At 34.9% G+C, this 144179-nt stretch overlaps 4 protein-coding genes and 3 pseudogenes across 7 annotated transcripts; all 7 read left to right on the top strand.

Moving 5' to 3' along the window:
• Positions 1-25778: 25778 nt before the first annotated feature.
• Positions 25779-28538, top strand: LOC116137957 (terpene synthase 10-like). The gene is made up of 7 exons (XM_031423651.1): positions 25779-26059; positions 26166-26430; positions 26601-26979; positions 27143-27364; positions 27470-27608; positions 27717-27965; positions 28224-28538. The coding sequence occupies exons 1-7, from the start codon at positions 25823-25825 to the stop codon at positions 28536-28538; spliced, it is 1806 nt and encodes a 601-aa protein (XP_031279511.1). The 5' UTR covers positions 25779-25822.
• Positions 28539-53623: 25085 nt separating this feature from the next.
• Positions 53624-74852, top strand: LOC116137959 (gamma-terpinene synthase, chloroplastic-like). The gene is given in 7 exon segments (XM_031423652.1): positions 53624-53671; positions 72401-72665; positions 72833-73211; positions 73379-73600; positions 73699-73837; positions 73946-74194; positions 74463-74852. Coding segments are annotated over 6 exon segments (1518 nt in total). The 5' UTR covers positions 53624-53671; positions 72401-72451; the 3' UTR covers positions 74778-74852.
• Positions 54317-56141, top strand: LOC116137955 (annotated as a pseudogene).
• On the top strand, positions 65261-84673 carry LOC116137960 (urease accessory protein G). 2 transcript variants are annotated; one of them, XM_031423656.1, is made up of 8 exons: positions 65261-65316; positions 65417-65611; positions 65914-65974; positions 66937-67138; positions 67564-67685; positions 67779-67883; positions 68287-68394; positions 84563-84673. In XM_031423656.1, the coding sequence occupies exons 1-7, from the start codon at positions 65261-65263 to the stop codon at positions 68368-68370; spliced, it is 825 nt and encodes a 274-aa protein (XP_031279516.1). In that variant the 3' UTR covers positions 68371-68394; positions 84563-84673. The 2 variants fall into 2 exon arrangements, with proteins under 2 accessions (XP_031279516.1, XP_031279513.1); XM_031423653.1 differs by lacking the exon at positions 84563-84673 and having other exon boundaries at positions 68287-68563.
• Positions 84674-126968: 42295 nt separating this feature from the next.
• LOC116138051 (urease accessory protein G-like) lies at positions 126969-129841 on the top strand. 3 transcript variants are annotated; one of them, XR_004129257.1, is made up of 5 exons: positions 126969-127108; positions 127151-127345; positions 128624-128825; positions 129251-129372; positions 129466-129841. XR_004129257.1 is itself a non-coding variant. In XM_031423766.1 (4 exons), the coding sequence occupies exons 2-4, from the start codon at positions 127189-127191 to the stop codon at positions 129490-129492; spliced, it is 306 nt and encodes a 101-aa protein (XP_031279626.1). In that variant the 5' UTR covers positions 126969-127108; positions 127151-127188; the 3' UTR covers positions 129493-129783. The 3 variants fall into 3 exon arrangements, 2 of the variants coding, with proteins under 2 accessions (XP_031279626.1, XP_031279627.1); XM_031423766.1 differs by lacking the exon at positions 128624-128825 and having other exon boundaries at positions 129466-129783; XM_031423767.1 differs by lacking the exons at positions 128624-128825; positions 129251-129372; positions 129466-129841 and adding an exon at positions 127588-127630.
• Positions 129842-134604: 4763 nt separating this feature from the next.
• LOC116137954 lies at positions 134605-137577 on the top strand (annotated as a pseudogene).
• Positions 137578-141929: 4352 nt separating this feature from the next.
• Positions 141930-143462, top strand: LOC116137953 (annotated as a pseudogene).
• The last annotated feature ends 717 nt before the right edge of the window (positions 143463-144179 follow it).

The raw sequence follows: 144179 nt of genomic DNA, 5'->3' as shown, positions 1-144179 counted from the left end.
CTCACTACCATTGAAGAATGTTGAGATTTGGATGCTATGGACATTAATGAACTCATTGGCTCTCTCCAAACTTATGAGCTGAATCTGCAACGATGGGAAAAAAAAAAACCAAGCAAAGGTTTGGCTATCAAACACGAGGTTGATTCTGATCCTTTTGATGACTGAGATTTAAATTCATTGAATGATGAAAATTGTGCTTTACTTATAAAGAATTTTTCAAAGTTTTTAAAGAAAAACATGAAAAAACCTCATAATAGTGGTTATGGCCGAAAACTTTTTGTGAAAAAACCTTATGACCATCAAAACCTTGGTACCTTTACAAAGAAATTATCAAAAGATAAAGAAAAGAAAAATAAAGGTATCAAGTGTTTTGAATGTGAGGGTTTTGAGCACATATAATCTGAGTGTGGTAACACACTAAAAAAGAAGAAAGGTAAAGCTATGGCTGCCACTTTAAGTGAGAGTGAGCATGATGAGAGATGAGAATGTTTTAGCCTTCACTGTGAATCAAGAAGATGGTAAGAGTGAAGTTTCGAACAACATTGAAGATATCTATGCTGAGCAACAAGAAGCATATGATAAGATGTATTGCCAATGGCTAAAGGCTGTGAAAAAGTTGCAATCTCGTGGTATTGAGAATGCTTCCTTGTTGAAACCAAAAAAAGCCTTATCCAAAAAGATTGTTGTCCTTACTACTGAACTAACTGAGACTAAAGCCATCATTGATAAGTTGAATGTAGGTTCTCTTAAGCTTGATGAAGTGCTTGGTCAAGGAAAATCTTTTGGAGATCGGTATAGTTTAGGATTTAATCTTGGTGCTAGCACATCAAAAGCTGGTGCTAACATGTTTGTGAAAGCCATTGGAACTCTTGTTGAAGGAACTACTATGAGAAAGGCTTCAAAAGTATCAAAATTCATTCCTATTTGTATTTTTGTAATAGGGAAGGTCACATTAGACCCAAATGCTTCAGGTTCATTACTTATTTGAAGAAAGTTTTTGTAAACCATAGTTTTGTTGCTAATGTAAATCATAATGTGAACAATGGTTTTTCTTCAAAAAAAGGTTTGGAAACCAAAAGCTGATGTGAACTGTTTTATGTCTCATACTTCTTTGCTTGCATTTCAAAATGATCTTTGGTATCTAGACAATGGTTTTTCAAGGCATATGATAGGTAATAAATCTCTCTTGATTAAACTTGTATCGGTTGATAGTGGACATGTCACTTATGGAGATGGAAAGAAAGATAAAATTCTTAGCAAATGATCAATTGTGCTTCCTGATTTTCTTGTTTTGAAAGATGTCTTACTTGTTGATGTTTGAAATCTAATTTTATTAGCATTATTCAAATTTGTGACAATGATTTTGTAGTTCAATTCTCAAAAGACAAATGTGAAAATTTGAATGGTAAAGGTGTTTCTCTACTTGAGGGAAAAAGGTCAAATGACAATCGTTACTTGCTTTCTAACCATGTGTCCTGTTTCAGTTCTGAAACAGATTCCACAAACTTATGGCATGAGAAACTTGGTCATATGAACTTCAAGGACTTAGTAAGACTCTCAAAGAAGGAAGTAGTTAAAGGACTACCAAAACTTGAACTTCCAGAAGGTAAGGTGTGTGGTCCATGTCAACATGGTAAGCAAACCAGGATATCTCATAAAACTTTGTCTAATCTCAATACATCATGTGTTTTGGAATTGCTCTATATGGACCTACTGGGTCATATGCAAACTGAGAGTTTGGGAGGTAAGAGGCATGTGTTTGTTTGTGTTGATGATTTTTCAAGGTATGCTTGGTTGATTTTTTGCGTCAGAAATCTGATTCGTTGAATGCTTTTCAAAAATTGGCTAAAAGGTTACTTGTTGAAAAGAGTTCAAAGGCTACAAAGATTGTGAGAATTAGGAGTAATCATGGAAAGGAATTTGAGAATGCTGATTTTGCTAACTTTTGTGAATTGCAAGTAGGGGTGTAAACAAGCCGAGCCGAGTCGAGCTTTTGGCTTATCGAGCTCGGCTTGTTTACAACAGTGTCAAGCTCGAGTTTGAGCTCGAGCCTAACGAGCCTCAAAATTGAGACTTGAGCTCGAGCTCGGTCGAGCTCGAGCCGGCTCGATAGCAAGCTCGAGCCGGCTCGATAGCAAGCTCGCGAGCCTTATCAAGCTCGAGCTCAATAAGGCTCGATCAAACCACCATTTATCCGGGTTTGATATAGCCAAGTTCCCTTTTTTTACAGCAATATGCCTACGTACAACATTTCATATTTACATCCAATGTTGAATTAATTATGACAGTTTCGAACATTACAAAATGTCTATTACCTTACAAAATCAAAAAACAGTTCTGAATATATACAAATAACATTCTTAGGAGTACATATACAATCCACCAATCAAAATCACTATCCACCAGTAGTCTGCAGTAGGCCTATCTTCGATGAAAACTACAATTTCCCCCTGCCTCTAGAAAATGTTCAATTTAATAAGTATTTTTTAAGGTAACTATGACAAGAAAAAAATATGTATAATCATGAAACAAAAGCAAAAGGAATAAAAGTTTTACCTATGCATGCCTCCTACCACAGCCAAACCATACACTGAATCCCAGGAACTTACGGGATAAGAAGGTTGATATCCAACGGTTGCTGCTCTTCCTGAAAATGACAAAGGAGGAGTAATTGAAGTTTAGTTAGTATAAATATAAAGTAATAACTAAATTTAATAAAAACAATATTCAATATAAGTATGTAACCTACTTTACATCCTTTCTTCACCCCATTCAATGTCCTGCTCCAATCACATCCACGTAAAAGCATATCCACCGTGTTGGGAGCCAACGACAACCGATATATGTCAATAACCCTAATGCCGGCACTGAAAGCAGACTCAGAAGCAACCGTAGTAATAGGAATGGCTAATATGTCACGAGCCATGGCAAACAAGATAGGGAACTTTGTTGAATTAGCCTTCCACCAGGTCAAAGCATCAAATGTCGTAGCGTCCCCAACACATTTATGGCATCCCTCTCCCAGGTAATAGTCTAACTCTGATTTCGTTGGCTCACCCATCTCAACCCCATCCAGATACTCACTAAAATCATCCCAATCATCCACCATCTCTGCCGCTGCCACTGACCCCTCACCAACCTCCCGAACTGCACCCCCTGTAGATGCAGAAGCGCGGGCAGCTGTCGATGCTTTACTAACATCAACATACTCCCTATATACCTCATACAAGGCATCTCGAACAACATCCATATTTGCCCGCGATTCAGCCTGAGGATACATCTTAGGGAATGCCCATTCAATTACCCTCATCTTCAGTCTGAGGTCCAAAATATCAGCCACACCCATCAATAGATTACATCATCCCTAATATTTGTCAAACTTTTCTTTCATTTTCCAAATCATGGTCTATATAAACTGATCTCCTTCCCGACTCTTACTATCCAACATAATTTTTATTGTACAAACTTGTTTTAGAAACAAGTTTGATGTCAGATAATCACTCCCCGATATCAGATTCGACCCAGCACTAAACACCTTCAAAATAGGACAAATTTTCTCAACTTTGTCCCAATCCTCCTCCTTGGGACAACAATGATAACTCAAATCCCTCTCCTTCAAACAAGGGACAACACGCCTAAATTGCATTGCCGTTGCCAACATATCATATGTTGAATTCCATCGCGTTTTGTAATCAAGAATGAGCTTGCGAAATGGCAATCGGCGCTGTTGAACAATCTCTGCAAACACCTTTAGTCTACTCTCCGATGAATTGATATACGACACGGTATCACGGATGTCCTCAATAATATGTCTAATATGATAAAGACCATCTTGAACAACCAGGTTCAAGATATGTGCACAACACCTCACATGAAACATCTTGCCCCCACATATGAGCTTTCCCATAGCTTGGAAATTATCTTTCAACACTTTTACTGCAACATCATTGCTTGAAGCATTATCCACCGATATCATGTGGACCTTAGCTTCAATTCCCCAATCCATCAAACACTTGAAAATTGCATCAGCAATGGCAACACCAGAACAGGGAGGAGGGAAATGAATAAAGTTCAACACCCGTCTATTAAACTTCCAATGATCATCAATCCAATGCCCAGTCAAAACCATGTATTCCATCCTCTGGTTGCCTGAATGCCATAGATCTGTGGTCAGACTTATCTTCCTAACACCCTTCAATAGGGTCAGCAACTTTTGTCTCTCACTTTCAAACACTTTCATACAATCATTCTTACAAGTATTACGGGATATCGGAGTCCATTCAGGAATCCCGTACTTCGTCATGTTGTTCAACCCCTCTTCCTCCATAATAGAAAATGGATGCTCATGCATCAACACCCAATGTGCAATAAACTCCCTCATCTTTAGCATACTGAATTGGCCTCATAGAGCAGGCAGGACATTAAAGCCACCCTGAGAATTGGAAGGGGGGAAATTTATTTGTTGTTGCCTCAAGTGAGCTGTTCTCTTCGCACACCTTTTCAAATGTCTGTTGAATTGTGTTGTGCTTCCACTGGTAGTGATTTTCAACTTTGTTTTACAATGAATGCACTCTCCATTCCTTATACCACCAGGGAGAACCACCTTCGTAAATTTTGACCACACAGCTGATGTCTTCGCTCTCTTCTTCCTCTCTAGTTGATTGTCATTCTCAACATTTTCGGGGCTACTCACACTTTGCTCGGTACCACCTGTGCTTCCATAAATGTTATGCTGATCGACTGCTCTTACCATAACACAATCGTTGACGTCATCCAATGTAGGGGTGCTTGAGGTACTGTCTCCTGATGCCATACCTACAATTGAAAAATGAATTAACCACTATCGTTAGACAATATCATGAAGCAACCCAGTGAAGACTAAAATTGATCTAGTAAGGTTCAAACACACTGATCAACTTCCAGAGAGATTTTTCTTCAATTCCCCCGGCCTCAATAGCTAAGTACATTTATCCAAATTGGCTAACATCACATAGATATATAAATCCCTATTTTTACAAGAGATGCTGACAAAATTACTTAAAACTTGAAAGGATAGGTACTTTAAAATTCTTCAATAATTAACAATTAAGGGAAACAGCATGAAATAAATAATCAAGACTCAAACCACTAGAAACAATTGCAAAAAGCAAACTAAAATGGCTCAAAATTTAGGACAAGTGCAATTGTCCACTACTAGCAATGCAAAATATCTTGCATCAACATTGTCCTTCTAAAACTAGTTGTTCTGGCTCCTAAGTAATATCATGAACAACAAACCGCCTGCAATCAAATCAGTCAATAAACAAGACTCTGAAGGTTGCCATACAGAAACTGAACAAGAGTCAATTTAGTCAGGATTTATTACCTGTATCAAGATTGTAATTTCTGAGGCTTTTGACGACCAAAAAGAAAAAGAGAACCCAAGGCCATTTTGACTTCTAAGCAAATAGATAAGAATCAATCTGCTGGATTTTTGGAAAAATTTATTTCAGAGCATCAGAATAATTTGAAGATTTTGCCAGCAATGAAAGAAAAACAAAAAAAGAGGTGATGAAAGGGCAATTGTTATAGTATACTAAAATAATTAATGCATTCATCAAATGACCAAAAGTATATGGACGAATAAAAGGCAATTTTATTAAATCAATTAGATTACCATGGCCCATTATCGTGTATTAATCAAATAAATACATAGAAGAGATTTTACAATCACCTCAAACACATAACTACATTTTACAATCATGTGCAATACATTCAGACAAGTCAAGAAAAGAAAATCATGTTGCATAATTCTTTTCCCTTCCATTGACATTAACATACAGTATCAGTTTTAATGTAAATAACAGAAGAGAATAATTTCCTCTCAGCTGGCCTTTATGCATGCCATAAAAATGATTATTAAGAAATCAAATAACATTGCTAGAAGATTTAAACTCATTTGAGTATCTCCAAATTTATCTTGGTATATATAATTCAGAATAAAATGCAACTATAAGAATCGTATGAAAAGAAAACAGTTACAAACATACAGCGTCCACAGAGATGTTCACACCCATGAAACATAAAACTTTGTGGAGGAAACAAAATGTATTTATTAAAAATAGGTTTTGTCAGTAACTTCTTTCACAATACTAACCTAAAGGTAACATCAATCAGTGATGACTTACGCCTCTAATTCAAATCCCATTAGCAAAGTAGACCAAGAAACTCAAGAGTCAAAAAAGTGAATTTCAAAGATGGAAAACACATAATTTGCGGTACATCATTTTCACTTCTCTAAAGCATAAAACAAACAAACCTGGAAGTTTCAAAATGTTGGGCCTCCTTTTCCGGTTGCCGAGATTGGAGATGGCGACGGAGATTACTGATTTCAGAGTGTCTGGTTCGCGATTTGGGATTTGGGGGTCTTTGATTGCGATTTGGGATTTAGGGCAAGAACTGAAATTGATGCTCTATTTTGCAATATCATGTTATTTCAAATTTGCACTTTGGGGGGGAAACTATCATTTTTTAAACTTTTTCACTATCAAATATCAGTTTAATACCTAATAGTTTAAAAAATCACCAAAACACCCTATGAAGTGTATAGTGCTTAATCGAGCTGGACCAGGCTCGCGAGCCCACGAGCCAAGCTTTACTGTGTAAGAACTCGACTCGGTTAACAAACCGAGTTCGAGTCGAGTCGAACCGAGCCTTATCGAGCCGAGCTCTAAACGAGCTTTTATCAAGCTGAGCCAAGCCGGCTCGGCTCATTTACAGTCCTAATTGCAAGGCATATTTCATGAATTTTTAGCACCAAAAACACCTCAACAAAATGGTGTTGTGGAAAGAAAAAAGAAAGTGCTTCAAGAGATGGCTAAGGTAATGCTTAATGTCAAAAATCTTCCTACAAGACTTTGGGCAGAAGCCATTAACATAGCATGTCATATTTCCAATAGAGTTTACCTTAGAAAAAGTATTGTTCAAACTCCCTATGAGCTGTGGAAAGTAAGAAACCTGATCTCTCTTACATTCATATGTTTGGATGCAAATGTTACATCTTGAATGATAGAGAGAATCTAGATAAGTTTGAATATAGGAGTGATGAAGGAATTTTTATTAGATATTCTTCCAATAGCCGTGCATTTAGGATCTATAACATGCATTCTGAAAAAGTCTTAGAATCCATTAATGTTTTGTTTCGTGATACAGAAGATTTTTCAGAGAATTCTCAAGAATGTGAAATTCAAGACATATCTATTCCTCATGTGCCCACACAAGATGGTGTGAACACTGCTAAATCTCCTGAACCTAAACCTTTGGCAAATGTGCTATCACCTTACTAGTGCTACATTAATGAGATCTGCTCCATGTAAAGAATCATCTACTGATTCATCATTGCAAAATGAGGGGATAGAGCTGGTTGTTGATCTTTCTAATGAAAACCTTCAAAGGAGAAATCAAAGAAGAAAAGATCCACCAACATGGGTTCAAAAGCTCATCCACCTTTAACCATGATTGGAGATCCAAATGAGGTAATGGTTACAAGAAGGAGAAGAAAAAATGAAATTAACCATTTTTGTTATGTGTCTCTTGTAGAGTTAAAAATGTCAAACAAGCTTTGGAAGATGAAAATTGGATTGAAGCAATGCAAGAAGAACTAGAACAATTTGAAAGGAATGATATGTGGATGCTTGTATCAAGACTAGATGGAATCAATATAGTAGGTACCAAATGAGTTTTCAAAAATAAAACTGATGAGTTTGGTAATGTTGTTAAGAACAAAGCTAGAGTTGTAGCTCAAGGATGTACTCAAGTTGAGGGAATCAAACTTTGATGAAACCTTTGCCCCTGTTGCTCGACTTGAATCAATTTGCTTGCTTTTTTCTGTTACCTGCTGCCTTAAGATCAAATTGTTCCAAATGGATGTCAAAAGCTCATTCTTGAATGGAATGTTCACTGAAGAAGTGTATGTTAAACAATCGATTAGCTTTCAAGACAATTATGTATTCAAATTGAAGAAAGCTCTCTATGGTTTAAAATAAGCCCCATGAGCCTGGTATGAGAGGTTGACAACTTTCCTTCTTGAGCATAACTGTGAATGAGGTAATGCTGACAAAACCCTCTTTATCAAGCATGGTAACAATGAAATCAGATGTGCACAGATTTATGTTGATGATATTGCGTTTGGTTCTACATCTCATTCACATGCACTAGAATTCATTAACTTGATGAAAAATGAGTTTGAGATGAGTATGGTAGGGGAATTGAATATGTTTCTTGGTCTTCAAATTAAATAAATGAACAATGACATGTTTGTTTCCCAATCAAAGTATACCAGAAACATGTTGAAAAGATTTTGTCTTGAGAATGCAAAGCATGCTAGAACTCCTATGAATGCTACCCTTAAATTGTCCAAAGATGAACATGGTAAAAAGATAGACAATAAGATGTACCGAAGCATGAAGGAAAGTATTCTTCACTTAATTGTGAGCCGACCTGATATTTGCTTTAGTGTTGGTGTTTGTGTTAGGTTTCAAACTAATCCATCTGAATTTCACTTGAATGCAATGAAAAAAATCATGAAACATGTTCTAGATACGTGTGATTTTGGCCTTCGGTACTCAATTGATTCTAAAAATTGTTTGGTTGGATATAGTGATGCGGATTGGGCATGAAGTTTGGATGATATGAAGAGTACTTTGAGTGGATGTTTCTATCTTAGAAACAATCTTGTCACATGGTACAGCAAGAAGCAAAATGCAATCTCCTTGTCCACTGCCAAGGTTGAGTACATTGCCACAAGAAGTTGTTGCACTCAAATTTATGGTTAAAGCAAATGTTACGAGTGCCATGTAACGCCCACATGGAGGTACGTAATTTAATTTATGCTCTTACACCTTTAGTTGATTTTTTTGCTAAAGTTATTTTTGAGAAAATGTGAAGAAAATGCCTTAAACTTACATTAAGGGTAAAATGGTCTTTTACTCAAAATTAGTTGAAAAAGTAGGAAGTGAAAAGAGATAGAATTTCATGGAGAATGCAATAAAAATGAGGGCATTATGGTAATTGAATAAGGGACATAGATGGAATTTTAAAGAAAGTGCAAGAGCAAAATGGGAAAGTATGCATATTAATATGAGATATTAAGAGTTCAAGCAAAAAGACCCTATCATTCTCTACTCCCTCTCACGCCACTTCACTCTCAATTTCTCTCATCTCTTCATCAAATTTCCAAGGGATTTTAGAGGGCTTTTGGTTAGATATTGGTAGAGATTTGATCCTCAGCACCCAAAGGTAAGAATTCTTGCAATAGATGTTAGATTAATTTTTAAAGTGTTGAATTCTTATAGTGTTTATGCTTAGGGTTTTAGAGAAAGAACAAGTCTACCAAAGAAAGAGAGATTCTAGTGGAATTACTCAAGCACAAGGTAAGTAAATCCCACCCAAGTTATGATTTGAGAAATCAAGTGTGTAGAGATTTTACATATATGTATATGTTTATGATTTTGTAGAATTGTTGATGGATTTGGTGTTGAATAATGATTAGAATTTATCCATGAGAAGTTGTGTTGGTGTAGTTGTTATTTGATGAATGTTTGGATGAGATTTGGAAGAATTGAAGTGAGAATTTTGAAGTGTGTATTTTGGGCAGATTTGGTGTTAATTATGGAGGAGTTTATTCCAAATTTTTGGTGGCCTAAAATAAAGATAGAAGTGTACCCAAATTAGTGTTGATTTGTGCACATGAATTGTTTGATAAAATGCCAAAGAGAAGTGCATGTGTGAATATGATTATGTGTACTTTGAGATGAGTTTGTAGATGGTAGAGAATGGCATGTTTGTGTTCCATGATGCATAATTGCATTTAAACATGTGAATTTAGAAAGAATTATAAGCATGAAACCATCTACATGCATATACATTCATAAGAGCATGAAAAGGCCCTAAAATATGTTAAAGAGAAAAAAGAAATAAATGAGAATATTAAAGATATTGAAATTTGAACTTTTACCTAAAGAAGTGTAAAATGATAAAAAGAAGAGAAGGTTGTTGCGATAGGGAGCCCGTGAGTGACATAGTCCCACATGCACGCCGCCTTTAGTGAGAGGTCTCAGAATTCAGAAAGAAGAATTGTATAGTCCGTTAGAAGTGCGTGTGGATGATGACTGTACCCAGAATTAGAGAATTCACTCACATGGCCAAGGCTCCAAATCCATGCCTCAACTGAGTCCGATCGGCAAGAATAGAAAAGAAAAGAAAGAATAGAAAAGAAAGAAAGAATAGAAAGAACGAAAGAAAAAATAGAATAGAAAGAAAGACTAGAAAAGAAAGAAAGAAAGAAAGAAAGAACGAAAGAAAGAATAGAATAGAAATAAAGACTAGAAAATAAAGAAAGAAACAAAAAACAGAAAAAGAAAAAAATAGAAAAGAAAATGCGTACTTTATGCATTTGTGCATTTGCATCATGAATATGCATAATATCATGCTCATTATCTTAAGTAGTAAAAAAATTAGAAAAAAAAGGGAAAAACATAGAGCAAAACAGAGAAAGAATGAGAAAGAATAGAGAAAGGACATAGAGAAGAACAGAGAAAGAATGGAGAATAATCGGGAAATGAGATGTAAGGAAAGAAAATTCAGAATTTAAGCAACGGAGAGAGAAGGGTAGCATAGCGGGTTTACTTACTGAGCAATTAGTGCTCACTCCATTGTTTCTAATGATTTTGCAAGTAATAGGTGAGTTGCGGTCACACGGAACGTCGCCCAGTGGATGGGTTAGGCTACACTGTCGCGTTGCCATTTTGAGTAATTTGAGTATATTTGTATATAGAGAAAAATTAAATATGGGCCCATACTTTATTACTTGTTCATATGTGCATTTTTATATATATATTTTTAATGATTTTTAATGATTATTTTATGAGTATACTAGCTAGAAAGAAAATATTACATTTTTGGTATCAGAGCAAAGGTTTTGGGATTTGACAGTGTGCCCCTCCTACCATGTTGATGTTCCATAGTTGACTACTATAAGTTATTTCTTTCCTTACTTGTAGTAGATGAGTTAATTGAGTTGACTAAAAGTGTTGGTTTATGTAGATGAGATGTAGAATGTAATGCCCCACTTGACGTATGTAGTTAAATTATTGTTGCATTGCTTGAATGTTTATTGATTTGTTCTCAATTGAGCTTGCATGTTGTTATTTTTGGTTGGTTGGCCTTTAGTTGAATTTTGTTAAAGTTATTTTGAGAAAAATGTGAAGAAAATCCCTTAAACTTTCATTAAGGGTAAAATGGTCTTTTCACTCAAAATTAGTTGAAAAAGTGGGGAGTGAAAAGAGATAGAATTTCATGGAGAATGCAATAAAAATTAGGGCATTATTGTAATGACTAATGGATATAGATGAAATTTCCAAAAAAAGAGCAAGGGCAAAATGGGAATGATTGTATGTAAGTTGAGCTAAAAAGGGTTTAAGTGTTGAAAGCCCTTCATTCTTCACCATCTCCACCGCCATTCTCATTCCCTAATTTCTCTCAATCCTCCACTCAATCTTCCAAGAATTTCTAAGGATTTTTGGGGTAGTTTTTAGTAGAGATTTAATCTAAAGCATCCTAAGGTAAGGATTCTTGCTTTAGATGAGAATTTTCTTATGATTTGTTAAAGTCTTATGTTGTTATTGTTTGTTTAAAGTTGTAGATAGAAGACAAGATACAAAAGGGAAGAAGAAGTGCTAGAGAAGCCAATTACCCATAAGGTAAGTAAATCCAACCCAAGTTGAGATTTGAGAAATCCTTTGAGTAGAGATTTATGTATGTATAAGTATGTTATGTTATTGAGAATTGAGTTGAGATGAATATTTGCTTGTGGTTGTTGAATACACTTTAATTATGAGAAGTGTTTGATGTGTGAAGAGAGATTGAAATTGGGTTGAAGTTGGAGGAGTTTGCATGAATATTTTTGGGAGTGTTTTCCTTGGCAGGAATTATGAATATATGAGGGAGTTTTCCTCCCATTTTGGATAGTTAAGAAGGGAAGAAAAGTTATAGTAAAGTAGAGTTCTTGTATGCACATTAGTTGCTTGATGAAATGCCTAAGTGAAAACATGTTACCAAACTGCCCTATCACAGCCGTGACCTTCTGAGTGATTTTTGGGCATCTTACTTAGACCAAAACATAAAAGTTATAGCCTGTCTCTAAGCTTTAAAACTAGACAAAAATCGTAGCAATCCGATGTGTATAACTCAAGTTATGCTTTCTTGAGTGTGACCTCCGCAGAATGACTGTCTTTGATGCAACATTGCATTTGTGCTTTTCATGAGTGCATTAATGAGCATGAATCATCCATATGCATTAATCATGCATTAGAGAAAGAGTATAAAAAGAGTAGAGAACTTTGAGTGTGAGCTTTATTAAGAGAAAAGAGAGAAAAAGTGAATAGCGTAGGTTATGTGATGGGGAACCCGTGAATAATGGGTAGAGTATTTCCGCATGTACGCCGCATTGAGAGAGCGGCATGAGTATAAGAGAGGGAAGTGGTGTAGCCCGTGAGAGTGCATGCGGATGAGGGTTATACTCGAGAGTACCCGAGAGAGAGATTATATACTCACATGGCCAAGGGTTCTGAATCTATGCATAACCGAGTCTGATCGGCTAAGAACGAGTAGAAGTCACGGAGAGTGGGAGCGAGTCTCGGCCGTGCCCCCGGTAAGATGGGGCTGTAACTTACTAAAGAGAGTTAGTAGAAAAGAGTTCTAAGAAAGAGAAACAGAGAGAGAGAAACAGAAAGAGAAAACAGAGAGAAGTATAAAAGAGATAGTAAATGAGAATTGTAAGGAAAGACTTAGAGAGAGAGAGTTACGGGGATAGATGACTAGAGGGTTTACTTACTGAGCATTATTTGTGCTCACCCCATTTTCTTTCTATGTTTTTGCAGGATTTAGGTGAGGACATAGTCGGATGGACGTCGGCACGCGAGGAGGAATGGCTACCTATCTACATAGTTTTTGATAGTTTTTGTTTATGATACTAATTTTGTATAAAGAATGTATATGTTTAATAAAAGAAAATTTTGGGCCCAACTATTTATGTTATTATACATGTATTTTATTATGTATATTTTTATGAGTATTTGAGTAGGAAATAGTTATTACATAGAACCCGAAGAAGCAGTAAGAAGGAAAGGAGCACGGGTGAACTTTCTAACCCTCCAGAATCTACTCCCCCTGTCCTCGATGAAGCGAGGATTCGTAATATTATACAGAAAGTCTTAGCAAAAAATCGGGGAGGCTCCGTATCGGAGAGAGTTGAGACCCCGGTTATTGTATCGACCCCTAGAGAAGAGAGAGAGAGGCCAGTACCCCTAGTAGTGCAAAATCGTATTGAGCCGATTTATGGGTTGCCTAGTCAACACTAGCCATCAGAATTTAGGGGTATTGTGGACCCAATAGCGGTACATGAGTGGTTTAGATCAGTGGAGCATACGACAACACTTTTCCTTATGACAAACCAGGAGAAGATTCAGTATGCCAGTTTCTTATTTAGGGGTGATGCCTGTATATGGTGGGAATTGATGGAGGATACTCATGATACAGCTTTGATTACTTGGGGAGATTTCAGAAGATTGTTTGAGGCAGAATACAGAACAGTTGATCGAGCCCATGAAAAGATTCAGGAGTTTATTAGTTTGCAACAGGAGGCTAATTTAATGAAAGAATTTTCAGTGAAATTCAATTCCCTGGCAAGGTTTGCGCCGGGTGTAGTAAGTACACTAGAATTGAGAAGAGATAAGTTTGTGCATGGGTTGAAACCAAAAATAGCCCGAGACGTGATGGTCGGTGCCCAGTCCCCTCAGGCATACAGTGAAGCTTTGGAATGAGCTTTACAGGCAGAAATATTTGTGAATAAGCTAACCTTGGCAACTCCATCATCAGTAGCCCCCAGTGCTCCACCTCCTGCTCCACAGAGAGATAGAGTTGATGCCCCCACTAATAGAAAGGTGAGAAATAAGAAAATGTTTCAACCCAAGAAGAATAGGAGGGATTGGCAGAATAAAAGGCCGAGAACTAGCGAAGTTCCCCGGTGCCAGAAGTGTGGAAGAAATCATTATGGGGAGTGTCTTAGAGATTTGGGCCAAAATATATGCTATAAATGCCGGCAGCCAGGGCATATGATGAAAGATTGTAAAGTCCCTCCTGCACCCATAGAGCAGACACCAAGAGGTACCAATGCTCGAGTGTTTATAGTAGCCCAGAATGAAGCTGAAGCTAGCCCATCTACAGTTACTGGTCAGTTATTATTTCATTTAGTTCCCCTTTATGCATTAATTGATTCTGGAGCCACACATTCATTTATTACGCATGAGATTTTAGAGAGATTAGGTATAAAAACTATTATAGTGGATTGTCCCATTAAGATAGAGTTACCAAATGGTGTTAATGTAGTAACTCAAGAGATGCTTCTAGGGGAGTCCGTAGTGATCCATGGAAGGGAGTTGCCAATGGATTTGATAGTGTTTGATATGCCTGATTTTGATATTATTTTAGGCATGGATTTCCTGGGGAGATTTGGAGTAGAAATTGATTGTCGGAGAAAGAAAGCGAGATTTAATTTTGATGACGGAGATAAGTTTAATTTTAGCGAGGGTCACCAGCTTATATGTTAATCAGTAGTGTAAAGGCTAAAAAGATGTTAAGGAAAGGGTTCTTGAGGTATATTGCTCATGTAGTGCACAGTAGTGATGTCCCACAACTAGAGATTCAAAATGTGCCAGTAGTTCGAGAGTTCTTAGATGTATTTTCGGAAGATTTGCTGGGTTTACCTCTAGAAAGAGAAGTAGAATTCAGTATTGAACTAGCACTAGGGACTACACCAATTTCTAAAGCCCCTTACCGGATGGCCCAAGCCGAGCTTCAAGAATTGAAAAAACAGCTTCAGGAACTCTTAGACAAGGGTTTTATTTGACCTAGCCATTCTCCCTAGGGTGCTCCAATTTTGTTTATGAAAAAGAAAGATGGATCTCTACGAATGTGTATAGATTACAGAGAGTTAAATAAAGTGACAGTGAAGAATAAATACCCGTTACCTCGCATAGATGATTTGTTTGATCAGCTAAAAAGAGCAGCAGTGTTTTCAAAGATTGATTTGAGGTCGGGTTATCACCAAGTAAGGGTTGCAGAGTAGGATATTGCCAAGACTGCTTTTTGGACCAGATATGGGCATTATGAGTTTGTGGTAATGCCTTTTAGGTTAACCAATGCCCCAGCAGTCTTTATAGATTTAATGAACTGGGTGTTTCAGGATTGTCTTGATCAATTTATAGTGGTGTTTATTGATGATATCCTAGTGTATTCTAAGATAGAAAAGGAACATGGAGAACACCTAAGTTTGTGCTACAACGATTGCAAGATAAAAAGTTGTTCGCCAAATTTTCTAAGTGTGAGTTTTGGCTAGATCAAGTTATCTTTGTGGGCCATACCGTCTCAAAAGAGGGTGTATCAGTGGATCCAAGTAAGATAAAAGCAATTTTGGAATGGCAACAACCGAAGACAGTAAAGGAAGTTAGAAGTTTCTTGGGGCTAGCAGGCTATTATAGGCAGTTTGTAGCAGAATTTGCTTAGTTGGCTAAACCGCTTACAACTCTCACCAAACAGAGAACTCCTTTCATTTGGTCGAACGCTTGTGAAGAAAGTTTTCAAAAGTAAAAAAGAAATTTGACCACAGCTCATATTCTTGTGTTACCCCAAGAGGGTGTAGATTATGACAATTATACAGATGCCTCATTTCAGGGACTTGGTGCAGTATTGATGCAGTTGGGTAGAGTAATAGCCTATGCTTCTCGTCAATTAAAAAAATATGAGACGAGATACCCTACACGTGATCTAGAGTTGGCTGCTGTAGTTTTTGCACTGAAAATAGGAGGCATTATTTGTATGAAGCAAAGAGTAACATTTATATAGATCATAAAATCTTGAAGTATTTCTTCACCCAAAGAGAGCTGAATATGAGACAGAGGAGATGATTAGAGCTGGTTAAAGATTATGTCTGTGAACTTAAGTTTCACCCGGGGAAAGCCAATATAGTAGCCAATGCCTTGAGTAGAAAAACTTACTTGTCCTAACTCATAAGGCAGAAAGAATTAATAGAAGAATTGTGCAAAGAACAGATTGAGGTCATACCAGGAAGGATTGTAATGTTAGAGGTTCAGTCTACTTTACTGGAAGAAATCAGAGAAAAGCAAGTTGCCGATGAGTGGTGTCAGAAAATAAGTCAACAAGTGCTCGAGGGTAGGATACCAGAGTTCCATCTATTAGATGGTGTCCTCCGTTTCAGGAATCGTTTGTGCATTCCTCAAGATGATGAGTTAAAGAAGAGAATTCTTACGAAGGCTCATGACACACCATACACTGCTCATCCTAGAGCAACCAAGATGTATCAAGACTTAAAGAAGGAATATTGGTGGCCAGGTATGAAGAAAGATATTACAGATTTTGTAGCTAAGTGCCTGGTTTGTCAACAAGTGAAAGCAAAACACCGAAGGCCATCAAGGTTGCTTCAGCCACTCAATATTCCTGAATGAAAATGGGAGAGTATTTCGATGGATTTTATTATAGGTCTCCCTAGAGTGCAGAAAGGATTTAATGCTATATAGGTGATAGTAGACAGATTAACCAAGTCAGCACATTTTCTTCCAATAAAGGAAAGCGCCATTTCGGATCAATTGGCCCAGATTTACATTAAAGAGATAGTGGAACTGCATGGTGTACCCAAGACAATAGTATCAGATAGAGATTCTAGATTTGTCTCAGCTTTTTGGACTAGTTTGTAGAGGAACATGGGTACCATATTGGCTTTTAGTACTGCTTACCATCCCCAAACAGATGGCCAGACAAAGAGAACAAATCAGATACTTGAGGATATGTTGAGGACTTGTTGCATGGATTACAGAATGTCCTGGCATGAGATGTTACCCTTGATGGAGTTTGCTTGTAATAATAGCTATCAGTCTAAAATTAAGATGGCTCCTTACGAGGCTTTGTATGGTAGACGTTATAGATCTCCACTACATTGGGATGAGATAGGCGAGAAAGATGAGTTGAATATAACTCTTGGGCCAGAACTAGCTCAGAAAATGATAGAAAATATCAAGTTAATCAGAATTAGAATGAAACAAGCCCAACACAGGCAGAAAAGCTATGCAGACTTAAAGAGGAAAGATGTTGAATTCAAAATGGGTGATAAAGTGTTTCTAAGAGTGGCCCCCTACAAACGGGCGATGCGTTTCGATAGCAAGGGAAAGTTAGCACCGAGATACATTGGTCCATTTGAAGTATTATAGCGAGTGGGAAAGGTAGCCTATAGGTTGGCTCTACCACCCAGCATGGATAGAGTACACAATGTATTTCATGTCTCGATGCTTCGAAAATATGTAAGTGATCCCTCCCATATATTAAGTGTAGAGGATGTGGACTTAGAAGAAAATCTTGTGTATGAGGAGCGTCCAGTTCAGATATTGGCCAGAAGGATTAAAGAGCTCCGGAACAAGAGTATCCTTTTAGTGAAAGTCCTCTGGAGAAATCATAAAGTTGAAGAAGCTACGTGGGAGGTGGAGTAAGACATTCAGAACCATTACTCGGAGTTGTTTATTTGAATTCGGGGACAAAATTCTTATAAGAGGGGGAGAATTGTAATGCCCACATGGAGGTACGTAATTTAATTTATGTTCTTACACCTTTAGTTGATTTTTTTGCTAAAATTATTTTTGAGAAAATGTGAAGAAAATGTCTTAAAACATGCATTAAGGGTAAAATGGTCTTTTCAATCAAAATTAGTTGAAAAAGTAGGGAGTGAAAAGAGATAGAATTTCATGGAGAATGCAATAAAAATGAGGGCATTATGGTAATTGACTAAGGGACATAGATGGAATTTTAAAGAAAGTGCAAGGGCAAAATGGGAAAGTATGCATATTAATATGAGATATTAAGCGTTCAAGCAAAAAGACCCTATCATTCTCTACTCCCTCTCACGCCACTTCACTTTCAATTTCTCTCATCTTTTCATCGAATTTCCAAGGGATTTTAGAGGGCTTTTATTTGGATTTTTGTAGATATTTGATCCTAAGCACCCAAAGGTAAGAATTCTTACAATAGATGTTAGATTAATTTTTAAAGTGTTGAATTCTTATAGTGTTTATGCTAAGGGTTTTAGAGAAAGAACAAGTCTACCAAAGAAAGAGAGATTCTAGTGGAATTACTCAAGCACAAGGTAAGTAAATCCCACCCAAGTTATGATTTGAGAAATCAAGTGTGTAGAGATTTTACATATATGTATATGTTTATGATTTTGTAGAATTGTTGATGGATTTGGTGTTGAATAATGATTAGAATTTATCCATGAGAAGTTGTGTTGGTGTAGTTGTTATTTGATGAATGTTTGGATGAGATTTGGAAGAATTGAAGTGAGAATTTTGAAGTGTGTATTTTGGGCAGATTTGGTGTTAATTATGGAGGAGTTTATTCCAAATTTTTGGTGGCCTAAAATAGAGATAGAAGTGTAGCCAAATTAGTGTTGATTTGCGCACATGAATTGTTTGATGAAACGCCAAAGAGAAGTGCATGTATGAGCATGATTATGTGTACTTTGGGATGAGTTTGTAGATGGTAAAGAATGGCATGTTTGCATTCCATAATGCATAATTGCATTTAAACATGTGAATTTAGAAAGAATTATAAGCATGAAACCATCTACATGCATATATATTCATAAGAGCATGAAAAGGCCCTAAAATATGTTAAAGAGAAAATAGAAATAAATGAGAATATTAAAGATATTCAAATCTGAAATTTTACCTAAAGAAGTGTAAAATGATAAAAAGAAGAGAAGGTTGTTGCGATGGGGAGCCCGTGAGTGACATAGTCCTACATGCACGCCGCCTTTAGTGAGCGGCCTCAGAATTCAGAAAGAGGAATTGTACAGTCCGTTAGAAGTGCGTGTGGATGAGGACTGTACCTAGAATTAGAGAATTCACTCACATGGCCAAGGCTCCAAATCCATGCCTCAACCAAGTCCGATCGACAAGAATAGAAAAGAAAAGAAAGAATAGAAAAGAAAGAAAGAATAGAAAGAAAGAAAGAAAGAAAGAAAGAAAGAAAAAATAGAAAAGAAAAAATAGAAAGAAAGACTAGAAAAGAAAGAAATAAAGAAAACAGAAACAGAAAAAGAAACAGAAAAAGAAACAGAAAAAGAAAAAGAAAAAAATAGAAAAGAAAATGAATACTTTATGCATTCATGCGTTTGCATTATGAATATGCATAGTACCATGCTCATTATCTTGAGTAGTAAAAAAATAAAAAATAAAAAAAGAGCAAAACAGAGAGCAAAACAGAGAAAGAATAGAGAAAGAACAGAGAGAAGAACAGAGAGAAAAATAGAGAAGGAATGGAGAATAATCAGGAAATGAGATGTAAGGAAAGAAAATTTGGAATTTAAGCAACGGAGAGAGAAGGATAGCATAGCAGGTTTACTTACTGAGCAATTAGTGTTCACTCTGTTGTTTTTAATGTTTTTGCAAGTAATAGGTGAGTTGCGGTCACACGGAACATTGCACAGTGGACGGGTTGGGCTACACTGTCACGTTGCCATTTTGAGTATATTTGTATATAAAGAAAAGTTAAATATGGGCCCATACTTTATTATTCATTTATAAGTGTGTGTCTATATATATATATTTTCAATGAGTTTTAATGATTATTTTATGAGTATACTAGTTAGAAAGAAAGTATTACACGCCATTAACATCTCTAAGAATCCAGTCCAGCGTTCTAGGACTAAACACATTGACATTAGACATCATTTCATTAGAGAGTTAGTTGAGGAGAACATCATTGCACTTGCTCATGTGAACACAAAATCTCAATTGGCTGATTTATTTATAAAAGCACTTGACTATGATACTTTTATTTTCTTGAGAAAGTCCATTGGACTACTTCAACTTGAATAGTTTTTCATTTTAGTTGATGAATAAAGCATGAACATGCTACTTTTATTTTTGTTTGTCAAGGCTCCTTGATCTGTGCTAGCATTCTAATTGTCATTTATTTTCTCTTATCTATGTGCTAACTCTGGTATGTTGTGTCCACTGAGACTCTCTCTATAACATGAACTTATGGCACCATGAGTTGATTGTCCATTCTTGTCACCATTATGAAAGAGCTACCTTGCATGAAGTATGAAAGTTGTTTTGAGTAATTTTCTGATTTGTAGAAACCCTTATATTTTGGAAAATCTACCATTAAGAGGACTACCTTTTTGCAAGTGTGAAAGCTACATTTTGGTTATGTTTATGAGAGTTATTTGCCCTTTAATAAAAAAATGAACAGAAAAATCTTTATTTTTTGCTGAAAAAAAAATGCAAAATATTGTTGGGCATGAGGAAAGGGGGAGCTTCTCTTGCAAAATTTAAAATTGACCAATGTGTCATTTTGCCCCCTTGAGGACACTACCACACACTAAGACAAGCTTTTGGAAATTTATCTCACTTGTGGATGATTAAGGAAGTGTTATTTTGATTGCATAATGTTGACAACTTCCTTATAAGTTTTCGTGCCTCTTTAAGATTGAAAATTTTGATTTATTAGGATAAATTGCATAGATTGATTGTCTTGATTCTAAAAAATTTATGTGAAGCATTTCATCATTTAGATTTTGTGTTTTTAAAATTTGTTCCAATAAAATCTAGTCTTTTGAAAATTTCTAATGTTCTTTTGGGATGTTGTGTGCTCACATGATTACATATGAACATTCATTTAGAATATAATTCTATTTTTGGTATAACTTATTTTATGCGATTCAGAATCACCGCCTACCATAAATGTGTTGTCCTAATTTTTTTTGTTTTTGCATCAGTCTTCATTTTCTAAAACCCTATTGCATCACTTGTGTTCTTAGTTGTTCACTATTTTCTTTTTCTTTCAAAAATCTCACTGATTTTTTCTTTTTTTCACATGGAATCAAGAAATAAAGCTTTGGAGGATCCAAAAAGAAGAGAAGAATCTTTGGGAAATGTATTATTAACAATGAAGAAGGCAAGATTGCACAGTCAAATGCCACTGAAAAACCCTACTCCTCCAGCAAATGATTCAGATTCTAAAGAGGGAAGTCAAGAGAATGAATCAAATCACTCAACCTCTTGTTGTTCTTCCCCTGTTTCCAGTGATCACCAAAGCTCAAAATGCTCATAGAAGAAGTCTGCATCTGCCTTACCTGAGAAGATTCCTGAAAAATCCTCTTCGAAGTTAGACAATGCCTTAGAGAACACACCGATAGCCACTCTGAAATTGCACAAAGAAGGTTCTTCAAAAGGCATGCCTTCAAAGTCTCTGACTCTAGCAGAATTGGTAAAAAAGAAAGGAAAAGCTGTTATGGAGGAGCCTTCGTCTAATAAAATCTTTTTTTTTACCTATTGTTGAGAATAGATTTAGGAGCCATATTGTCAAGAAAACAACTATGAGTAAAGCAAATGTTAGACTAGAAAACTTTGGTGAATTCCATGCTTTGATGAAAGAAAGGAATTGGTTTGGGACTGTTAGTGGTTTGACTGCCCTTGTCCAAACTCTTATCCAAGCGTTTCATGCCAATTTTGGCCTTGACAATGCTGATCCAAATTCGAACAAGCATAATGATAGAGTTTATTTTAGAGGACGTTGGGTTATGTTTACGAAGAATGTTATTAGGGATGCTCTTGATTTGAAGAAAAGCAAAAAGAATTTTGATTTGAAATTTAGACTTAGAACAAAATTGTCAAAGTCATCACTAGTGGTTCAGTTGCTATTTGGCTGAAAACTGGTGTTCTTCAGCCTGGTATGCTCATACTGTTTTATAGACTGTTGTTTAAAATCTCTTTGACAAATTGATCTCCTTCCATGCACAATTCCACTGGTAGACTAGAATGAGAACGACTTCTTTATGGAATTGCTTAAAGGAAAAACATTGACCTGGTTAAGTTGATTTTCACTAGTATAAGAGTAGTAGCACAATCAACTCACTCTTTGCAGATTTTTTGTTTTCCTTCCTTAATCTACAAGATCATTTCCACTTACAAGCCAAAATCCTATGAAGTGGAACCTGTTTTGAAGATAAAGACTATTACCAAGAAGTCTTTTAGACAGCCTATAAGGAACTTGCCCCCATCTTCCTCAATCAATCAAACTAGGACTAACACTTGGCAATCCAAGCTTTTTGTTGCCATGTAGGACTTGGAAACTTCAATGGAGTCTATCCTTCAATATGTGAAGGGAATTCACATTTCTCTTTGGTCATAGATGGACAAATTAAAGGATAATCTGGAGGAAAAGCAAAAGAAGAAAAAGAAGACTGTTTTGACAAAACCAATTGATCAAGATGTGGTGCCTCATGTTCCTCCAGTTGCTTCTACTATCACCCTTGCTTCTGCCATGCCTACTAAAGATACCGCTCTTGAGATTCATGTTGAAGAAGAACAGACAGCTGATGAAGATGAGGAAGACATTGTTGATAAGGAAGAAGAAAACCTCGAGATGAAGATGCAGCTGCTCAAACAGATTCCCATGTACGCACTAATGATGTCCCTCTAATTCAAGATGAAGTTATTGATAACTCCTTTGCTGCAATTCCAAAAGTTCAAGTAGAAGACTCTCATGTCACTATCACTGCCCCTTCAACACGTAGAATGAAAAGGAAAGCTAGTCACTCTTCTTTACCCTCTCAAAAGTCTTTTATGAACAAAGAGGGAGAGTAAGAAGCATGGAGGAGAGTTTATCTCAAGTTTTATAATCTTTTTTTTGCCAATTTTTTGTTATCTCTCCATGGGGAGTTTGTTACTTTGCTTCCTACTATTTTTAGTTTTTGTTCTCTCTTAACTCCTTAGTTATCTTACCTTGTTGTTTTATTTGTTTTATCTTCTAACTATGTGTTTACATTTGTGTTGTTTTGATTATTCTATTTGTGTGTTTGTGTTTGTGCAAATCTGAAGGTCATAATTGGTTGATTGAAATAGGTTTGCACCTGATCTCCTTTGTTATGTTCTTTATTCATAAGTTTGACAAAAGGGGAGAATGTGGATTGTTCATACTTGTCAAACTTATGAGTTGTGTGTCTGCACATCAATTCTACGTGCACACAGGTTGCCAGACTTATGTCTTGGCTTGGTTCGTTTCAAATGTGTGTGCACAACAGTTTATGCTTACACTCTTGCTTCAGATATTTGTGACCCAGCACAAGTTTCATGTCTGATAAAGGGAAAATGATATTGGTTATCTTTGTCTCTTGCTTTTTAGGACCTTTTTACATATATCACAATATGCTTAGACAGTCATAGGGAATAAAGTTATCTTTCCCAATTATTTTGTGGTCCAAACAAAAAGAAGGAATATTTTCCTTATTTGGACAAACATGGGTCAGCCCCTTATTGGCTGACGTGGCACCATATTGTTGACAAGAAACATTTCACTATATAATACTCTTTCTTGCATGAATGAATCTAACCTTTTGATCTTTTATTTCATTCTTACCTTGAATTTCTTAGAGTATTAATTCTTTCTCTTAATTAAGGTTCAAGGTTCAGTTTCCATTTTGTGCCTAAACCTCACCATATAAAACATAGACTTGATGGCTCTTGGAACATGGTTCCTTTGATGATGCTGGTGCATGGCATCATTGCTTGAAGCTTGGTGTTTCACAAGTTGTTCTCGGGTGTGCTCCCAGTGTGAAGAAGATCCAAAGAAGTTGCTACACGTTAAGGATTCAGAGTGTGGTGCTAAGTGTAAAGTTGAACAGAGAGTTCTTTTTACTATAACTTCGATCAACTTTAAACATTATCTTGTGATGTGATTTTAACTTAATGGATTGCTTTGATCTAGACAAGGTCCCATAGATGTAGGTTAAAAGCGGATTTAGCTTAACCATGTATATGGTTGTATTCTTTACTTTTAACACTCGTGTTTGATGGGGTAAAAACAGGAAATGTCTTAATCTACTTGGTAAATATTCTGCTACGCTTTAAAATGGGTAATAAAAAACCAAAGTGGTTTAACCAATCCCCAACAATATGTCCTGTCATATTAAGATTAATCAGATTCACAAACTTTTTTTTTTGTTTTATTATCGTACTACACATATGTCCAAATACAATTTCAATATAATAATAATTCAATTGAATTATTGGGCGGCAACCTGTTACATGAATTTTTTAAGTCTTACCTCTAACAATATTTTTGTTGCTATAGTTTGCATCACAAGGGATGTAAATTTTCAAACTCAGGTTCATAGATGATTGATTTAAAATGCATAAATGATTTTATGAGTCTTATTTTATTTTGCTCATGTGTCTTGAATGCCAGTAAATATGATACAGTTGGGGCTATATCCTAGATGATTGACTTAAAATGCATAAATGATTTGCTTTTTTTCTAGAATACACAGATTTCCACATTCCTTGATTAATTTGGTTCATTTAAAGAAAGTAAGCCTAAAGCATCATACTTATAATTTCAGTGTGCATATATAATTCTTTTAACCGTTAAGAACTCTTTTTGATTGCCAGTTCATGGTACTTCCACTGTTCATTAATTTACTAAAGAAATGATATTTAGATTAATAAAAAAAAACATCGTTTCAATTGATTATATGGAATAATATTGAATACTTTGATTATAATTAGTTTAGAAGGTTTAATAGTTTTCCTCAGTTTCCACTGTTAGACCTTCTTAACTCATCTGAATCTGAAATCCTAACAGATTTCCTTCAAACTGTTTAAATCTTCATTTCTTAAGAATCATTTCTTCATTGTAAACTTGGATACTTCTCATTCATTCAATTTAAAATGCATAAATGATTTGCTGATTTCTCGAACACACTGATTTCCACATTCCTTGATTAATTTGATGTTTTGGTCCTTTAATTTGACGTTTGGTGAGGGGGGCCTTCCTTGGTTTGAATGTGCATGGTACTCCCAATCTTCATTTCAATGTGCATATATAATTCATTTAGCTGTTAAGAACTCTTTTTTATTACCAGTCCATGGTACTTCCAATCTTCATTAATTTACTAAAGAAATGATATTTAGATTAATAAAAAAGATCGTTTCAGTTGGTTATATAGAATAATAATGAATACTTTGATTATAAGTAGTTTTGAAGGTTTAATAGTTTTTACCTTATTAATTTACATGAAACCGTTTGTTAGAGAACTTAACACTATTACTTGTGTTAAGATTTTACCCACGTTAAAAGGATTCAAATTGATGAATGTGTTACAGCTGAAAAGTCAACAAAAACAAAGCATGCATGATAAATACGTAAATGAATTATTATTAAGAATATCTGGGAAACAACTATTTTAAGCTGCCATTTATTAAACGTGAACTTTGATACTTCTCACCAATTCAAAATTTTTCTAAGCTTTGGGGAAGTTTGTTTAATATTGTGATAAGTATAATTACAAGTTCATATTTTAAAGACAAACATATTACTTCACGATGCAGGTTAGAGAGATGTTTAGGATTTAGTTACTACGCAGGTATAGGTGGCTTATCATAGGATAGTAAAATCAATGACTTCTTAAGTCCTAGATTTGGCAAGATAGATGAGGTGGGGACGAGGATTTAATATGTCACATCGTTTCGTTGGGAGGTGTTAGTTAGGTTTCATTAAAGTCATATTCTTTTGTTATTCGTTATTAATGATTACCTAGTACTTGACATTGACAGTAACACACCGTGTGTATAAATAGAGGCATTGGGAGTGCAAATACAACCTCGTACAAGTCATTCCATCCAACACTTGACCTGAATAACCTTCCTAAATCAAAATGGCTCTTTATTGTCAGGTTACTTCACCGCCTTCATTAACTTTTAAAAGATTGCCGCCTTTAAACAGCTCCTTAGTTGGATCATCCAGCAACATCGTTGGTCGAGCTGGTAGATCAGTACTCAAATGTATAGCTGCAACCAAAACGTCCGATGAAACCATTGTTAGACGATCAGCCAATTACCCACCTTCCATTTGGTCCCATGATTATGTTCAATCACTCACCAGTAACTATGTGGTATTTTTTTGTTGTCAATTAACTTTTATTGCTTATACTTATAGAAGCATATGGTTCGCATCTGTATTTATAAGTTATTAAAATTAATTAGTTCTGAAATATGCAGGGAGAACCGTTTACCAAACGGGTTGAAAAGCTTAAGGAAGAAGTTAGGCTGATGCTTAATTCGGTGGATCCTTTAAATCAACTAGAGCTGATCGATGACTTGGAAAGACTTGGAGTATCTTATCACTTTCAGGATGAAATAAAGAGAATCCTAAATAAGATACACAACAATAATTCCAGCAATTATAAGCAAAGAAAAGAAAGTTTACATGCAGTAACTCTTGAATTCAGACTTTTAAGAAAACATGGCTATGATATACCCACAGGTATATAATATATGTCTATAACATACGCAAAAGTTTGCGATTTATATTCATTTATACAAAAATTTTCTACCAAATTACATAAAATTTATTGGATACATGAGATTCTTTTACAGTGCAACATGATGGAAAAAGTAATTCATTTCACTTTCATTCTTTCATCCTTTTTCCAGAAATTTTCGACAATTTCAGGGATGAGAAAGGAAACTTCAGGCCATGCCTCAAAGATGATTGCAAAGGAATTTTATCTATGTATGAAGCTGCATTTCTTTTGAAAGAAGGAGAGAATGCCATCTTTGATGATGTTAGAAATTTCACAACTTCCTACCTCAAGGAATATGTGAAAGAAAACAAAGATCAATATCTTTCCACTCTAGTGAGCCATGAATTGGAGCTTCCACGGTATTGGAGGATGATAAGATTGGAGGCAAGGTGGTTCATAGATGTATATGAGACAAGACCCGACATGAACAGTATCGTGCTTGAGCTTGCTAAACTCGATTTTAACATGGTGCAAGCAACGCACCAAGAGGATGTGAAGTCTGCATCAAGGTAAGAGGCTATCTATACCTAATTAAAAGTGGATATAGTTGCTGATTTTATACCTAAACATAAAACTAGAACATAAATATATACAAAAGCAATTAATAAACTAAAAATCATTGGAACTTCTTATATATCTTGTACACATGATGATGTTCTGTTTTATATAAAGGAAGTGGAAGAAGATGGGTCTTGCTGATCAATTTAGTAGTTTTGCACGGGATAGCTGGATGGTGAGTCTCTTTTGGGCTTTGGGGATGCTTTTCGAACCTCAGTATGGATATTGTAGGAGTATGTCTGGAGTGGTCATTTCTTTGGTTACGATTATGGATGATATATATGATGTTTATGGCACTGTGGATGAACTTGAACTCTTAACCGATGCTGTTGACAGGTTGGTGCCAGGCCACGCGAGTTTCAATCTATACACATTTATTTAATTCTGCAATTAGCTATTCCCAACATGAAATTTATATATATAATTTGCGTTGTTATTTAGATGGAATGTCGATAGAATTGACCAACTTCCACACTATATGAAGATATTTTTTCTTGCTCTCTACAATTTCGTAAACGAAATGGGTTTTGATGCTGTCAAAGAACACGCAGTTGACATTATTCCTTATCTAAAGAAAGCGGTAATTAATTCTATCTATTTATATAGAATATATTATAAACATAATTTTTTAATGTTATAGATTTATATGTGATTCATTATTGATTGATATCACTATAAATTATTTCAGTGGGCAGATTTATGCAAAGCCTATTTAGTGGAGGCAAAGTGGTATAAGAATGGTTACACCCCAACCCTCGAAGAATACATGGACAATGCATGGATTTCTGTAGCAGGACCTGTGGTACTAATTAATGCCTATTTTTCAAGTACAAATCCATTACCAAAGGAGCCCATGAAATACTTGGAAGAATGTAGCGATATAATTCGTTGGTCAGGAATCATTTTACGACTTGCAGACGACATGGGGACGTCATCGGTAAGCTTTATATGTATACTTTTCCTTTTTAAAATATGATCCTTTTTTGACATGAGCTCACATATTAATCTATTTATTATTAAGATATATTTGTTTATTATATATCTTTTTTTGTAACTGTCAATCATAAATCTTGTCCCTCTAGGTAAAAGCTTATATTCTAAGAGGTGTTCATAAATTCTAATTGATTATAAAATATTTTTACTGCTTCTTGATTATTTGGTAAAATATTTACTTCTATGTATTTTTCAAATGTAGCACGAGATAGCAAGAGGGGATGTTCCTAAATCTATCAACTGTTACATGCATGAAACTGGAGCATCTGAAGAAGAGGCTCGTGAACACGTACAAAAAATGATTGTTGCAACATGGATGAAGATGAATAAAGACCGGCTTGGAAACCCTCATTTTCCAGAAACTTTTATTACAACTGCGATGAACCTAGACAGGGTGGCTCAGTGTGTGTACCAATATGGAGATGGACATGCTATTCAAGAGTCGAGTAAAGATCGCATAATGTCATTATTTGTTGATCCCATTCCATTAATTAATGGAGATGGTTACAAGAAATGATGAAAGTTGAGATAACTTTCTTCATCTTTTATTTTTAATGTAAGAGAATAAAAATGTATTGCTTCCCATTTTTCACATTCGAAAGTGGTTGTGGCGCAACTCTAGAGTTGCAAAACGATGCGAGAGGCCTGGCGTCATAATAATTCTATCCAGAAAATAACTGTTACAATGTTGTTACGTCCTAAAAGCTAAAATATATGTTTTGAAGTTGTGGGGCATCAAAAAATGGCTCTTATTTCGATGGTAGAACCGGGATAGGGATAGCTTGCCTCACATTTGTTATAAATTCTTGAGCAATACAATAAAATGTTAGACACAATAAAATTGAATCATTTTGTTATTTTTTTTTTTTTTTTTTTATCTTTTACTTCTCATCTAATTAAGCAATGAAATGGAATTGATATATTGTACGTAGATAGATTATAATTAGACTTTTGTGTAAATTCCACATAGAAAAGATAATTATGGATCATAATTTTTGTAATTTAATTCGACAGAACATAATAAAAGTTTTTTCTTTTTTGACCTGTGTGACCACAAAAATTCTTCTTATATCTGAAGTTGCATGTTAAGAAATGCATTGCTTCAATAACAAAGTTGAATTCTCATGACAATCAAACCCATTATTTCTAAGTGTGAATTTCACAGCTGTCTTCACTTTATATTAAGGCCAAAATGCCCATGAGAAATGAAGCAGAAGAATAACGTTTTTTTTTTTTGGGGGGGGGGGGGGGGGGGGGGGGGGGGGGGGGGGGGGGGGGGGGGGGGGGGGGGGGGGGGGGGGATCAAATGGGCTCTGGTTTGTGCCCGTTTCTAGCTTGACTGATGCCATGATAAATTTGTCTCCTGTTTCATAGCAATTCCCTTTTTTTTTTTTTTTTTAAAATTTTATGGGACGAGATAATTCAGACCATAGGACCTGTTTGTTACACTTTTTGAAAATGTTACTATGAAAAAGTGTTTTAAGTTGAGTTGATGTGAATCAAATCGAAATGGATTTTAATCTTAAAATGTGTTTGGTAAATATCTAAAAATTATATCAAAGTTGGATAAAATACTAAATAGTTGTTTGGTACTTTTTTTTAAAAGGTTTTTAAGATAGAATAGTTGTTTGGTACATTTTCTGAAAATATTTAGATTATTTTTTAACTCCTTACATTTGTTAATTTAGCTAAACACTCACAATAAAAATTTAAAAATTAACTAATACACCCCAGCCACTTAAGAGGACAGTCGGCCGCCATAGCTAGACAACAGCCAACAGTCGCCAAAACGGCACACGACCGACTGGATCTGACTAGTCATGCGCTGATATGGTCATTTTTGGCTAGATCCATCGTGGATTCAATTAGAAACGGCCAGATCTACAGCTAAAATCTAGCCATTGACAACTAGATTTTGGCCGTTGTTAACAACCAGATATCTAGCCGTCATTCACGGCCATATCTATCTGTCCATAGTTAATGGCTTGATAGATCTAGTCATTAACAACCAGATCTCGGCCAAATCTTTGGGTTAGATCTAGTCATTTTCATAGTTGATCTAGCAGGAAATGACTAGATCAGCGTACGACCAGCTAGATCCAATTGGTCACTTATCGTTCCGACCACGTTGGTCAACGGTGGCCATTGGCAATGGTTGCTGGAAAGCTTGGGTGGATTAATTTTCATATTGGAAGGAGTGAAAGAAAACTGTTTTTAATTGAATAGAGTTGGATAACCTGAAAAACAAGTCTCACCCTCTTTTCATTTTTAGACAAAAAATCTTATTTGAGTTGGATTAATTTTCATATTGGAATTGCCTAATAAGTAAACAAACACATATCCTATTTTTTAATTGAAGTAAGATGACAGAATAATGGTCTAGAATAGTTTAACAAACAGGGGCATAGGTTCTCACTTTTTGCTTGTGTAGATTAAAGGTACTACCGGTAAATATAATTGTTAAATGAATTGGTAATTAATTTAAAAGTTAATGGCTCATATTTTTGTAAATTGAGTCGGAACAATTGAAATATATGTTCAACAATATTTTACAACATATCTTTATTGAGATTTAATTAAAATATAAGTTTATTTATTGTTGAAAAAAAATAAGAGACACCATCATGGAGATAGTCCTATGACCTGGCACCTATGACGTGTCATATTACTTGTCCATATAATACAACCTGAGTCCTATGACTTGACACCTATAACTCAACACCTACAACTCATAGAAAAGGACAATTTTTTTTTTGGTAACGGGGTGTCTGAGCCAGCTTGTATGCATTTCTACTAATCTTTAGGATTCATTAACACTCTACAAACCCAAAATACCAGAAAGTCACAATTTTATTATGGTAGGACAAATTTTGTTATCACGTATCTTGGTTGCTACAAATTTAGCTTGATCCTCAAGGAATGTCCTTGTGCTTATCACCCATTAGATTGTGTCCTGAGATTCTAGCCATTGCATCATGTCTTAGGTTTGTATATATTTGTCACAACTTAATGGAAATATTAGTGTTTATTTTGCTCTCAATCTCTTTGTTGTTCTTCAGTTTTTCAGCCTTTTTATATGGTAATCTATCGCTTTTGAAACTTGAACTAGGAGATCAAATTCTCACATGGTATCAAAGTAAGATTAAATTTGAAATGGATTTTTTAAATTCTTCCAACTCTACTTTGAACACAGTAGAGACCTCTTTCTCACCTTCAACGTTCAGCTTTACTATACCCACAAAGTTTTAAATACATAATTTTAAAATGAGTAATGCAATACCTACAACCTCTTTTCACAAACTTTCTCTCACAAACTCGACGTGGCAACTCGTAATTGGTCAGTCATAATTTATCAGGTGGGACCCAGGTGGGATACATTACGAGTTAACCAATTGTGACCTATTTACACTAGGGTTGTGAAAGGAAGTTTGTGAGAGAATGTTATAGGTGTAACATTTTCCTTTTAAAATATGGAAAAAAAAAAAAAAAAAAACAAATCATTTCTCTGTATAAAGCTAATGATCTAGAAGGATTGATAAATGGATCTAGCCCATCGCCTAGTCTCTTTGTTACCGTAAGCCTAGAATCAGGAAATGAAACAGTTTCCCCAAACCCAAAATACCAAGTATGGAAAATACAAGATCAGACTCTTTTAGGTTGATTATTGACTTCTATGTCAAAAGTAGTACTAAGGAAAATTCCTAACACCAACGCATCATATGATGTATGATCTGCATTAGAAGAGTTTTATGCCTCACAATCAAAGTCGAGAGTCTTGCATCTCAAAATGCAACTCCAAAACACAAGAAAAGGTAAAATGAGTGTTATAAAGTATTTTAGTAAGATGAGAACTTACACTGATGAGCTAAGTTTGGCAAGTTATCCTTTCTCAAATGAAGATCTAGTGTTACAAATTTTTGAAGGCCTGGGCATAGAGTATGAGTCAATTGTTACCCTAGCCACAATAGTACCTGACACTGTTCCCCTACAATAAGCATATATCATGCTTCTTAACCATGAAGTCAAACTACTACAAATGCATGCAAATGCCACATTTGAAATCCAACAATTACAACACATAATTAAGTATGTTAAGCAACATGCATGCTAGTGATCACCATCATCACCGTTTTGGCCTCAAATGTAGAAGATATCCTCATTCTCAACACTGAGGATTCCCAAAGATTTCAAGACAATTCTTGTCATTGGTCTAACCAAAAAACCCAACAAGTAAAGGAATTAAAAAAAGTTGGTGGCTTATATTATTGAACGAATGGTTATAAAAGGTATAATTAAATTCTCAAATAATAGGGCTAGCACTGATTTGAATCAATTATTTATTGTAAAAAAATAAAAATAAAAATTTCTCTTCTTTTTCTGTTCTTTTTAATGTAAGAGACAATAAAATTGTATCGCTTTCTTATTAATTTTATCTATCACTTCCCATCTAAGCAGTGAACTTTAACAGAAAATAAAACTAAATGAATTGCTTTCTTATTATTTTCATCTATTGCTTCTTGTCGATATAAAATTCGCACCAATCTTAGAGAACTGATTGATCTTGGTGGAATCGTAATAGATTTGTGCATGATTTAAGTTAAATCAGCAATTGAAAGTAAAAATGCATAATAATGTAAAGAACATAAAGGATTTTTAAAGTAGTTTGGCAAGTTAGAACTTGAGCCTAGGTCTACTATTATTTTATTGCTTTTTGTGGCTTACAATGAAATATCAATCTACCTAGAATAATTTTCTAACACCTCTCTTGTCGTTTTGGGGGGTTTATATACAAGTTTGTAATTCATGGGGACAGATAAGTTTGGGATTGCAATCAGAGTTGGTTTGCAATCTCGTGATCTTTGGAACATGCCCTGAGATTGCGTTGCCAGTGTTGTTAATCTTATCCCTTCTAAAATATCCAAGATTCGAGTTTATCTTTGATTTCGTTGAACAGTTGTTTGGATTGATCACTATGACAAGCTTCTCATAGGTCGAGCTTACTCTGAATCGAACTGATTCTAGGTCGAGCTTGCTCTTAGGTTGAGCTTATTCTAGTTTGAACTATCTCTCTGCAAGCTTTCGAGATTTGTGAGCTATTATGGCAAAATGATACAAACATCTGCCCTCTAGTGTTCGGAGGTTGTTTTGAACTTCGAAGACTAAAGTGCTTCATTTGCCACTTATATCGAACTCCTTCATTCTGGTGTGACTCGCTCATAGGTCATTAAGATAATCTGAGCTTCAACACTTGCCCTTAACTTCACCTGATGTACCTGAGACTTGGACACTTGTTGCAATGCCATTGAATTTGAAATTTGAAATGAGGGGCAAAAAGGTAACTTCGAAGCTGACGTGTTGCATTAAATGCGATTGACTTCTGGCAGTTACTTTTTGCCGCACATGGACTATTACAGTTGGTGATGCATGGAAGTGAAAAGACGTGCGTTACTATTCGTAGAAGCGAAGCAACTTATGCCGACGGTTATCATTTTGCTCGATTCCATGGTTGATCGCCCTTCCTAGATCATTGCCACTTGCACTCATTGAAGAGTGAATGGAAGGTTGAGATTCATCATAAATCAATGGCCTAGATTGAATCTTGTTGTTTAAGTTCCCTGCTCGGCACTATAAAAAGGGATTGTTTGCCCTTAATCTACCATTCTTGCAATCTTGACTACTTTCTTGCTTGCTATTCTTCTTCTCTGTGAGCATCACTTCCTTCATTCATGACAACATTCCAGCGAAACATTCCAGCGAAACATTCCGTCACCACTTTCAGTATGCTCTCTTTACACCCATTCTCTTTAGTTCCATAAAGTTTTCACTATCAGGGTGGTTGTATTTGTGGCTAGGTTCGTTCTTCTTTAAGAGGGTCTTGATGAGCAGCTACCAGAATCCTTCGTCAAAATTCTCCATTGGTTGCTGTGAATCTTAATAGCTTGCTCGCATTCCTTTTTGTGCAAGCTTTCTAGATGCCTGAACTAGAGGCAAGTGTGGATAGGTCGCTCGTTCTCTGACACTTGCTTTCCTATTTTAGGTATCCACAATCGAGCTTAAACAAAATGTCTTCCCGCGATGTTAGTATCAAGAGATTGTTGGTAGAGGGCTCCCCAGCAGCTTCATCTAATAGTGGGGATAGAGCTCATGATGAGCTCACTGTCGTCACTCTGGAGCGACTGCGAGTAGTGGGGCTGAGAACTCGCTGAGTAAAGGCGAGGGAAACCCTAGATCAAGCTCCCAATGTTAAACTAGGTTTAGAAAAGATCTGACCTCCGCGGTCATTAAGGTTGATTTAAGGCAAATTAGGGAAAGCTTTATGATCCCAATCGAATATCACCTTAGCACTTAAGGAGACTTCTCGTGGAAGTATATTCTCACAGGTTGCGCGGCGATCTCCAAAACTCTCCTGAGGTGTGATATGGCGACCATTTGTTGGCAACATTTTAGATCGCTTTAACGATGCTCCCCTTCAATTGATGGGGAATTCTGACATAATAATTCTAGGCATGTATCTTGCCGACGCTTTAGAAAAGATTGGTAAGCCATCTGTAAAGGAGCTCGTCCAGTTGTATAGGTTGAAGAAAATTCATGGTGATCTAAGAGTAGGTGCCCTAGAGCCAGTCAATTATTGTAGAATTGACTCTTTGTAATAATGTTCATTAATTAATAAAAGGCATTTTATTCTATATCGTGTAAATCATATTGATATATGTCCTTAGGATGGTAGAACCGTGACGAGGGTATCCAGTGTTTCAAATCTTGGTAATGAGAACCCTATGATCACATATGGTGACCATTTTAGAAATGTTCGTAGCCCCAATATTATTCTAACCAATGACATAGATAATATGATAAGGCTATCATAGTATTGAACGACCCTATCGAAAGGTAGTGACTAATCTCACTTGTCAAAGTTGTTTGCCTACAATCTGGTGTAACACATGGGCGCTTATTGTAGGCAAGTTCACTAGACTGACCCACTAGAGGATTCCATATAGATGGTAACCCCAATGTCTATGGAATAAATCCTCTAACGAATGGTGATACGTGTGATCCTTAGACTTGAGATCACCAGAATGCCTTGTGCATCCATTGGTGTAGTTTTACACTAGCCTAACGTAGTTCTATTTAGAGCTATCAATACAGTAGTGATTAGCTACATCGAGGAGTGTATCAAGATTATGGTGGATCGACAGAGGATTCATCACTCTCAAGTACGGGAGAAGTTATCTCACGGTGCAATTCGATAAATGGCAATGACACTAAAGATATGGCCACAGTGGGCTTGAGTTGTTGTCCAATCCAATTTATTATTTTGGTCATTGGTCCAGTAAATGAATACAAAGATATCGAGAATAACTAAGGTTGACACTATTTATGTACCTCAACCTCGATGAGATAATAGATGATGAAAGGATTTGATTGCATGGTAACCATATCATTGATAGGTAATTGTTTCGTTGAATCTGAATCAATCAGGTGTCCATGATGCCTTACTAGGGGCCAATGTTGGTCTATGTGTAGTGAGACGATTTATTGGTGTTAATCGCGATACTACTCACTGCCAATATAATGAGGAGCTTACGGGTCACACACTTAGGAGACAATTTAAGGATGGTAAATTTTGTGGCCGTGGGTTTTGGATTTTGTGAGGAAATTTTCCCTCTTCCTCTCTTCATTCTATCTTCCTAAACACTACCCTTAAAGCTAAGAATTGATTCTAGCAAAATCAATTCTTGGTCTCTGACATACTGTCTTCATGTGTATTACGTGAGTTCGATTCCATTCTCAAATCGGTAGCGAAATCAAATTCAGAATATTGATGGAGCCTCCAAACGCTGGTATAATCTAATCCTTGCATGGATCTTTATTATTTTAATTTAAGCATGTAATATATATATATGTATCAGACTCTGATCTTGGCGAAATCAGAGTAATCGGTGGACAATAATTTTTTTTTTCTGCTGTCTCTGCTCATCGATTTACTAACAGTGGTATTAGAGCCTAGGGTTTTGATTGTATATATTTTAACTGTATTTTTTATCAATAACTAAACTGATTGATTAATACATGTGTTGGATTTGTTGAGGAATTCACATTGGATCGTTTTTGTAATACGTGCATGAACAATATTCTGGAAACTGTGATTTGCGCCATGGCACAGTTCTTTTGCACTGCGGCATAGAGTTTAATAAGCCTAGAATACATAAATGCACTGTAGCAAAATAAAACTTCATCGCGGCATATTTGCTGGAAAACTTTGAGTGATTGCGAACGCACATTTGGGCCGCGGCAAAATAAAACTTCGCCGCGGCATGATTACGTAGTGTGATCGCACAACCACGCAATTTGAGCTGTAATGAAATAAAACTTCGCCGTAGTTTGAAAGCATCGTAAAATGCACAACACGGATTTGAGCCATGGCATGAAAACGATGAAGTAGCACACCAAATCATAAATTTGTGTGATTGAGCTGCGGCGTAATAAAACTACACCACGACACAAATGCATCGTCATTGCGCGAGTTACTGGTTTTGCATGCACCATGGTGCATATCTATTCCTTTTGTGTGCCACAGCATAATAAAACTATGCCGTAGCATGGATGCTTTTGTAGCATTTTTATGCTAGATTGATGCGTAATTCTGCAAATTCAAGAGGGTAATTTGTATAAAACAACCCACCCAATTCAAAATTGATTGTTTTGAATGTATGCAAATTCTTGTTTGAAAAATTGCATAGTGCCCGGTACATGAGCCTTGGACCTATAGTGAATCTTTTAAAGTATTTTTGGGTATGTATTATTGTAATTTTTTAAATAGGCCTGCGTGTCCTGTCTTTCTCCAAACTTTTCGATGTACATTCTCTTCTAATCTCATTCCCTTCGAATGTAAATCGAGGTTTCTGAATTTATTAATGTAAAATTAGTGTAAAATTAATTTCACTATAAATTTAGTATGATGTATTATGTAATGTACTTGAAGACGGAGCAAAGACAAAGTGATCATACTTGAAGACTCAACATATTTATTATAGCATCTCTATGTGACCCACCGATTCCTCTTGGCTCAAGAGAATCAATTTTAGTTAGGCCATGTACCGGCACGTTTCCTTAAATGTGTAGAATGCATGTTAAGGGTGTATGTTATGATATAACATGCTAATAAAGATAAAAACTGGTGAGGCATAAAATAAAAACCCTCAAATAAATTATATTAAGTCATGTAAGCCTTCCATCACCATGGGTTTAATCAAACCACTGCTTGTCGAAACCTTGTTCGCCAAAGCAAAGGGTACACTGCTACTAGTAGGAGGTTAAATTTCATTGGAGTTTTCCTTAATGATGATGAGTCGACTTAACTTGACGTGTTTTGCTTGTTCGCTAAAACAAAGGTTGATAAGCACATCATAGTCATAGTAGAGGAGTACATTTTTGTGTGTACGTGGCGACATGTAGTGTCTACTCTACTGATACTGAGAATCACGTTTGAGGATGATGGCTAGGCCATTGGATTGTGTGATTGGCTTGTTGGCTTGCTTCACATTTGAGGTTGATAGTGGGAGCTATCAACTGGTGAATTAAGTTTGTTGGTCTACCTAATCAACCCATTTTGGCTTGTTCGCCAAAGCGAAGGTTTGAAATGGGCTTGAAGGGATCTCAGTCCACTAGGAAAGCCAATAGGCTTTCCCGAGTTAATAGTGAGGGCTATTGACTTGAGGAAAATAGTGAGAGTGTTTTTAACAAAAAACCATATTAAATAATAATGAACATTAAAATGAATTTTACTTTTCTGCATTTGTAGATTTATGGTAGCGTGTCGAATGCTCCAAATTAATAACCTTACTAACCTAACTACTAAACTGCTTATAGGGTAAGCAAGGGTTGATCCCACAGGGAATGATTCGATTAAATCCTATATTCTAACCAATGACCACAACGACAACAACAGAAAAATAAAATCCTAAATAGTAAACATGACAACAGTAATGAAAGGGGTTGTAGACAATGCAATATAAAGTGAAATGAATAAATCTCCAATGGTAGAAAATATCAAATTAAAAACAACCAATTTTAGGTTCAAAATCCACCTAAACATGCATTGGACATGAACTAACCGTAACATCATTCTATCTCGTTATTGTGGAATTACTGACCCTAGGAAACAACAAGCTCTGTTACCCGAATTTTCCCTTAATAGTCACTACTAAAATAAGCTCTTCAATTAGATCCTAACCCTTGAACAACCTAGAATAAGCTCTCTAAGTCTAACTCAATGGCAGCCTTAAGAATTAGGAAAATAGATCAATCCAAGCAACAATCATGCAAGATCGGATTATTTAACTTAGGTTACGTTATTCAAGGTGACAGATTGAGAACTTGTCCGTAATCATCTATCATCATGTGTTACTCATTGAATAGAAAGAGGACAATTACGTATCACAATTCCTAATTCTAACAGATAAAATTCCGATTAAATAATTTATCAAGCCATTACTAAATCACCCAAACAAGAATCATAAACAATTAAAACAGAATAACATAAACAATTCCAATAAGAACGAAATTAAGAACAATGTTAGTGAAGTTAAGTTACACTAATGACATGAATTCAGGCTTCAAAATCCCCTTGAACTGAAGAAGAAAGATCAGCCGCCCATGTTGACGTAAAAACTAAAACAAAACTCCTCAAAAACCCTCACTGCCGTTCTCCCCCTGGTTAACCTAACACTCCTCAATAAATAACATGTTTTTTTCTTAATTCTACCCTAGGAATCATGGAAATTACTTTCCTAGATCTTTCCTAACTAATAGACTTCCAAAACTATCAAAATCTTATCAGATATGGAAAACAGAATTCGTAATCCAGCTTGCACCAAGATTCTCGCAATGTAAAAGAACTTTTCTGGGCTTGATCACTTCATAAAAGTTGTAGCCCTGGATGTATAGATGAATTTGGGCTTTTGAATCACCTGCTTTCAATATTTGAAGCTCCAGTTAGGCCCATTCAAAGACTCAATACTCAGCCAAGAAATCCTTCCGCGAATAGGATTCCAGGTCCGGATTTGTAACAACTACTGAGGGTCCAAACAAACTCGGATTCTCGCCCATAATACCTTTCTGGAAAGCTTGATTTGTCTACTTTATTTTTCCCAAGAACACTTTTGCAATCAAGAAATCTGACTCCATGAAAAACCTAAAAAACGCAGCACTGGTCAAAATAATAGAAATTCTGGAATTTCCTAATCTTTTCTCAATTATTTCATAAAGTCTATCCAAATATGCCAACTTACAAAATAAACTCTAATCAACTCAACTGGGCATAAAACATAACAAAAAACATAATATGGAAGGAATAAAAATATATAAATTACACTCTTATCAATTTACCAAAATGAGCATTATGAACCTATGACTGATAATCGAGAAAGAAAACAAGCTAGATCGAACCAATTTCTCATACTAGCATCAAAATCTTCGGATTATACAAAAGTACGAAAAGAAATTATATATCCTTGATAAGCTTTATATAACTAAGCTTGATCTTGATGCCACTCAAGAAGTAAAGAATACTTACCAAAGGTTCCTTGATGATGTTGATGGCATACAATGCCTTATGCTAGCATCGATGACACCTGAGCTACAAAAGCAGCATGAGAATATGGATGTTGTTACCATAATTCTGCACCTCAGGGAGTTTTTTGAAGGAAATGCTCGACATGAGAGGTAAAAGGTGTCGAGTCCACTGTTTAGGAGTCGTATGATTGAGGGAGCCCAAGTTGGCCCTCATGTCCTCAAAATGATTGAGTACATGGAGAGGCTTGAGACTTTGGGGTTTGGGTTGGTGCAACTTACAAGTGGATTTAATTCTGCAATCCCTACCTAATTCTTTTGCACTGTTCATAATGAATTTCAACATGAACACAATGGTGAAATCTCTATTAGAGCTTTTGAACACGTGAAGGACTGTGGAGCAGGGCATGAAAAGGTCTAAGCCTGTTTTACTAGTTGCTGCCGGTAAAGGAAAGGGTAAAGGCAAGGGAAAAGCCAAGGCCAAACCCAAGCCCAAGCCAAAGGACAGGATGCTTTCAAGCCTGAGAGTGGCATTGGGAAGGCCAAGAAAGTAGTCTGCTTCTATTGTGGCAAGCTTGGCCACTAGAGGAAACATTATAAGGCTTTCCTTGCTAGTAAGAAGAAGTCAGAGGCTTCGACTTCAGGTATGTTCATGATTGAGATTAACTTCTCTCCTTCAACATCTTGGGTCATTGACACAGAATGTGGTGCCCACATTTGTACTGGCATGCAGGGACTAAGCCAAAGTGGATCACTCGCCAAGAGAGAAGTGGACCTACAAGTTGGAAATGGAGCACATATAGCTATATTGGCTGTAGGGACTTATCATTTATCTTTGGCTACGGACTTGTTTTTAGAACTTCATGACTGTTATCTCGTACCTTCTATTTCCAGAAATATTATTTCAGTATCCGCTTTGGATAATATAAGATATTGTTTTGAGATTTCTAATGGATTGTTGTCGTTTAGTTTAAATGGTGTTCTATTTGGAATTACAAGGTTATATAGCAGGTTATATGTTCTTGATTTAAACAATAAAGATATTCTCAATATTGAAACTAAGAGAGCTAAACATAGTGATCAAAACCAAACATATCTTTGGCATTGTAGATTAGGTCATGTTAATCAGACTCACATTACAAAACTTCAATGGGATGGAGTTTTGGACCCTTTTAACTTTCAGTCATTTGAGGTACGTAAGTCATGCCTATAAGGCAAGATGACCAAGTCACCTTTCATAGGACAAAGTGAAAGGGCTACTAAACTGTTAGGCATCATCCATAGTGATGTGTGTGGTCCACTAACAGTTGAAGCCAGAAGTGGATATTCATACTTCATCACATTTACTGATGGTTTCAATAGATATGGTCATGTCTACCATATGAGACATAAATCTAAAGCCTTTGATAAATTCAAAGAATTCAAGAATGAAGTACAGAATATGTTGGGCAAATGTATTAAAGCTCTTCAATTGGATCGAGGAGGTGAATATTTGAGCTCAAGGTTTTCTGAATACCTGAAGGAATGTAGTATAGTATCACAATTCACCCCTCCGTACACACCCCAACACAATGGAGTGTCTGAGAGGAGGAATACGACCTTACTTGATATGGTTAGGTCCATGATGAGTTTTAGTGATCTACCTGCATCATTTTGGGCTTATGTCGTAGAGACTGCGACTCACGTTCTAAACTGTGTGCTGTCAAAGTCTATAGATAAGACTCTAAATGAACTATGGAATGGGTTAAAGCCTAACTTGTCTTATCTAAGGATTTGGGCTTGTGAAGCTTATGTCAAGAAATTGACTTCAAATAAGCTGGGCTCGAAATCCTGTAAATATATATTTATGGGGTATCCTAAAGAGACCAAAGGATACTATTTCTACTACTCAGAAGAATGAAGAATTTTGTCGCTCATATTGGTGTCTTCTTAGAAAAGGAATTTTTTCTAAGAAGTACTAGTGGGAGAAAAGTAGAACTCGATGAAATCCTAGAACCGCAAGATACATTAGACGAAGGACTAGAAAATGTGCCAGAAGAGTTGTTAAACATGGTGAAGAGGTTACTCCACAATTTGTGGATCAAAGTGAACCACCTCAAGTAGTATAAGAGCTATGTAGATTTGGGAGAGTACGTCATGAGCCCGAGAGATATGGTTATCTTGTGACTCAACATGGTAATGTACTGGTATACCAAGACAATGAACCCAAAACCTACGAAGACGCTATATCGGATCTAGATTCCATTAAATGGCTTAAGCCATAAAATTTGGGATAGACTCCATGTACCAGAATTATGTATGGTCTTTGGTGGATCCACCTGAAAGGGGTAAAACCCATAGGGTGTAAATGAGTCTTCAAGAAGAAGACTGACATGGATGGCAAAGTGCTTACTTATAAGGCACAAATGGTTGCCAAAGGTTTCAAACAACTAGTTTCCATGATTAAATCCATCCGGATGATGTTTGCGATTGTTGCATATCATGCCTATGAGATTTGGCAAATGGATGCCAAAATAGCTATCTTGAATGGAAACCTTGAAGAGGATGTGTACATGGCACAATCTGATGGTTTTGTTCTTGATGGGCAAGCTGATAAAGTATACAAGTTGCAGAGGTGCATTTAAGGACTCAAGCAATCTTCAAGGATCTAGAAGATTCATTTTGATGAAGCTATAAAAGAATTTGGTTTTATCACGAATAAAGATGAGCTCGTGTTTACAAGAAAATGAGTAGGAGCGTAGTGTCATTCTTGATGTTGTATGTTGATGACATACTTCTGATCAGGAATGATATACCGAACTTGCAGTCGATAAAGACTTGGTTATCCAAGTGCTTCTCCATGAAGGACTTAGGAGAAATAGCCTACATCCTTAGAATAAAGATCTATCGTGATAGATCGTGTAGGTTGCTTGGCCCAAGAAGGGATTTCTTCCGATATCACATGGTGTCTATCTCTCTAAGGATATGTGTCCAAAAACACATGATGAGAAGGATGAAAAATTTCATATGCACAAGCAATTCGATCCATTATGTATGCCATGTTGTGCACTCAGATTGATATCTCATGTGCATTAAGCACTTGTAGTAGGTATCAATCGGATCCAGGTGAGCATCACTAGATGGCTGCCAAGAATATCCTTAAGTAACTGAAAAGGACTAAAGATATGTTCTTGGTTTATGGAGGAGAAGATGAGCTCACTATAAGAGAATACGATGATGCTAGTTTCCAAACCAATAAAGATGATTATAGTTTACAATCTGGGTTTGTATTTTGTCTCAATTGGGGTGCAGTGAGCTGGAAGAGCTCCAAACAAAGCACTGTAGCAGACTCTACAATATAGGTTGAGTATATTATATTGTTCGATGCAGCCAAGAAGGCAATCTGGATTAAGAAGTTCGTTACTGAACTTGGTGTGGTCTCTATGATTGTTGATCAAATAGACGTCTATTGTGACAACAATGGAGCAATAGCTCAAGCAAAGGAGCCATGGTCTCACAAAAAGTCCAGACACATACTCAGACAATTCCATCTCATTAGCGAAATGATTGAGAGGAAAGATGTGCAGATCTGTAAAGTGCATACTGATGACAATCTCACCAATGCACTAATGAAGCCTCTATCATAGCAGAAGCATGAACAACACTTGAGGTCATTTGGTATTAAATACATGAATGATTGGCTATAGTGCAAGTGGGAGATTGTTAGAGTAGATTCCCTAGAAACAATCAATTATTGTAGAATTGACTCCTTGTAATAATGTTTATTAATTAATAAAAGGCATTTTTTTCTATATCGTGTAAATCATGTTGATATATATTGATATATGTAATAACTTTTTCTAGCTAGTATATTTAGGGAAATATAATATGAATTCACTAAATATGTCATAAAAACATATATAAGTATATAAGTAGAAGATAGTGGGCCCAAAAATTTCTTTACTTTTATATACTAAATTCTTTACAACAACAAAAGTATCATATACATAAACTCAAAAACAGTGGGCAGTAATGCCATTCTCCTCCACTCTCGACGTTCCATCCGACTGCTTCTCACCTATTTCCTGCAAAAACAGAGAAATCAATGGAATGAGCACTAATTTCTCAATAAGTAAATCCGCTATGGTACACTTCTATCTCCGTTGCTCATATTCTGAATTTCTTTCCTTACATCACACCTTTCTATTCTTCTCGGTTCTTTCTTTGTTCTTTCTCTATTTCTAGTTCTCTCTATTCTTTCTTTATTTCTAATTTCTAATTTCTCACTACTCATGATAGTAGACATGGTATCATGCATAAGTATAATGCAAATACACAAATGCATAGGATGTACATTTTCTTTTCTGTTTTTCTACTTCTTTTTTACTTTTTCTTTCTTTTCTATGTTTCTTTGTTTCTCTGTTTTTCTTCTTTCTTTCATTCTATTCTTTCTTTTCTTTCTATTCTTTCTTTTCTCTTCTTTTCTTTTCTTTTCTTTTCTTTCTTATTCTCTTCTTCTCTTTCTATTCTTTTCTTTCTTTCTTATTCTTTGCCGATTGGACTTGTTTAAGGCATGGATTTGGAACCTTGGCCATGTGAGTGAGTACAGTCCTCATCTATATGCACTTCTTACAGACTGCATAAATTCTTCTTCTTCCTAGGCTGCTCACTAAAGGCGGCGTGCATGTAGGTATATTCTTCTGGGTACAGTCCTCATCCACATGCACTCTCACGGACTGTACAAATTCTTCTTCTTATTTTTAGGTCACTCACTAAAGGCGGCGTACATGTCTGAATATTCTTCTTCTTGTCACTCACAGGTTCGCCATCGCAACAACCTTCTTTTCTCTTATCTTTCTTTTAGAAATTAGTATTCAATTTATTTTCTTTTCTTTGATAATTTTCTCTTCTTTCTTTGTTCTTTAATATTTTTATATGCATGAATGCATGTAGATGGACTTTTCTTATTGTTCTTTCTCAATTCAAATGTTAAATGCAAGAATGCAATATGGCATGTATTCATGTCATTCTCTACTTTCTCTACCATCTACAAACTCATATCAAAGGAATAAATCAACATACTCATACATGCACTTCTTTATGAAATTTCATCAAATACTTTGTATGCACAAACAAAGCACTAAGGTGATTATACTCCCATAACAATCTCTAATCACCAAAATTTTGGAGCAAAGCTCCCTAAAAACAACTTCAAACCTGGCCAGGAAAATAAACTTCATAACTCTACTCAAATTCTTTCTTAACTCATCCAAACTTCCATCAATTTCTATACACACAATCATCAACACTCATGGTGGAACTCTAACCATGAATCATCATCAATTCCATCATCAATTCCATCAACAAATCTCAACACTCAAGCATATAAGATACATATAAAACTTTCTGTAATAGGTTCTTTCTACTAGCATACTTAAATCTATGAAAACATACATAAATATTGAATACAAAGTAGTTGGGCCCAAAATTTTTCTTTTTACTTAATATATTATTCTTTACATAATACATATTAAAATAAGATTTACAAAAGCTTTACAACGGTGGACAGTAGTGCCATGTCTCTCCACTTCTTGATGTCCATCCAACCGCTTCTCTTCTACTTCCTACAAAACATGGAAAAATGACGGGGTTAGCATAAAATGCTCAGTAAGTAAATCCTCTTCTCTTTTATCCCCACAACTTCCCTTTGGGTTCTTTCCTTACTTTATTATTTCTTCACTCTTTCTTTCTTCTTTCTATCTTCTTTCTCTATTCCTAATTCTCAAAGTTCTTTTTTGTCTTCTAATTCTCTCTGTTCTTTCTCTCTTTCTGTTCTTTCTTTCTTTCTGTTCTTTCTTTTTCTCTGTTCTTTCCTTCTTATTCTCACAAACCATGATGGAAATCATGGTAACATGCATGAATGAAATGCTTATGCTGTAATGCATAGAAATGCATTTTCTTTTCTTCTTTTCTAATTCTTATTCTATTTCTTTTCTTTTCTTTCTATGCTTTTCTTTCTTTTTCCTTTCTTGCTTGCTCAAACTCTTCTTTTCTTTTCTTTCTTTTCTTTTCTTTTCTAATGCATAGAAATGCATTTTCTTTTCTTCTTTTCTAATTCTTATTCTATTTCTTTTCTTTTCTTTCTATGCTTTTCTTTCTTTTTCCTTTCTTGCTTGCTCAAACTCTTCTTTTCTTTTCTTTCTTTTCTTTTCTTTTCTTTTCTTGCTTGCTCAAGCTTTCTCATTCTTTCATAGTCTTTTCTTTTCTTTGCCGATCGGACTAGGTTGATATATGGATTCGAAACCCTGGCCGTGTGAGTGAGTACAGTCCACATCTACATGCACTCTTGCGGACTGTACAATTTCTTTCTTCTTCTTAGGGCACTCAATTAAGGTGGCGTGCATGTAGAAAATTCTTCTTGGTACAGCCCTCATCTACATACACTCTTACGGGCCGTACAAATTCTTTTTCTTCTTATGCCGCTTACTTAAGGCAGCGTGTATGTGGAAAATTCTTCTTGTTATCACCCACGGGTTCCCCATCGCAACAACCTATTCTTTTCTCTTCTTTAGCACTTTTCTTTCTTTAATTCTTTAGTGCTTTTCTTTCTTTCACTTAATTCTTAAATTCTTTACTCTTTCTTTAAGTTCTTATGCATATGCAAATATATGCATGTGGATGGCTCAAGCTTATGTTTCTTTCTTAAGTGCAATTTATGCAATGCAAATATGCAATGTTGCACAAAATTAAGTTTCTCTACTCATGCACATGCCTCTCTTAGGCATTCATCAAACAATAAGTATGCATACTTAAATTCTATCTTTGGTAAATTTCTACTTCTTTCTTAATCCATCCATTCATGGAGCAAAACTCCTCTACAACAAATCTAAACCTGGCCAGGAAAACGCTTCAAATACTCTATTCAAATTCTTTCTAATTGCAACCAAACTACACTTGGTCACCACAACATCACTCCACCTCTCATGGCTCAAATCTACTCATAAAAGTCATCTACTTATCAACATCAACATTCTCAACAATCAAATTCAAACTCATAAGCATAAACATGCATATCAAATCATTTAATAACTTAAATCTTAGCTTAGGTTAGATTTACTTACCTTATGCTTGAGTAGTTTCACAAAAGCTCTCTATCTTTGTTGAACTTGTTCTTTCTCTCAAACCCTAAGCATAAACTTAATAAGAATTCAACACTTATACAAATTATTCTCATATCTAGAGTAAGAATCTTTACCTCTTGATGCTTAGGATTAAATCCTTATCAAGATCCAACCAAAAGCAGTCAATTTCCTTAGCAAGTTGGATTGAGAAATGAGAGAAATGGAGAGTGGAAGTGATCTATAGGGTGTAGAGAATGGGAGGGTTTCTAAGGCTAAACCCTTATTAGCTCTTATAAATAAGCACTCTTTCCCATTTTGCCCTTAGACTTTTTTCTTGAAAATTCCATTGTTGTCCTTTAATTTTTTACAAATACACCCCCATTCCAAAGCATTCTCCATGAAATTTTCTTACATTTTACTCCCCACTTTTCCTGCCAATTAGGGGTAGAATGGTCACTTCACCCCTATGGAAAATTTCTCTAGAAACTTCAAAGGAAATTCAGCCAACTCTTCGCCCCGGAGAAAAATTATAGAGCGTACGTCGCTGCGGCGAAGCTTATTCTTCGCCCCGACGAAGTCTGTAATTCCCTATTTCACCAAGACTTCACCAAATTCAGGGCAATCACTCAACCATACCAACATATCAATTCAACTAAGGGCCAACAACAACATTTAAAGGCAAATAAACATAAAGAAGCTATGTAGCTCAAAGTGGGCGTTACACTTTCTCTACAAGCATTATTGCTCAAATCAAGAACTAGGGTTGGATTTACTTACCTTGAAATTGGGTAGTCCCACACTAGAATCTTTCTCTTTGGTAGATTTCCTCTTCCTCTTAAACCCTAAGCATATAAACTATAAGAATTCAACACTTTAAAAATTAATCTCACATCTTATTCAAGAATTCTTACCTTTGGATGCTTAGGATTGAATATCTACCAAACTCCAACCAAAAATCCTCTAAGGAAATTTGATGAAGAAATTGAGAGAATTTGGGGATGAAAGCAGTGTGTGAGGGGTAGAGAATGGTTGGGTTTTCATTCTTGAACCCTTAATATCTCATTTATTACTTATACTTTCCCATTTTGCCTTTGTACTTTCTATGAAATTCCTTCTTTACCTTTTAATCAATTACAATAATGCCCTTATTTCCATTGCATTCTTCATGAAATTCTACTACTTTTCACTGCCCACATTTTCAACTAAGTGTGGGTGGAATGACCATTTTGCCCTTAAGGAAGTTTTCTAGAATTTTCTCAAAAATGCCAATAAGTTCTTTGCCCCAGCGAAGCTTTTCCTTCGCCTTAGTGAGACATTCCAAAGCATACATTGCTGTAGCAAACTTCTTTCCTTGCCACCGTGAATTAGCCAATAGATCAACAATGTACTTAGTTTGTCATAAGTGAAGGCCTTCAGCATTTCGATGAGCTTCTAAACCAAGAAAGTAGGTGACAGAGCCAAGAGTTTTTAGAGCAAATTCACTATTTAATTCTGTCACAAGTTGTAAAATAGTATATTTGTCTGATCCAGTAACAAGGATGTCATCAACATAGATGAGAATGTATAGAACCTAAGTTGCATTATGAAAAATAAACAGACTTGAATCTGATACAGAATTTTTTAATCACTAGGGCTTGCTTAAGCTTGTCAAACCAAGCCCTTGGAGCTTGTTTAAGACCATATAATGCCTTATTGAGTTTGCACACATGGGATGAAAGTTGAGGATGTTTAAAACCTTCAAGCTGGCGCATGTAAATAGTTTCATTTAGGGTGTTATTGAGAAAGGCATTATTAACATCAACTTGTTAGATGTCCCAGCCTTTTGAGACAGTAAGGGTAAATATAATTCTGATAGCGGTAGGTTTGATAACTAGACTAAATGTTTCAAAATAGTCCAAACCAGGGGGTTGTTGAAAACCCTTTGCAACCAACCTGGCTTTATACTTTTGTAATGACCCATCAACATGAAACTTTACTCTAAACACCCATTTATTTCCAACAATATTTATATCAGGTGTTTTTGGGACAAGGGTCCATGTCTCATTCTTTATTAAGGCTATAAACTCATCCTGCATAGCTGTTCTCCACTCAACACTAGCAAGGGCTTCACTTACTGAAGCAGGTCCAGGTTGGACAGTTAATGGCTTTGACATTACAAAAATTGTTCTAGACTGATCAGCAAGTTTGGCTCGAGTAAGCATAGATGTGTGTTGATAGATGATTCAGGTTTGGATGAATGTGATGAAGGATGAGAAGATGTAGCATAAAGCTTATATGAGGACAGATCAACTACAAGTGGACAAAAAGTAGTCTTTGGTGATGATAAAGAGGAAGTGGTGGCTACTTCTATCGATAATGTAGGCTGTAGAGACATAGCTAGACAAGAATTATCTGGTAAAACTGGTGATAAAGAAGAGGATGTTGGTGTTTGAATGACTAAATTTGACTTGGTAGTAAAAGGTGCAGTAGATACTAATTTAGAATCTGTTACTATAATTGGTGAGGAGGATTGAGGAGATGAAGGACTTGGTGATTGAGACAACAACACAGGCTAACATGAAGAAGAAGGGTTAGGACAATTAGAATGAATGGAGAGTGGAATTTGCTTACCAGTTGCTACCGAGGGACAAGTTGAAGACCAGGGCACTACTGGAGAAACATTGTTGGTTGAATCAGTTGCAATGGATACAGAGACAAAAGGAAAACTAAATGTAGTGGGAACAGATGATGATGAAACAGGTTTAGATTTTGAGGACTGAAAACCAATAGCAAAAGGAAAATGTGTTTCATTAAATTGAACACTAGGTGTGACAAAGAGTTTTCCTTAAGTAGTGATACATTTATATCCCTTATGAATGAGACTATAACCAATAAAGACACATTTAGAAGAGTGAAAGCTAAGTTTATTTTTGCTAAAATATCTCAAGTAAGGGAAACAAGCACAACCAAAAACCTTTAAGGACGAGTAAAGAGGTGGTCTACCAAATAAGACTTGATAAGCTGATATAAAATTCAAAACTAAGCTAGGCATCCTATTTATTAGAAAGACAGCAGTTTCAAATGCAAACCACCAAAAATGCAAAGGCATAGATGTTTGTGCAAGTAAGGTCAAACCAGTTTCAGCAATATGTCTATGTTTTCTCTCACTCCATCCATTTTGTTGATAGGCATATGCACAAGAATGTCTAAACTGAATTCCAGCATTAGTAAAATAAGAAACTAACCCCTTATATTCACCTCCTTGGTCAGATTGTAAACACTTGAGTTTGTAATTAAATTTTCTCTCAACCAAGTGATGAAATTTAATAAACACCGAATTGACCTCAGCTTTAGTTCTTAATGGAAATATCCAGGTGAATCTACTAAAGTCATCAATGAAATGAATATAATACTTAAATCCATCAAAAGATGATATTGGAACTGGCCCCCAAACATCACTACGTACAAGTTCAAGAGGTTGAGAAGCTCTAGAATGAGAAATAGGAAAACTGTTCCTATATAACTTTCTTAGTTCGCAGGCATCACAAAAAAAAAAAAAAAAAAAAAAAAAAAAAACAGACTGTGTATGATTAGGATGAAGATGAGACAAAATTTTAGTAAGGACATCAGAATGGGGGTGTCCTAACCTATTATGCCGAAGGAATTTATTAGCATTAGTATGACTAACGTGAAATGCTGATGATGTAGTAGTTAACATGGAGTGTTTATGATCAGCATTTGCAGTGTTCAAAACATTTTTCAGAGTTGGGAATAATGTCTGTACTTAAATTAGCACTAATCAGAGAAGTGGCAAGAGTACAATCAAAACTTAAATTCTCAGATTGTTTAAAATGTCCAATATCAATATTTTCAGAATGCAATAAAGTGGAAAAATTTACAATTTTATTATTATCAGTATTTGCAGAATTTAATAGAATGACAGAATTATGTCCACTATCTGTTCCTAAATGATCATTCATCAAAGAAGACGCGGAAGTATAACCAGAATTTGAAGTTCCATTCACTGAGCAACAATTTATATTAACAAAGCAAGTATTACAATTATGATCGGTATGCATAGTACATTTATTGAGATTCAAAGCAGCATTGCTAGATATACATTTGTCAACAGAGGCATTTAGCTCATTCTGAGATGTTTTATTACTACCTAACGAATTATGACCAACTGAAGAAACAAAGGCTTTTGAGTTCAAACTGATGGGAATAGTCTTCATAGGAAAACTAGATGAAGTATTAACAGTCAGAGAAGGTGATGGCAGACTAGAAGGATTGTGCAACTGATACAAGCCAGCTTTAATTCCTCCCTGCAATAGCACTATTCTGGTATCCTTGTCCTTAACAAGACATTAATCAGAGTTAAATTCCACAACTACATTATTATCTTGTGTAAATTTTGAAATACTTAGAAGATTCTTAATTATTTTTGGCACACACAAAACATTTTTCAAGTATAAACACTTAGACTGTAAAGAACTGGGTAACAAGGTAAAGCCAATATGTGAAATGTTGAGAGACTCACCATTGTCTACTTGTTGTTGATTGACCCCCTCATAATTCTTGTTGGTTGCTAGTTGGTTAGGATCAGAAGTAACATGGTCAGTAGCACATCAATCCATGTACCAGGCTAGATCAAGTGTGTTGGCAGCAGGGACAGTTATAGGTATTATGGTATTAGGAGGGTGACATGGATTCTGATGAGTTGCAAAATAGTTCTGGTGTGGTGATTGAGTAGAAGGGATAGTCACAGGTGCCTTGGAGTGTAGATGGTGTAAAGGAATTTGATGAGACACAAAGCAAGCTTGGTTGGGTGACTGCATCTGTTGACTGGGAATTGGAAAACTATGTTGCTGTGAGCCTTGCTGTTGAGTAGAGAAAGAAGCATTAGTGCCTTCTTGTTGCAAATTGGTTCCAAAAGAAGAAATGCCAGGATAAAATGCTTGTGAAGGGCCACCAGCAGAACTAGAGTTTGGCTGAGAACTAAAACCAAACTGAGGTGATGAAATCACAAACTGAGCAGAATTCACACCATACTGAGACAGAGAACTAGCATTGAACTGTGGAAGAGCTCCATTATAGGTCGAGTTGTACCTATGGTAGCACTGAATTACTGTATTACCAATTTTACTATAGACTTGGCAGATTGGTTTACCTCAACCATTAACTCGGCCTCTTCCTCTTCCAAAGGTGTTGTAACCAGGTGCTCTAAAGGATGGAAAAGGAGCACTAAAAGATCCACCAAACTAATTATGATGTCCAATAGAGAAATATGGATCACCATGAATAAAAGGTGCATAAGCCTGATAAATTGGTGCAAGAGGTAGGTTATGACCCAAAGTCATCATATTGTTGAGTGCATTTGGAGTTCCAGTTACATCACCACTTGCATTGGTAGATCCTTTCACAACAGCAGAGTGTACAGATTTGCCACTAGAATTATTGAGAGAAACTAAATTGACTAAGCTATTAGAAAAATCACCAGCATTAAACTTTTCAAGTCTCATCTCATACTTTTGAAGCAGGAATTAAGCTTCCTGTAATGTCACTGAATCAAACTTAGATTCGATTCGAGATTTCAAATTGACCACAGCAGCATCAAACTCTGGCCCTAGTCCATCCAATACATACTAAAGAAGATCTTCATTAGTTATCACCTGACTACTAGCAGACAAACTCTGTGCAATCCCTTTCTTTTTCTTAATGAATTCATTCACACTCATACTTCCTTTTTGAGTGTTTTGAAGTAAATTCTTCAAGTGAAGCACTCTTGCTTTGGAATCGGTAAGAAATTCATTTTCAAGGCTATACCAAATTTCAGAGGCAAACTGACATTTGGATATATAACTGAACATACATTCCGAAATAGAGGCTAGGAGCCAAGTTACAATAAGCTTATCAGTCTTTTTCCAAGCTATATAAGCTGGATTGATCTTTCCTTTAGTTAGGTTTTCTTTAAACTTTCTTTCAATTGATTCAGTAGAACAATCAATTTTTGAAGCAATCAAGGGTTCAGGACAAGGAACAAAACCTGTCAAATGTTCCTCCAATTCATGCGCTCCTACAGCTGATAAGACTTGCAACCTCCAAAAGCGGTAATTGTCTTTGTAATTATCCCTTGTAAGCTTCGGACTCACTACTTGTAGGCTAGATGAGAAGATTGAAGGTTGAGAAGAGCTGAACAGTGAAGACTGAGTTGAACTGAGGACTATCTTCTCCATGTTATTGTCAGACTAAAAACGAGAAACCTTAGCCATGGACGCTAGTTAAAGGCTCTGATACCATGTGAGATTTGGAATACCATTTGAGATTTGGAATAAAATTGAGAGAAAATTGTAAGCTGAAATTCGTAGATCTGTATTTCTTTTTTTTTTGTAAAGTACAAACTGCAGTTAACCTCTCTTTTATATGAAATGAGAAAGATGACAATGGTAAACACAAAAACAACACCGCATGGGTTTAATAGACAAATTACAGTCTTGACCTTTTGACCTTTTTTTCTTTCTTTGGTCAACAATTACAAGATAGTTAGAAAGTATTAGTTAGCTTTCTTATCAAAAAACCAAGATTCATTAATAGTAAAATCATATTCTTTTTTTATTTAATCTTTTTTATTCGTTAGTAGTGATTGCCTCGTACTCATGGTAAGACACGATGTGTATAAATTAGAGAGGGGCAATGGGAGTGCAACTACAACCTCATACAAGTCATTCCATCCAACACTTGACCTTAAAACCTTCCTAAATCAAAATGGCTCTTTATTGTCAGCTTACTTCACAGCCTTCATTAACTTTTAAAAGATTGCCACCTTTAAAAAGCTCCTTAGTTGGATCATCCAGCAACATCGTTGCTCGAGCTAGCAGGTCAAAACTCAAATGTATAGCTGCAACCAAAAGGTCTGATGAAACCACTTAGATGATCAGCCAATTAGCCACCTTCCATTTGGTCCTATGATTATGTTCAATCACTTACCAGTAACTATGTGGTATATTTCTGTTGTCAATTAACTTTTATTGCTTATACTTATAGAAGCATATTGTTCGCATGAGTATTTATAAGTTATTAAAATTAATTAGTTCTGAAATATGCAGGGAGAACTGTTTACCAAACGGGTTGAAAAGCTTAAGGAAGAAGTTAGGCTAATGCTTAATTCGGTGGATCCTTTAAATCAACTAGAGCTGATCGATGACCTGGAAAGACTTGGAGTATCTTATCACTTTCAGGGTGAAATAAAGAAAATCCTAAATAAGATACACAACAATAATTCCAGCAATTATAAGCAAAGAAAAGAAAGTTTACATGCAGTAACTCTTGAATTCAGACTTTTAAGACAATATGGTTATGATATACCTACAGGCACATAATATATATCTATAACATACACAAAAATTTGCGATTTGTATTCATTTATGCACAATTTTTCTACTAAATTATATAAAATATATTGGATACATGAAATTCTTTTACGGTGCAACATGATGGAAAAAGTAATTCATTTCACTTTCATTCTTTCATCCTTTTTCCATAAATTTTCAACAATTTCAGGGATGAGAAAGGAAACTTTAGGCCATGCCTCAAAGATGATTGCAGAGGAATTTTGTCTATGTATGAAGCCGCATTTTTTTTTTGAAAGAAGGAGAGAATGCCATCTTTGATGATGTTAGAAATTTCACAACCTCCTACCTCAAGGAATATGTGAAAGAAAACAAAGATCAATATCTTTCCACTGTAGTGAGCCATGAGTTGGAACTTCCACGGTATTGGAGGTTGCCAAGATTGGAGGCAAGGTGGTTCATTGATGTATATGAGACAAGACCTGACATGAACAGTATCGTGCTTGAGCTTGCTAAACTTGATTTTAACACGGTGCAAGCAACGCACCAAGAGGATATGAAGTCTGCATCAAGGTAAGAGGCTAGCTATACCCAATTAAGAGCGAGTAAAGTTGTTGATTTAATATCTAAACATGAAACTACAACATAAATATAAAAGCAATTTATAAACTAAAAATCATTGGAACTTCTTATACATCTTCTACACATGATGATGTTCTTTTTCATATAAAGGAAGTGGAAGAAGATGGGTCTTGGAGATCAACTTAGCAGTTTTGCACGGGATAGCTGGATGATGAGTTTCTTTTGGGCTATGGGGATGACTTCCGAACCGCAGTATGGATATTGTAGGAGTATGGCTGGAATCGTCAATGCTTTGATTACGACTATGGATGATGAGTATGATGTTTATGGCACTTTAGACGAACTTGAAATCTTAACCAAAGCCGTTGACAGGTTTGTGGCAGGCCATGCAAGTTTCGATCGATACACACAGTTATTTAATTCCGTACATAGCTATTCCCAACATGAAATTGTTATACATAATTTGTATTGTTTTTTAAATGGGATGTCAACAAAATTGACCAACTTCCACACTATATGAAGATATTTTTTCTCGCTCTCTACAATTTCGTCAACGAATTGGATTTTGATACTATCAATTATCTAAAGAAATCGGTAATTAATTCAATCTATTTCTATAGAATATATTATGAACGTGATTTTTTAATGTTGTAGATTTATGTTCGATTCATTATAATTGATATTATTATAAATTGTTTCAGTGGGCAGATTTATGCAAAAACTATTTATTGGAGGCAAAGTGGTATAAGGATGGTTACACCCCAGCCCTCAAAGAATACATGGACGATGCATGGATTTCTATAAGAGCACCTGTGATGCTAATTCATGCATATTTTTTAAGTACAAATCCATTACCAAAGTAGCCCATGAAATACTTGGAAGAATATAGTGATATAATTAAGTGGTCATCAATCATTGTATGACTTGCAAACGACATGGGAACGTCATTTGTAAGCTTTATATTTATACTTTTCATTTTTAAAATATGATACTTTTTTGACATGAGCTCACATATTAACCTATTTATTATTAAGAGTTATTTGTTTATTATATATCTTTTTTGTAACTGTCAATCATAAATTTGTCCTCTTAAGTAAAAAAGCTTAGATTCAAAGAGGAGTTAGAAAACTCTAATTGATTATAAAATATTTTCACTGCTTCTTGATTATTTGATAAAATATTTGCTACTATGTTTTTTTTTTTTTTTTTTTTTTTCCAAATTTAGTACTAAATAGCAAGAGGGGATACTCCTAAATCTATCAACTGTTACATGCATGAAACTGGAGTGTCTGAAGAAGAGGCTCATGAACACATACAAAAAATGATTGCTGCAACGTGGATGAAGATGAACAAAGATCGGCTTGGAAACCCTATTTTCCAGAAACTTTTGTTGCAGCTGCGATGAACCTAGGCAGGGTGGCTCAGTGTGTGTACCAATATGGAGATGGGCATGCTATTCAAGAGTTGTTTAAAGATCGCATAGTGTCATTATTTTGTTATCCCATTCCATTAATTAATGGAGATGGTTACAAGAAATGATGAAATTTGAGATAACTTTCTTTATCTTTTATTTTTAACGTAAGAGAATAAAAATATATTGCTTTCTTTTTCTCATATTCCTTATTTTTAACTATGTGAGGGCATGACATCGTAATAATTCTACCCATAAAATGACTATTACGACATTGTTGCAACCTAAAATATATGTTCTAACACTGTGGAGTTTCGAAAAAAGGCTCACATTCTGACGACAGAGCCAACATCGAAATAACCTATCTCACATTAGTTATAAATTCCTATAGTGTAAGCAGTACAATAAAATGTTAGACACAATGAAATTGAATCATATATATCCCCTTAATATATGTCCAAACTTAGGTAGCCCACTAAATATGTTATTGACATAAATCATATATATCCTCTTAAAATATGTCCAAAGTTCGGTAGCCCTCTAAATATTCTTAAGAAGAATGGGATATATCATACAATATTCTTAAGAAGAATTCAGATAACAAATTTGTTCCACAAAGCATCAAATAGAATCATATTAATCCCAAATTATTCTTCATCCTATACAATAATATAACTACAAAACCAAAAAAGGAAAAGAGAATCAACCTGCAATTTGGCAAAGTACAATTTTGCCAATGAAGTTGAACTGGGATTGATTTAAATCTTCTTTAGACTTTAATAGAGTGAAGAAGAAGATTGAAAATGGAATTTGAAGGGTGCAGATGCAAAGAGATTGAAGATGCGAATGCGATTCGAAGTTTTGAACTCTGCACAGCTAAGAAAGAAAATATCCCGATTGAAATGAAGAATGAAGATGCAAATTTGGGAAAGGGTTTTTTTTAGGGTTTAGATATGCAAATAATTAGTGACCTGGTTTGGGTCACAGACTGGTCGGACCAGTGGTTTGGGACTGTTTTGCTACTCCAACCACAGTCCAAAGCGATTTTTAATCTATTAATGAGTTTAACATTGAATCGAACCAGATTGTAGCCGGTTTCGAGTCGAGCCAACCAGTCTGGTCCTGGTTTCAAAATAGTGATATTATCAATGTGTGTTTTTTTTAAATGTACGTATTCTAGTGTGATGCAATATCCACATGGTTTATTGTAAAATAAAGATACAATGCACATAAAATGTTTGATGCATATGCAAATGATCATGTTTGTATTCTTTTTGAAAATTCTTTTCTAATTCTTTTCTTTTGTTTCTGAAATTCTTTCTGTTTTCTGTTTCTTATTCTATTTTTCTTTCTTTCTGAAACTCTTTCTATTTTCTGTTCTGGTTTACAGATCGGACTAGGCTGAGGCATGGATTTGGAACCCTGGCCGTGTGAGCGTATTCTGAAATTCTTTCTGGATACAGTCCTAATCCACATGCATTTCTAGTGGACTGTACAATTTTGTTTTATATTCTGAGGACGCTCACTGATGGCGACGTGCATGTGGGAAACTTCTACATCTCTGTCGCCACTAGCTAACACATCGAATGCTCACAGGTTCCCCATCGCAACAGCCCTCTGAAAACATGCTTTGTAAATCTGCAAAATAACTAGGTAGACATTTCCAATAATTATAAAATTTCTGAAATATATGCTATGCTATACTATGCTATGTCATGCATTTATATGTTGTCTATGCATGATCCCAAACTATGTGTCTGACTCTGGCATGTACTCTATTAATTCCAAGGCTTTTATTTCTATACTTTTATGGAAAGCCCAAAGTTCTATTCTAATGATACATTTAACTTAAACATTTTCTATTTTATTCTTTATTTCTGAATTCTATGCATCATGTGTATGTACGCGATTCTATGATTTCTACACAATTCTGTAATTCTTCAATTCTAATAGAACTTTGGGCTTTCCAGAAAAGTATAGAAATAAAAGCCTTAGAATTAATATAGTACATGCCAGAGTCAGACACGTATTTTGGGATCATGCATAGACAGCATATAAATGCATGACATAGCATAGCATAGCATATATTTTAGAAATTTTATAATTATTGAAAATGTCTAGCTAGTTATTTTGCAGATTTACATAGCATGTTTTTAAAGGGTTGTTGCGATGGGGAACCTGTGAGCATTCACTAGTTAGCTAGTGGCAACAAAGATGTAGAAGTTTCCCACATGCACGCCGCCATCAATGGGGGCCTTAGAATAGAAAATAGAATTGTACAGTCCGCTAGAAGTGCATGTGGATGAGGACTGTACCTAGAAAGAATTTCAGAATACACTCACACGGCTAGGGTTCCAAATCCATGCCTTAGCCTAGTCCGATCGGGCAAACCAGAACAGACAATAGAAAGAGTTTTATAAAGAAAGAAAAATAGAATAAAAAATAGAAAACAGAAAGAAAAGAAAAAAATTGGAAAAGAATTTTTAGAAAGAATACAAACATGATCATTTGCATATGCATCAGACATTTTATCTGCATTGCATCTTATGCATTTATGCATATATTAAATAGTTTATTTATTATTGCGGGTCTAACTAGCCAAGAAAAGAAAATAGAAGTCCATGAGAATAGAGAAGAAAAGAAAATAGAAACCCATGAGAATAGAGAAGAAAAGAAAATAGAAACTCATGAGAATAGAGAAGAAAATAAAATAGAAGCCCATGACATTAGAGAAGAAAAGAAAATAGAAGTCCATGAGAATAGAGAAGAAAAGAAAATAGAAACCCATGAGAATAGAGAAGAAAAGAAAATAGAAGCCCACAAGAATAGAAAAGAAATTAGAGATATACAAGAAAAGAACAGAAATTAGATACATGCTAGAAAAGAACAGAATTTAGAAACATGACAATAGCAAGAAAACTTAGTGATTTGTTGAGTAGAGAGAGAAACAGAAAGTTATAATCTAGCAAAGAAGAGAAATAAAAGGATAAAGAATATATAGCAAAGCCCTAGAAGGATTTAGACAGATTTAAGAAAAATAGAAGACTGCTAAGTAGTACGCCTGAGAATAAAGAGAGAAGGCAAGCATAAATTTAGAAGCAGTACCACAAAAACGGGACAATGGAATAAAAGCATAATTAGATTTGGTTTACTTATTAAGCATTATAGCTTACCCCGTTGCTTTCCTTATTTTTGCAGGTATTGGATTGTAGTGGTCAGAAGACGTCATGCTGGCGAGAGGATTGCACACACTATCCCAGTGAATAAATTTAATGTGGATTTATATATGTGAGAAATAATCTTTGTGTAATAGTATGTTATAACTGGATTAAGGATAAAAATTTTAGACGAACACCCTTTTTAAACTAGCAATTCCTTGGATTCTCTTTATAGGATACTTAGTGAATACTTGCCTAGTGAGACATTACATTTTTGGTATCAGAGCAAGATTTTGGAGACCTTAAGATGTTTTCTAAAAGAAAGTTAGATCAGAAGCTGGTTAAGAAAAGTGATAGTGTGCCTCTCAAGCCACAATGACGTGCTCCGTAAGCTGGCCGCTATAAGTAATTTTCTTTTTACTTGTGTGGGTTGATTGTTATTGATGATTAATAGTAATTGTGTTTTGATCTGATAGTAAGAATCAGTAGAGAATATGGGTGAGATGCCTAATCCCTCTAGGGTTGTACACATGAGTTTAGACGAAGTAGGGTTACAGTCTCATATATTTAGTAGCGGGAGAGTAAGCCTCTAAGTTAGCAAGATCAGTTTTGAATCCAATGACTGTAAACCCATTGGGAAGTTAACCCTATAAAGAAAAAACTTGAAGGTAAGTGGGCGCAAGGCCTGCATAGTGGTTCAGAGAGAATGGTAGCCTATTAGAGATGTGGTATGGTAAAAGACTCACACTTGAGAAAGGCACCATGCCAGCCACTAACATTAGTTACAAATCCATGGGGTTCTAGAGAGCCATGGTTAGTTAACCGATCCAGATAGAGTTGTAAAACGACGAGACGTAAGTATGAATCTAGTTATATTAAGTATCCCCGATTAAGAGGATTATTTTAAGTATAAATTTCCTAGGGAGACATAAAGTAGAGAATGAGTACCGTTAGAGAAGAGTGAGATTCAATTTAGATGACTGTGATAAGTTTAGTTTTAGAAAGGGCTATCAGTTAGTGTGATGATCAGTAATATAAGGGCCAGGAAGCAATTGAGAAAAAGATGTATGAAGTATTTTTGCCTAGATGGTGCATAGCAAGGTGGTTCCCAATCTAGAGATCAAATATGTGTTAGTAGTCCAGGAGTTTTCAGAATGTTCCCGGATAGAGGTGGAAAAATAACCCGCCTGGCCTGACCCGACCCGCCAACAACCAAGCCCGCCTCTTGGCCAAAAAGGCTGGCCCAGCCTGACCTGCCAACCCTAACCTGGCAAGTTTTGGTGTAGGCCGAGCCAGGCTAGCCCATAATTTTTTTAATTTTTTAATTTTTTTTCTTTTGTGTAATTGTTTTTAGTTAACTTTTCAAATATCAATTATTCAACTGAATTAAATTTTTTTTTGTTAACATTTCAAATATTAATTCAATTTTAATACAATGAAATTGTAATATAAGAATTAGATTTATTCATTTATCAAAAAATAAAATAAGAAATAAGAAATTACAATAATTATTGCCTTATTAAAAACCTTACCAAGAAAAACCCAATTGGGACAAAAACTTGGCAAGGAAAAAAGAGTGCAATAATTGAAAATTAATTTACAAGTTACAATTTACAAAATAACTAATTTGGGGGTTGACTAGGACCTCCCTCATCCGTATCATCTATATTACAAAATTGAAATGATTCTATTAAAGTATCGTCTATAACCTCTTTTTGATCTTTATTTCTTGACTATTCCCAATCTCGAAGACATGTGAGGACTTCAATCATTTTTTGTGAAAGTTTAGTCCTCCTTTCATTTAAAGTTCTTCCACTTACAATAAATATTTGTTCGGATGAGACGATTGAGACAAGAATAGAGAAAACATCTAGGGCAAGTCTTGATAATATCAGAAAAATATATTTTCTGGTTTTTCAATATTCTAAGACATCAAAGTTAGCTCTTTGTTGTGGATCTACTAGTAACACTTCAAGAGTTCCCAAATATCAGTGAAGTTCATTACTCTGTAGCTGTATAGAGGACAATACATTTGTTGTTGGTGCTTCTGAAGAGGAGGCTTTGCTTCAGGTTTCGGTCCTTTTCGGCCTATTAAGTGCACTCCAGGAGTCAAAGTCTTCATTTGTTTCTTCTGATACTACTTCCTCGAATATTTCGCCTCTTTGCTGGTTCTCATACCTATTTTCATGTTGCAAATATACCTCTGCAAGACACTCTCTTACCTCTCCTAGTTGATTGGCATATGCTTCATCTTGTAAATTTTTAGTTAATGTGTCTAAACCATTTTCTAAACGTGCTAATTTAATTCTAGGATCCAATATAGCAGCTAAACAATAAAGAAAATGAATGGGTTTCCAATATTTTTTAAATTTTAATTCCATTGTCTGTATTGGTCCCACTAAAATTTCATTGTTTCTGTTTCTTTCTAAATAAATCTAAAATTTCTATAATTGTATGTATTATCAACGGACTAATAGAATAATACACACCAGAAAGTTGTAAAGTGGATTGGTAAAAAATTTTAAGAAAATAATGAATTTTTTTAGCTATATGCCAATCATTTTCTACCAAATAACGAGGACCTCTATTATTGCTACGAAATAACTAATTGAATTTGCATAAGGTAAACATGAATCAAGTATTAAATAAGTACTATTCCATCTAACAGGCATGTCTAATGCAAAAGTTCTAGGAGACATATATGATTTTATACAAGCATCTTGAAATTCAGCATTTCTTCTATTACTACTAGTAATCCAAGCTGAAGAATCCCTAATTCTATCAATATTATTTCTAATTTTTTTCATACCACTTTTCACAATTAAATTAATAATGTGACATGCACTACATTGGTGAAAAACCTTCAAGTTGTCATAAAAAGGAAAATTAATTTTAAAAAAATCTATAGCTCTACTATTAGCACTTGCATTATCTAAAGTTAAACTTATCACTTTATGAACAACATCATAATCTTCTAAAACTTCAACAATTTTATTATAAATTTGTTGACCACTATAATCCACATCCATTAATCTAAATCCCAATAAAGATTTATTTAATTAACATTCGTTATCAAAATAATGACTAATCACACAAATATAATCTTGTTTAGCTCTACCACTCCAAATACCGACGGTTTGAGCCACAGTAACATGACAACTATGCATTTTACTTTTTAATTCTAATTTCATTTTCCCAAACAATTTTATTAAATCATTTTTAGTTGCAGTTTTAGAATAACTTTTAAATCCTAAAAAAAAATAATTTTTTAATAAATCTTTCAAAATATTTATTTTCAACTATATTAATAGGTTGATCAGTTGCAGCAATATATAAAGCTAATTGTTCCCTATATACATCAGAATTATAACGTCAAGTAGTACCCATATTAGTTATTTGAGTTTGATTGGTTTTTGTATTTCTATGTTGAGTAATATGTTTATTAGCATGCATTTTCAAAGTACTAGTACCATTACCTGCATCAGCTTTATAAATATTTCCACAATACTTGCATCTTGCTTTCTTCACTTGAACTCCATTTTCTGTCTTATAAAACTTATCGAAATGCACCCAAACGTCTGATGTGTGCCTATCGTAGGTTTCGACAACAGTTGATGAACCCGCTTTTGCTTGAGATGAAGTTGGACGAGGACGACTTCTAGAACCACCAGGAGTTGTAGCAGCATGGGGAGGAAGGGGGACAATATTATGAGGTGTATCGGATTATGAGAATGGGCAAGCGGGACTATTTGAATCTACTACATTTATGTTAGTAAATTCAGGGGGACTATAATAGTTTCCTTCATCATCGAAATTGATGGGATGGAAATACCTATCCATTGTAGTTAAAAAAAAAATGAATACAGAAGAAATAAAAAATTAAAGAAGGAAAATTGGAATTTGGAAATATGAATTGAAAATTGCAAAAGCCAATAAAAATTAAAATGAGAGCAAGTTGACAACAAAGAGAATAATTGAGAGATTTTAATAGAGATTAGAGAAAATGAGAGAATGAGAGAATTTGGTATGTGAGAAAATATGAGAGTTTGGCCCTATTTGAGAGTTTAGGGCCAATTTATAGAAAAAAAAAGGAAAAAAAATGACGAAAAAAGACCCCTCCAACTGCTATATTTCAAGGGTAAAATGGGTATTTGTATAAAAAAAAAAATTCGTCCAACCGACGGGTTTGCCGTTGGGCTTGCAATGGCTAACCTGGCAGGTTGAAAACTCCCAACCTGGCGAGTTGGAGGTTTTTTTTTTTAAATATATATATATAACTAGCCGAGTTGTCGGGTTGACATATGAAAACCTGGCCCACCCGAAGGGGTATATACGAGTTGGGGTGAACCCGGCCTGCCTTTTAGGCGGTCTAGGTTGAACCCGGTTTGATGTGGGTCGAGTTAGGGTTGACCCGCCTAACCCGGCCCATTCTCTCCACCTCTATTCCCTGATAAGTTATCGAATTTGATTCCCAGAGAGAGAGATGGAGTTTAACAGTAAATTGGCACTAAGGATAGCATCAATTTCTAAGGCTCCGTACTAAGTGGCCCAAGTAGAACTCTAGAAATTAAAGGAGTATTTCTAATAATCTTCTAAGCAAGGGCTCCCTCTAACCCAGTCAATCTCCCTAGGGTACACCAATCTTATTTAGTGGAAATAAATAAATAATAATGGATCACTCCAGATATGTATAGACTCCCCAAAAGCAGAATAAGATGATGAGGAAATAATCAAATTTTCATAGCTTCATATGGATAAATAGAATTGGTGCCAAAATTTAGAAGAATAATTAGTTGACAAGTGATGACACAAGATAATAAGTTGGGAGTGCAGAAGAGATATATTACTCTATGAGTGACCAATATATATACACACACCAAACAACAACCAGTATCATAAATCTAGTGGTTTTTACATTTGCGAAACAGTAGAGGGAGTAAACTGATATTTTTAAAAATGCATAATTGCGTCTGAGAGGCAAATGACATACGTTTCCAAGCCAAACGACATGTCGTCTCTTCGGATAACTAATGTCATCTTGACAATATTAGTTGACCCCCTATGTATTGGGAAATATCTTAAAAACCTTATTTATGATTCTCTCGTAGACCTAAATGATATTTACCATTAACTACAACTGATATCTAATTTTAGATCATACTAATTTATGATAAGATTTTAACAAACAATTAATCCTTAAAATTGAAATAGCAACTCAATATTGTGATCAAATTTGATACAAAACCATTTTGCAGACTATCCTAATAATTTGTCACATTATCTACAGTAATTTCATTTACCTCTAATTTTAAATCATCCAATCATATAATAACATATTAATGTGTACAAATTATAGTATTTTTATAGTTTAATCATATTACAACATATTAATTTATACAAATCATAACATTTAATAGTTTTAGAAAATCATTAAAACTTTTAAAATTGAAGCATAGAAGAAATGAATGAAATTAATACTATATAAAACTATGTATGTCATGGAACACATTAATACTCTGAGACAAACTACCTTTGGGTGATTGAGTAGTTCAATAGGGACTCTTGGATGTATTACTCAAGAGATCATGAGTTCGAGTCTTTTTTTGGTTACTAATAGGGGTAACTACTGGAAATCTTATCTGATCATAGTTTCAAAGTCCCTAAAAATTAATTGAAGTACGTATAAGCTAATCCGTACACCTCCTATCATAAAAATAATAATAATAATAATTAAAACAAAAAGATATTTCAAGACATGCCGCCATATGACACATAACCAAGATTGATGGCCGAATTTAATTGGCTAAATTGGGAGGCATACAACTACTATTGATAGTGGGGGTTCTTCGTAATTGTACATAATATTTAACTTCTAAAACTTCACATTTTCAACCTATTTCAATTTCTCTTTTATATATAACTTCTGGAAGACTGGAACGGGAAGTAGTGTAATGTAATATATAAATACAACTAGGGTATTTCTGTAAGTTACTTATTATGGAAGAAGTACCAAAAGGAATCTGCTTCTCTTGCGTCTCTCTCTTCAGTCTTAACAATCTCGTAATTTATCCTCTTCAGTTCCATAGTCAATGGCTTCACATGACCATAATCATCATGATCATCACCATCACGATCATACCCATCAGTAATCTTTATAAAATTTGATTATTTCTTTTATTGGTTGAGTATTATTTCTGTACTATGATGAACTTACTAACTGTTTTCATGAATCGAACATTTTGAAGTGATGGAGATTCAGCTACGAAATCATGGGTAGGTCCAGATGGGAGAGTGTACCATAGCCACGATGGACTCGCACCACACTCACATGAACCCATTTACTCTCCTGGTTTCTTCAGTAGAAGAGCTTCTCCTCTTCTATCCAGAGACTTCAATGAGAGAGCCTTCACTGTTGGTATTGGTGGTCCTGTTGGTACCGGGTATTTTCACCATTCTCTCTAAATTTTTATTTTAAGTTCTAAATGTAATTTGCTAGTTCATTTTTATTTTTATTGAACAAGGGTTACATTTTTGTCCTTAAATTTTATTTATAATTATATGAATGCATAGTGGTTTTGGCATCTGGAATTATCTGGTTTAGGACACATTTTAGTATGCTTTGATTTGGGATTTCTGTACTGTCCGAATGTGTCCCATTTTCATGTGTATTATAATTCTTGTTATTGGCTCATATAAACTAAATGAATTGGTGTTGATGGAGCATTTGGTTACTGCCTTACAGGAAAACAGCTTTAATGCTGGCTTTATGTAAATTCTTACGGGACAACTACAGCCTTGCAGCTGTAAGTATCATCGACAATGAATTCTTGTCATTCCTTATAATCTTGAGTTTTTACCTCAGCCATCTCTCTGAAAATTTCATGTTTCGAATCACTGCCATTTCAAAATTTTCAAATTTTGGTCTTTCTTGTGCATAACCAGGTCAAGTTAACTCTGTTTACTGAGCCATTTCAAAAATTTCAAATTTGGGTCTTTCTAGTGCATAACCAGGTCAACTCTATGTACTGTGCCATTAGGAGTGTTAAGAAAGTGTTTCATATGACACAGATTTATAGATGGTGATGGTATTTTATGTTTCATGCTTTTCAGTTATGCATTTATTTTTTCTCATAATAATTGGTTACTCATCCTATTAACCTGCTTTTTATTAGATTCAAAGTTTTAAAAAAAAAAAAAAAATTTGAGAAAGTGACGGCAATGTGGTCTATAGATAATGACTTTGCCTCAATTTCCTTTAATTTGCCTAAACTTGAATCACACAACTTTATTACTCACAAAGATGTTTGTCCATAAAGGGGCGTTAGGAACCTCTAGCTTGTATTAAGTTGTATATCTAGTATGTTTCTATTTTTCAAATCTTGGTTTAATTAAAAGTACTCTCAATGGAAATTTCTGGCAGTGTGCCTGGATCCATAGTGGGAAAGTAAGCTCCATTTTCAACTCATAATGAATCCCCATCTACTGTCTTGGACTTAGCCTTAAATGACACAGACCAGCTTGCACTTAACTTCATTTCCTTGCACTTGAGAGGTGGATGAACTAGCGAATAATTCATGGTTCTGTATTCTCAAATTGAATGTCTCAGTAGCCAACAACCATTTCTTTCAGTCTTTGACTACACTCTCCTAAGAATTACCTTTACAATGGGTTAATTATCTTGTCTAATTATATGCTCTTTTTATTTCTTATTATTTAATGATTATCTAAGTAGAATGATGGATTAAGAGGAATATAATCACTTCAGGTGACAAATGATATATTCACAAAAGAGGATGGTGAGTTCCTGATGAAGAATGGTGCTCTTCCCGAGGAAAGGATACGTGCTGTGGAAACGGGAGGCTGTCCACACGCTGCAATTCGTGAAGATATCAGCATAAACCTTGGCCCGCTTGAGGAACTTTCTAACTTGTTCAAAGCAGACATACTTCTTTGTGAATCCGGGGGAGGTGATTTAGTACAGAATGCATTTTCTCAATATGAATTTTCTCTTGAAGAGATCTTGCTAAAATCTAAATTAGACTGATAAAGTTGTTATCTTGATTTACCAATTGTAGAGGCCATCACAACAGAAATATACTGACTACACGTTGAAGAAGTTTGCTCTAGTAATAATGATATTGGGAAAATATGACAACTATTTTGGGAGCCTGTGGTTATCCAAATTCAGGCAATCTATTCTAACGAAAATTTCACTAGGGAAGAGAAGGCCCATGTTTGAAATTCAGAGCTAATGTGTAGTACTCATTGTATCTGTTAACAGTTAAAGTCTTATAATAAGTTGTGCATAATTTGTGATGCACAACTGCTGTCTCTACTGGAAGTGGATTACAACTAGAGAAGATTCAACTTTTATAAAGTTTTATGTCTGCAGATAATTTAGCTGCCAACTTTAGCAGGGAGCTGGCTGACTATATCATTTATATAATCGATGTATCTGGTGGTGATAAAATTCCTCGGAAAGGTGGCCCAGGCATCACCCAAGCTGATCTTTTAGTATGTAGCTTAATATTTGTAATTGCTTAGTATTTTAGTTGATGTTGTTTTGTCTGGAAGTTAATGTGAATGATTTGTTGCATTTGGTTGTAGGTGATAAACAAGACTGACCTGGCACCAGCAGTCGGAGCTGACTTAGCAGTAATGGAGCGTGACGCACTCAAGATGCGTGATGGAGGGCCTTTTGTCTTTGCGCAGGTTAGTTGAGGCAGTATTTGCATTTGCTTGATTTAAGCATGAAAGAACCTGGTGTTTTCTGACCTGTGGAAGTAACTCAATTACAAAAAATGAAGAAGTTATTTTTAATCTGTTTACTTGAACATACAAATTTTTAATCTCTTTTTTCCTGCAGAAAAGATTTTAACAATCTGTTTGCTACAAATGCTTTATGTAAATGTTTTCATTACCCTATGGTATTTTTCATCTATCTATACGAACAGAAACCTGTTTATAAATTTCCCACAAAGTTCCTGCCTTACCCCATGACATGAAATTATTGTTGTTAAACATGAAAATTTTCTTTCTTTCGGGCTGTAACCTGCTATTGGGAATTTCAAACTATTTTGTCTCTGGATGATTTATGTGAATTTTTCGTATACAGGTCAAGCATGGGCTTGGTGTGGAGGAAATAGTGAACCACATTCTACAGGGTTGGGAAGCAGCAACTGGGAAGAAGCGGCGTTGATGTTTCCTCTGTAATATCATTTTGGTTTATACTTAAATCGTATTTCAGTGTAACCTCCTGGCATTGTTTCATCTTGCAATCTGTAAACCAGCATGTAGCAATAAATGTCGCATCTCATGGCTTTCTTTCTGAATATGCAGATATGAATCGTTTAATTAATGATTAATATCATCCCAGAACCCAATTGAATTTAGATTCTCTCTACATGCTTTGAAAATTAAATGATTTCAGTGCCTCAGGATCAGGTTTCTTGTGTTCAAATCCTATTTTCATTTACAAATTTTCAACTAGTCAGAGAGTTGATTGATCACTACAATTTTAATTTTCTCAGTCAGCCAATTTTAATTTGGTCATTGATCTGATAACAGATACTGACACATCTAGATAACATTTAATGTTAACATTATTTCTATGCTTTAGTTTGATAGGATAACAAATGATGAAATGATTTGATTGCACGGTAAATATAATGTCGACAGGTAGCGATTTTGTAGAATCTTTGTTTGTTGGGTAACCATGATGTTTTGTTAGAGGTCAATCTTGGTTGGTGTATGAAAGGCTAATTAGTTGGTTCTAAATTACGATTTCGATCACTGTCAACATAATGAAAAGTCTTTGGGTCACACACATTAAAGATAGTTTAAGATGAATGGGTAATTTCGTCTTTTAGATAAAATGGGTATTTTGATTATTTTGTTATGCAATTGAATTTGTTGGAGTTGTTGCCCGTATTCAATGTTTATCCCTTACCATATAAAGAAAAGGAAAAGGAAAAATAAATGAGTTTATTATTTTTCATTAACCTTGGCCGCCCAAAGCAAATTGAGAGAATTTGTCTTTCAATTATTCATTCAACCTTTGGCTTTGAGTAATCAATCAGTCTAGCAATCTCTTTGATTGTGGATTGTTGTTCCTCCCTTTGTGCAGACTTCATTGGTTCGATTCTTTTTTTTGAATCGGACTGCAAAGAAATTGTGTTTTGATGAACAGTACAGTAAATAGTGATAGTAAACAGTGATGCAAACAGTGCCAGCAAATGGTGATGGTGAACAGTATCAAAAATTAAACGTAAAGGAACCTCCAAATGTTGGTATATAATTAATCCTTGAATGGGTTTAACGCATGTAAATAAAATAATCAATTCCCAGATTCGTTGGTTTAACAGGTTTAATCGAAAAATTTTATTTTTCGACTGCTGCATTTTCTATCAATGAAATCCTAACAGTTATATCTAGAGGTTCTTTTTCTAGTACCATTAATTGACTTAAAATGCATAAATGATTTGTTTTTTATTCGAATACACCGATTTCCCGAGTTCTTGATTAATTTGACGTTTTGGTCCTTTAATTTGATATTTGCTGAGAGCCACCTTCCTTGGTTTTTGAATTAGAAAAAACTAATCTGCCTTTATGTTCCCTCATCCATCAATTCTCCAAATTTTCAATTCTCAAAATACTTGATATTGACAAATATCTAGAGAGACATTTAAGGAATTGGTCCGGATTCATTCTTTATTATTTATCATTAATCCCGCTTTGGACCGACAATGGATCGACGGAACAATATAAAACCGCCAGTCCGACCGGCCCGGGGCTTAAAATGGTTTGCTATTTTTTTATATCTAATCCTAAAAAATTCATATTCTTACTTTCTAAATCAATTTGCAGCACCGTTTTATTCTCCATTTCATTTGAATAAAAAAACCAAATTGCATCTTCCATTTCATCTTTTATTTTTCTTCACTTACTCTAAAATCTACCGTGTAAAGAAGAAGAAGTAAGGGGAGGGGAAGGAAGAAGAAAGAGTAGAGGAGATAAAAGAAAGAGTAAGAAAGAAGATTAAAAGAAAGAAAAGAGGAGATAAAGAGAAAGAGAAGGATAGAAGAAAAGAGGGAGAGAAAAATTACAGTAGAGAGACGTGAATGTGTTAGAAGAAAGAAGAAAGTGACAGAAAAGGAGAAAGAAGAAGTGATGGGGAGAGAGAGAGGGAGAGAGAGAAAAGAAAGAAAGAAAGTGACGGGGAGTGATGGGGAGAGAGAGAGAGAGAGAGAAGAGAGAGAGAGAGGAGAGAAAATGAGAAAAAAGAAAGTGATGGGGGTGATGGCATGACAGAGAGAGAGAGAAAAAAATAATTAATAATAAAATTTGTAGAGTGCATTTGCTTTAATTTAAACTTAAAGAGCTTATAGGTAAGAGATGTATTTGCTGGTTTTCAAACTTATAAAATTAATGGAACTGTTTAAAGATTGATTGCTATATACTGGTCAAACCGACCGATTCATCGATTAGATCGGTCAACTCGTAAACTGACCTTTGTTCGGGTTAAAGAGCAGTCTGATCTTTAAAACAATGATATGTGTTACTATAAAAGAAAGGAAAAAGAGCAGTCTGATCTTTAAAACAATGATATGTCTTACATATAAAGAAAAGGAAAAGGAAAAATAAATGAGTTTATTATTTTTCATTAACCTGTGCCCAAAGCAAATTGAGAGAATTTTTCTTTCAATTTTTCATTCAACCTTTGGCTTTGAGTAATCAATCAGTCTAGCAATCTCTTTGATTGTGGATTGTTGTTCCTCCCTTTGTGCGGACTTCATTGGTTCGATTTTTCTTTTTGAATGGACTTCATGGTCGATTAATTTGACGTTTTGGCCTTATTTGACATTTGGGGAGCCACCTCTTGGTTTTTGATTAGAAAAAACTAATCTGCCTTTATGTTCCCTCATCCATCAACTCTCCAATTTCAATTCTCAAAATATTTGATATTGACAAATATCTAGAGAGACATTTAGGAATTGGTCCGGATTCATTCTTATTATTTGGTTCACAAATTAAGAAAGCCTGAAGCATGATACTTATAATTTCAATGTGCATTTATGTAATTCTTTTAGCTGTTAAAGAACTCTTTTTATTGTCAGTCCATGGTACTTCCACTCTTCATTAATTACCAAAGATCGTTTCAATTTGGTATATGGATAATATTGAATATTTGATTTAATTAGTTTTGAAGGTTTAATAGTTTTAGCTTTTTAATTTACTGAAACCGTTGTTCGAGAGTAAAAGAATTCAAATTGGTAAGTAAGTAAATGAGTTATTATTAAGAATCTCTGGGAAACAATTATTTTATGCTGTCATTTATTAACGTGAACTTTGATACTTCGTTTGTTTATGTTTTCCTTGTGTTTCTTCGTAAATATAAAATTTATGCGGCACACATTTTTTTTTCATAAACGGAAAAAGGTAGTAAACATGTCAAAATAAATTAAAAAAATAAAAAAAATCACACAAAATACTATTTGCTCATCACCCTCTCCTCCCACACATATCAAAAAATCTCATTACAAATTAAAAGTTTTCTCACATCAGTTTCCCGATCAAACAAATTAAAGATTCCATAAAGTTTACGAGACAAATAAACTAAATACTGGTAATTACAAGTTTCATATTTTGAAAGACAAAAATATTACTTCACGACGTGGTTATGTGTGGCTCATTACAAGTAGTTAGAAAGTATTAGTTAGCTTTCTATTCAAAAACCAACATTCATTAACATTAAAATCATATTCTTTTTTTATTTATTATTTTTTATTCGTTAATCGTACTATGGTAAAACACGGTGTATAAATAAAGGGAGGATTGGGAGTGCAACTACAACCTCATACAAGTCATTCCATACAACACTGACCTGAATAACCTTCCTAAATCAAAATGGCTCTTATTGTCAGGTTCAATGCTTCACTAACTTTTAAAAGATTGCGCCTTTAAACAACTCCTTAGTTGGATCACCAGCAACATCGTTGTCGAGCGGTAGATCAGTGCTCAAATGTATGCTGCAACCAAAACGTCCGATGAAACCATTGTTAGACGATCAGCCAATACCCACCTTCATTTGGTCATGATTATGTTCAATCACTCACAGTAACTATGTGGTTATTTTTGTTGTCAATTAACTTTTATTGCTTACACGTATAGAAGCTATGGGTCGCATCTGTATTTATAAGTTATTAAAATAATTAGTTCTGAAAATGCAGGGAGAACCGTTTACCAAACGGGTTGAAAAGCTTAAGGAAGAAGTTAGGCTGATGCTTAATTCGGTGGATCCTTTACATCAACTAGAGCTCATCGATGACTTGGAAAGACTTGGAGTATCTTATCACTTTCGGGATGAAATAAAGAGAATCCTAGATAAGATACACAATAATAATTCCAAAAATTACAAGCAAAGAAAAGAAAGTTTACATGCAGTAGCCCTTGAATTCAGACTTTTAAGACAATATGGCTATGATATACCTACAGGTACATAATATATATCTATAACATACACAAAAAGTTGTAATTGGTATTCACTTATACACAGTTTTTCTACCAAATATAAAATTTATTGGATACATGAGATTCTTTTACAATGCTACATGATGGAAAAAGTAATTAATTTCCCTTTCATTCTTTCATCCTTTTTCCAGACATTTTCGACAATTTCAGGGATGAGAAAGGAAACTTCAGGTCATTCCTCAAAGATGATTGCAGAGGAATTTTGTCTATGTATGAAGCTGCACTTCTTTTGAAAGAAGGAGAGAATGCTATCTTTGATGATGTTAGAAATTTCACGACCACGTTCCTCAAGGAATATATGACAGAAAACAAAGATCAATATCTTTCTAGTCTAGTGAGCCATGAATTGGAGCTTCCACGGTATTGGAGGTTGCCAAGATTGGAGGCAAGGTGGTTCATAGATGTATATGAGACAAGACCTGACATGAACCGTATCGTGCTTGAGCTTGCTAAACTTGATTTTAACATGGTGCAAGCAACGCACCAAGAGGATATGAAGTCTGCATCAAGGTAAGAGGCTAGCTATAGCTAATTAAGGGCGGGTAAAGTTGTTGATTTAATATGTAAACATGAAAGTATGAAACTACAACATAAATTTAAATGAATTTAATAAACTAAAAATCATTGGAACTTCTTATATATCCTATACACATGATGATGTTCTTTTTCACATAAAGGAAGTGGAAGAAGATGGGTCTTGGAGATCAATTTAGTAGTTTTGCACGGGATAGCTGGATGGTTAGTTTCTTTTGGGCTGCGGGGATGCTTTCCGAACCTCAGTATGGATATTGTAGGAGTATGTCCGGAGTGGCCAATGCTTTGATTACAACTATGGATGATGTGTATGATGTTTATGGTACTGTGGATGAACTTGAACTCTTAACCGAAGTCATTGACAGGTTAGTCGCAAGTTTCGATTGATACACATATTTATTTAATTCCGCACATAGCTATTCCCAAGATGGAATTTTGATATATAATTTGTGCTGTTATTTAGATGGGATGTCAATAAAATTGACCAACTTCCACACTATATGAAGATATTTTTTCTTGCTCTCTACAATTTCGTCAACGAATTGGGTTTTGATGCTGTTAAAGAACAGACAGTTGATATCATTCCTTATCTAAAGAAAGCGGTAATTAATTCAGCCTATTTACATAAAATTTATTATGAACATGATTTTTTTAATGTTGTAGATTTATGTGCGATTCATTATGATTGATACCATTATAAATTGTTTCAGTGGGCAAATTTATGCAAAATCTATTTAATCGAGGCAAAGTGGTATAAGAATGGTTACACCCCAACCATGGAAGAATACATGGACAATGCATGGATTTCTGTAGCAGCACCTTTGATGCTAACTAATGCATAGTTTTTAAGTACAAATCCATTACCAAAGGAGCCCATGAAATACTTGGAAGAATATAGTGATATAATTCAGTGGTCAGCAATCATTATGCGATTTGCAAACGACATGGGGACGTCATCTGTAAGCTTTATATATACACACTTTCCTTTTTCAAAATAGGATGCTTTTTTTCACATGAGCTCACATATTAATCTATTTATTATTAAGAGTTATTTGTTTATTATCTATCTTTCTTGTAACTGTCAATCACAAATTTGTCCCTCTAGGTAAAAGCTTAGATCCGAATAGGAGGTCATAAACTCTTAATTGATTGTAAAATATTTTCACTGCTTCTTGATTATTTGATAAAATATTTGTTTCTATGTTTTTTTTTTTTTTTCAAATTTAGTACGAGATAGCAAGAGGGGATACTCCTAAATCTATCAACTGTTACATGCATGAAACTGGAGTGTCTGAAGAAGAGGCTCGTGAACACATGCAGAAAATGATTGCTGCAACGTGGATGAAGATGAACAGAGATCGGCTTGGAAACCCTCATTTTCCAGAAACTTTTGTTACAGTTGCGATGAACCTAGCCAGGGTGGCTCAGTGTGTATACCAATATGGAGATGGGCATGCTATTCAAGAGTCGTTTAAAGATCGCATAATGTCATTATTTTTTTATCCCATTCCATTAATGAATGGAGATGGTTACAAGAAATGATGAAAGTTGAGATAACTTTCTTCGTCTTTTATTTTTAACGTAAGAGAATAAAAATGTATTGCTTTCTTTTTTTCATATTCCTTATTTTTAACTATGCGAGAGGCTTGGCATCGTAATAATTCTACCCATAAAATGACTATTACGACATTGTTGCATCCTAAAATATATGTTCTAACACTGTGGAGTGTTGTAAAAAGGCTCATATTTAGACGACAGAGCCAACATCGAAATAGTCTATCTCACATTAGTTATAAATTCCTATACTGTAAGCAGTACAATAAAATGTTAGACACAATAAACTTGAATCATATCTCCCTTAATATAAGTCCAAAGTTAGGCAGCCCACTAAATATGTGATTGACATAAATTATATATATCCTCTTAAAATATGTCCAAAGTTAGGCAGCCCACTAAATATTCTTAAGAAGGAAGGAGATATATCATACAATATTCTTAAGAAGAATTCAGATAACAAAGTTGTTCCACAAAGCATCATATTAATTCCAAATTAGTCTTCATCCTATACAATAATACAACTACAAAACCAAAAGAAGAAAATAGAATCAACTTACAATTCGGCAAAGTACAGTTTAGAGTGAAGAAGTACAGTTTTGCCAGTGAAGTTGAACTAGGATCGATTTAAATCTTCTTTAGACTTTAGTGGAGTGAAGAAGAAGATTGAAAATGGAATTTGAAGGGAGCAGATGTAGGGAGATTGAAGATGCGAATGCGATTCGAAGTTTCGAACTCTGCACAGCTAAGAAAGTAAATATCCCCAATTGAAATGAAGAATGAACATGCAAATTTGGGAATGGGTTTTTTTTTTAGGGTTTAGATATGCAAATAATTAGTGACCCAATTTGGGACACAAACCGATTGGACCAGTGGTTTGGGACTATTTTGCTGTCCAATTGCAATCCAAAGCGATTTTTAATCTATTAACGAGTTTAACATTGAACTAGACCAGATTGTGGTCGATTTCTGATCGAACCAACCAGTTTGGCCTGGGTTTCAAAATAGTGATATTATCAATATGTGTTTTTTTTAAACGTATGTATTTCCATGTGGTTTATCGTAAATATGATTTAGGTGTGTTGGGTATCATAAATCTAGGGGTTATATATATATATATATATATTTGCCAAACAACAACCAGTATCATAAATCTAGGCGTTTTTATATTTGCGAAACAGTAGAGGGAGTAAAATGATATTTTTGAAAACGCATGACATGCCTCTGAAAGGCAAATGAGTGAATGACATCCGTTTCCAAGCCAAACGACATGTCGTCTCTTCGGATAACTAATGTCATTTGACAATACTGGTTGACCCCCTATGTTTCGGGAAATATCTTAAACACCTTATTTATGATTCTTTCGTAGACCTATATGATATTTACCATTAACCATAATTTTAGATCACTATGCTAATTTATGATAAGATTTTAATAAATAATTCATCCTTAAAATTGAAATAGAAACGCAATATTGTGATCAAATTTGATACTAAACCATTTTGTGGACTATCCTAATAATTTGTCACATTATCTACTGTAATTTCATTTACCTCTAATTTTGAATCATCCAATCATATATTAACATATTGATGTGTACAAATTATAGTATTTTTATAGTTTAATCATATTACAACATATTAATTTATACAAATCATAATATTTAATAGTTTTCGAAAATCATTAAAACATTTAAAAGTTAAGCGTGGAAGAAATGAATGAAATTAACTCTATATAAAACTATGTGTGTCATGGATGATGGAACACACTGACACTCTAGACAAACTACCTTTGCGTGGTTGAGTAGTTCAATAGGATTCTTGGATGTATTATTCAAAAAGTCATGAGTTCGAGTCTCTCTTTAGTTAGAGTTCGAGTCTTTCTAATTACTAATAGGGGTGACTACTGAAAATCTTACCTGATCGGTAGTTTAAAGGTCCCCGAAAATTAGTTGAAGTGCATATAAATAGGTCCGAACACCCTGATCATATAAAAAAAAAATATATTTCAAGATATGCCACCATAAGACTCATAACCAAGATTGATAGGCGAATTTAATTGGCTAAATTAGGAGGCATACCAAATACTATTGATAGCGGGGATTCTTCCTCGTAATTGTACATAATATTTAACTTCTAAACTTTTTCAACCTATTTCAATTTCTCTTTTATATATAACTTCACATGTGAATTAAGAGAGATTAGAGATTAGTGAATAGTAAGTAGTCCACAGAGTTGTATAGTTTTAAATAATATTAAGAATTAAATAAATTTATCTTAAATTTGTAGATATCAATCAGAAGATATTCTGGAACGGGAAGTAGTGTAATGTAATACATAAATATAACTAGGGTATTTCTGTAAATTATTTTTTCATCATCATGGAAGAAGTACCAAAAGGAATCTGCTTCTCTTGCATCTATGTCTTCACTCTTAACAATCTCTTCATTTCCACAGTCAATGGCTTCACATGACCATCATCATCCTGATCATCACCATCACGATCATACCCATCAGTAATCTTTCTATTTGATTATTTCTTTTTCTGGTTGAGTATTATTTCTGTACTATGATGAACTTACTAACTGTTTTCGTGAATCAAACATTTTGAAGTGATGGAGATTCAGCTACGCAATCATTGGTAGGTCCAGATGGGAGGGTGTACCATAGCCACGACGGACTCGCACCACACTCACATGAACCCATTTACTCTCCTGGTTTCTTCAGTAGAAGAGCTCCTCCTCTTTTATCCAGAGACTTCAGTGTGGGAGTGTTACCCGTATATGCCTCTTTGTTTAAAAACCCAGAGACCGTTCGGTCCGACGAGGAGCTAGCCTTATCCAGTCCGGGTTAACATAAACCACAAAAATATCATTAATCCCGCTTGGCCGACAATGGATCGATGGAACAATATAAAACCGTCAGTCCAATCGGGTCGGGCTTAAAATGGTTTGCTAATTTTTTATATTAATCCTTAAAAATTTCATATTCCTACTTTCTAAACAATTTGCAAGGCACCGTTTTATTCTCCGTTTCATTGAATAAAAAAAACAAATTGCATTTTCCATTTATCTTTTTTTCTTCACTTACTCTAAAATCTACCGTGTAAAGAAGAAGAAGTAAGGGGAGGGGAAGGAAGAAGAAAGAGTAGAGGAGACAAAAGAAAGAGTAAGAAAGAAGTTAAAAGAAAGAAAAGAGGAGATGAAGGAGAAGAGAAGGAAGAAGAAAGAGGAGGAGAGAAAAATTACAGTAGAGAGACGTGAATGTGTTAGAGAAAAGAAGAAAGTGATAAAAAAGGAGAGAAAAAGAAGAAAGTGATGGAGAGTGATGGGAGAGGAGGGGAGGAGGAAAAAGAAGAAAGAAGAAAGGGACGGGGAGTGATGGGGGAGGAGAGAGAGAGAGAGACGAGAGAGAGAGAGAGAGAGAGAGAGAGAAAATGAGAAAAAAGAAAGTGTGGGGAGTGATGGCGTGACGAAGAGAGAAAAAAAAAATTAATAATAAAATTTGTAGAGTGCATTTGCTTTAATTTAAACTTATAGGGCTTATAGTAAGAGATGTATTTACTGATTTTCAAACTTATAAAATTATGAAACTGTTTAAAAATATGATTGCTATATACTAGTCAAACCGACCGGTTCAATCGATTAGATCGGTCAATCTGTAAACCACCTTGATCGGGTCAAAGGGTGGTCTGATCTTTAAAACAAGATATGTCTTACTATATAAAGAAAAGGAAAGAGAAAAATAAATGAGTTTATTATTTTTCATCAAGCAAATTGAGGAATTTTTCTTTCAATTTTTCATTCAACCTTTGGCTTTGAGTAATCAATCAGTCTAGCAATCTCTTTGATTGTGGATTGTTGTTCCTCCCTTTGTGCGACTTCATTGGTTCCATTCTTCTTTGAATCGGACTGCAAGAAATTATGTTTGATGAACAGTTAGTAAATAGTGATAGTAAACAGTGATGTAAACAGTGTCAGTAATGGTGATGGTGAACAGTATCAAAATTAACGTGAAGAACCTCCAAATGTGGTAATAATTACCCTTGAATGGGTTTAACGCATGTAAATAAAATAATCTATGCCCAGATTCGTTGGGTTTAAAAGGTTTTATCGAAAATTTTTTCAATTGCTGCGCTTTCTATCGATGAAATCCTAAAGCTATATCTAAAGGCTCTTTTTCTAGTCCCATTAATTGACTTAAAATGCATAAATGATTTGTTTTTTCTGAATACACCGATTTCCCGATTCTTTGATTAATTTGACGTTTGGTCCCTTAATTTGACATTTGGTGGGAGCCACCTTCCTTGGTTTTGAATTAGAAAAAACAACTGCCTTTATGTTCCCTATCATCAATTCTCCAAATTTTCAATTCTCAAAATATTGATATTGACAAATATCTAGAGAGACATTTAAGGAAGGTCCGGATTCATTCTTTATATTGGTTCACTTAAATAAGAAAGCCTGAAGCATCGTACTTATAATTTCAATGTGCAATATGTATTCTTTTAGCTCTGTTAAGAACTCTTTTTATTGTCAGTCCATGGTACTTCCATCTCATTAATTTACAAAAGATCGTTTCAATTTGTTATATGGAATAATATTGAATATTTGATTATAATTAGTTCTGAGGTTTAAAGTTTTAGCTTTTTAATTTACATGAAACCGTTTGTAGAGAAGTTAAAAGATTCAAATGGTAAGTAAGTAAATGAATTATTATTAAGAATCTTGGGAAACAATATTTTATGCTGTCATTTTTAAACGTGAACTTTGATACTTCGTTTGTTTAGTTTTCCTTGTGTTTCTCGTAAAATATAAAATTTTAATTCGGCACACATTTTTTTTTCATAAACGGAAAAAGGTAGTAAACATGTCAAAATATAATTAAAAAAATACAAAAAATACACAAAATACTATTTGCTCATCACCTCTCTCCTCCCACACGATATCAAAAAATTCATCACAAATTAAAAGTTTTCTCACATCAGTTTCCGGATCAAACAAATATAGATTCTTAAAAGCTTTACGAGACAAATAAACAATCCTGGGTAATTAAAAGTTTCATATTTGAAAGACAAATATATTACTTCACGATGTAGTTACTGCACAGTATGTGGTGGCTTACAAGATAGTTAGAAAGTATAGTTAGCTTCTTATCAAAAAACCAAGATTCATTAACATTAAAATCATATTCTTTTATTTATATTTTTATTCGGTAATCGTACTCATGGTAACACACGGCGTGTATAAATAAAGGGAGGCATTGGGAGTGCAACTACAACCTCATACAAGTCATTCCATACAACACTGACCTGATAACCTTCAAATCAAAATGGCTCTTTATTGTCAGGTTACTTCACGCCTTCATTAACTTTTAAAGATTGCCGCCTTTAAAAAGCTCCTTAGGTGGATCATCCAGAACATGTTGGGCGAGCTGGAGATCAATGCTCAAATGTATAGCTGCAACCAAAACGTCCGATGAAACCATTGTTAGACGATCAGCCAATTACCCACCTTCCATTTGGTCCCATGATTATGTTCAACACTCACCAGTAACTAGTGTGTATATTTTGTTGTCAATTAACTTTTATTGCTTACACGTATAGAAGCATATGGTTCGCATCTGTATTTATAAGTTATTAAAATTAATTAGTTCTGAAATATGCAGGGAGAAACGTTTACCAAACGGGTTGAAAGCTAAGGAGAAGTTAGGCTGATGCTTAATTCGGTGGATCCTTTACATCAACTAGAGTCTCGATGACTTGGAAAAGCTTGGAGTATCTTATCACTTCGGATGAAATAAAGAGAATCCTAGATAAGATACAACATAATAATTCCAAAAATTACAAGCAAAGAAAGAAAGTTTACATGCAGTAGCCCTTGAATTCAGACTTTAAGACAATATGGCTATGATATACCTACAGGTACATAATATAATCTATAACATACACAAAAAGTTGTGAATGGATTCACTTTACACCATTTTTCTACCAAATATAAAATTTATTGGATAACATGAGATTCTTACATGCACATGATGGAAAAAGTAATTCATTTCCCTTTCATTTTCACCTTTTTCCAGAACATTTTCGACAATTCAGGGATGAGAAAGGAAACTTCAGGTATTCCTCAAAGATGATGCAGAGGAATTTTGTCTATGTATGAAGCTGCACTTTTTGAAAGAAAGGAGAGAATGCATCTTTGATGATGTTAGAAATTTCACACCCGTTCCTCAAGGAATATATGAAGAAAAACAAAGTCAATACTTTCACTTAGTAGCCATGAATGGAGCTTCCACGGTATTGGAGGTTGCCAAGATTGGAGGCAAGGTGGTTCATAGATGTATATGAGACAAGACTGACATGAACGTATCGTGCTTGAGCTGCTAAACTTGATTTTAACATGGTGCAAGCAACGCACCAAGAGGATATGAAGTCTGCATCAAGGTAAGAGGCTAGCTATACTAATTAAGGGGGTAAAGTTGTTGATTTAATATTAAACATGAAATGAAAATAAACATAAATTTAAATGCAATTAATAAACTAAAAATCATGGAACTTCTTATATATCCTATACCATGATGATGTTCTTTTCACATAAAGGAAGTGGAAGAAGATGGGTTGGAGATCAATTAGTAGTTTTGCACGGGATAGTGGATGGTAGTTCTTTTGGGCTCGGGGATGACTTCGAACCTCAGTATGGTATTGTAGGAGTAGTCCGGAGTGGCCAATGCTTGATTACACTATGGATGATGTGTAGATGTTTATGGTACTGTGGATGAACTTGAAACTCAACCGAAGTCATGGACAGGTAGTCAGCAAGTTCGATGATACACATAGTTATTAATTCCGCACATAGCTATTCCCAAGATGGAATTTTGTATATAATTTGTGTGTTATTTAGATGGGATGTCAAAAAAATTGACCAAATTCCACACTATATGAAGATATTTTTCTTGCTCTCTACAATTTCGTCAACGAATTGGGTTTTGATGCTGTTAAAGAACAGAAGTTGACATCATTCCTTATCTAAAGAACGGTAATTAATTCCTATTTAATAAAATTTATTATGAACATGATTTTTTTAATGTTGTAGATTATGTGCGATTCATTGATTGATACCATTATAAATGTTGCAGTGGGCAATTTATGCAAAATCATTTAATGAGGCACAAGTGGTATAAGATGGGTACACACCCAACCATGAAAGAATACATGGACATGCATGGATTTCTGTGCAGCACTTTGATGCTAACTAGCATAGTTTAAGTACAAATCCATTACCAAAGGAGCCCATGAAATACTGGAAGAATATAGTGATATAATTCAGTGGTCACATCATATCGATTGCAAACGACATGGGGACGTATCTGTAAGCTTTATATATACACACTTCTTTTCAAATAGGATTTTTTTTCACATGAGCTCACATATTAATCTATTTATTATTAAGAGTTATTTGTTATTATCTATCTTCTGTAACTGTCAATCACAAATTTGTCCTCAAAAAGCTTAGACGAATAGGAGGTCATAAACTCTTAATTGAGTAAAATATTCACTGCTTCTTGATTATTTGATAAAATATTTGTTTTATTTTTTTTTTTTTTTCAAATTAGTACGAGATAGCAAGAGGGGATACTCCTAAATCTATCAACGTTACATGCATGAAAATGGAGTGTTGAAGAAGAGGCTCGTGAACACATGCAGAAAATGTTGCTGCAACGTGGATGAAATGAACAAGAGATCGGCTTGGAAACCCTATTTTCCAGAAACTTTTGTTACAGTTGCGATGAACCTAGCAGGGTGGCTCATGTGTGTATCCAATATGGAGATGGGCATGCTATTCAAGAGTCGTTTAAAGATCGATAATGTCATTATTTTGATCCCATCATTCATTAATGAATGGAGATGGTTACAAGAAATGATGAAAGTTGAGATAACTTTCTGTCTTTTATTTTTAACGTAAGAGAAAAAGTATTGCTTTCTTTTTTCATATCCTTATTTTAACTATGCGAGGCTTGGCATCGTAATAATTTACCCATAAAATGACTATTACGACATTGTTGGCATCCTAAAAATATGTTCTAACAGGGAGTGTCGGAAAAAGGTCATATTTAGCGACAGAGCCAACATCGAAATAGTCATCTCCATTAGTTATAAATCTATACTGTAGCAGAAAAAAAAAAAAAATTGAGAAAGTGACGGCAATGTGGTCTATAGATAATGACTTTGCTTCAATTTCCTTTAATTTGCCCAAACTTGAATCACACAACTTTATTACACAAAAAGATGTTTGTCCATAAAGGAGCGTCCTTTAGCTTGTATTAAGTTGTATATCTAGTATGTTTCTATTTTTCAAATCTTGGTTTAATTAAAAGTACCCTCAATGGAAAATTTCTGGCAGTGTGCCTGGATCCATAGTCGGAAAGTAAGCTCAATTTTCAACTCATAATGAATCCCCATCTATTGTCTTGGACTTAGCCTTAAATGACACAGACCATCTTGCACTTAACTTCATTTCCTTGCACTTGAGAGGTGGATGAAGTAGCGAATGATTCATGGTTCTGTATTCTCAAATTGAATGTCTCAGTAGCCAACAACCATTTCTTTCAGTCTTTGACTACAATCTCCTAAGAATTACCTTTACAATGGGTTAATTATCTTGTCTAATTATATGCTCTTGTTATTTCTTATTATTTAATGATTATCTAAGTAGAATGATGGATTAAGAGGAATATAATCACTTCAGGTGACAAATGATATATTCACAAAAGAGGATGGTGAGTTCCTGATGAAGAATGGTGCTCTGCCCGAGGAAAGGATACGTGCTGTGGAAACGGGAGGTTGTCCACATGCTGCAATTTGTGAAGATATCAGCATAAACCCTGGCCCTCTTGAGGAACTTTCGAACTTGATCAAAGCAGACATACTTCTTTGTGAATCCGGGGGAGGTTATTTATTAGAGAATGCATTTTCTCAATATGAATTTTCTCTTGAAGAGATCTTGCTAAAATCTAAATTAGACTGATAAAGTTGTTATCTTGATTTACCAATTGTAGAGGTCATCACAACAGAAATATACTGACTACATGTTGAAGAAGTTTGCTCTAGTAATAATGATATTGGGAAAATATGACAACTATTTGGGGAGCCTGTGGTTATCCAAATTCAGGCAATCTATTCTAACAAAAATTTCACTAGGGAAGAGAACTAATGTGTAGTAGTCATTGTATCTGTTAACAGTTAAAGTCTTATGATAAGTTGTGCATAATTTGTGATACAGAACTGCTGTCTCTACTGGAACTGGATTACAACTAGAGAAGATTCAACTTTTATAAAGTTTTATGTCTGCAGATAATTTAGCTGCCAACTTTAGCAGGGAGCTGGCTGACTATATCATTTATATAATCGATGTATCTGGTGGTGATAAAATTCCTTGGAAAGGTGGCCCAGGCATCAACCAAGCTGATCTTCTAGTATGTAGCTTAATATTTGTAATTGCCTAATATTGTAGTTGATGTTGTTTTGTCTGGAAGTTAATGTGAATGATTTGTTGCATTTGGTTGTAGGTGACCTGCACCAGCAGTCGGAGCTGACTTAGCAGTAATGGAGTGTGACGCACTCAAGATGCGTGAGGGAGGGCCTTTTGTCTTTGCTCAGGTAGGTTGAGGCAGTATTTGCATTTGCTTGATTTAAGCATGAAGGAACCTGGTGTATTCTGACTTGTGGAAGTTACTCGATTACTAAAAATGAAGTTATTATATAATATCATTTTGGTTTATACTTAAATCGTATTTCAGTGTAACCTCCTGGCATTGTTTCATCTTGAAATCTGTAAACCAGCATGTAGCAATAAATGTCCCCTCTCATGGCTTTCTTTCTGAATATGCAGATATGAATCGTTTAATTAATGAGTAGTATCATCCCAGAACCCAATTGAGTTTAGATTCTCTCTACATCCTTCGAAAATTAAATGACTTTAGTGCCTCAGGATCAGGTTCTCGTGTTCAAATACTATTTTCATTCACAAATTGTCGACTAGTCAAAGAGCTGATTGAGCACTACGACTTATTCTCAGTCATCCAATTTTAATTTGGTAACCAGATATTGACACATCTAGCTAACAGCTGACGTTAATATTATTTCTATGCTTTAGCCTTATAAGATAACAAATGATAAAATGATTTGATTGCAAGGTAAATATAACGTTAACAGGTAGCGATTTTTCATAATCTTTGTTGTTGGGTAACCATGATGTTTTGCTAGAGATCAATCTTGGTTGGTGTACGGAAGGCTAATTGGTTCTAAATTATGATTCCGATCACTACCAACATAATAAAGAGCTTATGGGTTACACACATTAAAGATAGTTTAAGATGAGGCCGAACGATTTATGCATACCAGTTTCGTCAAACGATAAGTTGGTACCCAAAAGGTTTTGAAACGATAAATATGGTACCTTCCGTTATGTTCTGTTGTGTTTTCATTTGATAATAGTGAAAGACTAAAATGCCCTTAAAAGTTTAATATTTTAGATTTTTATAAATTTAAAAATTTTTAAAAAACCCCCTAGGTTGCTAATTTGACTAATACCCCTATATATAAAAATTTATAAAATAACAAAAACACCCCCGCCACCCGCAGTGCCAGATTCCGGCCACCACCGCCGGATCTGGCCGGAAAATTGTGTTACAACACAGACCCATCGGATCTGTGTCGTAACGCGTAGATCTTTCATTTTCGGCAAGATCCGTGGCTGATCTGGCTGGAAAATGCCAGATCTACGGCCAGATCAGGCCGTCGAGACCGGGAAAACTGTGTTACGAACTACCCCATCGATCTGTTCGTACATGTCGATCTGGCTTTTCCGGCCAGATCCGTGGAGGATCGGGCCGGAAAAGGCCAGATCTGGCCGTCGAGGCCGAAAAGGCCAGATCGATGTGTTACGACACAGATCCGACGGTGTTGTGTCGTAACACATTTCCGGCCAGATTCCGACGGTGGTGGCCGGAATCTGCACTGTGTGTGGCGGGGGTGTTTTTGTTATTTTATAAAATTTTTATATATTGGGTATTTAGTCAAATTAGCAAACCTAGGGGGTTTTTTAGAAATTTTTAAATTTATAAAAAACTAAAATTAAACTTTCAAGGCATTAGGTATCCATTTGTTATTTTAAACTTTTGGGATACAACTTGTCGTTTCGAAAAATGTTGGTCCCAATAAAGTATGGGTAGATTTGTGCTGCAGATTTTTTTTCTTTTGAAAGGAAAGGAAGACCAAGACTTAGTTGTAGAAATGGACAAAAAGTTTTGAGAGAGAAGAGCGAGCGAGCAATAATTGAGTATGAACAACTACCAATTGAAGAAATAAAAAGTCAAGTTAATTCTTAATCAAGCACAAGTACATGGCAACCCACAATAAACAAAGCGTCAGTGTTAGCCTCGTTTTCTCTACGGAGCAATCAAGAATGTGCCTTGTCACTGTCATGTTGTGTGGCCGCCCACCTACCGCCCGCTTCTCATTAAAAGAAGAAGAATCAAACGGTAAGAAAAAATATAATAATTCTATATATCTTCTCATTAAAAGAAGAAAATCAAACGGTAAGAAAAATATATAATAATTTCTTATATATATTAGTTTTAGAAAAAAAATTTACTTCTGATATTATAATTATATACTTAAAGCCATTTAATTCTAACAGCACAGAAAGTAGAAAAATCTAATTGGAAACCAAAATTCCTCTTGCCTGATGAAAGTAAATGAAAGTTTTGACAGAAAACAGGGGAATGGAAACAGAGGAGCTCTGTTTTACTGTTTTTATTCTCTATTTTGATAGGCAAAATGGTTTGGAAATATAAAAACTCACTGTTATCGTTTACACTTCGTTGAAATCTTAAAATCAAAATATGATATATGTTTACATCACTGGAAAAACATTTTGCAAACACTAATTCTAACATCTGAAGCAAAGATCCCACGTTATCACGTCCATATACCTTAAGCTCTTCTAATTAGAACACTACTGATAATTATTATTAACCCACAATATTAATTTTAAGACTGATTCTAATTTGGTATTTCACCAGATCAGATTAATTATTGCTATTGAGCTGCCACTCACTTATACTTAAGGATTTTAACATGTCTTCCGTAGGGGTGCTTCTCCTCCTTCGCCAGCTGGCGTGGTGATCTTGCGCCAGATCAGGCAGGACGGGTTCCAAGTCTCCTGATGCCGAAGGAGTTTGGACGGTGGTTATCCTCCTGGTGATGTAACTATCTGTGGTTATTTCAGTGATGTACCTGGCTTCGATGGGACCTTAGGTGTATAATTACCTGAGGTCCCATCGAACTTTCTCAACATCTTATTTTGTGAAACCTATTACGCTCAATTAATCAAATCCTATATTTATTAGCATGCAGAGCAGAACTGAGAGGTTATTAGTCTGTAGCATTGACTGAAAGAAATGCCGCCAACGAAAGCAGCAAATCTGAAAGAGATTGAGTCAAGAAAGCTATCTCAGAGCTAGCAATTGATAAGTGACTCTGCAGCCAATGCAGAACAGTTTAGTTGATTACTCCACGCACAACATTCTCTGTTTCAATACTTGATCTAAGACATTTTATTAATAGCTTCACTGAATGATATGAGGAGAAACTCCTCTAAATTGCTTGGTAATTAATATTGTCTTGAACATCCATGACACCCACAGGAAATATCATTTATGAAGGCATGTGGCTGTCGCAACTGGTAATTCAATCTCTCACCTTCAAAAAAAAAAAAAAAAAAAAAATTTGAGAAAGTGACGGCAAGTGGTCTATAGATAATGACTTTGCTTCAATTTCCTTATTTGCCCAAACTTGATCACACAACTCATTACTCAAAAAGATGTTTGTCCATAAAGGGCATTAGGAACTGAGCTTGTATTAAGTTGTATATCTAGTATGTTTCTATTTTTCAAATCTTGGTTTAAATAAAAGTACTCTCAATGGAAAATTTCTGGCATTGTGCCTGGATCCATAGTGGGAAAGTAAGCTCCATTTTCACTCATAATGAATCCCCATCTTATGTCTTGGACTTGGCCTTAAATGACACAGACCAGCTTGCACTTTACTTCATTTCCTTGCACTGAGAGGTGGATGAACCAGTGATAATTCATGTTCTGTATTCTCAAATTGAATGTCTCAGTAGCCAACACCATTTCTTTCAGTCTTTGACTACATCTCCTAATATTACCTTTACAATGGGTTAATTATCTTGTCAATTATATGCTCTTGTTATTTCTTATTATTTATGATTATCTAAGTAGAATGATGGATGAAGAGGAATATAATCACTTCAGGTGACAAATGATATATTCACAAAAGAGGATGAGTCCTGATGAAGAATGGTGCTCTCCCGAGGAAAGGATACGTGCTGTGGAACGGGTGCTGTCCACAGCTGCAATTCGTGAAGATATCCCATAACCTTGGCCCGCTGAGGAACTTTCTAACTTGTTCAAAGCGACATACTTCTTTGTGAATCCGGGGGAGTAATTTATTAGAGAATGCATTTTCTCAATATGAATTTCTCTTGAAGAGATCTTGCTAAAATCTAAATTAGACTGATAAAGTTGTTATCTTGATTTACCAATTGTAGAGGCCATCACAACAGAAATATACTGACTACACGTTGAAGAAGTTTCTCTAGTAATGATATTGGGAAAATATGACAACTATTTTGGGAGCCTGTGGTTATCCAAATTCAGGCAATCTTCTAACGAAAATTTCACTAGGAAGAAGGCCCATGTTTGAAATTCAGAGCTAATGTGTAGTACTCATTGTATCTGTTAACAGTTAATTCTTATGATAAGTTGTGCATAATTTGTGATACGCAACTGCTGTCTCTACTGAAGTGGATTACAACTAGAGAAGATCAACTTTTATAAAGTTTTATGTCTGCAGATAATTTAGCTGCCAACTTTAGCAGGGAGCTGGCTGACTATATCATATAATTGATGTATCTGGTGGTGATAAATTCCTCGGAAAGGTGGCCCAGGCATCTCCCAAGCTGATCTTCTAGTATGTAGCTTAATATTGTAATTGCTTAGCATTGTAGTTGATGTTGTTTGTCTGGAATTGTTGAATATGATTCGTTGCATTTGTTGATAAACAAGACTGACCTGGCACCAGCAGTTGGAGCTGACTTAGCAGTAATGGAGCGTGATGCACTCAAGATGCGTGTGATGGGGCCCTTTGTCTTGCTCAGTTTGGTTGAGGCTATTTGCATTTGCTTGATTTAAGCATGAAGGAACCTGGTATTTGTAATCTGTTTACTTGAAATTTTTAATCTCTTTTTGCCTCAGAAAAAATTTTAATTCAATCTGTTTGTACTAATGCTTTATGTAAATGTTTTCATTACCTATGGTATTTTTCAACTATACATACAAATAGGAACCTATTTATAAATTTCCCACAAAGTTCCTGCCTTACCATGGCATGAAATTATGTTTGTTAAACCATGAAAATTTTCTTTCTTTGGGGCTGCAACCTGCTATTGGATTTCAACTGTTTTGTCTCTGGAGGATATGTGAATTTTCGTATACAGGTCAGCAGGAGCTTGGTTTGGAGGAAATAGTGAACCACATTTTACGGGTTGGGAAGCAGCAAGTGGGAAGAACGGCTTTGATGTCTCCTCTATAATATCATTTTGGTTTATACTAAATCGTATTTCAGTGTAACCTCCTGCATTGTTTCATCTTGAAATCTGTAAACCAGCATGTAGCACTAAATGTCCCCTCTCATGGCTTTCTTTCTGAATATGCGATATGAATCGTTTATACTCTCTACATGCTTTGAAAATTAAATGTTTTAGAGCCTCAGGATCAGGTTTCTTGTGTTCAATACTACTTTCATTCACAAATTGTCAACTAGTCAGAGAGTTGATTGTCAATCATCCAATTTTAATATGGGTTGTGATCCGATAATCAATACTGACTCATCTAGATAACATCTGATGTTAACATTATTTCTATGCTTTAGTTTGATAGGGTAACAAATGATGAAAGGATTTATTTTACTGTAAATATAATGTTGATATGTAGCGATTTCCATAATCTTTCTTTGTTGGTAATTTTGATGTTTTGTTAGAGGTCCATCTTGGTTGGTGTACGATGGTATAGTTGGTTCTAATTACGATTTCGATCACTGCTGACATAATGAAGAGCTTATAATACACACATTAAAGATAGTTTAAGATGAATGATGAACAAAAGGGTAATTTCGTCTTTTAATGAAATCGGTATTTTGTCATTGTTGTGCATTTAAATTTGCTAGAGTTGTTGTCCATATATCTCTTACTATATAAGAAAAAGAAAAGGAAAAATAAATGAGTTTATTTTTTTTCATTAACCCTGGCTGCCCAAAGCAAATTGAGATAATTTTTCTTTCAATTTTTCTTTCAAACTTTGGCTTTGAGTAATCAATCAGTCTGGCAACCTTTTGATTGTTGATTGTCGTTCTTACCTTTGTGTAGACTTCATGGTTTGATCTTCTTTTGAATCGGATTGCGAAGAAATGTGTTCGGATGAACTGTGACTTGAAACAGTGCTGACGGTGAACATGATATAAACAGTAACAGTGAATAGTAAACAGTACCAAAAATTAAAGGTAAGGACCTTCAAAACATTGGTATATAATTATACCTTAATGGGTCTAGTTTTAACGCATGTAAATAAATAATCTATGCCCAGATTCGCTGGGTTTAAAAGGTTTAATCGAGAAATTTTTTTTTCCGTCACTGCGTTTTCTATCGATTAAATCCTAACAACTATATCTAAAGATTCTTTTTCTGTCACATTAATTGACTTAAAATGCATAAGATTTCTTTTCTCGATCAACCAATTTTCCGAGTTCCTAGATTAATTTGACGTTTTGGTCCTTATTTGACATTTGCTGAGAGCCACCTTCCTTGGTTTTGAATTAGAAAGAGGGAGAACGACATTTTCACTTCCCACCATCAAGTTTCAAATAACATTTTCTACCTTTTGTTAGGTTCGATTAGTGTTTCAGTTTTATTTGACCGAAAGACGAAAATACCTTTAAATAGTTTATTTCTTAATTAGTTATTATAAATAAAATTGTTAATTCAAAGTTTTATTCGATTATTTATTAATCTAAGCTAGCTACATTTTTTTCTTTATTTATTTATTTACTTAATTAGGAATGTTGATTTTTATATTAATTAGTAAAATGTAACATTATATATAGTATGTGATATTACTGACATTATAATAAATATTAAGATTATTTAACTTTATAGCATTACTCATAACTTTTAAGGTGAGGTTAACTATTTTTTCTTTTTTGAATTTTAACATTTGACTTTTTTACTAATAAAAAATAATAAAAATTTATAAAGTAAAATATTTAAGTATTTTCATCATTTCAGTAAAATATTAATAGAAAACATAACAGAACCTAATGAAGGTTGAAAATGTTATTTTGGAACTTAATGGGTGAAAAACTAGTTTCGCCAAACCTTGCGTGGGAACATGTCGTTCTCCCTAGAAAAAAACTAATCTGCCCCATGTCCCTCATCCATCAATTCTCCATTTTCTATTCTTAAGATATGACAAATTTCTATATTAGAATTGGTCCGGATTCATCCTTTATTATTTGGTTCACTTAAATTAAGAAAGCCTGAAGCATCGTACTTTAATTTCAATGTCATATATGTGCATATAATTTCAGGTTCTCGTGTTCAAATACTCTTTCATTCACAATTTCAACTAGTCGAGAGTTGATTGATCACCACGGCTTCCTTTGGTTCATTTTTTTACAATTTTGAGAAAAGTTTTTTGAAAAAAATTTAAAAAAGTTGAATTGGGCAAGTATTACGATGTAAGATTTGAAAATTAATAAATACCCACTATGTTTGTTTTTTACTAAACACCTCTATAATAATATAAAGTTAACAAAAACACTCCCAACCCACCCATTAAATATGACGAGTCGGCCACCACGCCGAGGATGGTCGGAGTGTTTTTGTAATTTCTAAAAAAATATTTGGGGTATTTGGTTAATAACAAATTTAGGAGGTTTAAAAGATTGAAAAATATAGAATAATATTTGAGAATAATGACATTTACTGTTTAAGTTTTTTGGGAATACTAATATAGTTTTCCCAAAAGTGAAACAAATGAAGCCTACAACTTTAATTTTCTCAGTCATCTAATTTTAATTTGGCCGTTGATCCTTAACCAGATATTGACACATCTAGATAACATCTGACGTTAACTTTATTTCTATGCTTTAGCTTGATAGGATAACAAATGATGAAATGATTTCATTGCATGTGAATATAAGGTTGACAGGTAGCGATTTCTCATAATCTTGTTTGTTGGGTAACATGATGTTTTGTTAGAGGCTAATCTTGTTATGTACAAATGCAAATTAGCTGGTTCTAAATTACGATTTCAATCACTACCAACATAAGAAGAGCTATGGGTTACACACATTAAAGATAGTTTAAGATAAATGATGAACAGAGGTAATTTCATCTTTTAGATGATGTGTATTTTGGTCATTTTGTTGTGCATTTGAATTTGTTGGAGTTGTTGCCCGTATACCCTCCTGTTTTAAAACCGGACCGGACCGTCCGATCTAACCGGTTCGATCGGAAGCCAACCTTTACTCTGGTCTAGGTTAACATAAAAATCAGGAATGTCATTAAACCTGCCTTGACCGGCAATGGACCGGTGGAACAATATAAAACCGCTGGCTTGACCGGCCTGGGGCTTAAATGGTTTGTTGTTTTTTGGTATCTGATCCTCAAATCATATTCCTATTCTTAAACCTTTGTAGTACCTTTTCATTCTCTATTTCATTTTAAAGAAAGACAAAATTGCGTCTCCATTTTCATCTTCTATTCTTCTTCATTTACTCTAAAATCACAATGTAAGAAGAAGAAGTAAGGAAGGGAAGGAAGAAGAAGAGAAGAGGAGACAAGGAAAGAGTAAGAAGAATTAGAAGAAAGAAAAGAGGAGGTGAAGGAAAAGAAGGAAAAAAAAGAAGAGAAGAAAATTACGGTAGAGAGACCTAATGTTAATAGAAAAAAAGAAAGTGACGGAAAGAGAAAGAGAAAAAAAAAAGAAGAAAGTGATGGAGATGATAGCCTGATGGGAAGAGAAAAAAATGAGAAAGATAGAAGTGATAGAGAGAAAAATAATTAATATAAATCTATAGGGTGTATTTGCTTTATTTTAAACATATACGAGCTTAGGGGCTTAATAAATTTTAAGGAAGTATTTGTATGTTTTCAACTTAACAATTAATGAATTGTTTAAGATGTGACTGTTATATTCGATGGGACCGACCGATTCAATAGGTTAGACTGATCAATCCGCAATCGGCTCTTTGACCGGTCAAGAAGCGATGCGGACCGATTTTTAAAACAATGACATGCCTTACTATATAAAGAAAAGGAAAAGGAAATAATGAGTTTATTATTTTTCATTAACCCTGGCTGCCCAAGCAATTGAGAGAATTTTTCTTTCAATTTTCATCAGCCAGGGCCGTCTCTAGAACTTTGTGACCTAGACATGAGTTTTTAGGGCCCTCTAATAATAATAGCATATATTAAAAATTATTATTATTATATTTTTTTGTTGCCTTTTGAAATGAAAATCACTAGGAGAGGTGGACAGCAACCGAAAGCTAACAAGTTAGTTGTGGTGGTGTTTGGAGAGTAGATGTTGGATGGGTGGTGAAATAGGTGTTTCCAATGCCAAGATTGATAAGAAAATGCTTGAGAAGTCACGCCCAAAGGTATCAATGGTGCGATTGGCAGAGTAAACAGATAAGGTATGATAGGGTTTTGGTGAGAGGGTTGAGGGGCGGAAGATGGTGGTGTGGGAAGCCAACAATGTCTAGTACATTCCAAAAAGGCTGAAAATGGCTATCGTGTGATGGAGTTGGTTGCGAGATTCATAAAAAATTAGTCAAATCAGGGCTATCAAGGTTGGAAATGATAAATGATGATTTCAGTCGATTTTGGTAAGAAAATCGATCGGAACCAAATTGACCGAAATCAACTCCAAACCACTGGCGGCAGAAGAGGTTGAGATGATTTATGTATGTCAAATTTTGGGATTAAATTAAGGGTGAGTAATTTGAGATATGTAAATAACTATTTTAGTCTTCCTTGTTAAAAGAGATTCAATGTGTTATTTAAGGGTACAAACTAGATATATAAAAACTAGAGATCAAACTTGCTATTTTGTTAACTTTGGGTGGGAATATATTAAAAGTTTATAATAAATTTGGATTTTTTGACTTTTTTTGGTCCCTTGGCTAGATAAGAAATTATAAACCATTTTTATTTTTTTTTGTAAGATATTAAAAAAAAAATTTATAAAAATTTGGGCCCCATTTTTTGGGCCCTAGGCAGTGAGGGCCCTGATTCGCCTTTGGCTTTGAGTAATCAATCAGTCTAGCAACCTTTTTGAATCTTTAATTATGGATTGTGTTCCTACCTTTGTGGACTTCTTACTTGATTTCTCTTTTGAATCAGATTGCGAAGAAATTGTGTTCTGATAAACAGTGACTGAACAGTGATAATGAACAGTGCTGATGGTGAACAGTACCAAAAATTAAACGTGAAGGATTCTTCAAACGTTGGCATATAATAATCCTTGAATTGGTTTAAGTTTTAACGCATGTAAATATAATAATCTATGCCCGGATTCGTTGGGTTTAAAAGGTTTAATCGAATTTTATTTTCCGGCCGCTGTGTTTTCCATCGATTAAATCCTAACAGGTATATCAGAGGTCCTTTTTCTAGCCCTTTAATGGACTAAAATGCATCAATGATTTGCTTTTTTCTCGAATACACCGATTTCCCGAGTTCCTATATTAATTTGACGTTTCTGGTCCTTTAATCTGACATTTGGTGAGAGCCACCGTCCTTGGTTTTTGAATTAGAAAAACTATTCGGCCTTTAGTTTCCTCATCCATCAATTCTCCATTTTCTTTCCCGAGATATTGACATATACTAGAGAGACATTTAAGGAATTGGTCCGGATTCATCCTTTGTTATTGGGCAACGTCTTACGCATACCCAATTTGTTATAAAGATAAATGATATTAAAAGGTTTAAATGATAAATATTTATTTTCGTCATGTTGTTGTGGTAGGAATTTTAACCTATTAAAAGATGAAAATGATGAAAGAATAAAATATCACCTATCTCTCTATTCTCAATGCACACCAACAAAAGTCAATGCCATTATTATCACCAAATTTTATAAAAAATATTAAATTCAATAAACAAAAATCAATCGTGATAAGAAGCTGTATAAATAAGCTTGGAATGAAAATAAAATATTATACTATCTTTAACAAACAGAAATCCTTAACAGAATATGACAAAAATATTTATTTGTCATTTCAAATATTTTAAGTATCAATTTTGTCTTTATGCTAAACTTTGGATAGGTGGAAGTCGTTAGGCCTTTATTATTAGGCCTATTATTTGGTCACTTAAATTAAGAAAGCCTGAAGCATCATACTTATAATTTCAATGTGCATATACATAATTCTTTTAGCTATGTTAGAACTCTTTTTTATTGTCAGTCCATGGTGCTTCCACTCTTCATTAATTTACCAAAGAAATGGTATTTAGATTAATGAAAAAGATCGTTTCAATTGGTTAGATGGAATATATTGAATACTTTGATTATATAGTTTGAAGGTTTATAGTTTTTAGCTTTTTATTTACATGAAACCGTTTGTTAGAGAAGTTAACACTATTACTTGTGTTCGGATTTTACCCACGTTAAAAGAATTCAAATTGGTAAGTAAGTAAATGAATTATTATTAAGAATCTCTGGGAAACAATTATTTATGCTGTCATTTATTAAACGTGAACTTTGATACTTCTTTGTTTATTTTTTCCTTGTGTTTTCTCGTAAATGTAAAATTTTTATTCGGCGCACTTTTTTTTTTTTTTTCATAAACGGAAAAGGTAGTAACATGTCAAAATAATAATTTAAAAAAATACAAAAAATCCCACAAAACACTATTTGCTCACCACCTCTCTCCGCCCACAAAATATCAAAAATTTCATTACAAATTAAAAGTTTTCTCACATCAGTTTCCGGATCAAACAAATTATAGATTCTTATAAAACTTTACGAGACAAATAAACAAATACTGAGTAATTACAAGTTTCATTGTTAAATAAGTGAAGCATGCGACGTCGTTTAGACTAGGTAACAAAACGTTGTCGTTTTTCTATTATTCAAATGAAACACAATCAAGTTAAGAGAATCCAACGGCTCAATGCAATCAGAAGTCAACAGTATAAAAAAGGGACATTCACCGCATTTGGGAGAGATCGAGTGTTTAGGTCTTTCGTTTCATTTCTCTGAAATAGCATTTCATTTGGGTTAGGGTTTCACGCCCATTCTGGTCTTCTTTGTGTGAATCTTTCTGGAGTATTTGTTTGAGGGCAGGGGTTCCTTAAAGGGTGTAAAGTACTCTAGGGTTTGATAATTTGCAGGATACAGGAAGTGAATGAGTGTTTGATTCGGTGAGTGACAGTGAGAATATTCATCTGTAAATTGTAATCTTTAAAGTGATCAATATCAGTGCAGCGAGCTCCATATTTTGGAGTTCAACGTGGATGTAACTTGTTCTAATTGAACAAGCGAACCACGTATATCTTGTGTTGTGTGATTGTTCGTTGTTCTTGTAGTTTCTGTTTGTATTGTGACTATCTTGCAGGTTGAAGGATTCGTATTGATTTACAACAGTGGTATCAGAGCCTTTTAGGTCTAAATCGAATCTAGGGTTAGAAATCGTTCAACTCTTGACGAACTCAAAAATTAGGGTTTGTCAGTTTTTGGGGTCTTTCGATTTAAGGTCCCTAGATCATTAGGCTATCAAATCTTGTGAGTCTTGGGGCTAATTCGTGAGATTAGGTCACATACACAAGGGATCGACGAAAATAGGGCAAAATCAATTAGGGTTTTGTCAAGATTTAGGGGTTTTCTCTTTTAATTAGGGTTTTTGAATATCTTTTGATTCTTTAGGTATTAGCTGGATACCAGTGACCGCCTTAAAACGCCTGGCAGTATTTGCAACTTCTGGTGTAAACAAGCCATGTACTCCTTATACTGCTCTGTCTTGTCATTGTAAATATGATGAACACTACCACGCGTGTAAAGATATCCCAGTATGATGGGAATGTGATTTCAATACCTGGAAGAAAAAGATGAAGGCACTTTTATCCCACAACAAGGTGAGATAGCACTGAAGAAAGATGAAACCAAGTGGTAAGAGAAAAGATGAAAAAGAAAGCAGAGATAGATGAAGAAGCATACAATCTGATAACAGAATTTATCAGATAGTGTTCTGCGAAAAATGATGGTCTTGACACACCATAGAGCTCTGGGGTAAACTCGAAACTCTGTATGCATTGAAATCTACTCCTAATTAGCATTCTTGAAAGGTCTCTGTTTTCTATAGAATGGATGCCTCTTAAGTCATTAGAAGAAAATTTAGATGAATCTAAAATGGCATTAGTGCTAAAAGGAACTGATCAGGAATTAGGAGATTCTAGTCTTGTAATGATTTTGTTAAATTCTCTTCTTGATGAATATTTAGTAGTAAGAGTGCATTACAGTACACTGGTATAGTCCCTAGTGTAGATCTAATATGCTGGCTTAAAATCCGAGAACTAGAGCTAAAAATACAAAAGAGAAATGGGATATACTCTTTGTAAAAGGAAACAGAACTGGTCATTTTGGTAAAGACACTTGAAAGGGGTTCAACAAAACCTCACGCCTAAGAATAAGAAGAAAGGCAAAGGCTATAAAACAATAAGTCTAAGTCGAGAACTAGAAAGTGTTTCCATGCAACAAACCTGGTCACATAAAAAAAAATTGCTATGATTGGATTAGGAAGCAAAAGCAGAATAGTACAGAGAGTAACCTAGCATCCTCTAGTAACAGCTTTGAGATCACATGACGCCTATTGTGTCCAATTCTGAAACTGCTAATGAATGGGTGCTAGACTCAGGGTGTTCCTTTCATATTAGCCCTAATAAAACCTGGTTTCAAAACCTGATAACTGGTGAACCTGAAATAGTGTTTATGGGAAATAATAATTCATGTAGGGTTCAAGGGATTGGTAGCATTACCCTTAGACTTAAAACTAGCAAACAATAAGTTAACCAACCGAGCTTAACGTAACCTGATTTTCATTAGGCACACTGGATGAAGCAGGCTGTAGCTATAAGGCTGAAAATGGTGCATTACTGTTTATAAGAATAATAATTCTGTTTGAGGGTGTGAAAAGGCATGGTCTGTACATATTGAGTGGTCAATATTATCAGTTGAATGTTAATCTGCTTTCATACTACTAACATTTCAAATGCAGAAAATGGCACCTCGATGGGCCATATAGGCAACAAACTAGTATGGCAATCTCAAACAACAGGGGTACTTTGGTAATGACAATGTATCAACTTAAGTTTTGTGAGATTTGTGTCATGGCAACAGCACGGGTTGAGCTTCCCAAAAGGACCTCACCTGTCTGTGGATGTTTGGATTACTTCATGCTGACCTGTGGGGTCCAGAGAGAGTCAAAACTCATGGGGGTAATAGTTACTTTCTAGCCATAGTGGATGTTTCAGTAGGAAAATGTAGGTTTACCTTCTTACCAAAGATGAGGCACTAAGTAAGTTTAAGAGTTGGAAGACTTTAGTAGAAAACCACTGGAGAAAAAGGTGAAAGCACTCAGAACTGACATGGCCTGGAATTCTGTAACACTGGGTTTGATGCATATTGTAAAGACTAGGGGATTATGAGACATAAGACATTAGAAGAACACCTCAGCAAAATGGGGTTGCTGAGAGGATGAACAGGACACTGTTAGGAGAAGGTTAGCTGTCTCCTCTTCACAGCGTGACTACCTAAGTCCTTTTGGAGAGGCTTTAACCACAGCTGCCTATTTGATAATAGAACTCCCTCTAGTGCAACTGGCTTATATGCCCTGAAGAAAAATGGACAGGAAGAAAACCTTCACTCAGCCACCTAAGAGTATTTGGCTGTGCAACCTATGCACATATAGTAGATGGAAAATTAGAACCAAGGTCCCTAAGATGTGTATTTCTGGGGTATCAAGAAGGAACCAAGGATATAGGCTGTGGGAGAGAGAACCCCAGGGTTTAGGTTTTCATCAGTAGATGTTATCTTTTGAATTTATGTTCCCTTGTAGGGTTACTAATAACAGTGCAGGTACCTACAGCCACCAAGTGGAGACACCATAGCAAACAGACAGTACTCATTTTGAGTGGAGTCACAAGGCAACAGGAGCCTGCGAACTGATGAACCAGAATATGAAACTGAGCACACTACAACTAATACTGAACCTAATGTTGAAGATGAAATGAGGAAAACATTGACAATGACCAAAATGATCTGGCTCAGTATCACTGGCCAAGATAGAACCAGAAGGGACATAAGACCACCAGCAAGTTCAGTTATGCAGACCTCATCTACACAGCCCTGCTGGCTGTAGTAGATCCAGAGGACAAACCTGACTCCTATGAACAGCAGTCAACTCAAAGGACAGAAAACATTGGCTCACTACCATGAATAGGAATGGACTCCCTGTGGCAGACAAAACCTGGATTCTGTTCCAAAACCCAAAGATGTCAAACGGGTGGACTGTAAGTGGTTTACAAGCTAAAGGAAGGCATACCAAACTGATCCACCAAGTATAAGGCTAGGTTGGTAGCCAAAGGCTACACCCACGAGCAGGTATAGACTTTACTGAAATTTTCTCACCTGTTGTTAATTCAAAACTATAGATTAATGTTATCTATAGTAGCCCATTATGACTTAGAGTTAGAGCAGTTAGATGTAAACCTGCATTCTTGCATGGCGAATTAGAAGAACAGATTTATATGAGTCAACCTATAGGGTTTAGGATAAAAGGTTCCCTGACCATGTATGTTTGCTGTATAAATCTCTGTATGGTCTCACAAGCACCTAGGCAGTGGTACAAGAGATTTGACTCCTTTATGTAGGCATAGGGTTTACTAGAAGTGAGCATGAATTGTTTCTATTTTGCACATGTGGATACAAATCCTGATATTGTTATATATGTTGATGACATGCTATTAATTAGTAAATCTAAACCAAATTGAGGAATTGAAAGGGAAATTGCATGCTGAATTTGACATAAGGATTTGGGCTGTGCTAAGAAAATTTTAGGTATGTTAATAGAAAGAAACAGGAAAATTACAGCCTAAAATTGCATCAGATGCCTTATCTGAAAAAACTTGTGCTAAAGTTTGGAATGAGTGACTCTAAGTGTGCCCAAGGCCCCTAGCTAGTCACCTCATCCTTAGAAAGCCCAAAGTCCTAAAACAGAACCTGATAGACTAAAAATGGAAACCTACCATATGCAAATGCCATTGGTTCTGTTATGTACTCTATGATCAGTATAAGACCTGATTTATCATCTATTCAATATCACTCTAAGTAGATACATGTCAATCCTGGGTGTGATCACTAGAATGCTTTGAAATGGCTCCTAACATACATTAAAGTATAGAAAATATTGGTCTGAATTTCTGTAAAGAAACTCCACACTTGATCTGGTGGGTATGTAGATTCTGATTTTGCAGGTGATAGAGATTCGCGGAAATTCACCACACATATCAGTTACTTGGAGAAACTGCAACAGATCTTGAAGTCCCAACTGCGCCACTGGTAGCCTTGTCCACAACTGAAGCTGAATACGTGGCTGTACCGACGCATTCAAAGAAGCCATATGGCTCCAGGTTCCTGAAAGAGGCCAAGCTGCAGGATGAACTGTGACTGTCTATTCAGCAGTCAGAGTGCCATTCATCTGGGAAGAATCCCTTGTACCTGAGAAGAACCAAACATGTTGACGTGAGGTTATCTTGTGAGGGATGATACTCCAAAGGAGAAGTGAACCTAAAAAATCCCAACTGAAAACAACCCGACAGACATGGGAACCAAGGTTGTAACACTTGCAAAGTTCAAGCACTGCTTAAACTTATTGCATGTGGGATCCCAATCAGAACTAAGAAGGAGTATGGAAAAGCTTCTGCACACTGAACTGACATTGCTAAACGACTGCCATATACTTCAAGGTGGAGATTGTTAAATAAGTGAAGCATGCACGTCTTTTAGACCAGGTAAAAAAATGTTGTCGTTGTCTATTATTCCAATGAATCCACAGCCATCAAAGTTAAAAGAATCCAATGCTCAAATGCAATCAGAAGTCACAGTATAAAAAAGGGACTATTCACGCATTTGGGAGAGATCGAGTTTTAGGTCTTGTTTTCATTTTCTCTGAAATAGCATTTCATTTGGGTAGGGTTTCACACCATTCTGAGTCTTCTTTGTGTATCTTTCTGGAGTATTTGTTTTGGGCAAGGTTTCCTTAAAAGGTATAGAGTACTCTAGGGTTTGATAGGAGTTGCGGGATACAGGGAAGTGAATGAGTGTTTGATTCGTGAGTGCAGTGAAGAATATTCATCTGTAAATTGTAATCTTTGAAGTGATCATATCAGTGCAGCGAGCTCCATATTTGGAGTTCACGTGGATGTAACTTGTTCTATATTGAACAAGCACACCACGATATATCTTGGTTGTTGATTGTTCATTGTTCTTGCAGTTTCTGTTTTGTATTGTGACTAATCTTGCAGTAGGATTGGTATTGATTTAACACATTCATATTTTGGAAGACAAACATATTACTTCACAAGTATTGTGGCTCATTGCAAGATAGTTAAAGTATTAGTTAGCTTTCTTCAAAAACCAAGATTCATAATATTAAATCATATTCTTTTTTTTATTTTTTATTTTTTATTCGTTTCATATTATTACCTCGTACTCATGGTAAGACCGGGTGTGTATAAATTAGAGAGAGGCAACAGGAGTGCAACTACAACCTCATGCAAGTCATTCCATCTGACACTTGACCTTAAAACCTTCCTAAATCAAAATGGCTCTTTATTGTCAGCTTACTTCACTGCCTTCAATAACTTTTATAAGATTGCCGCCTTTAAAAAGCTCCTTTGGATCACCAGCAACATCGTTCGTCGAGACTATAGATCAATACTTAATGTATAGCTGCAACCAAACTTCTGATGAAACATTGTTAGACGATCAGCCAATTACCCACCTTCCAATTGGTCCCTGATTATGTTCATCACTCCCAGTAACTATGTGGTATATTCTGTTTGTCAATTAACTTTTACTGCTTATACTTATAAAATATTTGGTCGCATCTGTATTTATAGTTATTAAAATTATTAGTTCTGAAATATGCAGGGAGAATCGTTGCCCACGGGTTGAAAAGCTTAAGGAAGAAGTTAGGCTGATGCTTAATTCGGTGGATCCTATATCAACTAGAACTGATTGATGACTTGAAAGACTTGGAGTATCTAACACTTCAGGATGAAATAAAGAGAACCTAAATGAGATACACAACAATAATTCCAACATTATAAGCCAAGAGAAGAAAGTTTCAATGCAATATCTCTTGAATTCAGACTTTTAAGACAGCATGGCTATTATTCCTATAGTCCTAATATAGATTTATAACATACACAAAATTTGCCATTTGATTCATTTATACACAATTTTTCTACCAAACATATAGTAAAATATATGGGTACATGAATTCTTTTACGGTGCACATGATGGAAAAAGTAATTCATTTCACTTATTATTTCATCCTTTTTCCAGAAATTTTCGACAATTTCGGGATGAGAAAGAAGAACTTCAGGCCATGCCTCACAGATGATTGCAGGGGAATTTTATCTATGATGAAGCTGGCATTTCTTTTGAAAGAGGGAGAGAAGTCATCTTTGATGATGTTAGAAATTCACAACCTCCTACCTCAAGGAATATGTGAAAGAAACCAAAGATCAATATCTTCCACTGTAGTGAGCCATAGTTGAGCTCCCGCGGTATTGAGGATGCCAAGATTGGAGGCAAGGTGGTTCATAGATGTATATGGACAAGACCTGACTAAACATCGTCTTAAGCTTGCCAAACTTGTTTTACATGGTGAAGCAATGCATCAAGAGGATATGAAGTCTACATCAAGGTAAGAGGCTAGCTACCTAATTAGAGAGTTAAGTTGTTGATTTAATATCTAAACATAAACCTACAACATAAATAAAAGCAATTAATAAACTAAAATCATTGGAACTTCTTGTATATCTGTACCATGATGATGTTCTTTTTCATATAAAGGAATTGGAAGAAGATGGTTCTTGGACATCAACTTAGTAGTTTTGCACGAGATAGCTGGAATGAGTTTCTTTGGGCTATGGGGAGACTTCCGAACCACAGTATGGACATTGTAGGACTATGTCTGGAATCGTCAATGCTTTGTTACGTCTATGGATGATGTTTATAATTTTTATGGCACTTTTGGATGAACTTGAAATTTAACCGAAGCTATTGACAGGGTTTGTGGCAGGCCATGATAGTTTCGATTGATACACATAGTTATTTATTCCGTGCATAGCTATTCCCAACATGGAATTTTTATATATAATTTGTGTTGTTATTTAGATGGGAATTCAACAAAATTGACCAACTTCCCCACTATATGAAGATATTTTTTCTTGCCTCTACAATTTCGTCACAATTGGGTTTTGATGCTGTCAAGACACACAGTGACATCATTCCTTACTAAAGAACAGTTATTAATACAATCTATTTATATAAATATCTAGAGAGATGATTTTTAATTTAGATTTATGTGCGATCATTATGATTGATATCATTATAAATTGTTTTAGTGGGCGATATTTAATGCAAACTATTTATTGAGGCAAAGTGGTATAATATGGTTACAAACAAACAAAAAAAAGAAAACAAGAAACAAACACAAAAACACTACAACCACAAAACAAAACCACACGCAACACATACCAACACAAACCACAAACAACACACCACCAGACAAAACCACACGCTCTACCAACGTACATTGCCCCAACAAACAAAACAAACAATATCCCAAAAACAAAACCAAACTCACAACACAAACCAAACACCACAAAAAACCACAACAAAAAATACAAACACAAAACAAAAACCACACCAACAAAACAAAACCAAAATGATTCAAGTTGTAGAATGCATTCATATGATGAATATCATAGAAATTTGATGCAATATCAAAAAACAAGGAAAGGCCTGCAAGTGGCTATAAACCCACAAGAGACACCCCAACGACGACTCACAATAAAACAAGCAAGACCACACTCCGAACAAAAAAAAAAACAGACTCAAACAACCAAAACCACGCACCCTAGATCGATGATTGGATTTCTATAGGAGACACTTGTGATGCTAATCCAGTGCTATTTTTTAAGTAAAATCCATTACACAAAAGTGCCTTGAAACTAACTTGAAGAATAGCGATATAATTAACTGTGTTCTGGGCAATCATTCTACGACTTGGCAAATGCATGGGACTTCATCTGTAAGCTATATATTAACTTTTCTTTTTTAAAATAGATACTTTTTGACTTGAGCTCACGTATCATCTATTTATTTGAAGAGTATTTGCCTTTATATATATCTTTTTTGAAACTATCAATCATAATTTGTCCTCTAGTAAAAAGCTAGATCCGAAGAGGAGTAATAAACGTAATGATTATAAAATATTTTCAATCTTTTAAAAACAAAAAAACATGAGGCTTAGTACAATATATCAGAGTGGATACTCTTAAATCCATCAATTGGATCATGCTGAACTGGAGGTCTCGAAGAAGAGGCTCGTGAACACATACCGAAAATGATTGCTACAAAGTGGATGAAGATGAAAGAGATCGCTTGGAAAACCCTCATTTTCAGAACCGTTTGTTACAGTATGCGATGAACATAGGCAGGTGGCTCAGTGTGTACAATAAGAACGGCATGCTATGAAGAGTTGTTTATAAGAGCGCATCATGTCTTATTTTTTTAATCATTCCATTAAGTGACTGGAGATGGTATACAAGAAATGTGAAGTTTAGATAAATTTTTTGTCTTTTTTTTAAACCATGAGGAGACTAAAATTACTGTCTTTCTTTTATTTCATATTCCTTATTTTTAAACTGAGGCGGGGGTTGGCTTCGTATAATTCTACCCTATAAAATGTATTATACGACATTGTCTGGCATAAAAAAATATATGTTCAACATTGTAGGTCTGTCGGAAAAAGGCATATTCCAACAATAGAGCCAAAATCAAAATAGCATCTCATATTAGTTATAATCCATAGTGTAGCAATCACATAAAATGTTGACACAATAAAATGATACATCAATATATCCACTTAATATATGTCAAGATTAGGCAGCCACTAAATATTCTTAAGAAGAATTCAGAATACCAAATTTGTTCCACCAAAGCACCAAATAGAGCACTAGTTAATCCAAATTCTTCTTCATCCTATACAATATACACACTACAAAACTAAAAAGGAAAAGAGAATAACCCTCAATCCGGCGAAGTACGCGTTATGAGTAACGAAGTCCAATTTGCAAGTTGAAGTGTGAACTACGGATCGATTTAAATCTTCTTAGACTTTAGGTCGAATGAAGAGAAGAGTTGACAAATGGAATTTGAAAGTGCAGATGCAGATGCAGGAAGATTGAGATGCGGAATGCGATGCAAGTTTGAACTCTGGTGCAGCTAAGCATAAATATCCCCAATTGCAAATAAGATGAAGATTGCCCAATTGGAATTGGTTTTTTTTAGGGTTTAGCTATGCTAATATATTAAGTGACGTCGGTTTGGTGTCAACAGACCGGTTTAACTATGGTTTGGGATATTTTTGCCAGTCCAGCCATAGTCCAAAGAAACGATTTTAATCTATTAACAAGTTTAAACATGAATTGGCCCAAATTGTCGGCCGACTTTCCATCGATCCAACTGGGTCTGGGCCGGGTTTCAAACAGGTATATTATCCATGTTGTGTTTTTTTTTAAACAACCATATTCTAGTGCGATGTAATATCCGATGTTTTAGTAATATGATTCGTGGGACTGGCTACCATAACATCTAGGTGTTTTTATCTTTGCGCAACAGTAAGGGAGTCAACTGATATTTTTATTACAACGCCTAAAACGGCTGCAGGAAATGACATCCGTTTCCAAGCCCGGCAAAAACGTGTCTCTCTTTCGGATATAGCTGTCATTTGGCACAATATTGGTTGACCCCCTATGTTCCGGAAATATCTTAAAAACTCTTATTTATGCTTCGAGCCCGAATTGTCTACCCTAAATAAAATTTTCATTAAGTAATTGATTCTACTTTAGATCACTATGCTAATTTATGTATAAGAGTTTTAATCATAATTACTCCTTAATTGAAATGGCAAGCAATATTGTCAAATGCAAATTTGATATCTAAAACCATTTTGTGGGCAAGGACGATCCTAATTTTGTCGACATTATTTATTGTACTTTCCATTACCTCTCATTTAATCATTCATCAATAATAACATATTGATGTGTACAAATTATAGTATTTTATAGTTTAGTCATATTACAACATATCATTTCTACAACAATCAATAATATTTATAGGTTTCGAAATCATTAAAACTTTAAATTTAAGCATATAAGAACTGAATTAATGTAACGCTATATACACTATGTATGACATGACACGATTTATAACCCTAGACAAGCTAATACTTTTGGTGTGGTTCGATATTCAATAGAGATTCTGGAATGTATTTACTCAAAAAGTCATGAGGTCGAGTCACTCTTTTAGTTATTAATACGGGTAATGCACCTGAAAATTTACCTAATCGGAATAGTTTCAAGATCCCTCGGAGAATAGTTGAAGATGGATGTAACAGTCCGAACATCCCGATCATAAAAAAACTAATTAATTAACAAAATATTTAAGACATGCCACCATATGATTCACAACCAGATTGAAAGTGCTCATTTAATTGGCTAAATTAGGAGGCGTACCAAATACTATTGATAGTGGGGGTTCTTCCACTCGTAATTGTACATAATACTTAACTTCTAACACTTACATTTTCAACCTATTTCAATTCTCTTTATATATACTTCACAGGTGAATTAAAGCGATGAGAATTAGTAACATATTAAGTAGTCAACAGAGTTTTATTTTTTAATTAATATAAGAATTAATAATTTACTTAATTTGTTGATGTCACTCAGAAGATATCTGGAACCAGGAAGTATGTAATGTAATACAGAAATACAGAACGGGTATTTCTGTAAATTAATGTTAATCAGCATGGAAGAAGTGCCAAAAGGAATCTCTTCTCGTTGCATCTTGCTTTCACTCTTAACAATCTCTTAATTTATCCTCTTCATTTCCACAGTCAATGGCTTCACATACCATCATGTCCTGATCCTCACCATCCGATCACCCATCAGTACTCTTAGTAACTGTTTTCCAGGCATAAACATTTTGAAGTGATGGGATTCGCTACGCACTCATGGTAGGGACCTCCAGATGGAGGTGTACCATAGCCACGACGGACTTGCCCCACACTCCACTGAATCCCTTCATCTCCTGTTTTTCTTCAGGAGAAGAGCCCTCCTCTTCTATCCAGAGACTTCAATGAGAGAGCCGTCACTGTTTTGGTATTGGTGGTCCGTTGGTACATGGGTATTTCACCATTCTCTCTAATTGTATTCTACGTTCTAAATTATTTGCTAGTTCATTTTTATTTTTATTGAACAAGGTTTCATTTTGTCCTTAAATGTTTTTAATATTTGTTTGAATTCATAGTGTGTTTTGGCATCTGGAATTCTCTGGTTGAGGGCAAATTTTTAGTATGCTTTGAATTGGGATTTCTGTATTGTCCTAATGTGTTCCATTTGCACGTGGTATATGGAACCATTTTGGTTAACTCGCCGTTACAGAAAACAGCTTTATGCGGGCTTTATGTAATTCTTACGGACAACTACAGGCCTTATTCGCTTTAAGTATCGCATCGACAATGAATTCTTCTCTGTCATTCCTTATAATCTTGAGTTTTTACTCAGCCCTCTCCTCTGAATTTCATGTTTTCGAATCAGTGCCATTTTCGAAAATTTTCAAATGTTTGGCCGGTCGTGTGCATAACCAGGTCAAGTTAACTAGGTTTATGAGCCTATTCAAAATTTGAAATTGTTCTTTCTGAGTGCATAACCAGGTCAGTCTATGACTGTGCATTAAGGAGTGTTAGAAAGGGTTTCATAGAACACGATTTATCGATGTGATGGTATTTAGGTTTCATACTACTTTCATCTTTTCAGTTATGCATTTATTTTTTTCTCATAATAATTGGTTACTCACCCTATTCACCTGCTTTTATTAGATTCAAAGTATTTTTTTTAAAAAAAAAAAATTAGAAAGTTACGGCCAATGTGGTCTATAGATAATGCCTTTTTTTGCGTCAATTTCCGTTAATTTTGCCCAAATACTTTGATACAATCTCCAAACCCTTTAGTACTCAAACAAAAAACAAAAAAAAAAAATGCTTCTCCATCGAGGAGCTTTAGGAACCTCTAGATTACAACTAGAGAAGATTCAACTTTTATAAAGTTTTATGTCTGCAGATAATTTAGCTGCCAACTTTAGCAGGGAGCTGGCTGACTATATCATTTATATAATTGATGTATCTGGTGGTGATAAAATTCCTCGGAAAGGTGGCCCAGGCATCTCCCAAGCTGATCTTCTAGTATGTAGCTTAATATTTGTAATTGCTTAGCATTGTAGTTGATGTTGTTTTGTCTGGAAGTTAATGTGAATGATTCGTTGCATTTGTTGATAAACAAGACTGACCTGGCACCAGCAGTTGGAGCTGACTTAGCAGTAATGGAGCGTGATGCACTCAAGATGCGTGATGGGGGGCCCTTTTGTCTTTGCTCAGTTTGGTTGAGGCAGTATTTGCATTTGCTTGATTTAAGCATGAAGGAACCTGGTATTATATAATCTGTTTACTTGAAATTTTTAATCTCTTTTTTGCCTCAGAAAAAATTTTAATTCAATCTGTTTGCTACTAATGCTTTATGTAAATGTTTTCATTACCCTATGGTATTTTTCAACTATACATACAAATAGGAACCTATTTATAAATTTCCCACAAAGTTCCTGCCTTATCCCATGGCATGAAATTAATTTGTTGTTAAACCATGAAAATTTTCTTTCTTTGGGGCTGCAACCTGCTATTGGGAATTTCAAACTGTTTTGTCTCTGGAGGATATGTGAATTTTTCGTATACAGGTCAAGCATGTGCTTGGTTTGGAGAAAATAGTGAACCACATTTTACGGGTTGGGAAGCAGCAACTGGGAAGAAGCGGCTTTGATGTCTCCTCTATAATATCATTTTGGTTTATACTTAAATCGTATTTCAGTGTAACCTCCTGGCATTGTTTCATCTTGAAATCTGTAAACCAGCATGTAACACTAAATGTCCCCTCTCATGGCTTTCTTTCTGAATATGCAGATATGAATCGTTTAACTAATGATTAATATCATCCCAGAACCCAATTGAATTAGATACTCTCTACATGCTTTGAAAATTAAATGATTTTAGTGCCTCAGGATCAGATTTCTTGTGTTCAAATACTATTTTCATTCACAAATTGTCAACTAGTCAGAGAGTTGATTGATCAATCATCCAATTTTAATATGGTTGTTGATCCGATAATCAAATACTGACTCATCTAGATAACATCTGATGTTAACATTATTTCTATGCTTTAGTTTGATAGGATAACAAATGATGAAAGGATTTGATTTTACTGTAAATATAATGTTGATATGTAGCGATTTCTCATAATCTTTCTTTGTTGGGCAATTTTGATGTTTTGTTAGAGGTCCATCTTGGTTGGTGTACGATGGCTAATTAGTTGATTCTAAATTACGATTTCGATCACTGCTGACATAATGAAGAGCTTATAGATCACACACATTAAAGATAGTTTAAGATGAATGATGAACAAAAGGGTAATTTCGTCTTTTAGATGAAATCGGTATTTTGGTCATTTTGTTGTGCATTTAAATTTGCTAGAGTTGTTGTCCATATATCTCTTACTATATAAAGAAAAAGAAAAGGAAAAATAAATGAGTTTATTATTTTTTATTAACCCTGGCTGCCCAAAGCAAATTGAGATAATTTTTCTTTCAATTTTTCTTTCAAACTTTGGCTTTGAGTAATCAATCAGTCTGGCAACCTTTTGATTGTTGATTGTCGTTCTTACCTTTGTGTAGACTTCATTGGTTTGATTCTCCTTTTGAATCGGATTGCGAAGAAATTGTGTTCGGATGAACAGTGACTTAAAACAGTGCTGATGTTGAACAGTGATATGAACAGTACAGTGAATAGTAAACAGTACCAAAAATTAAAGGTGAAGGAGCCTTCAAAACGTTGGTATATAATTAATCCTTGAATGGGTCTAAGTTTTAACGCATGTAAATATAATAATCTATGCCCAGATTCGTTGGGTTTAAAAGGTTTAATCGAGAAATTTTATTTTCCGGTCACTGCGTTTTCTATCAATTAAATCCTAACAACTATATCTAAAGATTCTTTTTCTAGTCACATTAATTGACTTAAAATGCATAAATGATTTTCTTTTTTCTCGAATACACCAATTTTCCGAGTTCCTAGATTAATTTGACGTTTTGGTCCTTTAATTTGACATTTGCTGAGAGCCACCTTCCTTGGTTTTTGAATTAGAAAGAAGGGAGAACGACATTTTCACTTCCCACCCATCAAGTTTCAAAATAACATTTTTCTACCTTTTGTTAGGTTCGATTAGTGTTTTCAGTTAATATTTGACCGAAAAGACGAAAATACCTTTAAATAGTTTATTTCTTAATTAGTTATTATAAAATAAAATTAGTTAATTCAAAGTTTTTATTCGATTATTTATTAATCTAAGCATAAAGCTACATTTTTTTCTTTATTTATTTATTTACTTAATTAGGAATGTTGATTTTTTATATTAATTAGTAAAAATGTAAAACATTATAAATAATAGTATGTGATATTACTGACATTATAAATAAATATTAAGATTATTTAACTTTATAGCATTACTCATAACTTTTAAGGTGAGGTTAACTATTTTTTCTTTTTTGAATTTTTAACATTTGACTTTTTTACTAATAAAAAAATAATAAAAAATTTATAAAGTAAAATATTTAAAAGTATTTTCATCATTTCAGTAAAATATTAATAGAAAACATAACAGAACCTAATGAAGGTTGGAAAAGTGTTATTTTGGAACTTAATGGGTGAGAAAACTAGTTTCGCCAAACCTTGCGTGGGAACATGTCGTTCTCCCTAGAAAAAAACTAATCTGCCCCTATGTTCCCTCATCCATCAATTCTCCAAATTTTCTATTCTTAAGATATTGACAAATTTCTATATTTAAGGAATTGGTCCGGATTCATCCTTTATTATTTGGTTCACTTAAATTAAGAAAGCCTGAAGCATCGTACTTTAATTTCAATGTGCATATATGTGCATATAATTTCAGGTTCTCGTGTTCAAATACTCTTTTCATTCACAAATTGTCAACTAGTCAGAGAGTTGATTGATCACCACGGCTTCCTTTGGTTCATTTTTTTACAATTTTGAGAAAAGTTTTTTGAAAAAAATTTAAAAAAAAAGTTGAATTGGGCAAGTATTACGATGTAAGATTTGAAAATTAATAAAATACCCACTATGTTTGTTTATTTACTAAACACCTCTATAATAAAATATTAAAAGTTAACAAAAACACTCCCAACCCACCCATTAAATATGGACAGTCGGCCACCACCGCCGGAGGATGGTCGGAGTGTTTTTGTAATTTCTAAAAAAAATATTTGGGGGTATTTGGTTAAATTAACAAATTTAGGAGGTTTAAAAGAAATTGAAAAATATAGAATAATATTTTGAGAATAATGACATTTTACTGTTTAAGTTTTTTGGGAATACTAATAATAGTTTTCCCAAAAGTGAAACAAATGAAGCCTACAACTTTAATTTTCTCAGTCATCTAATTTTAATTTGGCCGTTGATCCGATAACCAGATATTGACACATCTAGATAACATCTGACGTTAACTTTATTTCTATGCTTTAGCTTGATAGGATAACAAATGATGAAATGATTTCATTGCATGGTAAATATAAGGTTGACAGGTAGCGATTTCTCATAATCTTTGTTTGTTGGGTAACCATGATGTTTTGTTAGAGGCTAATCTTGGTTAGTGTACAAAATGCAAATTAGCTGGTTCTAAATTACGATTTCAATCACTACCAACATAATGAAGAGCTTATGGGTTACACACATTAAAGATAGTTTAAGATAAATGATGAACAGAAGGGTAATTTCATCTTTTAGATGAAATGTGTATTTTGGTCATTTTGTTGTGCATTTGAATTTGTTGGAGTTGTTGCCCGTATATGCCTCCCTGTTTTAAAACCTGGACCGGACCGTCCGATCTAACCGGTTCGATCGGAAGCCAACCTTTACTCTGGTCTAGGTTAACATAAAAATCAGGAATGTCATTAAACCTGCCTTGGACCGGCAATGGACCGGTGGAACAATATAAAACCGCTGGCTTGACCGGCCTGGGGCTTAAAATGGTTTGTTGTTTTTTGGTATCTGATCCTCAAAAATTCATATTCCTAATTCTTAAACCAATTTGTAGTACCGTTTCATTCTCTATTTCATTTTAATAGAAAGACAAAATTGCGTCTTCCATTTTCATCTTCTATTCTTCTTCATTTACTCTAAAATCTACAATGTAAAGAAGAAGAAGTAAGGGAAGGGGAAGGAAGAAGAAAGAGAAGAGGAGACAAGAGAAAGAGTAAGGAAGAAGATTAGAAGAAAGAAAAGAGGAGGTGAAGGGAAAGAGAAGGAAAAAGAAAGAGAAGAGGAGAGAAAAATTACGGTAGAGAGACGCTAATGTGTTAATAGAAAAAAGAAAGTGACGGAAAGAGAAAGAGAAAAAAAGGAGAAAGAAGAAAGTGATGGAGAGTGATAGCCTGATGGGGAGAGAGAAAAAAATGAGAAAGATAGAAGTGATAGGGAGAGAGAAAAAAATAATTAATAATAAAATCTATAGGGTGTATTTGCTTTATTTTAAACATATACGAGCTTAGGGGCTTATAAGTAAATTTTAAGGAAGTATTTGTATGTTTTCAAACTTATAACAATTAATGAAATTGTTTAAAGATGTGACTGTTATATATCGATGGGACCGACCGATTCAATAGGTTAGACTGATCAATCCGCGAATCGGCTCTTTGACCGGGTCAAGAAGCGATGCGGACCGATTTTTAAAACAATGACATGCCTTACTATATAAAGAAAAGGAAAAGGAAAAATAAATGAGTTTATTATTTTTCATTAACCCTGGCTGCCCAAAGCAAATTGAGAGAATTTTTCTTTCAATTTTCATTCAGCCTAGGGCCGTCTCTAGAACATTTGTGACCTAGACATGAGTTATTTTAGGGCCCTCTAATAATATAAGCATATATTAAAAAAATTATTATTATTATTATTTTTTTGTTGCCTTTTGAAATGAAAAATCACTAGGAGAGGTGGACAGCAACCGACAAGCTAACAAGGTTAGGTTGGTGGGGTGGTTTTGGAGAGTAGATGTTGGATGGGTGGTGAAATAGGTGATTTCCAATGCCAAGATTGATAAGAAAATGCTTGAGAAGTCACGGCCCAAAAGGTATCAATGGTCGGCGATTGGCAGAGTAAACAGATAAGGTATGATAGGGGTTTTGGTGAGAGGGTTGAGGGGCGGAAGATGGTGGTGTCGGGGAAGGCCAACAATGTCTAGTACATTCCAAAAAGGCTGAAAATGGCTATCGTGTGATGGAGTTGGTTTGCGAGATTCATAAAAAATTAGTCAAATCGAGGGCTATCAAGGTTGGAAAATGATAAAATGATGATTTCAGTCGATTTTGGTAAGAAAATCGATCGGAACCAAAATTGACCGAAATCAACTCCAAACCACTGGCGGCAGAAGAGGGTTGGAGATGATTTATGTGAATGTCAAATTTTGGGATTAAATTAAGGGTGAGTAATTTGAGATATGTAAATAACTATTTTAGTCTTCCATTGTTAAAAGAGATTCAATGTGTTAATTTAAGGGTACAAACTAGAATATATAAAACTAGAGGTACAAACTTGCTATTTTGTTAAACTTTGGGTGGGAATATATGTAAAAAGTTTATAATAAATTTGGATTTTTTTGACTTTTTTTGGGATCCCTTGGCTTAGATAAGAAATTATAAACCATTTTTATTTTTTTTTGTAAGATATTAAAAAAAAAAATTTATAAAAAATTTGGGCCCCATTTTTTGGGGGCCCTAGGCAGGTGAGGGCCCTGATTCAGCCTTTGGCTTTGAGTAATCAATCAGTCTAGCAACCTTTTTGATTGTGGATTATCGTTCCTACTTCCTACCTTTGTGTGGACTTCATTAGCTTGATTCTTCTTTTGAATCAGATTGCGAAGAAATTGTGTTCTGATAAACAGTGACATGAAACAGTGATAATGAACAGTGCTGATGGTGAACAGTACCAAAAATTAAACGTGAAGGATTCTTCAAACGTTGGCATATAATTAATCCTTGAATTGGTTTAAGTTTTAACGCATGTAAATATAATAATCTATGCCCGGATTCGTTGGGTTTAAAAGGTTTAATCGAATTTTATTTTCCGGCCGCTGTGTTTTCCATCGATTAAATCCTAACAGGTATATCTAGAGGTCCTTTTTCTAGCCCCTTTAATTGACTTAAAAATGCATCAATGATTTGCTTTTTTCTCGAATACACCGATTTCCCGAGTTCCTTGATTAATTTGACGTTTTGGTCCTTTCATTTGACATTTGGTGAGAGCCACCGTCCTTGGTTTTTGAATTAGAAAAAACTATTCGGCCTTTATGTTTCCTCATCCATCAATTCTCCAAATTTTCTATTCCCGAGATATTGACATATATCTAGAGAGACATTTAAGGAATTGGTCCGGATTCATCCTTTGTTATTGGGGCAACGTCTTACGCATATCCAAGTTTGTTATAAAGATAAAATGATATTAAAAGGTTTGAAAATGATAAATATTTATTTTCTGTCATGTTGTTGTGGTAGGAATTTTAACCTATTAAAAGATGAAAATGATGAAAAGAATAAAATATCAACCTATCTCTATTCTCAATGCACACCAACAAAAGTCAATGCCATTATTTATCACCAAATTTTATAAAAAATATTAAATTCAATCAAAAAATCAATCGATGATATAAGAAGACTGTATAAATAAGCTTGGAATGAAAATAAAATTATTATACTATCTTTTAACAAACAGAAATCCTTAACAGAATATGACAAAAATATTTATTTGTCATTTTCAAATATTTTAAGTATCAATTTGTCTTTATGCTAAACTTTGGATAGGTGGAAGTCGTTAGGCCTTTATTATTAGGCCTTTATTATTTGGTTCACTTAAATTAAGAAAGCCTGAAGCATCATACTTATAATTTCAATGTGCATATACATAATTCTTTTAGCTATGTTAAGAACTCTTTTTTATTGTCAGTCCATGGTGCTTCCACTCTTCATTAATTTACCAAAGAAATGGTATTTAGATTAATGAAAAAGATCGTTTCAATTGGTTAGATGGAATAATATTGAATACTTTGATTATAATTAGTTTTGAAGGTTTAATAGTTTTTAGCTTTTTAATTTACATGAAACCGTTTGTTAGAGAAGTTAACACTATTACTTGTGTTCGGATTTTACCCACGTTAAAAGAATTCAAATTGGTAAGTAAGTAAATGAATTATTATTAAGAATCTCTGGGAAACAATTATTTTATGCTGTCATTTATTAAACGTGAACTTTGATACTTCATTTGTTTATGTTTTCCTTGTGTTTTCTTCGTAAAATGTAAAATTTTTATTCGGCGCACTTTTTTTTTTTTTTTCATAAACGGAAAAAGGTAGTAAACATGTCAAAATATAATTTAAAAAAATACAAAAAAATCCCACAAAACACTATTTGCTCACCACCTCTCTCCGCCCACACAATATCAAAAAATTTCATTACAAATTAAAAGTTTTCTCACATCAGTTTCCGGATCAAACAAATTATAGATTCTTATAAAACTTTACGAGACAAATAAACTAAATACTGAGTAATTACAAGTTTCATTGTTAAATAAGTGAAGCATGCGACGTCGTTTAGACTAGGTAACAAAACGTTGTCGTTTTGTCTATTATTCCAAATGAATCACAACAATCAAAGTTAAAGAGAATCCAACGGCTCAAATGCAATCAGAAGTCAACAGTATAAAAAAGGGACTATTCACGCATTTGGGAGAGATCGAGTTTTAGGTCTTCGTTTCATTTTCTCTGAAATAGCATTTCATTTGGGTTAGGGTTTCACGCCCATTCTGGGTCTTCTTTGTGTGAATCTTTCTGGAGTATTTGTTTGAGGGCAGGGGTTCCTTAAAGGGTGTAAAGTACTCTAGGGTTTGATAGGATTTGCAGGATACAGGGAAGTGAATGAGTGTTTGATTCGGTGAGTGACAGTGAAGAATATTCATCTGTAAATTGTAATCTTTGAAGTGATCAATATCAGTGCAGCGAGCTCCATATTTTGGAGTTCAACGTGGATGTAACTTGTTCTATATTGAACAAGCGAACCACGGTATATCTTGTGTTGTGTGATTGTTCGTTGTTCTTGTAGTTTCTGTTTTGTATTGTGACTAATCTTGCAGGTTGAAGGATTCGTATTGATTTACAACAGTGGTATCAGAGCCTTTTAGGTCTAAATCGAATCTAGGGTTAGAAATCGTTCAACTCTTGACGAACTCAAAAATTAGGGTTTGTCAGTTTTTGGGGGTCTTTCGATTTAAAGGTCCCTAGATCATTAGGCTATCAAATCTTGTTGAGTCTTGGGGCTAATTCGTGAGATTAGGTCACATACACAAGGGATCGACGAAAATAGGGCAAAATCATAATTAGGGTTTTGTCAAGATTTAGGGGTTTTCTCTTTTAATTAGGGTTTTTTGAATATCTTTTGAGTCTGTTTAAGGGTATATAGCTGGAATACCAGTGACCGCCTTAAAAACGCCTGGCAGTATTTGGCAACTTCTGGTGTAACAAAGCCATGTACTCCTTATACTGCTCTGTCTTGTCATTGTAAATATGATGAACACTACCACGCGTGTAAAGATATCCCAGTATGATGGGAAGATGGATTTCAATACCTGGAAGAAAAAGATGAAGGCACTTTTATCCCACAACAAGGTGGGAATAGCACTGAAGAAAGATGAAACCAAGTGGTAAGAAGAAAAGATGAAAAAGAAAGCAGAGATAGATGAAGAAGCATACAATCTGATAATCATGAATTTATCAGATAGTGTTCTGCGAAAAATGATGGTCTTGACACACCAATAGAGCTCTGGGGTAAACTCGAAACTCTGTATGCATTGAAATCTACTCCTAATTTAGCATTCTTGAAAGGTGCTCTGTTTTCTTATAGAATGGATGCCTCTTAAGTCATTAGAAGAAAATTTAGATGAATTTCTAAAAATGGCATTAGTGCTAAAAGGAACTGATCAGGAATTAGGAGATTCTAGTCTTGTAATGATTTTGTTAAATTCTCTTCTTGATGAATATTTAGTAGTAAAGAATGCATTACAGTACACTGGTATAGTCCCTAGTGTAGATCTAATAATGGCTGGCTTAAAATCCAGAGAACTAGAGCTAAAAATACAAAAGAGAAATGGGAATAATCTCTTTGTAAAAGGAAAACAAGACACTGGTCATTTTGGTAAAGACACTTGAAAGGGGGTTCAACAAAACCTAGGCCCTAAGAATAAGAAGAAAGGCAAAGGCTATAATAACAATAAGTCTAAGTCAGAGACTAGAAAGTGTTTCCATTGCAACAAACCTGGTCACATAAAAAAGAATTGCTATGATTGGATTAGGAAGCAAAAGCAGAATAGTACAGAGAGTAACCTAGCATCCTCTAGTAACAGCTTTGAGATCACTGACGCCCTTACTGTGTCCAATTCTGAAACTGCTAATGAATGGGTGCTAGACTCAGGGTGTTCCTTTCATATTAGCCCTAATAAAACCTGGTTTCAAAACCTGATAACTGGTGAACCTGAAATAGTGTTTATGGGAAATAATAATTCATGTAGGGTTCAAGGGATTGGTAGCATTACCCTTAGACTTAAAACTAGCAAACTAATAATGTTAACCAACCAGAGCTTAAGCGTAACCTGATTTCATTAGGCACACTGGATGAAGCAGGCTGTAGCTATAGAGCTGAAAATGGTTGCATTACTGTTTATAAGAATAATCAAATTCTGTTTGAGGGTGTGAAAAGGCATGGTCTGTACATATTGAGTGGTCAATATTATCAGTTGAATGTTAATTCTGCTTTCATATCTACTAACATTTCAAATGCAGAAAAATGGCACCTCAGGATGGGCCATATAGGCCAAACTAGTATGAGCAATCTCAAACAACAGGGGTACTTTGGTAATGACAATGTATCAGACTTAGAGTTTTGTGAGATTTGTGTCATGGGCAAACAGCACGGGTTGAGCTTCCCAAAAGGAACTCACCTGTCTGTGGGATGTTTGGATTATCTTCATGCTGATCTGTGGGGTCCAGAGAGAGTCAAAACTCATGGGGGTAATAGTTACTTTCTAGCCATAGTGGATGATTTCAGTAGGAAAATGTAGGTTTACCTTCTTACGACCAAAGATGAGGCACTAAGTAAGTTTAAGAGTTGGAAGACTTTAGTAGAAAACCAACTGGAGAAAAAGGTGAAAGCACTCAGAACTGACAATGGCCTGGAATTCTGTAACACTGAGTTTGATGCATATTGTAAAGACTAGGGGATTATGAGACATAAGACAGTTAGAAGAACACCTCAGCAAAATGGAGTTGCTGAGAGGATGAACAGGACACTGTTAGAGAAGGTTAGCTGTCTCCTCTTCACAGCTGGACTACCTAAGTCCTTTTGGGGAGAGGCTTTAACCACAGCTGCCTATTTGATAAATAGAACTCCCTCTAGTGCAACTGGTCTTATATGCCCTGAAGAAAAATGGACAGGAAGAAAACCTTCACTCAGCCACCTAAGAGTATTTGGCTGTGTAGCCTATGCACATACAGTAGATAAAAAATTAGAACCAAGGTCCCTAAGATGTGTATTTCTGGGGTATCAAGAAGGAACCAAAGGATATAGGCTGTGGGAGAGAGAAACCCTAGGGGTTAAGGTTATCATCAGTAGAGATGTTATCTTTAATGAATTTATGTTCCCTTGTAGGGTTACTAATAACAGTGCAGGTACCTCAAGCCACCAAGTGGAGACACCATAGCAAACAGACAGTACTCAGTTTGAGGTGGAGTCAACAAGGCAACAGGAGCCTGAGAACAATACTGATGAACCAGAATATGAAACTGAGCACACTACAACTAATACTGAACCTAATGGTGAAGATGAAAGTGAGGAAAACATTGACAATGACCAACAAAATGATCTGGCTCAGTATCAACTGGCCAGAGATAGAACCAGAAGGGACATAAGACCACCAGCAAGGTTCAGTTATGCAGACCTCATCTACACAGCCCTGCTGGCTGGAGTAGAGATCCAGAGGACAGAACCTGACTCCTATGAACAGGCAGTCAACTCAAAGGACAGAAAACATTGGCTCACTACCATGAATGAGGAGATGGACTCCCTGTGGCAGAACAAAACCTGGATTCTGGTTCCAAAACCCAAAGATGTCAAACTGGTGGACTGTAAGTGGTTATACAAGCTAAAGGAAGGCATAAACCAAACTGATCCACCAAGGTATAAGGCTAGGTTGGTAGCCAAAGGCTACACCCAGCGAGCAGGTATAGACTTTACTGAAATTTTCTCACCTGTTGTTAAATTCAAAACTATAAGATTTATGTTATCTATAGTAGCCCATTATGACTTAGAGTTAGAGCAGTTAGATGTAAAAACTGCATTCTTGCATGGCGAATTAGAAGAACAGATTTATATGAGTCAACCTATAGGGTTTAAGGATAAAAGGTTCCCTGACCATGTATGTTTGCTGTATAAATCTCTGTATGGTCTCAAACAAGCACCTAGGCAGTGGTACAAGAGATTTGACTCCTTTATAGTAGGCATAGGGTTTACTAGAAGTGAGCATGATAATTGTTTCTATTTTGCACATGTGGATACAAATCCTGTATATTTGTTATTATATGTTGATGACATGCTATTAATTAGTAAATCTAAGACCAAATTGAGGAATTGAAAGGGAAATTGCATGCTGAATTTGACATGAAGGATTTGGGCTGTGCTAAGAAAATTTTAGGTATGTTAATAGAAAGAAACAGGAAGAATTACAGCCTAAAATTGCATCAGATGCCTTATCTGAAAAACTTGTGCTAAAGTTTGGAATGAGTGACTCTAAGTGTGCCACAATGCCCCTAGCTAGTCACCTCATCCTTAGAAAAGCCCAAAGTCCTAAAACAGAACCTGATAGACTAAAAATGGAAACCATACCATATGCAAATGCCATTGGTTCTGTTATGTACTCTATGATCAGTATAAGACCTGATTTATCATATTCAATATCACTTCTAAGTAGATACATGTCAAATCCTGGGTGTGATCACTAGAATGCTTTGAAATGGCTACTAACATACATTAAAAGTATAGAAAATATTGGTCTGAATTTCTGTAAAAGAAACTCCACACTTGATCTGGTGGGTATGTAGATTCTGATTTTGCAGGTGATAGAGATTCGCGGAAATTCACCACAGCATATCAGTTTACTTTGGGAGGAAACTGCATCAGTTGGAAGTCCCAACTGCATCCACTGGTAGCCTTGTCCACAACTGAAGCTGAATACGTGGCTGTAACCGACGCATTCAAAGAAGCCATATGGCTCCAAGGATTCCTGAAAGAGGCCAAGCTGCAGGATGGAACTGTGACTGTCTATTCAGATAGTCAGAGTGCCATTCATCTGGGAAAGAATCCCGTGTACCATGAGAGAACCAAACATGTTGACGTGAGGTATCATTTTGTGAGGGATATGATCTCCAAAGGAGAAGTGAACCTGCAGAAAATCCCAACTGAAAACAACCCGACAGACATGGGAACCAAGGTTGTAACACTTGCAAAGTTCAAGCACTGCTTAAACTTATTGCATGTGGGATAACCAAATCAGAACTAAGAAGGAGTATGGAAAAGCTTGCTGCACAACTGAACTGACATTGCTGAAACGACTGCCATATACTTCAAGGTGGAGATTGTTAAATAAGTGAAGCATGCGACGTCGTTTAGACCAGGTAAAAAAATGTTGTCGTTTTGTCTATTATTCCAAATGAATCACAGCCATCAAAGTTAAAGAGAATCCAATGGCTCAAATGCAATCAGAAGTCAACAGTATAAAAAAGGGACTATTCACGCATTTGGGAGAGATCGAGTTTTAGGTCTTCGTTTCATTTTCTCTGAAATAGCATTTCATTTGGGTTAGGGTTTCACACCCATTCTGAGTCTTCTTTGTGTGAATCTTTCTGGAGTATTTGTTTTAGGGCAAGGGTTCCTTAAAAGGTATAGAGTACTCTAGGGTTTGATAGGAGTTGCGGGATACAGGGAAGTGAATGAGTGTTTGATTCGGTGAGTGACAGTGAAGAATATTCATCTGTAAATTGTAATCTTTGAAGTGATCAATATCAGTGCAGCGAGCTCCATATTCTGGAGTTCAACGTGGATGTAACTTGTTCTATATTGAACAAGCGAACCACGATATATCTTGTGTTGTGTGATTGTTCATTGTTCTTGCAGTTTCTGTTTTGTATTGTGACTAATCTTGCAGGTAGGATTGGTATTGATTTACAACATTCATATTTTGGAAGACAAACATATTACTTCACAAGTATGTGTGGCTCATTGCAAGATAGTTAGAAAGTATTAGTTAGCTTTCTTATCAAAAAACCAAGATTCATTAATATTAAAATCATATTCTTTTTTTATTTTTTATTTTTTATTCGTTCATATTGATTACCTCGTACTCATGGTAAGACACGGTGTGTATAAATTAGAGAGAGGCAACAGGAGTGCAACTACAACCTCATGCAAGTCATTCCATCTGACACTTGACCTTAAAACCTTCCTAAATCAAAATGGCTCTTTATTGTCAGCTTACTTCACTGCCTTCAATAACTTTTATAAGATTGCCGCCTTTAAAAAGCTCCTTAGTTGGATCATCCAGCAACATCGTTCGTCGAGCTGATAGATCAATACTTAAATGTATAGCTGCAACCAAAACGTCTGATGAAACCATTGTTAGACGATCAGCCAATTACCCACCTTCCAATTGGTCCCATGATTATGTTCAATCACTCACCAGTAACTATGTGGTATATTTCTGTTGTCAATTAACTTTTACTGCTTATACTTATAGAAATATTTGGTTCGCATCTGTATTTATAAGTTATTAAAATTAATTAGTTCTGAAATATGCAGGGAGAATCGTTTGCCCAACGGGTTGAAAAGCTTAAGGAAGAAGTTAGGCTGATGCTTAATTCGGTGGATCCCTTATATCAACTAGAGCTGATTGATGACTTGGAAAGACTTGGAGTATCTAATCACCTTCAGGATGAAATAAAGAGAATCCTAAATGAGATACACAACAATAATTCCAACAATTATAAGCCAAGAGAAGAAAGTTTACATGCAATATCTCTTGAATTCAGACTTTTAAGACAGCATGGCTATGATATTCCTATAGGTGCCTAATATAGATTTATAACATACACAAAAATTTGCCATTTGGATTCATTTATACACAATTTTTCTACCAAACTATATAGTAAAATATATTGGATACATGAAATTCTTTTACGGTGCAACATGATGGAAAAAGTAATTCATTTCACTTTAATTATTTCATCCTTTTTCCAGAAATTTTCGACAATTTCAGGGATGAGAAAGGAAACTTCAGGCCATGCCTCACAGATGATTGCAGAGGAATTTTATCTATGTATGAAGCTGCTTTTCTTTTGAAAGAAGGAGAGAATGTCATCTTTGATGATGTTAGAAATTTCACAACCTCCTACCTCAAGGAATATGTGAAAGAAAACAAAGATCAATATCTTTCCACTGTAGTGAGCCATGAGTTGGAGCTTCCGCGGTATTGGAGGATGCCAAGATTGGAGGCAAGGTGGTTCATAGATGTATATGAGACAAGACCTGACATAAACAGTATCGTGCTTAAGCTTGCCAAACTTGATTTTAACATGGTGCAAGCAATGCATCAAGAGGATATGAAGTCTACATCAAGGTAAGAGGCTAGCTATACCTAATTAAGAGAGGGTAAAGTTGTTGATTTAATATCTAAACATGAACCTACAACATAAATATAAAAGCAATTAATAAACTAAAAATCATTGGAACTTCTTGTATATCTTGTACACATGATGATGTTCTTTTTCATATAAAGGAAGTGGAAGAAGATGGGTCTTGGACATCAACTTAGTAGTTTTGCACGAGATAGCTGGATGATGAGTTTCTTTTGGGCTATGGGGATGACTTCCGAACCACAGTATGGACATTGTAGGACTATGTCTGGAATCGTCAATGCTTTGATTACGTCTATGGATGATGTGTATAATGTTTATGGCACTTTGGATGAACTTGAAATTTTAACCGAAGCTATTGACAGGTTTGTGGCAGGCCATGATAGTTTCGATTGATACACATAGTTATTTAATTCCGTGCATAGCTATTCCCAACATGGAATTTTTATATATAATTTGTGTTGTTATTTAGATGGGATGTCAACAAAATTGACCAACTTCCACACTATATGAAGATATTTTTTCTTGCTCTCTACAATTTCGTCAACGAATTGGGTTTTGATGCTGTCAAAGAACACACAGTTGACATCATTCCTTATCTAAAGAAATCGGTAATTAATACAATCTATTTATATAGAATATATTATGAAGATGATTTTTTAATGTTGTAGATTTATGTGCGATTCATTATGATTGATATCATTATAAATTGTTTTAGTGGGCAGATTTATGCAAAAACTATTTATTGGAGGCAAAGTGGTATAAGGATGGTTACACCCCAACCCTCAAAGAATACATGGACGATGCATGGATTTCTATAGGAGCACTTGTGATGCTAATCCATGCATATTTTTTAAGTACAAATCCATTACCAAAGGGGCCTATGAAATACTTGGAAGAATATAGCGATATAATTAAGTGGTCATCAATCATTATACGACTTGCAAATGACATGGGGACTTCATCTGTAAGCTTTATATATATACTTTTCTTTTTTAAAATATGATACTTTTTTGACATGAGCTCACGTATTAATCTATTTATTATTAAGAGTTATTTGTTTATTATATATCTTTTTTGAAACTATCAATCATAAATTTGTCCTCTAAGTAAAAAGCTTAGATCCGAAGAGGAGTTAATAAACTGTAATTGATTATAAAATATTTTCACTATTTAAAAAAAAAAAAAACAGTGAGGCTTAGTACAAGATAGTAAGAGTGGATACTCTTAAATCCATCAATTGTTACATGCATGAAACTGGAGCGTCTGAAGAAGAGGCTCGTGAACACATACAGAAAATGATTGCTACAACGTGGATGAAGATGAACAGAGATCGGCTTGGAAACCCTCATTTTCCAGAAACGTTTGTTACAGTTGCGATGAACCTAGGCAGGGTGGCTCAGTGTGTGTACCAATATAGAGACGGGCATGCTATTGAAGAGTTGTTTAAAGATCGCATCATGTCATTATTTTTTTATCCCATTCCATTAATGAATGGAGATGGTTACAAGAAATGATGAAAGTTGAGATAACTTTCTTTGTCTTTTATTTTTAACATGAGAGAATAAAAATGTACTGCTTTCTTTTTTTCATATTCCTTATTTTTAACTATGCGAGGGGCTTGGCTTCGTAATAATTCTACCCATAAAATGATTATTACGACATTGTTGCATTAAAAAATATATGTTCTAACATTGTAGGGTGTCGGAAAAAGGTCATATTCCAACAATAGAGCCAAAATCAAAATAGCCTATCTCATATTAGTTATAAATTCCTATAGTGTAAGCAATACAATAAAATGTTAGACACAATAAAATTGAATCATATATATCCCCTTAATATATGTCCAAAGTTAGGCAGCCCACTAAATATTCTTAAGAAGAATTCAGATAACAAAGTTGTTCCACAAAGCACCAAATAGAGCACTATTAATCCCAAATTATTCTTCATCCTATACAATAATACAACTACAAAACTAAAAAAGGAAAAGAGAATCAACCTGCAATCCGGCGAAGTACAGTTTAGAGTAAAGAAGTACAATTTTGCAAGTGAAGTTGAACTAGGATCGATTTAAATCTTCTTTAGACTTTAGTCGAGTGAAGAAGAAGATTGAAAATGGAATTTGAAAGGTGCAGATGCAGATGCAGGAAGATTGAAGATGCGGATGCGATTCAAAGTTTCGAACTCTGTGCAGCTAAGAAAGAAAATATCCCCAATTGAAATAAGGAATGAAGATGCAAATTTGGGAATGGGTTTTTTTTAGGGTTTAGATATGCAAATAATTAGTGACTCGGTTTGGGTCACAGACCGGTTGAACTAGTGGTTTGGGACTATTTTGCCAGTCCGACCATAGTCCAAAGCGATTTTTAATCTATTAACAAGTTTAACATTGAATTGGACCAAATTGTGGCCGATTTCCGATCGATCCAACTGGTCTGGTCCGGGTTTCAAAACAGTGATATTATCAATGTGTGTTTTTTTTTTAAACAAACATATTCTAGTGCGATGTAATATCCATGTGGTTTATCGTAAATATGATTTAGGTGTACTGGCTACCATAAATCTAGGGGTTTTTATATTTGCGAAACAGTAGAGGGAGTAAACTGATATTTTTTAAAACGCATAACAGGCTGAAAGGAAAATGACATCCGTTTCCAAGCCAAACGACATGTCGTCTCTTCGGATAATAAATGTCGTTTGACAATATTGGTTGACCCCCTATGTTCCGGGAAATATCTTAAAAACCTTATTTATGATTCGCTTGTAGACCTAAATAATATTTTCCATTAAGTAATTGATATCTAATTATAGATCACTATGCTAATTTATGATAAGATTTTAATAAATAATTAATCCTTAAAATTGAAATGGCAACGCAATATTGTGATCAAATTTGATACTAAACCATTTTGCAGACTATCCTAATAATTTGTCACATTATTTATTGTAATTTCATTTACCTCTAATTTTAAATCATTCAATCATATAATAACATATTGATGTGTACAAATTATAGTATTTTTATAGTTTAGTCATATTACAACATATTAATTTATACAAATCATAATATTTAATAGTTTTCGAAAATCATTAAAACTTTTAAAATTTAAGCATATAAGAAATGAATGAAATTAACTCTATATAAAACTATGTATGACATGGAACACATTGATACCCTAGACAAGCTACTTTTGGGGTGGTTGAATAATTCAATAGAGATTCTTGAATGTATTACTCAAAAAGTCATGAGTTCGAGTCACTCTTTAGTTATTAATAAGGGTAATCACTGAAAATCTTACCTAATCGGTAGTTTCAAGATCCCCGAGAATTAGTTGAAGTGGATGTAAACAGGTCCGAACATCCCGATCATAAAAAAAATAATTAATTAACAAAAATATTTCAAGACATGCCACCATATGATTCATAACCAAGATTGATAGGCGAATTTAATTGGCTAAATTAGGAGGCGTACCAAATACTATTGATAGTGGGGGTTCTTCCTCGTAATTGTACATAATATTTAACTTCTAAACTTCACATTTTCAACCTATTTCAATTTCTCTTTTATATATAACTTCACATGTGAATTAAGAGAGATTAGAGATTAGTAAATAGTAAGTAGTCAACAGAGTTGTATATTTTTAAATAATATTAAGAATTAAATAAATTTATCTTAAATTTGTTGATGTCAATCAGAAGATATTCTGGAACAGGAAGTAGTGTAATGTAATACATAAATACAACTAGGGTATTTCTGTAAATTAATTTTTAATCATCATGGAAGAAGTGCCAAAAGGAATCTACTTCTCTTGCATCTATGTCTTCACTCTTAACAATCTCTTAATTTATCCTCTTCATTTCCACAGTCAATGGCTTCACATGACCATCATCATCCTGATCATCACCATCACGATCATACCCATCAGTAATCTTAGTAAACTGTTTTCATGAATCAAACATTTTGAAGTGATGGAGATTCAGCTACGCAATCATGGGTAGGTCCAGATGGGAGGGTGTACCATAGCCACGACGGACTTGCACCACACTCACATGAACCCATTTACTCTCCTGGTTTCTTCAGGAGAAGAGCTCCTCCTCTTCTATCCAGAGACTTCAATGAGAGAGCCTTCACTGTTGGTATTGGTGGTCCTGTTGGTACTGGGTATTTTCACCATTCTCTCTAAATGAAGTCTAAGTTCTAAATGTATGCTAGTTCATTTTTATTTTTATTGAACACAGGGTTTCATTTTGTCCTTAAATTTTATAATTGTATGAATGCATAGTGTGTTGGCATCTGGAATTATCTGGTTGAGGGCAAATTTAGTATGCTTTGATTGGGATTTCTGTATTGTCCGAATGTGTTCCATTTTCACGTGTATAGGACATTTGGTTACTGCCTTACAGGAAAACAGTTTAATGCTGGTTTATGTAAATTCTTACGGGACAAATACAGCCTTGCGGCTTTAAGTAACTCGACAATGATTCTTGTCATTCCTTATAATCTTGAGTTTTTACCTCAGCCATCTCTCTGAAAATTTCATGTTTCGAATCAGTGCCATTTCAAAATTTCAAATTTTGGCCTTTCTTGTGCATAACCAGGTCAAGTTAACTATGTTACTGAGCCATTTCAAAAATTGAAATTTTGGTCTTTCTAGTGCATAACCAGGTCAAGTCTATGAACTGTGCCATTAGGAGTGTTAAGAAAGTGTTTCATATGACACAGATTATAGATGGTGATGGTATTTTAGGTTTCATACTACTTTCATGCTTTCAGTATGCATTTATTTTTCTCATAATAATTGGTTACTCACCCGATTAACCTGCTTTTTATTAGATTCAAAGTATTTTTAAAAAAAAAAAATTGAGAAAGTTACGGCAATGTGGTCTATAGATAATGACTTTGCGTCAATTTCCGTAATTTGCCCAAACTTGAATCTCACAACTTTATACTCAAAAAAAAAAAAAAAAAAAAAAAAAAATGCTTCTCCATAGAGGAGCGTTAGGAACCTCTAGCTTGTATTAAGTTGTATATCTAGTATGTTTCAATTTTTCAAATCTTGGTTTAATTAAAAGTATTCTCAATGGAAGATTGCTGGTAATGTGCCTGGATCCATAGTGGGAAAGTAAGCTCCATTTTCAACTCATAATGAATCCCCATCTATTGTCTTGGACTTAGCCTTAAATGACACAGACCATCTTGCACTTAACTTCATTTCCTTGCGCTTGAGAGGTGGATGAACTGGCCAATAATTCATGGTTCTGTATTATCAAATTGAACGTCACTAGCCAACGGCCATTTCTTTCAGTTTTTGACTACAATCTCCTAAGAATTAACTTTACAATGGGTTAATTATCTTGTCGAATTATATGCTCTTGTTATTTCTTATTATTAATGATTATCTAAGTTAATGATGGATTCGGAGGAATATAATTACTTCAGGTGACAAATGATATATTCACAAAAGAGGATGGTGAGTTCCTGATGAAGAATGGTTCTCTGCCCGAGGAAAGGATACATGCTGTGGAAACGGGACGCTGTCCACATGCTGCAATTCGCGAAGATATAAGCATAAACCTTGGCCCTCTTGAGGAACTTACTAACTTTTTCAAAGCCGACATACTTCTTTGTTAATCCGGGGGAGGTAATTTACTAGGGAATGCATTTTCTCAATATGAATTTTCTCCTGAAGAGATCTTGCTAAAATCTAAATTGGACTGATAAAGTTGTCATCTTGATTTACCAATTGTAGAGGTCATCACAACATAAATGTACTGATTACATGTTGAATAAGTTTGCTCTATTAATAATGATATTGGGAAAATATGACAACTATTTGGGGAGCCTGTGGTTATCCAAATTCAGGCAATCTAGTCTAACGAAAATTTCACTAGGGAAGAGAAGGCCCATGTTTGAAATTCAGAGTTAATGTGTAGTACTCATTGTATCTGTTAACAGTTAAAGTCTTATGATAAGTCGTGCATAATTTGTGATACACAACTGCTGTCTCTACTGGAACTGGATTACAACTGGAGAAGATTCAACTTCTATAAAGTTTTATGTCTGCAGATAATTTAGCTGCCAACTTTAGCAGGGAGCTGGCTGACTATATCATTTATATAATTGATGTATCTGGTGGTGATAAAATTCCTTGGAAAGGTGGCCCAGGCATCAACCAAGCTGATCTTCTAGTATGTAGCTTAATATTTGTAATTGCCTAATATTGTAGTTGATGTTGTTTTGTCTGGAAGTTAATGTGAATGATTTGTTGCATTTGGTTGTAGGTGACCTGCACCAGCAGTCGGAGCTGACTTAGCAGTAATGGAGTGTGACGCACTCAAGATGCGTGAGGGAGGGCCTTTTGTCTTTGCTCAGGTAGGTTGAGGCAGTATTTGCATTTGCTTGATTTAAGCATGAAGGAACCTGGTGTATTCTGACTTGTGGAAGTTACTCGATTACTAAAAATGAAGTTATTATATAATATCATTTTGGTTTATACTTAAATCGTATTTCAGTGTAACCTCCTGGCATTGTTTCATCTTGAAATCTGTAAACCAGCATGTAGCAATAAATGTCCCCTCTCATGGCTTTCTTTCTGAATATGCAGATATGAATCGTTTAATTAATGAGTAGTATCATCCCAGAACCCAATTGAGTTTAGATTCTCTCTACATCCTTCGAAAATTAAATGACTTTAGTGCCTCAGGATCAGGTTCTCGTGTTCAAATACTATTTTCATTCACAAATTGTCGACTAGTCAAAGAGCTGATTGAGCACTACGACTTATTCTCAGTCATCCAATTTTAATTTGGTAACCAGATATTGACACATCTAGCTAACAGCTGACGTTAATATTATTTCTATGCTTTAGCCTTATAAGATAACAAATGATAAAATGATTTGATTGCAAGGTAAATATAACGTTAACAGGTAGCGATTTTTCATAATCTTTGTTGTTGGGTAACCATGATGTTTTGCTAGAGATCAATCTTGGTTGGTGTACGGAAGGCTAATTGGTTCTAAATTATGATTCCGATCACTACCAACATAAAGAGCTTATGGGTTACACACATTAAAGATAGTTTAAGATGAATGATGAACATAAGGGTAATTTCATCTTTCAGATGAAAATGTGTATTTCACTATTTTGGTCATTTTGTTGTGCATTTGAATTTGTTGGAGTTGTTACCCGTATATGCCTCTTTGTTTTAAAACCCAGACCAGACCGTCTGGTCCGACCGAGAGCTAGCCTTTACTCCAGTCCGGGTTAACATAAAAACCAAAAATATCATTAATCCCGCTTTGGACCGACAATGGATCGATGGAACAATATAAAACCGTCAGTCCAATCGGCTCAGGGCTTAAAATGGTTTGCTATTTTTTTATATCTAATCCTAAAAATTTCATATTCCTACTTTCTAAATCAATTTGCAGCACCGTTTTATTCTCCGTTTCATTTGAATAAAAAAACCAAATTGCATTTTCCATTTTATCTTTTATTTTTCTTCACTTACTCTAAAATCTACCGTGTAAAGAAGAAGAAGTAAGGGGAGGGGAAGGAAGAAGAAAGAGTAGAGGAGACAAAAGAAAGAGTAAGAAAGAAGATTAAAAGAAAGAAAAGAGGAGATGAAGAGAAAGAGAAGGAAGAAGAAAGAGGAGGAGAGAAAAATTACAGTAGAGAGACGTGAATGTGTTAGAAGAAAGAAGAAAGTGATAAAAAAGGAGAAAGAAGAAAGTGATGGAGAGTGATGGGGAGAGAGAGAGGGAGAGAGAAAAGAAGAAAGAAGAAAGTGACGGGGAGTGATGGGGAGAGAGAGAGAGAGAGAGAGAGAGAGAGAGAGAGAGAGAGAGAAAATGAGAAAAAAGAAAGTGATGGGGAGTGATGGCGTGACGAAGAGAGAAAAAAATAATTAATAATAAAATTTGTAGAGTGCATTTGCTTTAATTTAAACTTATAGAGGCTTATAGGTAAGAGATGTATTTACTGATTTTCAAACTTATAAAAATTAATGAAACTGTTTAAAAATATGATTGCTATATACTAGTCAAACCGACCGGTTCAATCGATTAGATCGGTCAATTCGTAAACCAACCCTTTGATCGGGTCAAAGGGTGGTCTGATCTTTAAAACAATGATATGTCTTACTATATAAAGAAAAGGAAAAGAGAAAAATAAATGAGTTTATTATTTTTCATTAAGCAAATTGAGAGAATTTTTCTTTCAATTTTTCATTCAACCTTTGGCTTTGAGTAATCAATCAGTCTAGCAATCTCTTTGATTGTGGATTGTTGTTCCTCCCTTTGTGCGGACTTCATTGGTTCCATTCTTCTTTTTGAATCGGACTGCAAAGAAATTATGTTTTGATGAACAGTATAGTAAATAGTGATAGTAAACAGTGATGTAAACAGTGTCAGTAAATGGTGATGGTGAACAGTATCAAAAATTAAACGTGAAGGAACCTCCAAATGTTGGTATATAATTAACCCTTGAATGGGTTTAACGCATGTAAATAAAATAATCTATGCCCAGATTCGTTGGGTTTAAAAGGTTTAATCGAAAATTTTTTCAATTGCTGCGCTTTCTATCGATGAAATCCTAACAGCTATATCTAAAGGCTCTTTTTCTAGTCCCATTAATTGACTTAAAATGCATAAATGATTTGTTTTTTTCTCGAATACACCGATTTCCCGAGTTCTTTGATTAATTTGACGTTTTGGTCCCTTAATTTGACATTTGGTGGGAGCCACCTTCCTTGGTTTTTGAATTAGAAAAAACTAATCTGCCTTTATGTTCCCTCATCCATCAATTCTCCAAATTTTCAATTCTCAAAATATTTGATATTGACAAATATCTAGAGAGACATTTAAGGAATTGGTCCGGATTCATTCTTTATTATTTGGTTCACTTAAATTAATATAATATATTGGCCAAACAAAAACCAGTATCATAAATCTAGGTGTTTTTTAATATTTGGAAAACTGATAGTTTTTAAAATGCGTGGCATGCCCTCTGAAAGGCAAATGACCTCCGTTTCCAGCCAAACAACCTGTCGCCTCGTGCTCTCGGATAACTAATGTGTCATTTGACAAGAGGCCCAAACGACATGCACCCCACCCTAGTTTGCTATAAAGACAATGTAGTACCAAAAAGTTAAAAACGTCAATTACCTACCTTCTGTACAAATCTGAGTAAGTTAGTAAAAAAGGGATATATGGTAATTTGTTATATCCAACAAAAAAAATAAACATTCTGCCCCCTTTCTCTCTTTACTATTATTTTATAAAATATTTCTTCTCAATTTTTAATTATTGTATTTTTATAATTACTGTGAATTAAAATCTTGTCTCATCTTCTTCATCTCTCGCCATAACCACAGACAACTAGCAGCAAAAATACCAAAGTCCCACAAAAAAACCCTCACTCACATCACCCAAAATATTCAATGCAAAAATCCCAAAGAAAATCACTCTAACACTCAAGAAACAAAACACGCAATGCACAAAGGTGGGTCAAAACTCAACAAAGTGTGTGCCAAAACTTGGAAAATTCAATTCATCAATATGCCAAAACCATCAAAAATCCCCCAAAATCAAACCAAAACACAAAAAAAAAAAAAAAAAAAAACACTCTCCCAATTAATTTCCAACCATCAATTTCTCATCAAAAAACTCCGAAAAACACCAATCAATCCAATTCAGACAACAACAAAACAAACTAGAATTCCATGGGGCGGTGAAATGTGAGTCAACGCCGATGGGTAAATGGGGGTTTTAGAGGGTCACAACGAAAAACCGATTGCGGGGAGAGAGGTTTTCGTGCCGGGGGTTTTCTGGAAAATGGGTGGGGAACGTGCGACTTCGCTTTGCAAAAGACCCCATTTTTTTTGCCCCTTTTTATGAGAGAGATGCAGATGATGAAGACGAGAAGAGAGAGAGAAGAGAGGCTTTCGATCTGCCGGATTTGCTGCTGGGTTATTGCTTAGTGATTTGAGAAAAAGAGGGAGAAGGAAGGGAAAAAGAGAAGGGAGATAATCAGAGAAAATATAAGAGAAAGGGAGAAGAAGACGAAGGATAAAAAGATTTTTGGGCAGATGTTTTAAATATTTTATTAATGCAATTTTTTTTAAACTTTTTTTTTTTTTTATGCAAAACCTTAAAACAAAAAAAGTCAAAATTACCCTCCCACAAAAATGATAGAATGTCGATAATACCATTTTAGTTACAGATTTACTAACTGGTTTGGACAGAAAGTGGGTATTTATATCATTTCAAAACCTTTATGTCTCAATTTTGGCTTTAAAACAAATTCTGGGTAGGTGTAAGAAGTCCGTTCCCGCCTTTCACAAATTGGTTGACCCCCTATGTTTCGGGAATATCTAAAACCTATTTATGATTCTCTCGTAACCTAAATATATTTACCATTACTATAATTGATATTAATTTTAGATCACTATGCTAATTATGATAATTTATAAAATTCTCCTTAAGTGAAATGAGAACGCTATTGTGATCAATTGATACTAAACCATTTGGAACTATCCTAATAATTTGTCACATAATCTACTTTCTTTCATTTACCTCTAATTTTAATCAATCCAACACTATATAAACATATTGAGTGTACAATTATAGTATTTTTATAGTTAAATCATATACAACAATTAATTATACACAATCATAATATTTAATAGTTTTCGAAAATCATTAAAACATTTAAATTTAAGCATAGAGAAATGAATGAAATTAACTCTATATAAAACTAGTATGGTCATGGAAACATTGATATTCTGACAAACACCTTTGGTGTTAGTAGTTTAATAGGGACTCCTTGATGTATTACTCAAAGAGTCATAGTAATTCTTGTTTTGTTACTAATAAGGGTAACACTCATGAAAATCTTACATGTCGTAGATTAAGTCCCCAAGAATTAGTGAGTGATGTAACGTCCGAATACCCCGATTATAAAAAAAATAATTAATAAAAAAAATCAAGACTGCCACCATATGACTATAAAGATTGATGCGAATTTAATTGGCTAAATTGGAGGCATACAAACTACTATTGATAGTGGGGTTTCTTCGATTGTACATAATATTATCTTCTAACTTCACATTTTCAACCTATTTCATTTCTCTTTTATATATAACTTACATGTGAATTAAGAGAGATTAAGATTAGTCAATAGTAAGTAAGTCAACAGAGTTTATAATTTTTAAATAATATTAAGAATTAAATAAAATTTATCTTAAATATTGATTGACATAATCAGTAAAGATATCGGGAAGGAAGTCGTGTAATTAATATAATAAACTAGGTATTCTGAAATTACTTTTTCACATGAAGAGTACCAAAAGGAATCTGCCTTCTCTTGCATCATGTTCACTCTAAACATCTCTTAATTTATCCTCTTCATTTCCACATTCATGGCTTCACATGACCATCATCATCCTGATCATCACATCACGTCATACCATCAGTAATCTTTCTATTTGATTATTTCTTTTCTGGTTGTAGTATTATTTCTGTACTATGAGAACTTACTAACTGTTTTATGAATCAAACATTTTAAGTGATGAGAATTCAGCTACGAATCATGGGTAGGTCCAGATGGGAGGGTGTACCATAGCCACGACGGACTCGCACCACACTCACTGAACCCATTTACTCTCCTGGTTTCTTCAGAGAAGAGCTCCTCCTCTTCTATCCAGAGACTTCAATGAGAGAGCCTTCACTGTTGGTATTGGTGGTCCTGTTGGTACTGGGTATTTCACCATTCCTCTAAATTTTAATTTTAATGTTCTATGCTAGTTCATTTTTACTTTTATTGAACAGGGTTTCATTTTTGTCCTTAAATTTTATTTATAATTATATGATGCATAGTGGTTTTGGCATCTGGAATTATCTGGTTTAGGACACATTTTAGTATGCTTTGATTTGGATTTCTTATTGTCCGAATGTTTCCATTTTCATGTGTATTATATTCTTGTCACTGGCCAAATTAACTAAATGAATTGCTGTTGATGGAGCATTTGGTTACTGCCTTACAGGAAAACAGCTTTAATCTGGCTTTATGTAAATTCTTACGGGACAACTACAGCCTTGCAGCTGTAAGTATCATCGACAATGAATTCTGTCATTCCTTATAATCTTGAGTTTTTCCCTCAGCCATCTCTCTGAAAATTTCATGTTTCGAATCATGCCATTTCAAAATTTTCAAATTTTGGTCTTTCTTGGTGCATAACCAGGTCAAGTTAACTCTGTTTACTGACCATTTCAAAAATTTCAAATTTGGGTCTTTCTAGTGCATAACCAGGTCATCTATGTACTGTGCCATTAGGAGTGTTAAGAAAGTGTTTCTTATACCAGATTTATAGATGGTGATGTATTTTATGTCATGCTTTTCTTATGATTATTTTCTCATAATAGTGTTACTTTAACCTGCTTTTATAGATTCAAAGTTTAAAAAAAAAAAAAAATTGAGAAAGTGACGGCAATGTGGTCTATAGATAATGACTTTGCTCAATTTCCTTTATTTGCCAAACTTGAATCACACAACTTTATTACCACAAAGATGTTTGTCCATAAAGGGGCGTTAGAACCTCTAGCTTGTATTAAGTGGATATCTAGTATTTTCTTCTATTTTTTCAAATCTTGGTTTAATTAAGTACTCTCAATGGAAATTTCTGGCAGTGTGCCTGGATCCATAGTGGGAAAGTAAGCTCCATTTCAACTCATAATGAATCCCCATCTGGTCTTGGACTTAGCCTTAGACACAGACCAGCTGTGCACTTAACTTCATTTCCTTGCACTTGAGAGGTGGATGAACTAGCGAATAATTCATGGTTCTGTATTCTCAAATTGAATGTCTCAGTAGCCACAACCATTTCTTTCAGTCTTTGACTACAATCTCCTAAGAATTACCTTTACAATGGGTTAATTATCTTGTCTAATATATGCTCTTTTATTTTTCTATTATTTAATGATTATCTAGTAAATGATGGATAAGGAATATAATCACTTCAGGTGACAAATGATATATTCACAAAAGAGGATGTGAGTTCCTGATGAAGAATGGTGCTCTCCCCGAGGAAAGGATACGTGCTGTGAAACGGGAGCTGTCCACGCTGCATTCGTGAAGATATCAGCATAACCTTGGCCCGCTTGAGGAACTTTCTAACTTGTTCAAAGCAGACATACTTCTTTGTGAATCGGGGAGGTATTTAGAGAAAATGCATTTTCTCAATATGAATTTTCTCTTGAAGAGATCTTGCTAAAATCTAAATTAGACTGATAAGTTGTTATCTTGATTTACCAATTGTAGAGGCCTCACAACAGAAATAACTGACTACAGTTAAGAAGTTTTGCTCTAGTAATAATGATATTGGGAAATATGACAACTATTTGGGAGCCTGTGGTTATCCAATTCAGGCAATCTATTCTAACGAAAATTTCACTAGAAGAGAAGGCCATGTTTGAAATTCAAGCTAATGTGTAGTACTCATTGTATCTGTTACAGTTAAAGTCTTAATAAGTTGTGCATGATTTGTGATGCACAACCTGCTTTCTCTACTGGAATGATTACAACTAGAGAAGATTCAACTTTTTAAAGTTTTATGTCTGCAGATAATTAGCTGCCAACTTTAGCAGGGAGCTGGCTGACTATATCATTTATATAATCGATGTATCTGGTGGTGATAAAATTCCTCGGAAAGGTGGCCCAGCATCACCCAAGCTGATCTTCTAGTATGTAGCTTAATATTTGTAATTGCTTAGTATTTTTTGATGTTGTTTTGTCTGGAAGTTAATGTGAATGATTTGTTGCATTTTGTGTAGTGATACAAGACTGACCTGCACCACAGTCGGAGCTGACTTAGCAGTAATGGAGCGTGACGCACTCAGATGCGTGATGGAGGGCCTTTTGTCTTTGCCAGGTTAGTTAGGCAGTATTTGCATTTGCTTGATTTAAGCATGAAAGAACCTGGTGTTTCTGACCTGTGAAGTACTCAATTACAAAAAATGAAGAAGTTATTTTTAATCTGTTTCTTGACATACAATTTTAATCTCTTTTTGCCTGCAGAAAAATTTAAACAATCTGTTTGCTACAATCTTTATGTAAATGTTTTCATTACCCTATGGTATTTTTCTCTATCTATACGAACAGAAACCTGTTTATAAATTTCCCACAAAGTTCCTGCCTTACCCATGACATGAAATTATGTTGTTAAACATGAAATTTTCTTTCTTTCGGCTGCAACCTGCATTGGGAATTTCAAACTATTTTGTCTGGATGATTTATGTGAATTTTCGTATACAGGTCAAGCATGGGCTTGGTGTGGAGGAAATAGTGAACCACATTTACAGGGTTGGGAAGCGCAACTGGGAAGAAGCGGCGTTGATGTTTCCTCTGTATATCATTTTGGTTTATACTTATATCGTATTTAGTTAACCTCCTGGCATGTTTCATCTTGAAATCTTAAACCAGCTGTAGCAATAAATGTCCCATCTCATGGCTCTTTCTTGAATGCAGATATGAATCGTTTAATTAATGATTAATATCATCCCAGACCCATGAGTTTATTCTCTACATGCTTTGAAATTAATGATTTTAGTGCCTCAGGATCAGGTTCTTGTGTTAAATACTATTTTTCATTCACAAATTGTAACTAGTCAGAGATGATTGATCACAACCTTAATTTTCTCAGTCATTCCATTTTAATTTTAGGGTCGTTGATCCGATAACCTGATACTGACACATTAAGAATTCAGATAACATATGGTTTGACATTATTTCTATCTTTAGTCTGATAGGATACAATAATAAAATGATTTGATTGCACGGTAAACAATATAACAATTCGTAACTTTGTAAATCTTTGTTTGTTGGGTAACTATAATGTTGCGAGAGATCATCTTGGTTAGTGTATGGAGGCTAATTAGTTGGTCTAAATTATGATTCCGATCACTGTCAACATAATGAAAAACTTCATGGGTCACACACATTAAAGGTAGTTTAAGTATGATGAATGGATAAATTTAGTCTTTTAGGTGAAGGTAATTTTGGTCATTTTGTTGTGCATTGAATTTGTGGATTGTTGCCGTATTCAATATTCATCCTTACTATATAAAGAAAAGGAAAGGAAGGAAAAAAATGAGTTTATTATTTTCATTAACCCGGCCGCCCAAAGCAAATTGACAGAATTTTTTCTCAATTTTTCATTAACCTTTGACCTTTGGCTTTGAGTAATCATCAGTCTAGCACCTCTTTGATTGTGGATTTATCGTTCCTACTCTTCTACCTTGTGTGGACTTCATTAGTTTGATTCGTCTTTTGAATCAGATTGCGAAAAATTGTGTTTCGATGAACAGTATCAATAAACATACGATGAACAATACGGTGACCTTGTATTTTGACGGTAGTGTGAACAGTACCAGCAATAGTGATGGTGAACAGCACCAAAATTAAAACGTGAAGGACGTCCAAACATGGTATATGTTAATCCTTGAATGGGTTTAAGTTTTACACGCATGTAAATATAATATCTATGCCCGATTCGTTGGGTGTAAAAGGTTTAATCAAAAAATTTTATTTCTGCCGCTGCGTTTTTCTGTCGATTAAATCCAACAGCTATATCTAGAGGATCTTTTTCTGTCCACCTTAATTGACTTAAATGCATAAATGATTTGTTTTTTTCTCGAATACACCGATTTCCTCTTGAGTTCCTTGATTAATTTGACGTTTTGCCGTCCTTTAATTGACATTGGTGAGAGCACCTTCCTTGGTGTTTGAATGGCCGAACCGATTTATATGCATACCAGGTTCGTCGAAAAACGATAGTTGGTACCCAAAAGGTTTTGAAACGATAAATAGGTACCTTCCGTTATGTTTCTGTTTAGTGATTTTCATTTGATAATAGTAAAAGACTAAAAGCCCTTAAAAGTTTAATATTTAGATTTTTATAAATTTAAAAATTTAAAAAAACCCCCTAGTTTGCTAATTTTGACTAAATACCCCTATATATAAAAATTTTAATAAAATAACAAAAACACCCCCGCCACCCGCAGTGCCAGATTCCGCCACCACTCCGGAATCTGGCTGCGAAAATTGTGTTACGAACACAGACCCACGGATCTGTGTTCGTAACGCGTGATCTTCATTTTCCGGCAGATCCGTGGCTGTCTGGCTGAAAATGCCAGATCTAACGGCCAGATCAGCCTCCGAGACCGGGAAAACTGTTTACGACACTAGACCCATCGATCTGTGTCGTAACATGTCGATCTGGCATTCCCGGCCCAGATCCGGGGAGGATCTGGCCGAAAAGGCCAATCTGGCCGTCGAGGCCGGAAAAGCCAGATCGTGTGTTACGACACAGATCCACGGGTGTGTGGTCGTAACACATTTCCGGCCAGATTCCGAGTGTGGTGGCCGGAATCTGGCACTGTGGGTGGCGGGGGTTTTTTGTTATTTTATAAAATTTTTTATATTTGGGTATTTAGTCAATTAGCAAACCTAGGGGTTTTTAGAAATTTTAATTTTAAAAAAACTAAAATTAAACTTCACAGGGCATTTAGTTATCCATTTGTTATTTTAAAACTTTTGGTATCAACTTGTCGTTTCGAAAAATGTTGGGTCCCAATAAAGTATTGGGTAGATTTGTGCTGCAGATTTTTTTTCTTTTGAAAGGAAAGGAGACCAAGACTTAGTTGTAGAAATGGCCAAAATAGTTTTTGAGAGAGAGAGACGAGCGAGCAATAATTGAGTATGAAAAACTACCAATTGAAGAAATAAAAAGTCAAGTTAATTAATTAATCAGCACAAGTACATGGCAACCCTACAATAAACAAAAGCGTGCCAGTGTTAGCCCTCGTTTTCTCTACGGAGCAATCAAGAATGTGCCTTGTCACTGTCATGTTGTGGGCCGCCCTACCGACCGCCGCTTCTCATTAAAAGAAGAAATCAAACGGTAAAAATTATAAATTTCTATATCTTCTCATAAAAGAGAAGAATCAAACGGTAAGAAAAATATATAATATTTCTTATAGATATAGTTTTAGAAAAAAAATTTACTTGACTGAATATTATAATTAATACTTAAAAGCTATATTCTAACAGCCACAGAAAGTAAAAAATCTATTGGAAACCAAAATCCTCTTGCCTGAAGGAACATGAAGTTTTGACAGAAAACAGGGAATGGAAACAGATGAGCTCTGTTTTAGTTTTTATTCTCTCATTTTGATAGGCAAAAATGGTTGTACGGAAAATAAAAACTCACTGTTATCGTTTAACTTCGTTGAAATCTTAAAATCAAAGATATATATGTTTTTACATCACTGGAAAAACATTTTGCAAACCATAATTCTAACAATCTGAAGCAAAGATCTCCACGTATCCGTCATATACCTTAAGCTCTTCTAATTAGAACCCTACTGATAATTAATTTTAATACCCCACAATATTATTTAAGACATGATTCTAATTTGGTATTATCACACAGATCAGATTAATTATTGCTATTGAGCTGCCACATCCTTATACTTAAGATTTTACCTGTCTTCCGTAGGGGTGCTTTTCTCCTCCTTCGCCAGCTGGCGGGTGAGTCTTGCGCCAGATCGAGTCAGGACTGGGTGTTCCAAGTCTCCTGATGCCGAAGGGTTTTTGGACTGGGTTATCCTCCTGGTGATGTACTATCTGTTGGTTATTTCAGTGAGTACCTGGCTTTCGATGGGACCTTAGGTGATATAAATTACCGAGGTCCCATCGAACTTTCTCACATCTTATTTGATGAAACCTATTACGCTCAATTAATCATATCCATATATTTATTAGCAAATGCAGAGCAGAACTGAGAGGTTATTAGTCTTAGCATTGACTGAAAGAAATGCCGCCACGAAAGCAGCAAAATTCTGAAAGAGATTTGAGTCAAGAAGCTGATCTCAAGAGCTAGCAATGTGATAATGTGACTCTGCAGCCAATGCAGAAGCAGTTTTAGTTGATTACTCCACGCACAACATTCTCTGTTTCAATACTTGGGACTAAGCATTTTTATTAATAGCTTCACTGAATGATATGAGGAGAAACTCCTCTAATTGCTTGGTAATTAATATTGTCATTGAACATCCATGACACCCACCCAGGAATATTCATTTATGAGGCATGTGGCTGGTCGCAACTGGTATTCAATCTCTCAAACCTTCATAAAAAAAAAAAAAAAAAAATTTGAGAAAGTGACGGCAATGTGGTCTATAGATAATGACTTTGCTTCAATTTCCTTTAATTTGCCCAACCTTGATCACACAACTTCATTACTCAAAAAGATGTTTGTCCATAAAGGAGCATTAGGAAACCTGTAGCTTGTATTAAGTTGTATATCTAGTATGTTTCTATTTTCAAATCTTGGTTTAAATAAAAGTACTCTCAATGGAAATTTTCTGCATTGTGCCTGGATCCATAGTGGGAAAGTAAGCAGCTCCATTTTCACTCATAATGAATCCCCATCTATGTCTTGGACTTGGCCTTAATGACACAGACCAGCTTGCACTTTCCTTCATTTCCTTGCACTTGAGAGGTGGATGAACCAGTGAATAATTCAGGTTCTGTATTCTCAAATTGAATGTCTCAGTAGCCAACAACCATTCTTTCAGTCTTTGACTACAATCTCCTAATAATTACCTTCACATGGTTTAATTATCTTGTCTAATTAATAGCTCTTGTTATTTCTTATTATTTATGATTATCTAAGTAGAATGATGGATGAAGAGGAATATAATCACTTCAGTGACAAATGATATATTCACAAAAGATGGTGAGTTCCTGATGAAGAATGGTGCTCTGCCCGAGGAAAGGATACTGGCTGTGGAAACGGGGCTGTCCACATGCTGCAATTCGTGAATAATCAGCATAAACCTTGGCCCGCTTGAGGAACTTTCTAACTGTTCAAAGCAGACATACTTCTTTGTGAATCCGGGGGAGGTATTTATTAGAGAATGCATTTTCCTCATATGAATTTTCTCTTGAGAGATCTTGCTAAAATCTAATTAGACTGATAAGTTTGTATCTTTTACCAATTGTAAGAGGCCATCACAACAGAATATACTGACTACACGGTTGAAAAGTTTTGCTCTAGTAATAGATATTGGGAAAATATGACAACTATTTGGGAGCCTGTGGTTACCAAATCAGGCAATCTATTCTAACGAAAATTTCACTAGGAAGAGAAGGCCCTGTTTGAAATTCAGAGCTAATGTGTAGTACTCATTGTTCTGTTAACAGTTAAAGTCTTATGATGTTGTGCATATTTGTGATACGCAAACTGCTGTCTCTACTGGAAGTGATTACAACTGAGAAGATTCACTTTTATAAAGTTTTATGTCTGCAGATAATTTAGCTGCCAACTTAGCAGGGAGCTGGCTGACATATATCATTTATATAATTGATGTATCTGGTGGTGATAAAATTCCTCGGAAAGGTGCCCAGGCATCTCCAAGCTGATCTTCTAGTATGTAGCTTAATATTGTAATTGCTTAGCATTGTAGTTGATGTTGTTTGTCTGAAGTTAATGTGAATGATTCGTTGCATTTGTTGATAAACAGACTGACCTGGCACCAGCAGTTGGAGCTGACTTAGCAGTAATGGAGCGTGATGCACTCAAGATGCGTGTGGGGGGGCCCTTTTGTCTTTGCTCAGTTTGGTTGAGGCAGTATTTGCATTTGCTTGATTTAAGCATGAAGGAACCTGGTATTATGTAATCTGTTTACTTGAAATTTTTAATCTCTTTTGCTCAGAAAAAATTTTAATTCAATCTGTTTGCTACTAATGCTTTATGTAAATGTTTTCATTACCTATGGTATTTTTCACTATACATACAAATAGAACCTATTTATAAATTTCCCACAAGTTCCTGCCTTATCCCAGGCATGAAATTAATTTGTTGTTAAACCATGAAAATTTTCTTTCTTTGGGGCTGCAACCTGCTATTGGGAATTAAAACTGTTTTTGTCTCTGGAAGTATATGTGAATTTTTCGTATACAGTCAAGCATGAGCTTGGTTTGGAGGAAATAGTGAACCACATTTTACGGGTTTGGAAGCAGCAAGTGGGAAGAAGCGGCTTTGATGTCTCCTCTATAATATCATTTTGGTTTATACTTAATACGTATTTCAGTGTAACCTCCTGGCATTGTTTCATCTTGAAATCTGTAAACCAGCATGTAGCACTAATGTCCCCTCTCATGGCTTTCTTTCTGATATGCAGATATGAATCGTTTAATACTCTCTACATGCTTTGAAATAAATGATTTTAGAGCCTCAGGATCAGGTTTCTTGTTGTTCAATACTACTTTCATTCACAAATTGTCAACTAGTCAGAGAGTTGATGATCAATCATCCAATTTTAATATGGTTGGTTGATCCGATAATCAAATACTGACTCATCTAAGATAACATCTGATGTTAACATTATTTCTATGCTTTAGTTTGATAGGGTAACAAATGATGAAAGGATGATTTTTAACTGTAAATATAATGTTGATATTTAGCGATTTCTCATAATCTTTCTTTGTTGGGTAATTTTGATGTTTTGTTAAGGTCCATCTTGGTTGGTGTACGATGGCAATTAGTTGTTCTAAATTACGATTTCGATCACGGCTGACATAATAAGAGCTTATAGATCACACACATTAAAGATAGTTTTAAGATGAATGATGAACAAAAGGGTAATTTCGTCTTTTAGATGAAATCGGTATTTTGGTCATTTTTGTTGTGCATTTAAATTTGCTAGAGTTGTTTCCTATATCTCTTACTATATAAAGAAAAAGAAAAGGAAAAATAAATGAGTTTATTATTTTTCATTAACCCTGGCTGCCCAAAGCAAATTGGATAATTTTTCTTTCAATTTTTCTTTCAAACTTTGCTTTGAGTATCAATCAGTCTGGCAACCTTTTGATTGTTGATTGTCGTTCTTACCTTTGTGTAGACTTCATTGGTTTGATTCTCCTTTTGAATCG

The sequence above is a fragment of the Pistacia vera genome, unplaced genomic scaffold, assembly GCF_008641045.1.
Source record: "Pistacia vera cultivar Batoury unplaced genomic scaffold, PisVer_v2 Contig338, whole genome shotgun sequence".
In the NCBI taxonomy this organism is placed as follows: Eukaryota; Viridiplantae; Streptophyta; class Magnoliopsida; order Sapindales; family Anacardiaceae; genus Pistacia; species Pistacia vera.
The sequence above is the reverse complement of the archived record's forward strand: the minus strand, read 5'-3'. Positions and strand labels throughout refer to the sequence as shown.

Bases quoted from the DNA above. Each gene is read 5' to 3' on its own strand.
- LOC116137957 (XM_031423651.1), top strand. From the start codon at position 25,823: ATGGCTCTTTATTGTCAGGTTACTTCACCGCCTTCATTAACTTTTAAA. The intron at 27,365-27,469 runs GTTGGTGCCAGG...GTTGTTATTTAG, and splicing joins TTAACCGATGCTGTTGACAG to ATGGAATGTCGATAGAATTG. The intron at 27,609-27,716 runs GTAATTAATTCT...AAATTATTTCAG, and splicing joins TTCCTTATCTAAAGAAAGCG to TGGGCAGATTTATGCAAAGC.
- LOC116137960 (XM_031423656.1), top strand. From the start codon at position 65,261: ATGGCTTCACATGACCATAATCATCATGATCATCACCATCACGATCAT. The intron at 67,139-67,563 runs GTGATTTAGTAC...TTATGTCTGCAG, and splicing joins TCTTTGTGAATCCGGGGGAG to ATAATTTAGCTGCCAACTTT. The intron at 67,884-68,286 runs GTTAGTTGAGGC...TTTCGTATACAG, and splicing joins GGCCTTTTGTCTTTGCGCAG to GTCAAGCATGGGCTTGGTGT.
- LOC116138051 (XM_031423766.1), top strand. From the start codon at position 127,189: ATGGGAGGGTGTACCATAGCCACGACGGACTTGCACCACACTCACATG. The intron at 127,346-129,250 runs GTATTTTCACCA...TTATGTCTGCAG, and splicing joins GGTGGTCCTGTTGGTACTGG to ATAATTTAGCTGCCAACTTT. The intron at 129,373-129,465 runs GTATGTAGCTTA...ATTTGGTTGTAG, and splicing joins TCAACCAAGCTGATCTTCTA to GTGACCTGCACCAGCAGTCG.